A 144,179-nucleotide genomic window follows, 5' to 3' on the forward strand; every position below is an offset into this window, starting at 1 on the left:
ATTTGTAAATAAAAAGACAAGTTATATCCTATCAATCACATAGAAAATAATTTTTTACATATATCCATAGTTTTTAGCTTACACATATTCTAGTTATTTTAACATACAATCTTTTAGACAATCAATGACCTAATAGATTTTTCAGTTTCAATTTCCACTAACATTTAGATTTAACATTTGATATTTATCATTCCCAAGATTTTTAATGTACTCCCAATTCATCTATCACCATTCCTCACAAAATCTAATATTCAAAATACACATCCCGTCTACTTAACTTCTCACCCTCTATGTCAACAAATTAAGGATACCATATGATATCCTTCATTTTTGCTAGTTTTCAGGTTTTTTTAAGTAGTAATCAAAATTTCTTTTTATTTCAGTATTTAATACTTCCTCTCTCTTCCTCTTTGTATCTGCTATCTCTTGCTTAAACTAATAATTTTTGTTTTTAACATTCCTTATAAACTTATTTATTACTTTCAACAATAAGTTTTTAGCTTATTTACATTATTCACCTTTGCATGACCTTTATGCACAAATCAATATTCAAATTAGCTATTAGTATTTATACTGCTAAATTTTAATGACCAAATTTTTTTCTTTATCTCAGTTCATAACAATGTCTTGTGTTCAACATACACATATTATCTATTTAAGTACATCCTGTTTTAGATTTCAATAAGATGGTTGAAACTCCATTCTTCTTGAGTCTTATTCTGGCTTTTTTCCTTTGCCAAATCATCTTCCATGTCCTTGTTTTGGGGTCATCAAACCAATCTCCTTGTGATATCATGTATATTAATTGATATTGGCAAAACCATCCGGTCGCCATTTTTTTGAGAGGGCTTGTATGTCTAGTGGGTCATCTTGTTATTCTTCCATATCAACGTGGTTGTTCTGAACTGTTTATCTTCTCATCCAAATGTTCTTTTTCTAGATCCTCTAGTTCCTTCTGAGTTGTATAAGAAACCTTTTCCTTTTTCCAAGTTGTCAATGTCTTTTCTGGATTTTCAAATATCAATATTTGTTGAATAGTAGATTCTTCTGTCATAGTATTTGAATGTTTCATTTTTTTCTATTGTATTTTGTATAGATGATTCTTTAGTTGTGATCAAAGTTTGGGCTTTCATATATGGGTTGTCTTCTTGTTCCTTTCCATAGCCTCTTAGTATTTCATAGGTTGTGGTAAGATTTGAATTAGTGTTTTCAACATATAGAGAGTTTGTTGATCTTCATCTATAAGGAAATTTTGTTCCTAGTCTTCTTCCATATTAAAGGCTTTACGCTTAGAAAATCCAAAAGAGAGAATTGTTTTTCTAGGTAGGGAACACAAAACCTTTCACAGCTGTTTCAAAGTTCTCAAGGTTATGTATCTTATCAATTTCCCTGAGCAGTCAGCCAGGCCCCTTTTAAAGTTTCCCTTTGAGTCCCAAAGTTATTTCAATCTTTTCAGTTTTTCTTTTTCTTTTTTTAATAAGAAAAAACCCAAATTTCCAACAGAAGTAAATAATGGAAAATAAAAAATAAAAAATCTTTCAGTCCACATGCTTTGAGAAGTAAGGTTCCAATTGGGATTCAGTTACTTTTTCAATGTTTAAAATGCCCCTGGGTATTTAGTCGCTGCTCTTTCTGGAGGGAGGGCTAAAAAACCCCTTCCCTCATCACAGGGGGGAGAATGCTTAGCAGCTTAAGGAGGTACAGAAAGTAATTAGGGTGTAAAAGAGGTAGATCTCACCCAGTCTCTTCTGCATTGCTTTAAGAGTTGTCTGGTGGAAAATGTGACTTCGGCTGTTCACAGCCTAGGGATGAGCCATAATGGCCGGTCCTTTTGTCCGCTGGTTTGGAGGGATTGCCAGGTCTAACAGGAGAGTTGCAGTTCTCCTGCAATCCAGCGAGCACCCCTCCTTGCTGGTTGCCTCTTCGGGGTGACTTTCGGCCCTTTTCAGGGATGCCAGCGATGCGAAACTGGACAGGGGAGAGAGAGCAAATCTCCCAGCCATCCATAGCGGCTGTGTGGCAAAGCGGAAGCCCATATTCAGGTATATTTTCTTACCTAGCCAAATTCAAAAGTTAATATTTGGGGGGAATTTGAATGGATGGGAGGAAGGAAGGAAATATAGGCAATAGGTCAGTCAAAATACAGTGTCTTGAGCCGTCATGCAGCAGATCAAGATCCAGAGAACAACCCTAGAAAAAGCAGAACATTACTCCAAGCATAAGTGCTAAGAGGGAAGGGGGTAAATGATATATAATCTGTCATTGTATATCAGGAAAATATTTGCACTGTTCTTCCAATTGCCTATTGCTTTGAAGTAGCAGAAGCAAGAGGAAAAATAACTTTAGTCTCATTCATCTACCAAAAGAATCTGGACCACCAATTGCTATTTGAGTAAGAACACTTGATAAGGAAATATCAACCTAGTCCAAAAGCCAATTTTAAAACATCTGGTTTTGGGGTTCAGGAGTTCAGTCCCCCACTTTTCTTCTTTCCTATATCTGCTAAATACCAAGACCCAGGTGTCTCCTAAAGCAACAGCATTGTATATCGTGATCTCAGATGTAATTTTCTGGTAGAGGGCTTGACCTCCATATAATAACATCTGGCTTCTCACATCTTAGGAATCCCCCAAGGAATAAAATTGGTCATGTGAAACCTAACTCCTAATGATCAATTTTCTAATATGCCTACCCTTTTTAATTTACACGTCTGATTGGAAGCTTAGTTTCTTTCTCTCTCAACTCTGTTTGAATTGAAATGAGCCACTAAGCAGAAAAAACAAGTTGAGAGAAAGATTAGTACAATCAAAATAGGGGAAAAGAGTACTGTAAGATTGTTAGCTTGATCAACTGGAAGGGCACTTGTCTCCAGAGCAGTTCTGTTTATTGTTAGCCAATTCTACTAATCTACTATATTCCATAGGAACACGGAATTTTGCTTACAGAAAATATAACTCACCATTTCAAGAATACGGTAAGCTACCCAAAGTTATCTGGGAGTCTTGAAATTGCTTGAGAGAAGGAGAGACCATTACATAATATGTGAGATAAATAAGGCACATTAAAACAATGTTGTAATTTAGCCAACCCAGCATTACCAACATTATTTAAGATATTATGATATACACTGGTTGAAAGGCAACACAGAGAACAATGGAACTTGTAGATGATTAAAAGTGAAACACGAACTGAGGAAATGTCAAGTTCCTCCTTAACTGAAGTTGCTGTAAGCTTCTGACAGACTATAACCTTAAAATATTACTGTTTTAAACCAAATCAAATAAATATATTCACAAGGCCTTGAAAATTTTGCTTTGGGGTCAAAAAAGTAATTTTTTTTTTCCCCCGGCTCCAAAGATGGCGGACGTGCTGGGGAGAGCTCCGTAACCCCCGGTTGTAAGGCGTCCCCCCAGGAGCCCCCCAGGGATGTCAATAGACCCCTGGGGTGGGGTGAGTATTTGGGCAGCTGAGATGGGCAATGTGCCGTCCGCGGCTGCCCCGAATCAGCTGTAGGGCTGCCGGACGTCTCCGCCCCACCGCCTGGGCCATTGGTGGCCGTTGGCGGCCGTTTTTAAATGGGGCCATCATCCTCGCCCAGCCTCAGCCTCAGCCGCCTGATCTTCTCTGGGCGGCAGCGGCATCTCCGATGGATCAAAGGGGACGCCGCAGACCATCTGTGAGGCGGAGGCTGCAGAAGATCAGCTGTAAGGCGGAGGCGGCGAAAGTGAAAGTAAGCACAGCAACAGTCGGTGAGAGCGCTCAAAGTCCAAGCCGGTCATCTTCCCCAGGGGGCTGGAAACAGCATCTGGGCGGCGTCGGCGTCGGCGTCTCTGAAGGATCAAGGGAGGCGCCGCAGATCAGCTGTGAGGTGGAGGCGGCTTAGCGAAAGCGAAAGCGGCAAGAGCACCCAAGCCCAAAGCCGGCCATCTACCCAGGGGGCTGGAACAGTGGAGGCGGTTGGCGGTGACATCCTCGGCACACCCTCTGAGCCGCTGCGGCTGCACAGCCAGCAGACTTGCAGCCGACGCCTCCGCTCTATCTCGGCTCACTTAGCCCGCTCCCGAGCAACGGCGGCGTCTCCGTGGATCAGAGGAGGCGCCGCGGATCATCTGTGAGGCGGAGGCGGTGTAGCGAAATCGAAAGCGGTGAGAGCGCCCAAGCCAAAGCCGGCCATCGTCCCAGGGGGCTGGAAACAGCAGAGGCGGTTGGCGGTGACATCTTCGGCACACCCCCTGAGCCACTGCGGCTGCACAGCCAGCTGACTTGCGGCCGACGCCTCAGCTCTACCTCGGCTCCCCTGGCCCGCTCTCCGGGCAACGGCGGCGTCTCCGAGGATCAATGGAGGCGCCGCGGATCAGCTGGGCGGTGGAAGAGGCGGCAGTGGAGACGACGGTGACCGGGACTGCCTCTCCAGGCCCAATCATTCGCCACCCAGGGGCCTTGACAGCGGCGGTAGCGCTGACGGCGTGGCATCTCCAGCCCACCCCCTGTACCGCTGCTGCCGCTACAACCATCCTGTGCGGGGCCGGAGTTGCTGTTCGGCCTCGGCTACCTAATCTACTCCCGGATAGCGGTGGCGTCTCCGAGTGATCAAGGAGACGCCGCAGGCCAGCTTTACGACGGTAGCGGCAGCGAATGGGTCCCAATGACTCCTCTATGCTCTATACGGCGGAAGCGGCGGCAACGGAGGCGAGGACGGCGGTGACATCCTCTCCGGGCCCCGGTCGACTGTTTTTGCCCAGGGCCCTCTGACAGCGGCGTTAGCGGCGGAGGCGAGGCATCTACGACTCACACCCTGAGCCACCTCTTTGAAGCGCCTTGATCGGAGACGGCATGACACCAGGGACTCCCATACCTCTGGGAGGCCACGCTCTGGACGGTCCCCAACCAATAGGGGCCCATGGAGCTGTGGCCAGGAACAACGCCCAGAGGATCAGGGAGAGAACTGTTTGGGCGGCTGAACCACCAGAGCTGACGCCAATTAATGAATCCCTCCATCTTGCCTTCTACCCACTCTCAACCACCCTTGCCCACTCTCTCCCCACAGGACATAACGGGCCTGGGTGCAAGCCACGGTGGCAGAGTGGCTTGGCCTTACACCTGCAACCCCATAAAGGTGAGAGCTCTATGGGGTTTGCTTCACCCAGAGTACGTTCTGGACCACCCCCGGAAGCAGAGTCACAACCCATTGTGAGAGGATGAGGAATGGCCTGCTTCTGGGGGTTCGCCCGGCCAAGTGGCAGTGGCAGGGCGACGATCCAGAAACGCACCTACCCGACTCGACCCTCCTACAATTCACCATCCAGGGGACTGCCTTCCTGGAACCCCTTATGACTATGCTCGTTCAATACTCCAGCACAGTACTACACGCCCTCAGGGGTTCCCCACTCTCCTGGGTGCGACCCGCCTGCATCACATCCAACCTCGATGACGGGCCCAACCACTGGGCCTCTGAGAGATGGCCGGGCAGGGTCAGGGGCCTCCAGCATAAGCCCAACAAGAGGCCCCTGATTAAGTTCTTAGCTAAGTTTTTTGTGGGGTTAGGGAGGGGGGAGGGAGAAGACTATGGTTGCACGGGAAAGGCACGCCTTCCAGCCACCATAACGCATGCCAGGCCCACGACCATTCGCGACGGCGTACAACGAGGACCAGTCGCCGATAACACCCAGTGGCGTATTGACAAACATCCCATCCCTAGGATGGTGGGGAATGGCAGAAGGTGCACAGACAGAGGGCCATATCATCACCGGGAGTGTCATCTCCGCTCTGTAAAAGCGGTGAGACGCTCCGACCCTCTGTTCTCCCCCGGAGGACCCGGGAGCAAAGGTGCGCCCCCTCCCATGCTAAGGCTGGTCTACCTGAATGCAAGGTCCGTAGCTAACAAAGCCCACCTCATTCGTGACCTAGTGGAGAGCGAGCATGCGGACCTGGCTTGCATCACGGAAACCTGGCTGGGCCCAGAGGGTGGTGTTCCTCTGGTTGACCTCTGCCCGCCAGGTTTCCAGGTGCTGCACCAGCCTCGGGCTCATGGGAGGGGTGGGGGAGTGGCAGTTATCATCAGGGAATCCCTTAGCCCGCGAGAGACCACCGTCCCTCAGATGGTCGGGTGTGAGTCTCTCCTACTGAGATACGGCCCAGGGGCGCAGTTGGGCCTGCTGCTGGTGTACCTACCACCTAATCGTGCAGCGGCGGCCCTGCCCGAGCTACTCGATGCCCTCTCAGGGTTGGTGGTTGAATTCCCAAGACTCATGGTCTTGGGCGACTTTAATCTACCGTCCCTGGGAGGATCGTCAGAACTGGCTCGGGAGTTCATGGCTTCCATGGCGGCCATGGACCTGTCGCAAATAATTTCTGGACCGACTCATGAGAGAGGCCACACCCCAGACTTGGTGTTCTTGTCTGGACGGTGGCGTGATGATATCGGTGGGGGCACCACAACTGTTACACCCCTGTCATGGACCGATCACCACCTCCTGCGGCTAGACTTCCCCCTTGCCACCCCCCACCGTGGGTGCACGGTGCCAGTCAGATGGTACCGCCCTAGGCGCCTAATGGACCCTGATAAGTTCCAGGCAGCGCTTAGGGACACGCATGCACTCCCTGCTCACAGCTCGGCGGATGCCTTAGTGGAAGCCTGGGAAAAGGCAGCCACGGAGGCTCTGGACCGAGTTGTACCCTTGCGGCCTCTGACCCGGCGCAGATCCCAGCGAGCCCCATGGTTCACCGAGGAGCTCCGGGAGATGAAGCGTCGGAGACGGGGCCTAGAGAGCCGTTGGAGATCCAGCCGATCCGAATCCGACCGATTGCGACTAAGAATCCTCACCAGGTCTTATCTCGCTGCGATAAGGGTGGCAAAATCCAACTATTTTTCCACCCTCATCGCGTCCGCAGATAATCGCCCGGCTGCCTTGTTCAGGGTGACTCGCTCCCTATTAAACCAAGAGGTGAGGGAGGAACCCTTGCAGGGTCGAGCCGAGGAATTCGGTCAATATCTGCTGGATAAAATTGCTCGGATTCGAACTGGCCTGGACTCCAACTGGGCTGAGATGGAAGAACAAGACATGGACAGTCTTGTCGACGTCATCTGGGATGAATTTGATCCTGTAACTCCTAAGGAAGTGGACAGGATTATGAGAAGGTTGAGCTCCTCCACATGCTTACTGGACCCGTGCCCTTCCTGGCTGGCCTATGCAGCTCGAGAGGGGACACGTGGATGGTTCCTAGCGGTCATCTCTGCTTCTCTGAGTGAGGGTCACTTCCCCACCGCCTTGAAGGAGGCGGTGGTGAGACCTCTCCTCAAGAAGCCCACCTTGGACCCATCCTCTTTAAATAACTTTCGTCCAGTCTCCAATCTTCGCTTCCTTGCGAAGGTTGTTGAGAGCGTGGTGGCGCACCAACTTCCTCAGATCCTGGATGAAGCGGTTTATCTAGACCCGTACCAATCGGGTTTCAGGCCGGGCTACAGCACGGAGACGGCATTGGTCGCTCTGATGAATGATCTCTGGAGAGCCCGGGACAGGGGCTATTCCTCTGTCCTAGTCTTATTAGACCTCTCGGCGGCTTTCGATACCATCGACCATGGTATCTTGCTGCGACGCCTCAGGGGACTGGGAGTGGGAGGCACGGTTCTGCGTTGGTTCTCCTCCTTTCTCCAGGGTCGCTCGCAGTCGGTGCTGACAGGGGGACAGAGGTCGACCCCGAGGCCTCTCGCTTGCGGAGTCCCTCAGGGGTCGGTCCTCTCGCCTCTCCTGTTCAACATCTACATGAAACCGCTGGGTGAGATCATTCGCAGTTTTGGAGTAGGGTTCCATCAGTATGCTGATGACACCCAGCTTTTTATCTCAACTCCAAACAATATCAGTGATGCCCTAGACGTGATGTCCCGCTGCCTGAAAGCGGTCCGGGAATGGATGGGGAGGAACAGGCTTCAACTGAACCCGGACAAGACTGAATGGCTGTACGTTCCGGCAAACCAGGATATTCAGAATGTCCCATTGCTTAACATCGGGGACATGTTACTACCCCCTGTTGATAGGGCCCGCAACCTGGGTGTCCTCCTAGACTCGCAGCTCTCCCTAGAAGACCACATAGGAGCTGTGACCAAGGGGGCCTTCTCCCGGGTTCGACTAGTTCGCCAACTACGGCCTTATCTAGACCTGGATTCCTTACGTACAGTCACCCATGCCCTTGTGACCTCTCGCCTAGACTATTGTAACGCTCTCTACATGGGGCTGCCCTTGAGATCCACTCGGAAGCTTCAGCTGGTGCAAAGTGCGGCGGCACGGACACTCTTGGGAGCCTCCCGATACTCCCATATCACACCTCTCCTCCGTGCGCTGCACTGGCTTCCGGTTGCCTTCCGAGTGAAGTTCAAGGTGCTAACAATGACATACAAAGCCCTACATGGCATGGGTCCGGACTACCTACGGGAGCACCTTCTGCCGATGTCAGCACCCCACCGTCCTGTGCGCTCCCACAGAGAGGGCCTCCTCAGGGTGCCACCGCTCAAGGAATGTCGGCTGGTGGCCCCCAGGGGGAGGGCATTCTCAGTGGGTGCGCCGGCCCTCTGGAACAGTTTACCAACCGAAATCCGGATGGCCCCCGACCTCCGTACCTTCCGTCGCGACTTAAAAACTTTCCTGTTCCAGCAGTCCGGCCTGGCATGATAGCGTTAATTGGGGTCCCAGTTTGTTTTCACTATTGTTTTTATTACTTTTTATTGTTCATCTGTATACCTTCCTTCCTCTGTACACCGCCCCGAGTCCCTCGGGAGAAGGGCGGTTTATAAAAACTAATAAATAAATAAATAAATAAATAAGTGGATAGGTGTAATAATATGTGGGAAAGGCCTTGGGAGAGGGGGGGAGGGGGGGAAGCAGCAGACAGGCCACATTAGAGGCAACTTAGCCCACAGAAGAATTACAAATTACAAGGGATCCTCTCTATTTCTTGGGCTGTAAAGGGAATAGGAGAAGAAATGTACTTTCAGATTTCCAAAATTCTCTTAATGTAATCCTACAATAAAGCAGAATTAGTTTATCTGGGAATGCTTCTCATCTGGATTGCCTTGCAAGATTAATAATAGGTGACAAGGTACCATAGCTACTTCACCTCAAGAAGAAAAAAAGACAATTTAGTTCAGTAAAGCAAAGGTGACGTTTATAGGGTGGACTGGTAAACCGAATATGCCTGACGGTAATGGAATGAGGGGCCAGCAAGCAAAACAGCGCCTTAAAACCCCTCAATTGTAGATGCTGATAAATGTATGCAGTATATGCCTGCTTCTTTATGCAATGTTTTTTTTAAAAAAACATGCTGCAAGATTAAAGAAATAAATCTATCAAAAGCATTGGCTTGGTTAGAAAGCATAATAATAGAAATTACTGGCATAAAAGCTTGAAGTTTTGGTGGTAGACATTAAAACCGTAAAAGAAGAAAAACCAATAAAATCCTGAAAAAATCTCTTGAGAATCAGAAAGCAAAAAAGGGAAACGAGGCAGATGTCTACCTGTATTACTTCCAAGTGTTTTCAGGTTCAGGCAGAGACATATATAGAGATAAATTGTTTTCCCCAATCAAAAAAAGCAGATCTTTATTTCTCATGATGTAGAAGGAATTGGAAACAAGGAAGTAGACTGGCTTTTCTTTGAATTTGTGTAATGAAGGGCAGCTTCTGCTCCATGGATTCACTGAGGCCCAACTTTGCAAAACCACAGACCCTCCATTTGTAAGTAAAGGTAGCATCCACAATACAGTCAGTGTGGGAAAAAGATGAACGATTACAGGCTGGAGTGGCAAGGCTGAAATCAGACCTTATACAAGTTGGGCCCCAATTTTGAATTCTGGAAAATTTTTAAAGATCATAGAAAGGAAACTGATTTTGCCATCCACTATATTTGCAACCATAAATTTAATTTTATCCATGGTTAACCCATTTATGGTAACATGCAAATGCAGATGCCTTCAAATACTGGGGAAAAATATACTCTTTCTGACTCAGAATTTGTTTCCAAACTTCAGAATTCTCCCCTGTAAGTACAGCAGTCAATGCTGAATAAGATGAATGTCACATTTTAAAGTCTTGATACATGAAAATGTATTTGCATTTACTTGACCCAAAGCTCTCATACACTCACACATACTGTACATACACCAAGGAAATATGAATGCAATGATGTGAAATCATTGGGGTTTTTTTAAGCAGCCTTATGACCAACATTGGGAGCTCTACTTTTATAAATGCAGTTGGTGAGGCTTTATATGCCATCTAAGAAAAGAGCTTTTAAGGCAGAGGAGGAGAAAGGGAGAAAAATGTATTGCATTGAGAAATTAAGGGTGATTGTTTAACAGTATTGACGGCACTGAAATTCCCTTTTTCTTATATTGCCCAAAGTAGCTATTGTAAGACTTGTAAAATGCAACAAAAAAAAGAAGCATGGAATAACAGGAATAACACTGGAGTAGGGTATGGCTACAATCCTGATTACTTTATCAGTGCTTAAAAAGTTAGGAATTTAACTAGCTATTTGCCTTTAATACCCATAATAAACATCTTTTCAATTCTTGAAGTGTTCCACTTTCTTTCCGATAATCATTCTTTAAATGCTGTGCACTACTTCCAGATGCCACTATGTCCGCTGACTGTCATGAAGAGTTTGGACTGCTTGATAACCCTCAACTTGGTCAATATTGCTTTTGCCAGATTGCAATTTGACAAACAATGCATAAGAAAAAGGACTATTTCAGACCACAGAATTTTATCCTATCTCCACCCATACACCAGCATACAAGGAAGCTTTGTGTTTCTACAGGTGAAGCCTGCACACACAAAGTGCTCTGAAATTATTATTTTCTTTTGCTTCAGTAATTATGGCAGCAAGAAAAAACATCTCTGTAACCTCCCTGCCCTCAAAGTTCAAAGAATATGCAACCACATGTGATTCTTTTTCCTGTACATGTTGATGCCATGCTTCATGTTGAGACCTTAAGCACGCCAGAAGATCTGCTTTCTCTTAAAAATAGTCAATACCAACCATTAGCTTCATAGCTTCATCTAAAGCTATCTTCAAGCAAGCATGAAATTACCTCCTCATGGACATTTCTTAAAGTTGTAAGATACTAAAAATGTTTTACAATACGGATCAGGCTAAAATATTTGTATATTCCATCTTTTTATTCTTTTTATACTTAAGGGCTAGGAATTTAAGCAAACAGATGCAAATTCCTTTTAAAGAACTAAAATGCAATGTCTGAGGTTTTGCTGTGTTGAAATCAAATGGTGTTTGTTTGTTTGTTTGTTTGTTTAAAAAAAACCTTAAATCCTAATGCATATAAACTCTAAACTAATCAAAACAAGTATTGCCTACTGAAGAAGCTGGCACTCAAGCATGAGCGTGATGCAGTTTTATTGTTCTTTGATCATGGATATGTAGCAGAAAACACTATGGAAGTATTCTGGGGGGAAAATAGTCATTTGGAAGCAGTTCTTGCAACTGAAATTACAAAAGATAGAAGCTGGGAGAAAGACGTGGAACACACAAGAGATGAGGGTTTTTTAACTTTATTGTTTGTTGTAGCATGCCTATAGATAATTGTGTGAATATTGTTGGTTTTAGACTAGGGACCTCTGAATTCAGATGCTGCTTAGACACAACATTTCTAGGACACAAGATACAAATACCTATACACACACAAACACACACACACGCGCACACACACACACACACACACACAATTTTACTTTTTTAGATGAGTAAAAGGTGTGCAAACAATACTTATCCCATGGGATGGCAGAATAATGACAATAGCAGAAGACTTAACAAGACTCCGGGCTATGTTACAATGCATCATATTGACAACTGTTCTCCTTGAACTGCACAGGTCACTGAAAGGACTGCATATAATGTACTATTCCATTTTTCCATATGTGGAAGGCATTCAGAGTGAAAACACTACAGTGGAGAGTCATGCATTAAGAGAGACTCAAAGGCCAAGCAACTATCTTGTTGGCTTCAGCAAATCATGTTTTTTTTTTTAAGAAAACGGGCTCCCTAAACAATGGATACAAGGGACACAACTGTGTGCTCTTAAAAGTGTAGATGGGCCAATCCTTGGTTTTACTATCTAAGTTACCGTAAAGACTCATGTGCAAGAACTAGTAGTTACAAATAGATTCAGCTTGTGTTTAGAAAACAGATCAAGGTATAGAGTTCCGGAATACTTTTTCTTCAGTATAATTGTGGTGATAAAATATCAGTCTGAAAAAAAATGGAACTCCTAAAATAATATTCAAACTTGACATTTTTCAATTTCTTGAGAATAAGGAGTTCTTTCTTGATTAGTGTGATAAATAAAGAACTAAACTATACCGGAGCAATCATCTCTTCAACTGAAGTTGTACAGGAACAAGATTCTCTTTGTGCGATTCAAGGCCACACAACTTTTGGCATCTATAGAATGTTAAAAGTGTGCTTTATGTGTCCTCATAAACTTCAGCGGTTGGCTGATTTTCAAAAATGGCTGCTTGGTGCATAGGGCAAGTCACAGACCACACTTTAACAAAATACAATGAGGTTGATGATTGCCACTTTTCTGTTCCTTCTAGATGTTCTAACAGTCTACAATTTTCATTTACCTTGTTTACCAACTGGTAACAAGCCATTATTTTTGTTGTGCTATGATGGTTTATGGGAGAGCCCAGGGGCATCCTTGTAAAAAAAAAAGAAAAAGAAGCAAACTTTAATATCAGATAGGATAGGAGCCCAAGAATGCCAGAGTTTATGCCGAGAAGCATTTTTAGTCCTTCTAGCCACCATTATTCTGATTGAATTCCATCATAATAGCTCTTTGTGACTGGAGATTCTGAAGCCTCTCATTCATACCAAAATAAATATTTCATTATATCTGATAGAATTGTTTGACTAGAAGTCAGAACTGGGATTATTGGGGGGAAAAATCCACCTAGAGCTTTTCTGCATCTTGATTTAGCCAGTTACCAAAATCACCAGTAATATTTCAATACAGACAAGTATTCATTTACTTATATCCTGTCTGTCTTGTTAGCCAGAGACTCTGGGTGGCAAGTATCCTTCTGTATTTTCCAATCTTCCGGTTTCAACTGGAAATAACAGAGCTTGTTTCCCCCTCCCCCTGCTCTTTTAGGATACGCCAAAGTCAACCCTATTTTTGGTTTGTGGAGGAACTCAATTAAGATTGGCATGCCAAATGTAAAAGTTCTTGGTCATGCTTATCTACGTTATTGCTCAAGTTATCGAGCTACATTTGTTGCCATGTTTTCTGAAATGCATTCATAAAATGAATTGCACACGGTTTATCCTGGCAGGGCTTTAATGTTCTTTCCGCTCATGCTTGATTCAGCAGAAAAGGCAGTTTAGTTTGGAAAGTGGAGGGAGGAGGGAGGTTGTTAAGATTTTTTTTTTAAATCCCACCTTTATAAGTAACTCAAGGCAGTGATCACACATAATATTCCTTCCTCCTCCTATTTTCTCCACAATAACCCTTTGAGGAGGGTTGGGTTGAGAGAAAATGTCTGGTTCAAAGTCACCCAGCTGACCTTCATGCTTCTATGTATTAAAGAGGCTTAAGCAAGGCTGCTTTTAGGTCTAGGCAACCTAGACAGGGATGTGGTGGCTCAGTGGGTTAGGACGCTGAGCTTGTTGATCAGAAGGTCGGCAGTTTGGCGGGTCGAATCCCGAGTGCCGCGTAACAGAGTGAGTGCCTGTTACTCGTCCCAGCTTCTGCCAACCTAGCAGTTCGAAAGCACGTAAAAAATGCAAGTAGAAAAATAGGGACCACTACGGTGGGAAGGTAACAGTGTTCCATGCGCCTTTGGGGTCTAGTCATGCCGGCCACATGACCACGGAGACGTCCTCGGACAAGTGCTGGCTCTTCAGCTTTGAAATGGAGATGAGCACCGGCCCCTAGAGTCGGAAACGACTAGCATGCATGTGCGGAGGAACCTTTACCTTTAACCTAGACAATTGGCAGGGGTCCCAAAATTAAAGATTTCTGAAATACACAATACCAAAGTGAAAAGTGGTAACAGCACAACCTCTGTGCAGTATGCACCAAAATCAAATATAATTTTGCAAAATTATTGCCATATGAAAACAGGATGTGCTCATGTAATTAAAATTGGGTGAAAAACCAAAGTCAACATGGGTTTGTCAAAAACATCATGCCAGACAAATCTTATTGCATTCTTTGACCAAGTGACAAAATTACTGGACCAAAGGAATGCTGTGGATATAATTTACTTGGACTTCGGTAAGGCATTTGATAAAGTAGATCACAACCTACTTCTTGATAAGATAGAAAAAACGTGGGTTAGACAGAATCATCACCAGATGGATTCGTAGCTGGCTGACCGGCCATATTCAGCATGTCGTCCTCAATGGGAATGTGTAGTGGGGTACCCCAGTGCTCTGTTCTGGGCCCATTGCTCTTCCATATCTTCAATGATTTGGATGGGGGGATAGATGGAGAACTCATCGAATCTGGATGGGGAAGAACAGGCTCCAACTCAACCCGACCAAGACTGAGTGGCTTTACGTATCGGCATCTCGTGTAGTCCAGGATATTCCATCTTTGGTTATGGGGGAAGAGGTGTTACCTCCCATTGATAGGGCGCACAACCTAGGAGTCCTCCTGGATGCATGACTCAGTTTAGAAGATCATATAGGAGTCGTGGCCAGGGGGGCATTTGCCCAGGTTCGCCTGGTGCACCAGTTGCACCCCTATCTTGACCGAGATGCTTTACGTACGGTCACTCATGTGCTCGTTACCTCCCATATTGATTACTGCAATGCTCTCTACATGGGACTGCCCTTGAAGACCACCCGAAGACTTCAGCTGGTGCAGAATGCAGCCGCACGGGTTGTGATGGGAGCATCCCGATACTCCCATATTACACCCCTCCTGCGTGAGCTGGATTGGTTACCGGTTGCCCTCCGGGTGAGATTTAAGGTGCTATAAAGTCCTACATGGCTTAGGCCAGGGATACCTGCAGGACCTTCTGCTGCCAGGAATGACTTCCCATCACCCTGTACGCTCACACCTCCGGTCCTTTCGTCGTGACCTTAAGACATTTCTTTTCCAACAGGCCGACCTGGACTGATGATAAGGGGTTTTTAATATGGTTTTAAGGTTTTATTGGTTGTAGTTGGGGCTATAGATGTAGTTTAATTTTTAATATTTGTATTTTTACTTGTATTTTACTGTTGTTAGCCTCCCTGAGTTCTTTGGGAGATAGGGCGGCATATAAGTCCCATTAAATAAATAAATAAATTTGCAGACGACACCAAGCTGGCAGGAATAGCCAACACTCGAGAAGATAGGCTTAAGATACAGAAGGATCTTGACAAACTTGAACATTGGGCGCTAACAAAATGAAATTCAATGGGGAAAAAAGTAAGTTCTACATTTAGGCAAGAAAAAAAAGGACACGTATAGTATAGGTCAGGGGTAGGAAACCTTGGCTCTTTAATGACTTGTGGACTTCCAACTCCCAGAATTCCTTAGTCAGCATGGCTAGTTCAGGAATTCTGGGTACTGAGGTCCAGTCATAAAAGAGCCAAGGTTGCCTACCCCTGGTATAGGTGATACCTTGCTCAATAGTAGTAACTGTGAGAGGAATTTCGGAGTCCTAGTGGACAATCACTTAAATATGAGCCAGCAGTGTGCTGCAGCTGCCAAAAAAGCCAACACAGTGCTAGGCTGCATTAACAGAGGGATAGAATCAAGATCACGTGAAGTATTAATACCACTTTACAATGCCTCGGTAAGGCCACACTTGGAATACTGCATCCAGTTTTGGTCACCACGATGTAAAAAAGATGTTGAGACTCTAGAAAGAGTACAGAGAAGAGCAACAAAGATGATCAGGGGACTGGAGGCTAAAACATATAAAGAATGGTTGCTGGTATTGGGTATGTCTAGTTTAATGAGAGAGGACGAGGGGTGATATGATAGCAGTATTCCAATATCTCAGGGGCTGCCACATAGAAGAAGGAGTCAAGATATTCTCCAAAGCGCCCGAAGGCAGGACAAGAAGCAACGGATGGAAACTAACCAAAGAGAGAAGCAACCTAGAACTAAGGAGAAATTTCCTGACAGTTAGAACAATTAACCAGTGGAACAACCTGCCTCCAGAAGTGGTGAATGCTCCAACACTGGACGTTTTTAAGAAGAGACTGGACAGACATTTGCCTGAAATGGTATAGGGTTTCCTGCCTGAGCAGGGGGTTGTACTAGATGACCTCCAAGGTCCATTCCAACTATTGTTGTTGTTGACAATTCTATTTATGTTCAGGGAACTCAATCAAAATGTGTTCTGGTTCTCCCAAGGCTCAAATGTGCTTTTAGGAATTTAGACTGGAGAGTTCTTAGTAATGTGGTTTTTACATTTTTTTCTTGTAAAATGATAAACAGATTTGTTGTTGACTCTCTGCACGAGGGGAAATATTGCATGTACAATCTTTAGCTATATTGCTAGGGCCCCTTGAGACAAGGGGACGGCCTTATGGCAAAGACCCATGTATAAATGAGAATCAGTGTAACAGCACTACCACCAGCAGGACATTTGTAGTAAGTTCAAATAATGCAGCATTGTTTTTACTAGCCTAGTTCAGGGGTAGGCAATCTTGGCTCTTTTATGACTCATCCACGAGTCATAAAAGAGCCAAGGTTGCCTACCCCTGGCCTAGTTGGTGTTCTTTTTCTGGAGGATGTTTCACCCTATGATCCCCTCCTTCCAAAACGTTACACATAAGATGTAACAATAAAACATAAATAGCAACATATTCACTTTTTAAGGTATCTTTATTTAGATGGTATAATCCAGGTTTGGCTTTAGTTCCCCCCCCACCCGCCCCAAATCTTAAGTCTCAAGAGTTTATCCTGTAAACTGCTGTACAAAAATGTAACATTTATACAGTAATTTAATAAGTTTAATTTATACAGTATAATTCAATACATTTTTTAAAAAGCAAAGAACTGATTAGCTGGCAAATAACATATTTTTAAATTTAAGTTCTCTCAAAATGGCACCCAAAAAAGCAGTTTTAAAAACCTTTAATCTCGAGACCATTAAACTTTATATAATTCTTCAGAAACCAAACATTTTAGTACCCAAGTAGTTACATGATGAGGAAAAGAGGATTAACTGCTTTATTAAAAATGGGATATAACATCAGCTGTTCATAGTGGCAGTTGACTGAAATAGTTCAAGTATAATTCAAATTGCTATTGATTGCTCTACGTAAGGTCTCCCCCTTAAATCTGAAGTCATGCAAATAGGGAGCTAGATGATTTGACTATGTTTCACTGCCAGTTTAAAAGTTTCTTGGGGGCCCTGTGGGTCACAAATATACTCAGGAATGTAGGATTTCAGAGTCATGACTCAATCCACTCACAGAGCTCCCACTGCCTCATTCAGTTGTGTCCCACAACATAATTAACAATAGTTCTCCAAAGAGAGAAGTGCAAACTATGGGCATCTAAACCATATAAAGTTTAGGTAAATTTGAAGCAGCTATACACGTTAACTTTGCCCATAGCTTTTAAACTTCAACCGCCTAAGGTGTGCACAAATTAAAGTGGAAACAACTAATTTGAAGTGTGTCCCAAATGCTCAACTTTAAAGTTACATACAAAAATCTACATTGCCCAAGCTTTCTTGTTCAATGAGAATTGGTCAGGCTTGCTGATACCCAGTATCATGTTTATACATCGAAATGTGGCAATAGAAAGACAATGATTTTAAGCAAAAGAGAAACAGCAGAAATGCATTTCAGAAAATGACAATCCAAGAACCTACTTGAACTAAGCTTGGCACAGAGTAAGCTAAATGGACATAGATCGTTCTATGATTTATAGACTGAATCAATGAACAATACATGATATCTCAAAGATGGGACACATGACATGCCTATCAGAAAGACAGCCTTTGTTTTTAAAAAAGTATTTGTTCCTATAAAGTTGCAGTTAAATTGAGATTAAATTGGTGCTTGACAACTGACAGTACCCGCCCCCTGCAGACACACCCTCTATCTAGCCTTTGATCCATGTGTGAAAGGTTTACCCACTTGATCCAATGAGGTAAAAATGTCCTTGTATGCAGAATTCCAAGTAGTTAGGCCCAGAGGAGAAGAAATGAAAAGAAGGTACTAAATAAAAACTTGCCTCTCCCAGGGTTAAATATTGGTGAATTAGATAGACATGATAACTTCAAATTAATCCTAATATAGAAGCCAAGAAAAAGCACTCTTGGATTAAAAATGCAGCTTGTGATAAAGCAGAAATTATCAAGCTTGACATATAATTTACTGAACAGCTTTCACAATGGGACATGACCAGAAGCCTCTTGCAAAATTTACTTTACTGATGCCCATATAATTAGCCCAAGGACCGTTAATCCTATTGCAACTATAAGAATGAGGATGCATATTTTCTTCCGGGACTTGCGCTGAATGAGAGTAAAAAAAAAGGATACTGTTAGGTACAGGAATATACATTTTAGCATATTCAATCTCTCTCAAATGAGTGCTTCAATAAGGTACTTTTGCCTGTGTCAATAATGGGCTTTTATGTCATAGATTCCCTCTACACCAGGGGTGTCAAACTCAATTTCATTGAGGGCCGCATCAACATTGCGGTTGCCCTCAGGGGGCCGGGTGGGTATGGCCAGGGTGGGCGTGGCCTACTGGGTGGGCGTTGCTAGAGTGCGTATGGCCTACTGGGTGGGCGTGGCCAGCTCTACATCATTCGCATCAAGGGTGCCTATGAGGGCCCGGGCAGGAGTGGGACAGATCTGAGGGTCTCTGGCAGAAGGAGGGTCTCTGGGCCAGGGCAAAGGCAGTGGGGGCCGTTCCCTCACTGTTTCCAGGATGGCTTTGCGGGCCACATGAAACCACTTTGCAGGCCAGATCCGGCCCCCGGGCCTTGTGTTTGACATGTCTGCTCTACACCAATTTTTTTATTTAGCACAGGGGTCCCCAACCCCCCAGTCCATAGACAAGTACTGGACCACAGCATGCCTGCAACTGGTCCGTACAAAAAAGCGAAGTCCCATCTGTGGGATGCTGGCAGCACACAAAACCACACCCTCTGTGGTCCGCGGAAAAACCTCTCTCCACAGAACTGGTCCCTGGTGCCCAAAAGGTTGGGGATCTCTGATTTAGAGTATGGCACAGAGCACAGGTAGTCCTCAACCTATGACCACAATTGAGCCCAAAATTTATGTTGCTAAGCAAGACAGTTGTTTAGTGGATTTTGCCCCATGTTATGACTTTTCTTGCCACAGTTGTTAAGTGAATCACTGCAGTTGTTAAATTAGGCTCGTTAAGTGAATCTGGCTTTTCCATTGTCTTAACTTGCCAAAATATAACAAAAGGTGTATCACATGGCCCCGGGACACTGCATCCGTCATAAATATGAACCAGTTGCCCAGCATCCAAATGTTGATCATGTGACCATGGGGATGCTGCAATGGTCGTAAATGTGAAACAGAATCATAAGTCACTATTTTCAATTGCGCTATAACTTTAAAAGGTCACTAACTGATCTGTTGTAGTCAAGGACTACCAGTATGTGGATAACAGTAGTAAAAATATAAAAAAGGAGGACATAATACTATGGTGCACATATGATGGAAATATGTGGCCCATTTTGTATGGCATGAGAAATTGAACAAGTTATACAGTAGGGTAAAAAATTATTTGATCCCCTGCTGATTTTGTACTTTTGCCCACTGACAAAGAAATGATCAGTCTATAATTTTAATGGTAGGCTTATTTTAACAGTGAGAGATAGAATAACAACCAAAAAAATCCAGAAAAACTGATTTCAAAAAAGTTATAAATTGATTTGCATTTTAATGAGTGAAATAAATATTTGACCCCTTCGTAAAACATGACTTAGTATTTGGTGGCAGAACCTCTGTTGACAATCACAGAGGTCAGATGTTTCTCGTAGTTGGCCACCAGGTTGACACACATTTCAGGAGGGGTTTTTGTCCCACTCCTCTGCAGATCCTCTTCAAGTCATTAAGGTTTTGAGGCTGACGTTTGACAGCTCAAACCTTCAGCTCCCTCCACAGATTTTCTATGGGATTAAAGTCTGGAGACTGGCTAGGCCACTCCAGGACCTTAATGTGCTTCTTTTTCAGCCACTCCTTTATTGCCTTGGCTGTGTGTTTTGGGTCATTGCCATGCTAGAATACCCATCCATGACACATTTTCAATGCCCTGGCTGAGGGAAGGAGGTTCTCATCCAAGATTTGATGGTACATGGCCCTGTCCATTGTCCCCTTTGATGCAGTGAAGTTGTCCTGTCCCCTTAGCAGAAAAACACCCCCAAAGTATAATGTTTCCACCTCCATGTTTGACGGTAGGGATGGTGTTCTTGGGGTCATAGGCAGCATTCCTCCTCCAAAAATGGCGAGTTGAGTTGATGCAGGAGAGTTCGATTTTGGTCTCATCTGACCACAACACTTTCACCCAGTTGTCCTATTCAGATGTTCATTGGCAAACTTCAGACAGGCCTGTGCGTGTGCTTTCTTGAACGGGGGGACTTTGTGGGCGCTGCAGGATTTCAGTCCTTCACGGCATAGTGTGTTACCAATTGTTTTCTTGGTGACTATGGTCCCAGCTGCCTTGAGATCATTGACAAGATCCTCCCATGTAGTTCTGGGCTGACTCCTCACCATTCTCATGATCACTGAAACTCCATGAGGTGAGATCTTGCATGGAGCCCCAGAACGAGGGAAATTGACAGCTTTTTTGTGTTTCTTCCATTTCAAATAATCGCACCAACTGTTGTCACCTTCTCACCAAGCTGCTTGGCGATAGTCTTATAGCCTATTCCAGCCTTGTGTAGGTCTACAATGTTGTCCCTGACATCCTTGGAAAGCTCTTTGGTCTTGGCCATGGTGGGGAGTTTGGAATCTGATTGTTTCTGTGGACAGGTGTCTTTTATACAGGTAACAAGCTGTGATTAGGAGTACTCCCTTTAAGAGAGTGCTCCTAATCTCAGTTCGGTACCTGTATAAAAGACACCTGGGAGCCAGAAATCGTGCTGATTGATAGGGGATCAAATACTTATTTCACTCATTAAAATGAAAATCAATTTATAACTTTTTTGAAATGCGTTTTTCTGGATTTGTTTGTTGTTATTTTGTCTCTCACTGTTAAAATAAACCTGCCATTAAAATTATAGACTGATCATTTCTTTGTCAGTGGGCAAATGTACAAAATCAGCATGGTTAGGGTTAGGGAAAATACTTCCTCCCTCCCCACTGTATATAGGTTATAGGTTACACTTGGTTACACGTTGGTTCATGAGAATGGAATAAGTCTTCTATATATTAATATCTAGGCAATTTATCCAATTGAGTGTAGTGTTTGTTAGCTCCTGCATAAGCTCTCAAATGGCAGCTAGTCACTAAATTATCCAGCATCTGACAAGGAGCAATTCATGTTCAGGGGAGGATACTCTACCCCATTTAAACAGAGAGACTTGACAGATGCCATGCAAAGTGAGAATCCTACTCAGAGATTTCCAGCACTGGCAGGTGGCATCAAAATCCACTAATTTTTGTGCCAGGTTAGATATATTATTTCCAGAATCTGGATGATTGAAAATCAAATTTATTTTCCACTGGAATTTTACATCAAAGTTAGTGTTGTGCAGTTGTGGTGCAAGTATGCACAACATACTTATTTCATTACCAACTAGCTTGGTCATGAAACATCTGCAAAAAAAATAACAAGGTCAGACAGCACCAAAGGCCCCACAGAATTTTATCTAAATGAAACAGTAGCAACCATTGATGTGGCAGCATCTTTGTCTCCCTCCCCCATGTCACATGTTCACTTAGCAATCCTTTCACTTAATGACTAAGTCGTCAGAACCAATTGCAGTTACTAAATAAGGACAATCTGTACTATCTTTGCTTATTTGTTTACCTGGTACTCTGCTGCTCTTGTCAACTGCTGGTTCGCTTGCTGAACATGGACTTCAGCTGTTTCTACATTAGCTTCTATGCTATCTTTGAGAAAGGAGAAAAAAGCATTACAATCTGTCCTCTACAGTTGACATGCAGGCAGAAACATCTTGCTCTGAGACTTTATAGTTTTGGATCCATTTTGTAACTTTTGAGATAAATTCCAACAACAATGGTTTGAAAAATATACTAAATTAAAACCAAGGACAACGGTATATGTTCCAGTACAGGTATTACTACTACTACTACTACTACTACTACTACTACTACTATCATCATCATGGCATTGTTACATTAGCTAGGAAACTACAGTGCAATTGCAGAGTAGTAGTTTGGCTGCCAAGGTACCACCTCCGTTGTAGGAAATGCTTGCATACTTCCCACAGTCTGCCACTAGAGGGCGAGCTGGCTTTGCACCACAAAGAAATACAAGCAGCTCTTCCTGTAGTGTCATCCAAGGACCCTTCCCTCCCTGGAGCTGCCTTGCAAATGGGGTGCCGCAACCGGGAAGGTTCAGAGGGTAGGAATCTGACTGCCTGCATGGAGCACCAGCTCGTCCTACCCGCACCCCACCAAAGTGGTATCTAGTTTACTTATTTACATAGAACATGTTTTCAAACTTTTAGGTGGACAGAAGCTGAGACAAGTGACAGGAGCTCACTCGACATGCAATGCTAGAACTCAAACCATTGGAACAGAAACCTTCTCCAGCGTCATTAAATCACTGATCCTCAATGCCTCTTCCAACATGGTAATCGTCGACTTACATCCATTTGTTTAGTAAGATTTGAAATTGCAACAACACTGAACAAAGTGACTTGTGACCAGTCCTTGTGCTTATAATTGTTCTAATGTTCCTGCATGATCAAAATTTGGGAACTGAGTAACCAGCATGAATGTACCATGGTGGCAATGGCCTGCGGTCATTGTGATCACCTTCCCAGTTGGCTATTGATATGTCAATGGGGGAAGCTGGATTTGTTTAATGACATGATTCACTTAACAACTGCAGTGACTCCCTTAACAATCATAGCAAAGATTGTAAAATAAGGCACAACTCACTTAACAACTGCCTTACTTAGCAACAGAAATTTTGGTCTCAATTGTAGTCATAAGCCCAAGGACTATCTGTGCAGATGCTGCTAGATATGCCAGTAGCAGTATCCTGATACCAGGAAAATGTGTGTTTTCTGTTCCCTGTCATGGTTCCGACAGATGAAACTCTTCAAATAACTTTGAGGCATTGTTTACCTTAAAGAATCTTTATTTGAGTAGCATAGCATCGGTACTAACATAAATTGAATTCCCCTCCCCTGAGCACATAGTATCAGAGCACAATTCCTTCCTCCCATTAACAGTCATAAATCATATTCCCCAATTAGTTTAAAGTGCGGGATTCCCCTTCAGTTCTCCAGCCAATTCTTATCATCTATTTCAATAACCTTGGTTCTCACACTAGGTCCAGTGTTATTATGTCCAGCTAGACTCTTGTGCACATTTGCCCCCCCCCAGCAACATCTAACTCTAAAAGCAAAAAGAAGAGAATGGCTGCATCTCCATCTGTTGTCAATGCAAAAACATCCGATGTTAGCAGCGTTGACATCCCCAATAGGAATCAAGACAAGAGAAAGAGACTAAACCCTTAAAAAGCTCATTGAATACATGTAAATTATGGGGTGGAGGGGAGAAAAAGAATCTGCAAATGATTGGCATTTTAGTCAAGCCCACTGTTGTCCTTGTTTTCAAGCATAGTTTCCTATATACCATACTTCTTTTTATTATGGATCTCACTTCTTGTATTATAATCACAACTATTTTACGAAATGAGCTATGCATAAACAATGTAATAAAAGAGACTTTAAAAACCTCATTGCTTATATATATTCTGTGCATGATTTTTATACATGTACATATACATACATACATAATTAAACTAGAATACTTCTAACAACTTTGCTATGCATCCTGATCATTTTAACTCTCTGATCTGAACTCTCTGTAGAGTAAAACTACAAGAAGTAAAGCTTCAGGAAAACCTGAAAAATTCTAGGGAACAATTTAATAAATTCTAACTCTTGAATATTCTTGTTCCCAAAGAGAGTACCTGCTGTTACATTAAGTACCTCCATTAAGTACAGCTGGTATTATACTGAAAATGAACAAGGCATTCCTTAACCCTCCCATGTAATTTGGGCTAAAACTCTCATCCTAGCTACATAACATGTTCAAGGACCATGATGCATTTTGAATCAATCTCAGTTCAGATTCCTGGTATACCAAAGTTCCTGGTATACCAAAGTTCCTCTTAACGCAAGTCTTTTTCCTAAAATAATTCTAGATTTTCCTCAACTGCTACAACATTTATACTTATAAAAGCTAACACAGTATAACAAGCATGCCCAAATGCGACAAAAAAGCAAGATCTCAAAAGGTTGACCTCTGCTTACCTATCACATCTCCTTGTTCGTGAATCATCATCCCCAAATCTTTAAATATTTCATTTATGTCAAGGATGTCTGACTATGAAGAAAGAAACTATATTAAAACAATGATCAAATAAGAACAATGCAATCACAGGAATAAACTGCAAGTAATTTAGAGTAGAAAGAACAGAGGAAACAGACATAGGACAGATGTTTTGATGAGACATCTAGTTGGTAAGCAATTTTCAATTTGTAATATGTTAATGTTTGAGGAGAGTAGAAAACCACCATTGGAGAGTGTAAATTTGAAGGGTAGGATAAAAATTATGAATGAGTTGCTTATTAACAGAGATTATATACAGATAACAGTGCAATACGGTGTGTGTGTTTGTGTGTGACCCGTATCAATGTCACAGAGAAACCTTTGTATATTTGTGTGCATATTATTTAATTAAAAGCAAAAATAAAAAGAATGAAAAATGACAAGTAGAAAGCAGAATAAATGTGTTTCAAATGCTGAACCTAAGCATGAACATGACTTTGTTCATTTCCTATCTTTTTCAAAATATAATTTTAGGCTTAATTCTTCCAATAAAATCATTTAAAAATCACAGACATCATGAACAAGAATACAAAAACTTACAAGAATTCTGAGGCAATTATTTAATTCATGTTTATATCATACAACAATAATGGGAACAGCAGACGTATCTAGTATCTCTGGTTCCATAGCCTTAGTTAAATCAAAGTCTTTGGATTTTACAAAATCGGTGTACTTTTGTCTTAGGAAGTTCTCTGTTGAGTGTGTAGATTACGCTTAGGTTATTTGATAGCAGTATTTACCCCAAAACTGGGGAAATCCATTTGTCTTGGGAATCAGAATCTAACCTCCATAGCAGATCTTCAAGGTTCAAGATTATGAAAAGACCATTTTAATGACACTTTGGTATTCGTGAAGAAAGCAAACTTTAAACTCTTGTAAACTATGGTAATGCTATGTGATGTCCTGAGTAAGGTGGTTCTTATTCATTAATTATGGGGAGCTAATAACTTAAAGGGCAAAAAGCTCCATCTCAAGCTCTTTTAGTTCATGGACATAATATGATCAATCACATCTTGTTCTTGATATCAACAGCCAGTGCTCACCTCCAGCTGCCTGATGGCTGATTCTCTTTCTTCAATAAGACGAAGATCATCTTCCGTGATTTCTTCATCTAGTATTTGGGTCTGAGGTTGGCTTTGGGTTAAACATACACAAAACACTCCATTAAAAGAGATGCACCCTAAATTCAGGAGATCTGTAACCTCAAAGTGAGTAATGGGTACAAAGCAATCATCCCAATATTCCTACTTACTAAGAATCTAGTAATTCAATCTCTCATAAAAGAAGCACAGCATCCTTTTTTATTCCAATTACAAGATACTTCTTAAAGGCTGCTTCTCAAGAAATTTTGGGATGCATTTTATCATAGTTTATACATTCAAATTACAATCCTATTTAGACCCTTCAATGGAAACATTACATTAGCTTCTGAGTCATTGGGGAGACTAAGGTTACAGGTAGTCCTTGGTTATGACTATAATACAGCACACCACAGCCATAACCTGTGATGGTTGTAAAGCGATGACTGACCTGATTTTATGACTTTTTTGGGTGGTGGCCATTAAGCAAATCCAAGGTTTGCCATGGGCCAATTTTGCAAATGCTAGTTTTTGGTGATCGATAGTAAAATGCTGTCATGTGACCACGGGACTCAAATGGTCACAAATGTGGGGAAGTTACTGACTGCCTGAAGTGTAGTCATGTGGCCATGGAGGAGGGGCAACCATCAGAAGTTGGTTGTAAGTATTCCCCCCAGATATGTCCACCTTAACTTCAAACAGTTGCTAAGCAACTGATCATAAATTGAGGATTACCTATACCAGGGGTAGGCAACCTTGGCTCTTTTATGACTCGTGGACTTCAACTCCCAGAATTCCTGAGCCAGCCATGCTCAGTCCATGAGTCATAAAAGAGCCAAGGTTGCCTATCCCTGACCTATACTATCCTGACAGAAAATGTTTTCTACGTTGTGTTTTTTCAGCCCATTGAACCTTAATGCAAAAATCAAGATAACTAGATTGCCTCCAAATAAATTCTCCTTTCCTGTCTACTGCTGCTCTGGAACACTTCTCTGAAATTCATTGGTGGAACAAGATGCAGACTTTTTCTGTTAAGATTTGTCCTATGTTCCAATAAAGTGTGTGTGTGTGTGTGCCTGTGTATGCAGTATATAAGTCTATGTGTTATTGCTAAATGCTATTGCTATTGTAATAAAATTAAACACGGGGTTTTTTCATACTTTAATATTTTTTTAGTGGAATGATTTTATATTCTATCATATTTCTTACCTATCCCAAGATACAAGGGTTCCTTCTTTGTAACTGTCTTCTGGGGCACCACCCTGTCCAATGATATAAAAATAACAGGTTACAACTTTGGGAGGGGAGTTAAATGTACTTCAATGCTCACCAGCAAGATTTCAGCACTTAATCCAATGGGAGTGCACGGAAGTTGTGGTGCATCCAACTGTTCAAAGAGGCAAGGAAAACACAAACAGGGAGCCATGGCCCAAAGTATGAAGAAATCAGAACTAAACCACTTTACACCAAGCAAAGGGGGCTGAGGTTTTTTAATCAGATAAAAGAACAGATCTAGACAACTGAACTGTCGTCCCAAATTAAACTCTGATATAACAAGAAGAGATCAAGGGGACTATGAAATGTAGTCCTAGAGTCTGATGTTAGAAGATTAGTGTAGCAAAAGCATTCAAGACCGTGTGATGGCCAAATCCAAACACAAGTGTGATTTAAACTAGGGCTTAATACTGAAAATTTGAAAGACCAAAAAGAATGTACCCAGCATCTTTCTGATTAAAAATAACTATGAGGTACTGAAAGACAGAGAATGAAGGCAAAACAGAAAAGAGCCATCATGGAGGTTGGAGACTAGCCATCTGACTGGCTTGGGGACATTTTATTTTCCTATTTTCAGAAAACAAGGTCTAGGACAGGGCTATCAAACTGCCGGCCCCTGGGCTGGATGCATCACAAGGAAACTGCGCCCACCCCATTGCCAGCAATGGGAAAAAAATTCCGATGTGTCGCACGACGTCATGTGATGTCGCGAGTTTGACATGTCTGGTCTAGGACGTCAGACAGTTCTTATAATGTGCAAGGAAAAACAACTGGGATAAGGTTAGATGTAACTGCTTACAATAGTAATGTAAAATAGGAACTCTTGCAGACTGAAGATTAAACTGCCTTTTCTGATTATTGTGACCCCGAACACCCTTGAGGGTGGATTGGGAAATTCCTCTAAATATTGTAAGATGAGTGCAAGAGTGATCCAATTTTAGATTAGCCTTTCCTTCCATAGCATCAGTTTTATCCCGTATACCAATCCTCGATAAAGCCTTTTTGGGGAAGGATGCAGGAGGTTGTATAGGATGAAGAGATTAAAATATTCTATCAGTTTTAAATTCACCTAAATAAGGATCAAGTTAATACACTTCCCAGTTCCACAATAACTGCTTAGGATTCACTGCTCAATGCAGACTTCAACTTCATAAATTTTTTTTAGCAGAAAACAATGATTAGAGAGACAATTTGGTCTATTGGTTAAGGAATCGAACTAGAAATCAAGAGACTATGAGTTCTAGTCCTGCCTTAAGCACGAAGCCATTTAGGTGACTTGGGATCAATTACTTTCCTTCCATAGCATCAGTTTTATCCCGTATACCAATCCTCGATAAAGCCTTTTTGGGGAAGGATGCAGGAGGTTGTATAGGATGAAGAGATTAAAATATTCTATCAGTTTTAAATTCACCTAAATAAGGATCAAGTTAATACACTTCCCAGTTCCACAATAACTGCTTAGGATTCACTGCTCAATGCAGACTTCAACTTCATAATTTTTTTTTAGCAGAAAACAATGATTAGAGAGACAATTTGGTCTATTGGTTAAGGAATCGAACTAGAAATCAAGAGACTATGAGTTCTAGTCCTGCCTTAAGCACGAAGCCATTTAGGTGACTTGGGATCAATTACTTTCTCACAATCCCAGGAGGATGGCCCTGGCAAACCATTTCTGGAAAACCTTGCCAAGAAAACTTGTAGAGACTTGTCCAGGTAGTGTCTAAGAATCAGATATGATCCAACAGAAGGAAAAAAAAACATGCAGAGAGTCTTAAGTTAAGTATTTGCTTAGGCAAGTATAATATCAAATACCTGCACATCATACAGTGTTATCTATTCTATTCGGGTATCTGTAAATCTCACACACTGACAAAAATAAGGCTGAGAGTCTTCCTTTTTGGTCCACCATGTATTCAGATCTGGCTTGGGCTGGCATGATTCCTTGGACACAATAAAATCTCCCAATTATTTCCTCTTCTCTCAAACTATTTACTTAACTGTATAATTTATTGTGATTCCAGAAGATCTGGCATTGGACCAACTATTACATTTCCTAAAGGGACTTTAGTAATGGATTGCACAGAAATGATATTACTACTGTACATCATGCCCTCTAAAACATACACTGTAATGAGAAAAAAATGGTGTCATCTATCTCACTTCTTTCAATATTTTCCAGAATTAGTGAAATGGTGGATTAATTCATTATACTTACTGATACCCTAGAACTGGCTCGAACTCTTGCTACAAATTCTCTCTCCTTCTCAGCAGCTTGTCTTTGGACCCGCTGGAAATTTGTAAGTGTGGTGGTGAACTCATTCACTAGTCGATCCTTTTGAATTCTTCTCTGTCGCTGAACAAAGAAGGCAAACAAATAAATCAAAGTAATTTCACCCCAAACCAGTTCTTTAAGTAATCTGCTGAACTTTGGAGAAATTTAATTTTATACAATGTTCTACTATTGGAATTTGACAGGCCTCTACCTATAGACTGCGTTCACAAATCATATGATACCATTATATTACACTATAACGTAAGGTGTGCACCCAGCAAAGAATTGTCTTATACAATTCCATCTCACATTCCAATGGAAATCAAATCATTTCTTTAAAATGAATGTCAAACTGGTAAAAATTCAATCACTATGACAAAGTATTCTGCAATCATCTACCCCAATTCTTTTTATGTAGTTTTATAAAGTATATAATTTAAATATGTATGTATTTAATACATATGTTGATTTCAATTCAGTTTCTTCTGACTCCTATCTATCTCTCTGTCCATCCGCCTCAATGAGTGACTTTTGGTGGTGAACAAAATTATATCAAAATAAAAATAATTATAAACATTATAAAAGTTAAAACTCAAAGCAGCCAAGAAGCACAGAACTCAAATCATTAATATTTTATACCCATTTGCAATTCTTTTTGACGTTCATAGAAAAAAATGTGTTCACCTTCATGTGCATTCCCAACATACACATTTTCTTCCATTCTTTTTCAAGACTGCATTGCAAAATGTGGGAAAATGGGGATATATGTACATAACTATATTTCAGTTAGGGAATATAGAGAAGTGAAGATGAGGTTCATATTAAAATGCAAGCAAAATAATTTCTTCATTATTATTTATGACAGGGTTAACTATTGTTATAATATCCCTGGATATTAAAATTATCTTCTTTATAAAGACGCTAAGGTTTTTCACATCAGTGAAATTCCCATAATACTTTTTGAATGGATTATATGGAAGTATAAATGTTTAGACATCTAAATGGACATGGGGAGTACTTTTAAGGGCTGCCAAACCAGTACAAACAGAAATCTATTTTGGGTAATTGTGACCTACCCAAAGGTATCCATATTCTAGTAGCTCCTATGCCAAACTACTCAGAATATTTATTAACCACATGTATATTCTGCGTTTCCTTTAGAAGTTCAAGGTGATGTACATGGATATCCCTTCTAATTATTTCCCTGCAACTGTATGGGGTAACTTGGGCAGAGAATTAACTAAAGTCATCAAGAAGAGGACTATCAAATACTGTAGATAATTCAGCATGGGTTTCTTTGGTCCTAGTCCTTCTACTTTAGGTACTACATACTACATCTGATAGATAGGTAAATAGGAATGCAAGGAATATATAAGAAGTCAGGGTCCCATTGGTTTTAGAAATACATTTGATGAGACCATATAAAAGGACCTTTTCAGTGGTAGCCTCTTCTCTATGGAACATCAAGAGCCCACTCTGTTGTTTTCCTGAAAATACCTAAAAACATGGTCTTGTCACCGGACCTGGGGACCATGAATGGAGAAGGAGCAATCAAGTGATTGATCTGATTGTATTGCTGCTGCCATGGAGGTGAGGATGGGGTTATAGGAGGTTAGAGGGAGTCATGGTGGCATAATGGTTAGAATGCAGTAATTGACTCTGCTCACTGCCAGGAGTTTGATCCTGATTGGCTCAAGGTTCACTCAGCCTTCCATCCTTCCAAGGTCAGTAAAATGAGGATCCAGATTGTTGCGGGCAATATGCTGACTCTGTAAACCACCTAGAGAGGGCTGTAAAGCACTGTGAAGCAGTAGATAAATCTAAGTGCTATTGCTATTATAGGTTTTTATGTTATGGATTTTTATATGTTGTAAGCTGCCTGGAGTCAACTATGTGTGATTTGGGTGGCCATATGAATTTGTTTTAACTAACTAACCCAGGGGTCAGCAACCTGAAACAGTGAAAGAGCCACTCGGAACCGGTTCCCTCACAAAAGGAAAAACTGGGAGCCACAAAAAATGTGTATGCATGCACGTACATGCGCGCATGTGCAGAACAGGGTTTGACTGAAGAGTGGAGCCAAGGCAAGATATGCACCTACCCTGCATATTTGAATTGATTGGTTGAACTTTTTTAGTCCCACTTTTTTTTTTTGGACTGCACATGGCAGAGGACTGGGAGCCGCAGGAGACGGCTGAAAGAGCCGCATGTGGCTCCGGAGCCGCGGGTTGCAGACCGGTGAACTAACCAATCAATCAATTAAATATAATCCACTGATAAACTAAACATGTTTCCAACACATGTGTGCTGGATCAACTTAAATGAAAAAGTATGAATAACTTAACTTCTCTTTTCTCAAAAGCCCAGGAGGCTATTTACAGCACAAACAAAATGAAACCAAACGAAACGTTATGCTATATATCTTTTACATAAACATCCCCCAAGAGAATAATCGAGAGGGATGCGCAAAACATTTCAACCTTCAGCCACCTGTTTTGATCTAAAAATAATACATCCATATTTCAAGTATTTTAGTCCAACCTCATATCTCATGTGAAGATTTGTTAACATTCTTTCCCCTAGCCTAGCCAAAGCAGTAGCTGGCAATTGCCCTACTGCTATTAATTAAGAGAGGGCAGGATGAGATGGGAGAGAATATGGAGAAGAAAGCAATGGGTTAAAATGGGTTTATCTAAGGGAACACCTGCTGCCGGCATCAACTTCCCATCAACCTGTGCGCTCCCACAGGGAGGGCCTTCTCAGGGTACCACCGGTTAATGAATGCCGGCGGGTTATTCCCAGGGGAAGGGCGTTCTTTGTGGGTGCGCCGGCCCTATGGAACCAACTTCCCACGGAACTCAGGACTGCCCCCGACCTTCGCTCATTTCGCCGGGACTTGAAAACCTGGTTCTTCGAGCTGTCTGGCCCAGACTGAGGGGTTTTAACTAATTTAATTTAATTGGGTTTTAGTTTAACTTCAGGGACTGTAATTTAATCATAGTTTTAACTGATTTTAATTTTGTATGTTATGTATTTTAATTTTCCCTGTAAACCACCCTGAGTCCTACGGGAATATTTTTATTTTTTTAGTTTTTTATTTTAATTCCATTTATATCCATCCCTCCCTTCTCCGAAGACTCAGGGCGGCTTACAAGCTTAGCAGTAGCCTTCATTCTATGTATATGCCTGCTTATTAGGGCTTTCACACCCCCCCCCAAGCGGCATTATTACAAAGTCAGTTTAATTGCCCCCAACAATCTGGGTCCTCATTTTACCTACCTCGGAAGGATGGAAGGCTGAGTCAACCTTGAGCCTGGTGGGATGCGAACCTGCACTAATTGCAGGCAGCTGGTGTTACTTAAGGAGGCATTAGCCCACTGCTCCACCAAGGCTCTATATAAATTTAGGGCGGTATATAAATTTAAATAATAAATAAATAAAATAAATAAACACATACCAAGAGAAAATGAAATTGCTTACACAAGAGTGTCTGCCAGGTAAATTATTGCTCTTTTGAAAAGATTCTATGCTATAGGGAACTTAAGTGTGTATTCAGATAATGAGATTGTTTTCTTGGCTGTTATTCTTCAAGTTAAGAAACAGTATCACATTACACACACACACACACACACCAATTCATTTACATGCTCAAACAAGAACTTCACTTATAATATCACAATAAAGTTCGGGGGGGGGGACATGCCAAACTTTCTATCTGATCTTAGTGGGATAACATGGCTATTACAAACAAAAGGATGCTGCATTTTTATGAAAACTTTCAAGGAAACGTGTCACAGGATTTTTTTTTTAAAGTACATTTTCTGCATATCTGCCTGCTTTGTTTGTCTGCAGGCAAGGAGAAGTAGTAAGTGAAAGCTGAGACGTTAACTTTTCTGTCCTATTAATATGTCAGCCCAGTAGTTCAGAAATTATTTAAAGAACTTAAAAATATAGTACATCTTTGCTGAAATTAAAATCTCCAGCTCTACCAATAGCAATCTACCAATCTACCAGCTCTGCCAATCATTGTGCTGTTACAATGATTATAATCAGCAGGCCAACCTTATAATCCAAACAGTTCAGAAATATCCAGCTTTTTAATTGTGACAAATACACCAACTTCTTTTAGTATGTTTTCCTGTATTTGCCTCAGAAATCAATAAAATAAAATAAAAAAAACTAAACTGTTTATACAAACACTACATTCATATACCTGCTCACTTATTGAAGGCAGAGATCCAAATTCTTTTATGTATTTGTCTGTCTCTTTCGCAAGTTGATTTGTATATTGCTGCTTTTGTTGCCTAGGAGAGAAAGTTACAGGTGACTTGCTGGCTTACTTTACAAACATTACTGTATCCCTATCCACTGTCTTTAAGATAAACCTTTGGGAAATAGATGTTTATTACTGAATGTGTTCAAAATAACTCCTGGCTTTAGTTCAATGCAAACTAAAAGCAAAGAATTGAATAGCGCTGAAGCAGATTTCCTTTCATAAAAAGAATAGTGATTGATCAAAATTGGTGACATAAAATCTATGAAAGAAATTTAGTATTTATACATAAAGAGGCTCACAAAATCTTCACTTTTGAGTTTATTGCACTTTGACTGCAATATTCAATGATAAATGTCAAAGGTAGCAAACGTGTAGTTCAAACTTTCTGAATGAATTTGATGGCTCTTATTAGCTCAATGGTGGGGGGAAGGTTGTTTCCATCTGGATGTTTGGCAATGCCAACAATATACTTGATGTATTAACATGTCAATAAACAGATAAATGTTCCCTCCCTCCCTTTCTTTCATTTTGTTCTCAAATGTTTTCAAGATGCTAAGCACTTTGGTAAGATCCCAGCATTTATTGAGAAGTTATCTACAATGCAACCAAATGAAAGGTCATTTCATGAAGCACTTACAGCTGTTGCCGCAATTCATGTGTGTCTTGTGGGGTTCCAAGTTGATTCAGTATTCTTTGTATTTCTGCAGCTGTTTGGGATGGGGGGGAGAGAAGAAAAGGTTTTGTAAGTGATACAGTTCCACCAAAACGTCATGCATCCCTAATTGAAAATTGAGAAATACATACCGGTTAATAGGGTTGGAGAAGATCCAATTCAACACAACTATTGTAATATACATGCACACTGTATAAGATAGATCACAGCATATATGCTCTAAAATGTAAAGAGATTACTTATAATTTAGTAAAAAAAGAAAGGATTGTATGTGGGGCTGATCTGTTGTTGTAATTAGGAATCCTACTTTAAAAATTCCAAAACCTTCACCCATATGTACATAAGTCATGGGATATGCTCACTAGAATTAACACTTTACATATACATCAATTGGCACATGAAATCAAGAATGAAAAGATTTGTATTTTGTAATGACAGATATAAAGGGGTGGTTAAGTTGAAAGGATACATGTATCAATTGTTAGGTAATCTTTTTATTTTTGAATTTAGACTTCACTTTTCCAGACCTAAAATTGGTGTAGTCCTCCCCAAACTGATGCCCACCATTTGTGTTAAATGTGAACACTTTTAGCTAGACAGGTACATTGAAGGCAGAGAGAACCAGAATAAATTTACTCAAGAATTCAACATACTGAACATACATCCAGGAAAATTAATATGAACCAGAGCATCATCCCAAACCATAGAATATTCGATATGCAGGGGGTGGGGGGAATGCTGTTAAAAGTATCTTAGGTTTGTGAAACTATATTAACCATAGTTTTTGCTATGGTTAAAGTCAAATTTAACAGGATTTTAGTAATTCACATTGAAAAAGGTTGTTTTTTTTTTAAAAAAAGTCTGCTTTAAAGCATTTTTAAATTTTTTACATTTATTATTAATTATTAAATTTATTTGCCACCCATCTTGTAGTTCGAGATGACAAATAAAAAAGAAGGTAAAGAACAAAATTTAAGACTGCTACATACGGTATATATCCCTTCCCCCCAGAATGTTTTAAATTAATTCTTAAGAGTTCCCAGAGATCATGGTTAGAGAAAATATATAAAAATGATTTGTAGAACTACTGAAAATCCTTGAAATGCATAAGCTGACATATTGGCTTTTAAGATTATCATTCAGAATTAACCTATCTTTGAAAGATGTTACATTTACTTAATTAATTGCACATATTAAATGCAGTCTGAATTGGTTTACAGATCACTAGGACATTTTATGAGTGATTGCCACCTGCTGGCCATATTTCTTCAGCCTTAGCGATTAATTCCATGTCAAAATTCACCAAAGAAATCTAAACTTCTATTAAAATGAATTCAGAGCAATTTTTTAAAAAATAAAGATTTAGGCTAAGTTACAAGGAAACATTCTATTTGTTAGTTTGGCAGTCTCTTTGTTGATGTGAACCAATGGGTGCCAGTATCTAGCTAACCTTGTCTAAGCTCAAAAGCTAAGTAGGTTAGCATTTGAATGGAAGATCTCCAGGTGGTATCAGCAGTGCAGGCGAAGCTGGAACGTCCAAATGGCAATGGCAAACTACTTCCCAGATGTTGCCAAGAAAACAAGGATGCCAAGAGTAAAGCTTGACTTGAAGGAGATGTTATCATTTATTCATGCAGTAGATTGACTGAAAATGTGGCATTAATTAATTATACTGAATCTAGTTAAGGTTGACTGAAAGCTAGCTTCTTGAAAAAAAATAAATTATAAACTATATTCTTACACTTCTCCTTTCCTCTCCATGACTTCTATACTGTGTAATGTTAGCATTTCAGGTATTGGATGGGCCACTAAAATGGAGAAAACTCAATAAGCCAATTATGTTTTTTATTGATTAAAAAATTAAAAGAACTATGCTGCTTTAGAACAGGGCGGGCAGCCTGCTATGGTCCGAATGTCTTGAACCAACTCCCATCATATCAAGTTAGTAGGGCCAATGGCTAGAGAATGAGTCTGCAGCAAAAGCTACTGCTGCTTACAAGATATGATCAAGGCCTCACCTAGTGTAGGACTTGTCCTCAATATACTAAAGTACATCAAGAAGACTATAGAAACGTAGACTGGTGGAAGTGTTCAGCTTTACTGTAAATGATTGTGATTGTTTACAACCATGTCTTCCTAGGACTAGAACGGCTTGACACATGCACTGATAACATATTTGGCAAGAAGAAAAAGTGCTACTATTACTCCTTATGAGACTCAAGCAGCAAAAATATTATAGATCAGCATGTAACTATGAGGGTGGAAGTCCTTAAAAGTCAATCTAAAAACGGTTGCTCCATAGACACTACATCCTACAGATAAAACTGGAAAAAAATTCTAATGAATGATGGCTTGACACTGATCACATATAAAACAACTCTGAATTGTCACTATTCCTTAGGTCTGCATTGGGATAAATGGAGATGATTTTTTTTCATAATCTTACTTTTAAAATATGTCAATTATACTCAGAAGACTCTGCATTAAAGTTGATCATTATTTTATTCCTGTATTACACAGAAGAGTTATTAAATAAGAAATTTGTAGACCATGAACTGCTAATTAAATTGAAAGATGTTTGGGTTTTTTTAGATGGTAATATAGTTGTCATTTTTTATAAAACAAAGTTTCCTGTCTTCTGATCTATTTAATAGGTTATTATCAAGAGCAATCACCAAATTCAACAGAGCCTTGGTGGAGCAGTGGGCTAATGCCTCCTTAAATAACACCAGCTGACTGCAATTAGTACAGGTTCGCATCCCACCAGGCTCAAGGTTGACTCAGCCTTCCATCCTTCCGAGGTATGTAAAATGAGGACCCAAATTGTTGGGGGCAATTAAGCTGACTTTGTAATAATGCCGCTTGGGGGTGTGTGAAAGCCCTAATAAGCAGGCATATACATAGAATGAAGACTACTGCTAAGCTTGTAAGCCGCCCTGAGTCTTCGGAGAAGGGCGGGATATAAATGGAATTAAAAAAAAATAACAAAAAATTCACATATTCCATTAATTGCACTAATGTAGTTGTCAAAACACTAAGCTGTAAATCATAGTTCACAAACCACAGGGATTAAAGTTTACAACACCCTCAGTCAATGCTAAATAAACATTATGATTCATCAAGATATGTGAACCTAATCAATAAGTTGATCTTTATTTTGTAAAATCAGAATATTTTAGTACATCAGATTACCACCAGGAGATAAAAGGCCCAAGGAATAGGACTACATAAAGTAGCATTCTATAATGCTATGTGGGAAAGACCTTGAATTATGGAGTAAAGAGATGATGCCAAGGGAACGCTCAGATAAGAGGTAAGAGTAGCCCAGAGATGACAAGGGGCAGAGCAAGAGGCTCAGAAGGGGCCCTCCTTAGTTTCTCAGGCTATAAAGATAGCAGGAGAGTTATACTGTAAGATTCTGTTAATGTACCCTTAGAAAAGCAGCTCATCTGTTCATTATTTCCTGTATTGTTTGCCTCCTTAATTTTACTGCTTTCTTCTTTCCCAATGAAATTCGGTAGCTTTCTGGCCACCCCATTCCAGAAAACTCAGGAGGCAATGCTATGGGTCCCATCAGCCCAATTATTCCAGCTGATGGGGTCCAGGAGGAGGGCCTTCTCTGCTGTTGCTCCTCGATATGAGGTTGGTCCCAATCCTCCTATCTTTTTGTAAGGGCCTAAAGTCATGGCTGTGCCAGTCGGCTTGTGGCCCCAGTGAGGGAACAGCGTAATGGAGGTGGTTGATTGAGTAATAACAGATCCCACCTCTGCCCCCGCCCTCCCCACGTGTCCTTGTTTTAATGTCTTTTTATATTTTAACAGTATATGAAACTGTAAGCCACCCAGAGTTACCCCATGGTAAAATGGGAGGTCAATAAATTTTATAAATAAAAAAATAAATAAAAATAAGTCTATATATAGTTTAAGAGCAGATTATTTGTAGTACTTTTATTACCTGAAAATTGTAAAAATTAGAGTATTTTTATGACAAGAAGTAGAATATAGAAGCTTTGCATTATATAATATCTATCACAACTCCCTTGCCAGCTACACAGGATGAAAGGATCACATGTATAAAATAATTATTCACTTAAGGAGAATCAATTATATTGATCCATATTGCTTCATTTGCTTCATTTTAAACACAAATGAACTATAGTTTTGCAGTTCCATTAATTCATGTAGATTTTTTAAGATAAATTCCTACTGTCAATTCCATGGTGAGTGTTCCAGGACTCTTGAAGGATACTAAACTGAATTTTGCTCAATTTAGAATGATTCAGAAGTTAATAAATCACAGTACTAAGGTTAGATACAAAACTGTGTCAACAGCATAATCTAATTGCCTTTGTTTATCCTCCTGTCATTCCTACTCAAGGACTTTTCCAAATTTGGAGTTCTGAAGCTGAAAAAGGAAAGAATTCAAATGTTGAATAGTGGTGGGGGGGAGGAACTGTTAGTGGCTAGTAAAAGGTAAAGGTAAAGGTTCCCCCGCACATGTGTGCTAGTCGTTTCCGACTCTAGGGGCCGGTGCTCATCTCCATTTCAAAGCCAAAGAGGACGCTTGTCTGAGGACGTCTCCGTGGTCATGTGGCCGGCATGACTAGACGCCAAAGGCACACGGAGCGCTGTTACCTTCCCACCGTAGTGGTCCCTATTTTTCTACTTGCATTTTTACGTGCTTTCGAACTACTAGATTGGCAGAAGCTGGGACGAGTAACAGGTGCTCACTCTGTTACGCGGCACTCGAGATTCGACCCTCCAAACTGCTGACCTTCTGATCGACAAGCTCAGCATCCTAACCCACTGAGCCACCGCGTCCCTCGTTAGTGGCTAGGTTCATACATTGTTGTATTATATTTTTAATTAAGAAGATCCAAATGATCAGTATATGTCAGAAAAGCTGCTTATCACTGCAAACTCTCACAATGAAGAAATATATGGTGGAGCCTGTGAAACAGTTGTGTTGATGTTGGATTTTGATGCCTGATTATAGTTTTATCCTGACTTCCAATTATATATTTGTTCTAACGCTGTTTGGATAGCAAAAAACAATTTAAAAATGAAACCTAGAGTCATGACAATGAGATGGATTGCCTTACAAACCTAAATAAATATATGACAGTCTAGTAGTGCAAACTGGTGTGTTACAGATACTTTGAACTACAGCTTCTACATGACCGGTCACTGGGAGCCGTAATTCAAAATGTCAGAACTAACTTGCTTTTTCAGTGGAAAAGATCTTTGTGTAACATGTGTTCTGTCTACAATTTCACCACACATAAAGCAACAAATCTTCAAGCAGTTTGGATGTTATTTGCATGTGAAATAAGAATGAGTCACATTGTTAAATGTTTATATGTCCATGTATGAAAACAAATGGGGCAACTGTGATTTAAATAAAATGTGGTTAAAGGCAAAAGAGGAAGTAGAGCAAATCAAGCTTAACAAATACTTTTAAATATATACAGGTAGTTTTCTGCTTACAACAGTTCATTTAGTGACTTTTTGAAGTTTCAGCGACACCAAAACAAGTGACTTATGGCTGTTTTTCACACTTATGACCTTATGATCATGGTCACATGATCAAAATTCACACACTTGGCAACTGACATGTATTTATGATGATTACAGTGTCCCAGGGTCAGTTTGCAATTTTCCGACAAGCAAAGTCAATGGGGAAGCCAGATTCACTTAACAACTGTGTTACTAACTTAATAATGGCAGTGATTCACTTAACAAATCTGGCAAGGAAGTTCATGAAATGAGGCAAAACTCACTTAACAGCTATCTTGCTTAGCAACAGAAATTTTAGGCTCAGTTTTGGTCATAAGTTGAAGATTAGTTCTATAAAACTGTATTAAAACTGCTATTGTTTCTAGCATGTAATGTCAACCATTAAATAAAGGCATGGAACAATGTTTTTTTTTAGTAGCTTTACACTATTTGTTTGTATGAATGCACACATATAAAAGATGCCAGATTCAAAGCAAGCTATAGAGGCAGGAAGAATTGTTCAGGAGGATTTCAGCTGAAATTGAAAATGGAGAATTAAGAGTTCAAATAGAGACTTCTGGTTTTTGCACTGGAGCTCTGCACCCCATGGCTGATTTTGTCCTGCCAGGGGCCCTAAATGGGTCTGAAGTCGCCCCGGAGAGGTGACAAAGAGAGAGGAGTGTCCTGATGATCACAGAATGACGACAGCCCTCTAACCCAACAGAAAAAAGGCTAGCTGCACACCAGCGTCTAGCCTATCCTACTTGCAGCTGAAGTCCAAGAGCATGAAGCAGAACAATGGGTGAACAGCGTGCTTGGAACTGGTGAGAGTATCGATTTTCTCTCCTGTCCTCTGTAACTAAGTCCTTGGGAAAGATCCCCAAAGTAAGAAAACCTCAAAAGTGAAGGGAGGGGATTACACCCCCATTCCCTCATAGACGGAAATGGAAAATTAACCATTAAGGGGGAAAGAAATATATTGAAATCTAAGTTAAAATACTACAGTCTGGATAAATCTAGAAATAAAAAAAACTGCTAAGCCTTTACTTTAAAGGGTTTTGATGAAACTTAAAAATAATCATAAATAATATTTTTTGTCTGAAAAAGCTGGAAAAGAAACAACTACTGACACTAGAACATAGAACATTAACAACACTGACTCAGAAATTGGCAAGACATCCAGAAACAAAGAATAATCTGTTCCCTTGAACTTTAATAACCCTCAAAAGACAGCTGGTGGGAACAAAGAAAGAATACATATTGGGCCAGCTATGAGATTAAAAAGTGTCTGAAGGAAAAGAAATACTCTGATTGTTGTCTAAACTCAAGAATTGCTTACAGAAAAAGAAAAACTTTGACTCTGGGCTAATATTTTAGGGGGAATCTACAGGAAGGACTCAAGGTGGCTAAATAAACTGAATTGCAATTTTGACTGGTTGACAACTGAACCCTGAATAAAAGAACTGTTATGAAATACTGATTTTACTGATGCCTTGACAATTGGAAATATAGTGGATTATAAAAACTATATATAAAGATAAGAAAATTGGGCTATTTGGATTCTGAGTTTGGTTGGTTTGATAAGGATAATTATAGAGACTATGGCACTGATGGAGGACTATTTGAAAAGGGGAGACAACATGGATATTGCATACTTATCAAAAATGACAGAAAACCACATTTAATACTTACTCCTAAAGGACCTGGAATATCAAACATCTCCAAAGGCAACATTTCAAGACAAGACAAATAATTTGCAGGAGGAAATGTATGTAATGCTAGGCCAGATACAAATGACAATAGCTTCAAACCATGAGGAGATCAAAAATAACTTTGACGACATAAATGAGCACATCTCTAATCTAAATCTACAATCAAAAAACATTCATGGTAAAGAATTAACAAATCATATAACAGAACATAAACTAGAAGAAAATGACTTAATCAGAGAAACTACAAATGAAGAGAAATATAATTTAACACAAATAGGAAAAAAACTACAAGATTTTGACATAACAATAAAAATGGAAAAAATACTTTATTCATCAGAACGTCAAAGTAAACATGAGGATAAGAAAGAAGATTCAACAAAATGGACTATAGAACTGCCAGGAGAACCATTAGAGTTCAGGAGACAAAAAGCATATATTTTATACACCCTGTCTTCTCCTCTCCCAACAATACTTACAAAAATACAAGAACTTCCTGGCAAGCGGAATATATCAACCTGGAAAGTTATTTGGCAAAAGAAGACAGATTCAAGAAATTTGACTTGCCCTACCAGATGGAGTATTAAATGAACAAACATTTGTTTGAATACGATTAAAAGACCAGATAACTTTGGATATAAAGGGGCCCTACAATAAGAGGGATAAGATATAAGTAAAAAGGTAAAGGTTCCCCTGCACATGCATGCTAGTCGTTTCCAACTCTAGGGGCCGGTGCTCATCTCCGTTTCAAAGCCGAAGAGCCAGCACTTGTCTGAGGAAGTCTCCGTGGTCATGTGGCCGGCATGACTAGACACCAAAGGCGCACGGAACGCTGTTACCTTTCCACCGTAGTGGTCCCTATTTTTCTACTTGCATTTTTACGTGCTTTCGAACTGCTAGGTTGGCAGAAGCTGGGACGAGTAACAGGCGCTCACTCTGCTACGTGGCACTCGGGATTCGACCCGCCAAACTGCCGATCTTCTGATCGACAAGCTCAGCATCCTAACCCACTGAGCCACTGCGTCCCTTAAGATATAAGTAATATAGTATTATTCATAATATATACTGTAAAATGTAAAAATATTTGGATGATGTATGCAAATGAAAAGTTTAAAATTTAAAGATAAATTAGACTGAAGAGAATCAGGACCCAGGAATGACTGAAATACTAAGGGGAAATTAAGCTTAAATAAGAACTTTGGAAATAAGATATATAGTGATTTAACAAATTAACTTTTACAAATATAAGTGAAATATAAACTGATCAGAGAAGATGTTATAGGTAGATGTCATAAGAGATAAGCAGTATAGTATTTTTATAATGCATGAAATGTGAAAAAATTGGGATGGTGTATCTAAATGGAAAATCTGGATAGTCAGATGATTAATATTGAGCAAATTATGACTGATAAGAATTGTTTGAATATTAAGAGGAAATTAAGCTTAAATAAGAACTATGAAAATAGAATATATGGTGAACTAATAAGATGATTTTTAGAAAAATAACACATTGATAAGAAAAAATATCATACATGGATGTTATTATTATTCATACAAACATGAAAAAAGGTTTATATTTAACCATTTATGCATTGAAAATATTAAGAATAATATTTGTTTGAAGTTGAAGAAGGAGAATATTATTGGGAGAAGGGAAGATCAAAGAAATAAACAATTAATACACTAATTATGGAATAACAAAAATTAATTATTGACTATTAACTCCTTTTTTTCAAAATATATGAACCAAGTCAACACGCTACACACTAGGTGCTAAGCATTACTATAAAAATCAATAAAACATTTCTATAAAAAAGAGTCCAAAGAAGAGAAAGATAATGGCTTTCACAACAAAAGATGGTGCCAAAACAAGAGATAATACCCACATAAATTGAATCGGGCAACAGCAGTCTGATGTGAAAGTACCGGGAGGCATAAGAAAAGTGTCCAAGTGGGACTGGTCACACTCTGATGTAATGGTCAAGCCTTGATGGGATATATGAAGAGGAGACCATTTGGAGCCATAGCAAAGAATGAAGTACTGTGAGTAATGCTCTCTCTCTCTCTCTCTCTCTCTCTCTCTCTCTCTGCACATGGAACTCAAACGGGATCTTTACAATTAGAGTTGGATAAGATGAGTGTGTCGGTGTTTAATTAGGAAAATGAATAACAGAAGGGGGGATTGTTAAAGATAAAATGTATTTTAAAACTTTTCAATAAAAAAAAACAGAAGTTGTTCTGCTTTTGCTTCAGTGGTGATGAATCTCTGGAACAAGCAACACTGGAGGTGTGACATCTCTTCATGGCCCTCATAGTATATTGATGGGTTCCTAAACCCTGAGACTTTTTACTTTAGCACGATCATTTTAGAATGGAGAAATAGTTAGAATTAAATTATTCACACATCACAAATGCTTTTTCTTTTAGAAAGGTAGCATCTATGGGAGGAATTTTTTAGTCTATCCTTTTTCTTAGAATGCTACAGTTCTAAATTGTTTTTGCTTTATCTGAAATAATATTTATAGGTCACATAAATATTATGCGTTATAGTGTGTCTGGGGAGGCTGCAATGCTCCTCTGAATTCAACGTGGGACAATCAGAACAGACAAAATAATTAATGGACACAAATTTGACATCAGGATTCAAAACCAGGACAAAGTTAATATCAGAGCTTTTCAACTTTCCAGGACTAACTTTTCACTGACTATTTTGGAAAATAGGGCTTTAACTCTACTACTGAGCAAGAAGTTACTGACTCACACATCAAAAGGTATCTGGCAATTTCAGAAGGTCTCAAGAAACACAATGGGTTTTTAACACAATATGATTAATTGATAAAATCCTGGTCCCATTTTCCCTCTCTTCCCTCACTGAAATTTAACTCCTAGATCAGTCCAGTCAGTCCATTCACAAAAGTATATGCCATGTAATAAAAGGTGTAATTGGGAAATGTGTTACTAGACTTTTTGATTTGATAGAGTAAGTAGTTATATATAAATGTATGGATGCTGCATATCTCTCTATAAATGCTTTCATACAGATTAGATGAAGAAGATAGAACTTGCTAACATATATGAGGTATAAGTCTGAAGTGTGTCATAGAAAAAGTTTGCATTTTGAGAAACCCATTAAACTTGGGACATACTTCACAAAGACGTTCTAAAAATGCTTCATTGTGTATATATTGTGTAGGTTCAGCAAATCCTGTTCCTAGCCTGAATCCAAAGCTCCACTTCTACTAGGGGAGATATTCCTGTTTATAGAATTCCAAAATTAATTCTGAAAAGATTTACAATGCAATGAACTTCCTCATAATCTCCTGAAAGCTTGTCAGAAAGAAAGCAGAAGGTTCAGTTCTGTTTTGGACTATCTGCAATTTATCATGCCAACTGAATTTTAAGCTGGTTGATTATAGTAAGTGATCACAAATCAGATTCATAAATTGTGGTTGAAGTTTGGTTATACCCACCAACTAAGCAAACTATCATTTATCTGGCTTCAAATGACTTGGTGAGCTGTGATTAATTTTAGCCTGTAGTGAAGGGCTTCCAATATCTCTGTGGCCACATGGGAGAAGGAATGTATAATCATGGGAGCAAGCTAGTCTTAATCTCATAATAAAAAACAATTGTTTTTGTTCAATATGCCACCTAGATCAGTCCATTCTTGGTTTGCTCTGCTCTTCATGAAAGTGCCATTGTTCAGCTTGTTATTCATATGCATAAGCCTGCAATAATTTTAGAAAGGAATTAATGAGCATTCACTAAAATTATTCACAGGTTTGGAAATCTAGGATAGCAACATGGTTGAATGCCAATCTTTAACAGGAAAAGAAACAAGGGTATTCAAATAGTAAGGAAATTTTTTTGTTTGTGGCATAACAGGGATGATTTTTTTTAAAAAAAATACCAGGTTTGTATAGATTTTTAAATAGGGACATTGTTTCATTAGAAATTGTTTCTATTCAAAGGATGATGTGAAGCAAAGCAGTGCCTTTAGCAAAGCCAAGCAGTCATTTAGCATGGTATTTCAAAAACTGTAATATCAAACAACTCTTGACAGTTTGCCTAGTCCTGTTGCATATTAAACCAATCAGATTTCTTTATGTTTTTGCTAATTTTGGGATTTTCCAAGATGTATCCCTCCTCCAGTTGAATGGTGTTATGCTAGTAATGTAAGGACTCCCATTTTTAAAAAGGAGATATGTCTAAATAAAAAAAAGTTACAACTATTGTCACTATTAGTATATAGATTTATTTATGAGCTCACAAAAGGGGATCTTTGTTATCCAAATGTTGAATTGTAATTTTACAGACAGAAATATATCAGCATTAAGTTGTCAAGCCCAAAACAAAGAATGACACATGGTGATTCTCCCAAGCTGAGTTCTTTATGGTTTTCACTCCTATAGACAAAGTCTTGACAGACTGAGGATTGTACCATTGGGAACTGCAATATACTCTGTGAACTCTTTGGGATGGGGAGACTGTCTTTGCCCTTTATTTTATTTTATTTAGATTTTATTTAGATTTAAAATAAATTAAATTTGGTTGAGTATTTCCCTACTGGAAGACAATCCACATTTTGTAAATTATATATATTGCTATATGCTAGAATCCACTAGAGTTGGGTGATAATAATAGTAATAACACAGAGGTGGGTACAAAACAGAAAATGTACTTCGTGCTTCAGTTGTTTGGACAATTTTATGGTTTTTAGGTGGTGTTTGGTCTAGACCAGGGGTAGGCAACCTCGGCTCTTTTATGACTCATTGACTTCAACTCCCAGATTTCCTGAGTCAGCTGCTGACTCAGGAATTCTGGGAGTTGAAGTCCATGAGTCATAAAAGAGCCGAGGTTGCCTACCCCTGGTCTAGACAAACCAAAATGGAGAGCATTTTTTCCTGACCTCTTCTAATTGCCATATGCTGCTCTTGGTGGTCTTACCTCTTCTACATTATCACTCATCACAATACACCTCTGCCTGGATCTGGTTTTCTACAGACTGTGTAGAAAGAGCAATTGAAACTGACTGTTTTGGGCACATCCCTAATAAAATAACACTTGGGCTATTATGGTACTTAAAAGCAAACTGAATCAACAATTAGCAGAAACATCAATACATTTCTGTAGAAATCTAATTCACATACTTATGAAACTTTATAGCTGTAATATTGTCCAAAAATTATATGTTTTCTGTTCTTATAAAATTCTGGGCATGCATTCATACAATTGTTGAAAAGCCAAATGCACTGAACAAATAAAACTGCATTGGTAATTTTTTCTAGGTTTTGGGGGACAAAAATATAAATCTCATACTGATACCTTTTAGTTTAGTTTAGTTTAAACTAAACAATGGGGACAGTGAGTTAATTGATACAGAACATCACTGTCCCCAGCAATCTAAGAAGATAGGGGAACTTAGGCACCACACAAGTTATGTAGCAAGTAAACACAGGGTCAGTCATAAAGGACTCAAATGTCTGTACACCAATGCGCAGAGTATGAACAGTAAGCAGGGTGAACTAGAAATTCAGGTAAATGAGGGCGGATATGATATTGTTGCCATTACGGAAACATGGTGGGACGAAACCCACAAATGGAACACACAGCTAGAGGGATTTAAATTATTTAAAAGAAATAGACTAAACAAAAGAGGAGGTGGAGTGACTTCCGGTGGCTCCGCGGCGACGGAGACAGCCTTCCCGGGCTGCCCGCGGCTCAGCTGTTGTTTTTTCGCCCGAAACAGCGCCGATCAGCTGTTCGGGCGAATTTGAAGCCCCCTCCTCGGGAGAAGAGGAGGGGGCGAGCTCCCAGGTAGGGGTAGAGTTTTCCAGGGCCGCCTGAGCTTATGGCTTGGGCGGCTGAAGGATTGAACTCCCCCGTAGCCTGGGCTGCTCCCAGCTCGCCGGCGCCTCTGCTCCTGATTTTTTGGAGCAGAGCCAGGCGTCTGCGACCACCCCTGCCTGAAGGAATGACTATGGATTAAAGGAGCAGGCAGAGCGATACAAGAGGAAAAGGTGAAGAGGATTATTATATTTTACTCTCCAGCTTGATGGACTTTTTTGGATTATAAATCTGAAGTGAAAGTGCGTCACATTTGGTAAAAGATGGCGGCTAAACCACCCCCTAAAACTCTTCGGAGTGCTGGAACTTCTCCTGTGCAACAATCATTACTGCAGGCGCTGCATCCTCCTGATGTATTGACATCAAAGGACTTACAAGATGCTCTTGAAAAACACACCCAGGTAATTTTGGACTCAATTAATGATAGATTTGTACAGATGGAGGAGAAATTGGAGAAATTGGAGGAGAGGATGGAGGAGAGGATGGAACAGAAGTTCAGAGTGATGAAGGCAGACATCTTGTCTTCAGTGTGTAAAGTGGCTCGCTGTGTGGAAGAATTGGAGGAAAAGCTAGAAGATTTGACTCAAAAGAATGCTATATTAGAAGCAAAAGTATTGGAGAATGAAGATAAAGTGGAAAAAGAACTGAGTCTTGCTCAATATTACCAGATGCAGTTTGCCATTAGAGTTAGAGGTTTAAAGGAGAATACCAAGGAAGATCTAAAGCAGCTGGTTTCTGAGGCTTTTGAAGTAGTGTTGAAACAGCCAGCATCTGAAATAAAAGGAGGCATGGATAAAGTGTTTCGTGTGAATTCATGGATTGCTAGACAGAGAAAGTTGCCTAGAGATGTGGTGGTATATTTTGCAAAAAGGGAAACTAGAGATGAAGTTATACGAGCTGCTTATGATACTAAAGTTGTGATTGCTAATCAAGAAGTTTTGGTCTTAAAAGAAATTCCTCCAAAGATTTTAAGGAGAAGGAAGGATTTTACATTTCTTGTGCAAGAGCTCAAGCAACGAGATATAAGGTTCAGATGGGAGATCCCAGTTGGGTTGATGGTGACGCACGAAGGTAAAAGGTACCGTCTGGTTACTGTGATGCAAGCGCGTGATTTCTATAATAATGTTTTAAATGCAACGCCATTAACACTTCTGGAAGCTGAAAAGGGATCTGGAGAAGGAGTGCATCAAGAGGTCGAAGGTGGTCAGATAGAAGACAACGGTGTTGGAGGACATCAAGACACAACTTCGTCGGATGATTCTATAGAACAGAGGGTGACGCGTGCTGCTGCAAAACGATCTAAGAAGAGAAAATAGCAGGATTTGCAGAAGTCTATGGAATTTCTACGACGTATTCATAGTCAAGTATGGGAGGTGGGAAAAGATCTGGGTGTAGACGCAATATATTTTTTATATGTGGTGGTTTTGTGGAAAGGGTGAGGTTTTTTTGGATTAAAGTTTGGTGGAATATATAGAAGATTTCCAAATGGAGGTTAAAGTTTTGTTCGCAATCTTTTTTATTGTATGGAATAATTATAGATGTGGTACTGGAAGAGGAACGGCCGATTACAGAAGAGTGGACTTTAAAGTTTTCTGATTTGGTTGAGGTGGCGAAGATTTTGGTTAATTTGAAAGATTAGTTGTAAGAACGTTATATCATGGAATGGACAAAATGGATGGAGTCTATTTAGGACAAGTATAGGGTTGAGAAGTATTATATAGTATTTGAATAATTCTTTTTTCCTTTTTTTTTCTGTTTTTTTTTCTCTTTCTATTTTGGGTTTTTTTTCTTGTTTTTAATGTATATTTAATATTATTAAGGTTTGTTTTATCATATATAAGCTAGAAAGTGTTTTTTTATTTTAGTTTTTTATATATATTTAATATTGCTAAGGTTTGTTTTATCCTATATAAGCTAGAGAGTGATGGATTTTAGAATTTATAGTTGTTAGTACATGGTTGCTTATGTTTGCTTTTCTTTTTTTTTCTTTTTATATATATACCTTGTATTCAGCTCTGGGAAGTCGGGGGGGGGGAGGGGGGGGAGGGGGAGGTAGGGGGGGGAGGAGGGAGGGAGGGAGGGGGGGAGGTAGGGGGGGAGGAGGGAGGGGGAAGGGGGGTTTTTTAAAGGAAAATTGTATTTTAAAACTTTTCAATAAAAAAAAGAGGAGGTGGAGTTGCTCTCTATATAAAAAATAACTTTATCTCTACAGAAATAGAGCACAACAATGGCAAAAACTGTAAACTTGAATGTATTTGGGTCAATATAAAAGGGGGAAAAATGACATTGCCATAGGTGTACACTGTAGGCCGCCCAACCAAACAGAGGAAATAGATGAACTTTTTGCTAGTCAGTTAACTAAGGTATGTAGGAAGCGCATCACAATAGTAATGGGGGACTTTAATTACCCTGATATCAACTGGGAGACAAATTCTGCACCAAGTGGAAGATCTAACAGATTCATGACAAACCTAGCAGACAACTTAATCTCCCAAAAAGTAGAGAAGGGAACTAGGGGATTAGCCATATTGGATTTAATTCTCACTAACAGAGATGAAATGATAGAAAGTGTCAAAGCCACAGGAACCTTGGGGGGAAGTGATCATGCAATATTGGAATTCAACATTATGGAAGCACAAGCAATAGAATACAGCCAAACTAGAGTTTTGGACTTTAAAAGAGCTAATTTCAATAAACTTAGAGAGACCTTGGGAAGAATTCCATGGAAGAGAATCCTAAAGGGGAAAACAACTCAAGAAGCTTGGGAAATTTTGAAAAGTGAGATAATAAAGGCCCAGTCTAGCACAATACCAACAAAGAAGAAAAATAACAGCTTTCAAAGGAAACCAGCATGGCTGCATAAAGAACTCTGATAAACTGAAAGATAAAAGGGACAAGTATAGGAAGTGGAAAGAGGGGCACATAACTAAGGCAGAATATCAGCAAACAGCCCGTGCCTGCAAAGATGAAGTGAGGCAAGCTAAGGCTCAAAATGAACTAAGGCTTGCAACCAAAGTCAAAAATAACAAAAAAAGCTTCTTTCAACATATAAAAAACAAGAAAAAAGGTAAGGAAATGATTGGTCCATTAGTGGGGGAAAGTGGCAATAAGGTGACAAACAATAGGGAGAAAGCAGAACTATTTAATTCGTTTTTTGCATCTGTCTTTACACAAAGGGAAAAAACAGTCCAACCTACCAAAACCAGTGCCATAAAAAACAGAATAGAAACGCAAGTTAAGATAGGCAAGAAAATGGTAAGTGAGCACCTGTCCAGCCTAGACGAGTTCAAATCACCAGGACCAGATGGATTACACCCCAAGGTTCTCAAGGAACTGGCAGACGTGATCTCAGAACCACTGAACTATATTTTTCAAAGATCCTGGAGCACTGGGGAACTACCAGAGGACTGGAAGAGAGCTGATGTAGTTCCCATCTTCAAAAAAGGGAAAAAAACAGATCCAGGAAACTACAGACCTATCAGCCTGACCTCAATACCTGGGAAGATTCTGGAAAAGATAATCAAACAACAAATCAGCGAACACCTTGATGAGAACAACGTTATCACTAAAAGCCAACATGGGTTTGTCAAAAACAGATCGTGCCAGACAAACCTTATTGCATTCTTTGACCAAGTGACAAAACTAGTGGACCAGAGGAATGCTGTAGATTTAATTTACTTGGATTTCAGTAAGGCATTTGATAAAGTAGATCACAACCTACTACTTGATAAGATAGAAAAATGTGGGTTAGATAGCATCACCACCAGATGGATTTGTAGCTGGCTGACAGGCTGTACTCAGCGTGTGGTCCTCAATGGAACTGCATCTACATGGAAGGAAGTGTGTAGTGGGGAGCCCCAGGGCTCTGTTCTGGGCCCAGTGCTGTTCAACATCTTCATCAACGATTTGGATGAGGGGATAGATGGGGAACTCATCAAATTTGCAGATGACACCAAGCTGGCAGGAATAGCCAATACTCCAGAAGATAGGCTTAAGATACAGGAGGATCTGAACAAACTGGAACACTGGGCGCTATCTAACAAAATGAAATTCAATTGTGAAAAAAGTAAGGTTCTGCATTTAGGCAGGAAAAATCAAATGCACACGTATAGTATAGGTGGTACCTTGCTCGATAGTAGTAACTGTGAGAGGGATCTCGGAGTCCTAGTGGACAATCACTTAAATATGAGCCAGCAGTGTGCTACAGCTGCCAAAAAAACCAACACAGTGCTAGGCTGCATTAACAGAGGAATAGAATCAAGATCACGTGAAGTACTAATACCACTTTACAATGCCTTGGTAAGGCCACACCTGGAATACTGCATCCAGTTTTGGTCACCACGATGTAAAAAAGATGTTGAGACTCTGGAAAGAGTACAGAGAAGAGCAACAAAGATGATTGGGGGACTGGAGGCTAAAACATATAAGGAACGGTTGCTGGAATTGGGTATGTGTAGTTTAATGAAGAGAAGGGTGAAGGTAACATGATAGCAGTGTTCCAATATCTCAGGAGCCGCCACAAAGAAGAGGGAGCCAAGCTATTCTCCAAAGCACCTGAAAGCAGGACAAGAAGCAACGGATGGAAACTAGTCAAGGAGAGAAGCAACCTAGAACTAAGGAGAAACTTCCTGACAGTTAGAACAATTAACCAGTGGAACAACCTGCCTCCAGAAGTGGTGAATGCTCCAACACTGGAAGTTTTTAAGAAGAGACTGGACAGCCATTTGTCTGAAATGGTATAGGGTTTCCTGCCTTAGCAGGGGGTTGGACTAGATGACCTCCAAGGTCCCTTCCAACTACTACCTCTTCTTCTTCTTCTTCTTCTTCTTCTTCTTCTTCTTCTTCTTCTTCTTCTTCTTCTTCTTATTATTATTATTATTATTATTATTATTATTATTATTATTATTATTATTATTATTATTATTATTATTATCTTTTATCACATGCAATTAACCAAGTAATATGAAGTATAAACATTCTTGCAATAATTCTATTTTCTCAACAGCTTTGTTTTTTCTATTTTTATATGTGAATACCAGTCTTGAATTAGCATCTTACCATCATTTAAAACAGCAAAACTAATTTCTGCTTATATCCCCTCCCCAGGTTTAATAACAGGTAATAGAGAGATGAAATTGAATGGCATGTATTTAAGTTCTTAAGTGGAGAATGATCTTTCCAGGCCAATTTTGTTCTCTGCAGTTTTCTTAGCATACAAACATTACACAAGGTGAATTCACTCCTAATTCCTCACCACTCAGAATATGTACTTTAGATAAGACTATCAAGAGGTTTAATTAATAGCTAGTGCCAAACATTTACCACACAACAGGCACAAAATATTGCTGCCTAACTAATAAAGTCAAGAATTACAAAAATGAGAGCATGTTAGGTACTTGCAGGCATTTAAAATCTCTTTTAAATGAAGTTTCTAAATTTGCAACTCAACCAAAAAATTTGTTAATATGAGTAGTTAACTTACTGCATTGTGTGATTTTCTGTATATTAGATGTTATGCGTTGGGCCAACTGGTTAGCATCCCCAGCAGTGTTTGCATTATACGCCATGGTGTATTATAATCCCACTAAAGTCATAGAGTTCAGGGACCACTAAGCAACTCCACCTGAAAATAAAGAAACACAGTTTAAGGACTTATACACAATGAGGAATTGTGCTTAGAACCCACATTAACTAAGTCCTTTCTAAAAAAAGAATTTGAAATAAAAGCAAAAGAGAAAAGGTGACAGATGGGAACAACAGGGAAAGTTTAAAGTTTGACATTAAAAAAACAAAATAAATAAAAGTTACTTCCAACTCTCTTCAATATCAATACCATTATATAATAAAATGAACTCTCATTTTACTTTAACAAAAGATACAAAGTTAAAAATATAAAGATAATCAAATAACAGCAACAATATGCATCATAAACTTAATTTGAATAAAACATATAACCCATATACACATCATAAAAAGGTAAAGGTAAAGGTTCCCCCGCACATGCATGCTAGTCGTTTCCAACTCTAGGGGCCGGTGCTCATCTCCGTTTCAAAGACAAAGTGCCAGCGCTTGTCCAAGGACGGCCGGCATGACTAGACGCCAAAGGCGCACAGAACGCTGTTACCTTCCCACCAGAGTGGTCCCTATTTTTCTACTTGCATTTTTACATGCTTTCGAACTGCTAGGTTGGCAGAAGCTGGGACGAGTAACAGGCGCTCACTCTGTTACGCAGCACTTGGGATTCCACCCACCAAACTGCCGACCTTCTGATCGACACGCTCAGTGTCCTAACCCACTGAGCCACTGCGTCCCTATACACATCATATTTTCATTCAAAAAATACACATTACTAGATATTTCTACAATAAAAATCTATAACAGACACCCTCCACTTTCAGATTAGCCAAAATATAAACACCTAGGATATAAATGTTTATCTATCAATCCCCAACAATACACATTTCTATAATCAGGACAACCAAATCCTTTTTGAAATCAGTAACAGATACACAAATATACATCTGCATAACCAGAATGCCAAATATTACAGTTGGGTTTCCATATAAAAAATATGGTTCAATGCTAGCTTTAACATTTTTAAAAGAAATATTAAATTCCCATTTTAGTTTATTTTTCACATGATTCTATATGGTTTGTTTTTGGTAGGCTTCCCATTTCTTCTGAAAGATTTGCTTTCATTTTGGCATTTGCAACCCTAAGGAGGAATGAAAGCTTAGCAAGGAAGGAGAGAGTTCAGGAGAATGAGACATTGAGGACAATTAAGGCATTCAGCAAAACCCAAAAGAATCACACTAATAAAGAAGGACAGGTAGATGGGGAAGGAAGACACAACTCTGAAAAACTCTCTATGCAGAGAAGACCCACACATTTCTATACAAAGACGCACTTGAAGAAATACACATCTAACACAGATTGAATTTATCAAAGAGAGATTCAGTTTAGAACTAAGAAGAAATTTTCTCGCAGTGCCTCCAGAAGTTGTGGATGCTTATATACTGGAGACTTTTAAGAAGAGATTGGGCAGCCATTTGTCTGGAATGATATAAGGCAATGATGGCGAACCTTTTAGAGACCAAGTGCCCAAAAACTGCTGCTGCCCCCACCCCACCCTGCCTGCAGGGCCACCCACCGCCTCCACCATCCGCCAGAGACTGCCCAGGTGGCCCAGCAGCACCATGGTGGCCACACCCTCTGCCCGCGCCCTGCAACATCTGCATGTGGCGGGGCATGAGGGTGGAGTCTTGTCTCTGCTGCCCGGCTTCCATGTCCTTGGCTGTGCTGCTCTATGCGGGCCACAGGGGTGACTCTCCTCCAGGGGGCTGCTGGTGAGGTGGGGGCCACATGGGAGGCGGGGCTGGGGCAACGGTGTGTGTGCCCACAGAGAGGGCTCTGAGTGCCGCCTCTGGTATGTGTGCCATAGGTTCGCTACCACTGATATTAGGTCTCCTGCTACAACAGAGGGTTGTAGCAGAAAACTTCCAAGATCCCTACCAACACTGTTATTCTGTATTCTCCATCAATCTTCCCCAAACTGTTATCTTCCAGGTTCACTGAATTATATAACATTCAGATATCATGAAGCATAAAAGAGAGCAGAATTGTTTTTGCCAATTTCAAGAAGGTTTATCTCTGCAAACGTACCAGTTTGGTGACCGTAAAAAGCTTTGCTAAAACCTATTTGCCAGATGTAGGGTTTTTTTTAATGAAAACATGTCAAGAAGTAGCTGAGATACTTCTAAGAAAGCATAAGACCGATGATCAGAATTAGGTAGCCTTCCACCCAATTTTAAAGAAACATAGCAGAAGCCACTATAGTGATACAAGCTGCCGTTTTTCAAACCTATTTTTAAGTTCTTTTTCAATTCCTTTTACTACGATGCCATCTTTGGTAGTATTTCCTCTTTCTCTGCTTTCAGTCTTTAGCATTTTCTGCAGAATTGGCTTATGGAGATAAAATAAGTTTCCCACAGACTTATTGAACTCATTAGATCAACGTTTCCTTCATCCTAGTGCAGGGGTCCTCAAACCTGGCCACTTTAAGACTTGTGGACTTCAACTCCCAGAATTCCCCAGCCAGCATGTCTTAAAGTGGCCAAGTTTGAGGACCCCTGTCCTAGTGTATTAGATATTAATCTCAAAAAATCAACAGGTCTTCTTTAAAAACACAAATATTTTTTTCTGAAATAAAACCAACCACCACCATCCTATCATCCCATTTCCTTTTGGGGTAAGCAACATATAGTAAGGTGAAGAAATGAAAACCTGTGGTATAGAAAGCAGAAGAAATAAAAATATACATATAACAAACATGTGGTATATACAAACATCCTTCACTGTGCCTCTCTATACCTTTCTAACTTTGCAGATCACTCATTTCCACTATATCCATTCACCATTTTAATACAACAGGTTTTTTCCGTTCGATCTTTGGACTTCCCATCTCCATCATTTTCAAGAACTCAAAAAATTTCAGCTTTCCCAGTCTCCCTCTCCCTCTCCAACAACTAGGTACTTCTTCCATTTATTTGTTATGAGAGTTAATCATTCATTCAGTATCCTTGATCAAACCACTTCTTCTATATGGTCACTTTACACATTCATTCAGCTTCCATTCATTCTTGATCTACTTCTGGTTTTACTACTCCGTTCTTAAGTGCACTCAATTTACTTCTACATTTCTCCTGACATGCTCCACTGCTCCTTTCATTTAACAGAAGAAGCAGAAGTAGGCTTTCTTAGGCCTATTTGCAATTATTTTGACAAACATTCATTCCTCACCAGGGATTACACACTTGATTGTGTGCCGTTAAGTCAGTCTTGATTCTTAAATGACCACATAGGTTTCCTCCATGATGGATTACTTGTATGTCTTACAACAGGGGTCTTCAAACTTGGCCCTTGTATGACTTGTGGACTTTTCCCATAATTCATCATTCAGCAGGTCGTGTACCACCTGCCAGGTGCCAATGTACCACAGGTGGTATCCGTACCACTGGCTGAAAAGCCCTGCTCTAGTTCAACAAATGTGGAGTAAACTTTCTCACGTTGATACATATCTCAGTGCCTAACACCTTATTTCCCAACCGTTGCTCTCTGCCTTTCACTCAGTGAAAGATTGTGAGGAGGCCAGTCCCAGTATAAACAAGTCCATTGGCAATTCAAGTTATAAATCACAATTCAGCACAGAGGCCACGAAATCTAGGACAAAGCATATCAAATCATCCAAAGAGGTTCTGACTCAATATAATGAAGCTTATAAATTCCTTCTGCAGTTTCCAAGTTTTTGCATTTATCCCAAAATTAGCATAAGGATTCCTTACTAAAGTCTGTATAGTTCTCGCTTCTTAGATCTTTGATCATCACAGCTGTGTGGGCCTTGATAACATCATAATTCCACTTGATGTCTTCTCAGACATATTTAACAAACTAATCCTCCATTCCTTTTGCATTTACTCTTGCTACATTTCCATGCTGGCTCAGGAATTCTGGGAGTTGAAGTCCATGAGTCATAAAAGAGCCAAGATTGCCTACCCCTGGTATAGGGGGACAGTAGCAACATACTTCTGATTGTCAGACATGAATCCAGTCTTTGCACACCTAAAACAAGTTGCACAGCCCTTCTGTAAGCAGCCCATATCTACATTTTAAGGTTTTTTCAGGTGTACCATGTACACTTGCAGCCTTTCAGCATTTTGATAACACGATCTTTTTTCAAATCTGATTAATAATTCTTTCAGAATGAAGACAAATACAGTCTAAGAAAGGAAATCTGGAATAAAAGTAGGCACTTGTTAAATCCATAAAATCGTGTTTCCACCAGGTTTTAATACTGTATGTAACATTCCAGAATTCTCAGAAAAAAGTCTAATAAGATCACTGGAGCAATTCAGCAAATTACCTGAGTAAAATAAGTGCACTTTAAAAATATTCATTTTAGCTTAATTATTACAAAGAACTCTTCAACTAAATGATTATACAACAACCAGGAGCATCACAAATACATTGTTTCCAGTTAGCTATCCAAAAGCTGGGATTAGGTTCAGATTTTATTTTAGTTAAAAGAAAGCAACTAAGATATTTTAACTAAGAATAATAGAATTGGGAGGGATATTGGAGATTTTCTAGTCCCTGCTCAAGCAGGAGACTTTACACTATTCCAGACAAATGGCTGTCCAATCTCTTCTTAAAAACTCCAATGATGGAGCACCCACAAGCTCTGGAGGGAAGCCATGTCACTGATATTTTGTTGATGGATTATCTTACAAATATACTGGGAAATGTTAAAGTCACAGATTTATGTTTTAATATTCAGGCACTAGCCCAGACATGTCAAAGTCGCGACATCACGTGATGTCATATCAGAACTTTTTCCCATTGCCGGCAATGGGATGGGCGCGGTTTCTGCGTGACGCTCCGGCCCGCGGGACGGCAGTTTGACACCCTTGCACTAGCCTTTTCTGAACTTAAAGAGAGCTTATAAAGTTCAACTGGCAAATACACTGGATGGTTGCCTTGCTGTGAATGGAAAGGCAGCTTCCATTAATGGGGGGAGTTGAGATCTTACAGAAGTTTCCCTTTGAAGATTGACAGGAATGTGACATCTCTGCCAATATCCCTGTAAACACTTACATTTTCCATGATACTCTGGGTGATATCATCAACCCTCTTCAGAGGTCCTCCTCCAAGAGGAGGATATCTACTACATTCATGGGTCTCAACTTAAGTCAAATGTAGATACTACTCCGTGGCTGACATTATACATACCATAGTGCAGGAGGTGGCCCATTGGGTGGGCGTGGCCCATTGGGTGGGTGTGGTTGTGGTGGTAACAGCAGATTGGATGGGACTAAAAAGTTCAATCAATTTCAACTTTGCAAGATTCCCCCCCAAGTTTAAATTGATTGATTGATTGAACCTTTTTTTTGCACATGGCAGCAGAGGCCTAAAATGAAAAGGTTTTATAAAACCCAGCTGAAGACCTAGGACTGGATCAACGGTGTGCGTGCCCACAGAAGAGGGCTCTGCATGCCGCCTGTGGCATGCGTGCCATAGGTTTGCCACCACGGCCATAGTGTAATGCCATTGTTCATTTATTTGCACTTTGCTAAATAAATTCCAGTTGGCTGGTTTGCCCATAACACATGACTCTATAAATCGTGCATTATAAATCCATATGGGCGGATTCACACCAAGCTAAATTCAAATTATAACCACATTATAATTTAATATCATTTAATGAAAACAGCCATTGTTGCAAACTGCAAGACTGATTGCACAATCAGCAGAAATTCACACACCTTCCTTGGTGTCCTATTATTCAATGGTACTCAAATCAAGAATTGCTATCTATTTTTTTTAAAAAAAATATTAATATTAGTTATACTGCTGATGAGAAAATGTGTAAACAGCAATATACACATTTTCAACAGAGGGGTTTATTCAAATAACTAGTTGAGTTGCCAAACTAAGCCTTGATCTTGCCAATACTTAAGTATTTACCTAAATATTTTGAAACATTCCTTCAATTTCAAAAAGCATCTCAGCAAAAGTGAACTGAAATTTCTCTTCCACTCAGATTTTAAAAAAATTAAACAAAAAGCCCTCAAAAGACTACAAATTAAAAGAGGGTAAAATCATATGGAGGATGATTACCTGCATCTTTTCTAACCTGTTTTTCTACTAAGGAAGCTATGAGCAACTCTTCTGGTCAATCCAGCATTCAGTTCCCACACAGGGAGGATGCTGTTCAGCCCTTCCAGAAATTAGCACTGAGAAACTTACTGCTTCTGATCCTAGAAGATGCATTCATTACTACTATTTATATATATTATACTATATACAGTATAATACGTAGATATATATATATACTATGTAACACACACATATATATGTATACATAGACACACACCCAAACATATATAGGCATATTTACACATATGCTTACACACCCTGCCTTATTGTTAAAACATAACAAACAACACAATACATTAAAAACAAAGGCTTATTAAGTTTGTCGAGCTAGTTTAGGAGCTATTGACCACCTTCTACCATGATTTGGTTTAATCTCCTCTTAAAAACAATAAGGCTTCCACCACCACAGCATTTTTCCCCCAAACACAAGGGTTAAGTTAATCATGGGTCACATGCTTAATTAGAAATTTATAATAGGGGCTGGGCTTGCATATCATAAATACAGTTGGGTTCAAATGCATTGGTGTTCCAATATGTCAACTATGTCCAATTATTAATTTTAAATCTGTGAATTAATAAGTGAACTAGAGTTTCCCCCCCCCCTCCAAGAACTCTTTCACCCAGCAGCCTCTTTCAGCACTTTCTAACCTTCTACCCATTGACAGATGTGCACATTAACACTCAAGAGAGAGTCATGCAGACTTTCAAAATCACCCTGTTTTGGGTAGAGACAGAAGAGGCAGGAGGAGGAGATCAAACTTCATTCTTTGCAGTCCAGACTGGAAACAGTTAATTCCAAGGAAGAACCAAACAGTCTGATTAACAGTATTCTTGCAAAGATGAAAGTTACAACAGAAGAATACCAGTGAGTACTCTACATTCAGATGAGATACCTATATATATAAACAATGCAAAACAGAATTGTTCTGTTTCCTGCTAGTAGTCTTGTCTCTTTAAGGCAATCTGCATCTGTTACCTGACTTAGTAACTAATTCTTATCAGTGTGGAAAATAATGGCAGGGAGGGTCAAAGATACCTATCTCATTTCTTTCAACATCCTCCAATTGCATAGTTCTTTGTCCTTCCAAGTCACACCACTTTTCCAAACAAGGTTCATTTAACACGCCACATGATGGCATGGTTTGTGAACCCAGGCAACTGCAATTAACCAGGGTTAAACAAACCAAAAGCCCTACCTACATATGACAGGGTAGCTGTATTTAACTAAGAGGAGTCCGATTCACTTAAAACTGAGGAGTGCTGGCCTTTTCACGGCTGATTGATCATGTGCCATTGACCATGTGCCATCATGAGTGTTTCCCACTCCTGGGGGATCACATACATTTAGCAAGATTTTTCTCCATTTCTTTGACCTTTCTATACCAACAATGTATTCCACAGCAAACGTCTATAAGTTTGCTTCAGCAGCAGCAGCAGAGACTTTAACAGCAGTGGCAACTTACTACAAGAACTCAAGACTCCCGCGTAATACCCATACACGGATGTATGTTTTCGCACACGCTCAATACTGCTTTCCCTTCCTCCGAAGGCTTTTAACCCATAAAGAACCACATTTTTTCCTACATTATCACCATCACATGACTGCTCCACCCAGAGAAACGAGGCGCTGAGAAAAGCCAGAAAGGAAGGGGCTTATTTATTTTTTTTTAATCCCATTTATATCCCGCCCTTCTCCGAAGACTCAGGGAGGCTTACAATCTAAGCACAAATCAAGGTGCCCTGGCCTGGCGGTCAACCACACGGGCTTCCGCACTTCTCAGGCACCCGCACCTCGCAATCAATTCCCTTCGCTCCTCGCCCCCCCAGGGATGCTGCAAAACAACAACAACAACAAAAACCCACGTCTCGGCAGCGCAGAGCCGTCGGGGGACAGAGCTGGCTCTCCCGTTCAAGCAGGAAGAGGAGGCGGAATTCCACAGCATCGGGAGGAAATCAAGGGCAGGAAAAACGGAGGAGGGCCGGGCAGAGTCTTCGCCCGCCGGGAGGATAAACCCCGAGAGGAAAGCGCAGGAGCCAAACGTATCCAAGGAGCACCGCCAGGGGGGAGGGAGGGGGAGCAGGATCGGCAAAGCGCGGGGGCTACTTGAGGAAGGAGGACTGCGGGCTCAGACTAACCTCGACACACACACACCCTCCAATGTAAGGGCAAATGCGGAACTACCGGCCAGCGCAAGCAGCCTCGGTGTTCAGCTAGAACAGTGTTTCCCAACCTTAGGAACTTGAAGATGCGTGGACTTCAACTCCCAGAATTCCCCAGCCAGCTATGCTGGCTGGGGAATTCTGGGAGTTGAAGTCCACGCATCTTCAAGTTCCGAAGGTTGGGAAACGCTGAGCTAGAAAACTGGGCCCAGCGCAGTCTTCGCCTGTCTTGCCTCCCCCACCCACCACCACCACCCTTCCCCCGGGATTGCAGTAGTTCTGCACCGGGGCGGTGGCCACCTATGCTATGCTACGCCACGCACACAGCCCGCGAGGGAACGTGGGGAGGGGGCAGCAGAAGCAGGATACCCCACCCTCCTCCTCCTCCTCCTCTCAATCCGGCTGCACTAGTCGCCTCTTACCCCAAAGCCCGCAGCTTGTGTCCCTGGGAAGGGGGCGGCGGGGGGGAGAGAGAGAGATGAAGATGAAGATGAAAGCCAGCTGTCCGCCTTCCGGACTTGGATCGTCCGAGCGCTCAGCTGATCCGGCGGTGACGGCCACTCCCCTCAACCCAGCCCAGTTACTGCAGCAGCAGCAGCAGCAGCAGCATTCCCGGAAAAGGAGGAGATGGAAGCCATGCAAGGCCCCGCCTTTTTCTTTTCTTTTTCTCACTTCCCCTCCAAAAGACGCTTCACAGCTGACGTTTTCGGTCGGCTGCACCTGAGCCGGGAAAAAAAAACCAAACCCGTGTGGTTTACAAGTCCGCCCCCGTACAAATGGCTTGCGCGCACACCGGTTTCCCCCTTGGCTGTCTGGGACTCTGTCCTAATCGGTTGTTACAACAACGACGAACGACTAGGGTTACGTGTGGAAAAAGGCGGTGGAGGCAACTAAAAGTGTCTCCGCGGAATTCAAGTTGCCGCCAAGTGTCTTTGAGCTGCCGGATCCTTTAAAAAAAAAAAGTAAACGACGAAACATGACACTAGCGAAAGGTAATACAAATAGTACAGTGTGTGACTTCTGGGCCTTCCCTTCCTTCTTTTTTCTTTTGCTTGTGAGTAATTCTACGTTAAGGGACGTGGTGGCTCAGTGGGTTAGGATACTGAGCTTGTCGATCAGAAGGTCAGCAGTTTGGCGGATCGAATCCCGAGTGCCACGTAGCAGAGTGAGCGCCTGTTACTCGTCCCAGCTTCTGACAACCTAGCAGTTCGAAAGCATGTAAAAATGCAAGTAGAAAAATAGGGACCACTCCGGTGGGAAGGTAACAGCGTTCTGTGCGCCTTTGGCGTCTAGTCATGCCTGCCACATGACCACGGAGACGTCCTCGGACAAGCGCTGGCTCTTTGGCTTTGAAACGGAGATGAGCACCGGCCCCTAGAGTCGGAAACGACTAGCACGCATGTGCGGGGGAACCTTTACCTAATTCTACGTTGTCAAAGAACAGGATGTTTTTTTTCCTGCTGCTGTACAAAACGCCGTGCATCTCTAAATGCCAGAACAGTATGGCATTGTTAAACTTAAAACATATTCAATAAAACATTGTTTACTGTGCTGTGTGGTGTGTGTCGAGCCACCGAATCTTGTGCTGTATGCATTGGAACAGGTTTAGTGGGCCCCATTGGGCTGTCTTCCTTTTCTCGTGTCCTACAGTGAATGTAGGTCCCTGAAACAGGAATACAGGTGAGTCCTTAACTTACGACCGCAATTGAGCCCAAAATTTATGTTGCTAGGGGAGACAGTTCAGTGAGTTGTACCCCATTTTATGACCTTTTCCGCCACAGTTGTTAAGTGAATCACTGTGTTAAGTTAGTAATTTTGCTGGTCAGAAGGTCACAAAAGGTGATCTTATGACCCCTGTACACTGCAACCATCACAGATATGAGTCGGTTGCCAAGTATCTGAATTTTGTGGGGATGTTGCAATGGTCATAAGTGTGAAAAACAGTCATAGGTCACTTTCAATGTCGTGGTCACTGAACAGTAACTCTAAACTGTTGTAAGTCAACTACATGACAGCATCCTCCACTTGTTTGCAGCCCACTGGGAGGGCAACCACACAATCAGATGTGTCCCATTACAACTTTAATCATCCTTAAGTCTCTTCAAAAGTTATTTCCATATTTTCTCTTATACAAATCTTTTCAGAAGATTACTGCCTTGTTGCTGTAGGTCACGGGTGTCAAACTCGCCACCTCATGTGACATGGCACGACATAGCGTGACTTTTTTGGCATTGCCTGGGCTGGGCTGGGCGTGGCCAGCAGTTTGACACCCCTGCTGTAGGTGCTCTGTTAGCTACTGTTGATTTTAATTTAATTCATTTAAACAACTGTTTGAATACTTTGTATTTAAACAACTTACAAGTCCTTATATCTCATACAGTGATCTTAGGCAGCTCACAACAACCAGTAAAAATAGGATTAAAAGAAAACCTTTCCTATCAAAGGCCAGACCACCCAAACCACAGGTAGTCCGTGACTTACAGCATTTCATTTAGTGACCGTTCAAAGTTACAATGGAACTAAAAAAAGTGACTTATGATTATTTTTCACACTTACAACTGTAGTAGCATCCCCATAGTCACGTGATCAAAACTCAGATGCTTGGCAACTGATTCATATTTATGACGGTGGCAGGTTTTATGACTTTCTGACAAGCAAAGTCAATGAGCAAGCCAGGTTCACTTAACAACCATGCTACTAACTTAACAATTGCAGTGATCCGCTTAACGACTTGGCAAGAAAGGTCATAAACTAGGGCAAAATTCACTTAACAAATGTTTCACTTAGCAACAACAATTTTGGGCTCAACTTGTGTTCGTTAGTCAAGAGCTACCTGCATTAACTTTCAGACTCAACCGCAATCCTTGCCCAATGTTTGGGGGATGTGCCACATCTCCGCAACCTTTGGGAAGGTTAAACACCGGGTGTCTGACGTCAGGCCAGGTGGGGGGGGGCCTTCAGATCACAGGTGAGAGGCTGTTCCAAAGGGACCTTGATCATGCCCACCTTATCTGGCCTAATAGGATGGGCAGATACCCTTGGAGAAAGGCGGACCTGTAAATATCCTGCCTCTGCACTATGTAGGGCTTTAAAGACGATAAGGTAAAGGTAAAGGTTCCCCCGCAGATGCTTGCTAGTCATTTCCATCTCATCTCCGTTTCAAAGCCGAAGAGCCAGGGCTTGTCCGAGGACGTCTCCGTGGTCATTTGGCCGGCATGACTAGACGCCAAAGGCGCACGGAACGCTGTTACCTTCCCACCGTAGTGGTCCCTATTTTTCTACTTGCATTTTTATGTGCTTTCGAACTGCTAGGTTGGCAGAAGCTGGGACGAGTAACAGGCGCTCACTCTGTTACGCGGCACTCGGGATTCGACCCGCCAAACTGCTGACCTTCTGATCGACAAGCTCAGCATCCTAACCCACTGAGCCACCGTGTCCCTTTAAAGACAATAGCCAGCCTCATAAATCTACTCAGAAAGCAACTGGGAGCCAATTTAGCTCATGCAACAACAGTATAGCTCTGGCAAGCTGGGGGGCACCCTGAACTTCACATGCTACTGCTTTATGGATCAGTTGCAGTTTATGGGTGGTCTTCAAGAGTAGCCCTATGTAGAGCACATTGCAGTAGTCCAGTCGGAAAGTGACTAAGGCATGAACAACCATGAGCAAAGTGATCCAGGCATAAATGCGATTAACACTTTTAAGATGAATTTGTGCAAAGCTCCCCCACTTGGCTACAGCTGCTAACTGCTCTTTTGGCAGGAGCCATGAATGCAGGAAGACCCCAAAATTATACAGTTTTGTCCAGGGGAGTGTTAGTGTTACCCCAAACAGAGTCAGAGATATCACCAGTCCTGACTTGGGGAAGGAGGGCAAGACCCACAACGACTCCATCTTGCAATGGTTGACTTGCAGCTGATTTCTCCCCATCCAGTGCCTCCCACTCCCAACCCCCAGAGCTGATGCAGCAAGATAGCATGTTTGATGGTATTGAAAGCTGCAGAGAATCCAGAAGGGACGCATCACTCCCATCCAGAGCCCTCCAAAGGTCATCTCTCTCCTTCTGTCCTGGCCAGTTTTTACAGAGGCACGATAGAAAGCAATTTAACAAACTGCATCACTGTCTGGTTTGATGGCAGCAGTGCCTCAGATAGAAAGTCCATACAGAGAACGGTAAGACAGCCAAGAAGATCATAGGAAGCTCGCTCCCTGGTGTTCAGGATGCTGCTTATAAGTGCTCTGTGCTTAGACCTCAAAGCATTGTTAGAGACCCCACACACCCACTTCACCATCTGTTTCTGTTGCTCCCCTCTGGGAGGAGGTTTCGAAGTATTTATAGCAGGACTACCCAATTCTGTAATAGCTTTGTTCCCTATGCCATCCATCTGATAAACTTGCAAGATTCTTATCTCTTGCCATGCACATGTATACATAACCTGAACTACACTGTGTTGTTTCTCTGTGTCATATAATGTATGTGGGCATATGCATAATTCTGTATTTATTTATTTTTGTCCTATTTATATAGTGTATATCAGAGGTGGTGACCCTTTGAGAGCTGCATGCAATAAAATTTCATTTTAATGTGTGCCGATTAGTGTACATTAAAAGTGACAATAAAGTTATTATTCTATTTATTCTATTCCTGAATCCTGACTGCAAAATTTCTAAATAATATACTTCATATGGGGCCCTCTGAGCCTGGGAGACTCATGACCCTCTCAAAAATAAGTTAGCGTTTTTTGCATTCTTAGGTTAAAAAGCATTGAAGACTAAATATGATGGAATTTGTACTCTAAAATAGCTGAAGGTTACTCTGGGAAAGCTATTTTAATAGTTTTTGTTTTGTTTTTATATTGTTAAATTTTATATTATTTATAATTATTTATAAATTTTAAAATATTAAATTTTATTAAATCCAAATTCTTACAACTAAAATACTGGCGGGCAAATATTTTTAAGTAAAGTAGGGTAAATGCAGTGATTGTTGTTGTTAGCTGTGAAGTCGTGTCCAACCCATCGCGACCCTATGGACAATGTTCCTCCAGGCCTTCCTGTCCTCTACCATCTTCTGGAGTCCATTTAAGCTCACACCTACTGCTTCAGTGATTCCATCCAGCCACCTCTTTCTCTGTCGTCCCCTTCTTCTATTGCCCTCAATCTTTCCCAGCATTAGGCTCTTCTCCAGTGAGTCCTTCCTTCTCATTAGGTGGCCAAAGTATTTGAGTTTTAGCTTCAGGATCTGGGCTTCTAAAGAGCAGTCAGGGTTGATCTCCTCTAGGACTGACCGGTTTGATTGCCTTGCAGTCCAAGGGACTCGCAGGAGCCTTCTCCAGCACCATAGTTCAAAGGCCTCAATTCTTTGGCGCTCAGCCTTTTTTATGGTCCAACTTTCACTGCCATACATTGCAGCTGGGAAGACCATAGCCTTGACTATACACACTATTGTTCACATGGTGATGTCTCTGCTTTTTAGTGTGCTGTCTAGATTTGCCATGGCTTTCTTCCCGAGGAGCAAGCGTCTTTTAATTTCTTGGCTACAGTCCCCATCTGCAGTGATCTTGGAGCCCAGGAAAATAAAATCTGTCACTACCTCCATTTCTTCCCCATCTATTTGCCAGGAATTGAGAGGGCCGAATGCCGTGATCTTGGTTTACTTAATGTTAAGTTTCAACCCAACCTTTGCACTCTCCTTCTCCAACCGCAGCAAGAGGCTCTTTAGTTCTTCACTTTCTGCTGTTAGAGTGGTATGATCTGCATATCTTAGGTTGTTAATATTTCTTCCAGCAATCTTAATTCCAACTTTTGATTCATCTAGCCCTGCCTTTCTCATGATGTGCTCTGCATACAAGTTAAATAGGCAGGGCGGCCAGACTCCTTTCCCAATTTTGAACCAATCAGTGGTTCCGTGTCCAGTTCTCACTGTTGCTTCTTGGCCCACATATAGGTTTCTCAAGAGACAAATAAGATGGCCTGGTACGCCTATCTCTTTAAGAACTTGCCACAGTTTGTTATGATCCACACAATCAAAGGCTTTAGCATAGTCAATGAAGCAGAAGTAGATGTTTTTCTGGAACTCTCTAGCTTTCTCCATGACCCAGTGTATGTTGGCAATTTGATCTCTAGTTCCTCTGCCTCTTTGAAATCCTGCCTGTACTTCATTCTTACAGTGATACAAACTGGTATTTAAACCCTGTTAAGCACGTTGGTTCTTGAATTTTCATGATGGCTTCATAGACTGTGTTACAATTATCACGTTGGCCACCAGATGGCAGACTGACAATATCAATAAGCTGATTTCAGTCATCGTGTTTGGATTTGTTTCCTAAAGCATTTAGAAATGTTATACTGGTGATCTTTGATTTACGACTATAATTGAGCCCAAGATTTCTGTTGCTAAGGGAGACAATTGTTAAGTGACTTTTGTCCTATTTTACGACCTTTCTTGCACTGCACTTGTTAATTTAGTAATACGCTTGTTAAGTAAATCAGGTTTCACCATTGACTTTGCTTGTCAGAAGGTTGCAAAAGAGGATCGCATGACCCCGGGACACTGCAACTGTCATAAATATGAGTCAGTTGCTAATTTCTGAATTTTGATCGCATGACTGTGGGGATGCTGCAACGGTCGTAAATGTGAAAAATGGTCATAAGTCACTTTTTCCAGAGCCATTGTAACTTTGAACGGTCACTAAACGAACTGTTGTAAGTTGAGGATTACCAGGCTACTGGGGCTTTCTAATCTTATTCCTAATTTATTTAACACATTACTAACTTACCCTATTATGGATTGAAATCCATATACAAAATAAATGTGGAGAGATTACGGTAAGAATAATCTTACAATTATAAGAACAATGGGATAACAGAGTTGGAAGGGACCTTGGAGGTCTTCTAGTCCAGCCCTCTGCTCAACCAGGAGACTCTGTACCACTCTGGACAAATGGCTGTCTAACCTCTTCTTTTTAAAATAAAAAATAAAAAATAAAATCTCTTCTTAACTCTTTATTGAAAAGACATATATGAAAATGAAAGAAGAAATGCAAAATAAAGTAGAAGACTTTGTGGCTGGAAAAAATAACCAAGAGAAAAACACCAGCGTTGATCTCCTTGTTGCAACAAAGAAGACGAGAATGGCATTTTAGAAGGAGTGTTTCGTACTTTGCCAGTTTACCTTTTGGCATTGCATAGAATGCAGGGTGGATTTGATTTAAATCAAGTCGACTTAAATCACGATTTCAATCACTAGTAAAAAGGCTTGATTTAAATAAATCAACTCGATTTAAATCATAATTTTCAAAGAGCAACTGTCATCTCTGTCCCACAGAGATTCCTCTGCCTGCTGTTGACTCCCCGACAGTCCCATTCACTTTAATGGGACGGCCTACTCCGCCCATCCTCCGAAGCATGGCAGTCTGGCTTAGGAGGGGAGTGAAAGGGAAGGTCACCAAGCAAGGAATGGCCTGGCTGGTGGGGCCCTGAAGTAAGCGGGTGCGGGGCAGCTCCACCCCCTCCCCACCTTCCTCGCCTCATTGTGGTGGCAGCGGCACAATGTGTTGCGCAGCCTCCTGCCGTGAGTGCCCACAGCAGAAGTGGGCCAGCAGCCCCGTGGGCACCTGCTGGATGGGTCTGTTGATGCCACCACCGCGAGGCGAGGCAGATGTCACAAAAAATATAAGACATCGTCCCAAAATAAGACCTAATGCCTCTTTTGGAGGCAAAACTAATATAAGACTGAGTCTTACTTTCGGGGAAACACAATAGTTGGAGAACTACTCAAATTCTTTTATTTAATTAAAACACTTAGAGCCTGGTACAGATGCATTTCTCTTCAAACAATCATATACTTTTTAGTGTCCATAGATTTGCGAAACAATAGGATAAAAGAATATTCCTGAACTTTGTTTTATTTTATCTCATGGTTACTGTGAAATTGTGTGAATGCATCAAGGCAGTGCATGTTATCCTTCATCCTTCAGTGGATAGACAATGGCTAAAATGATGATGATGATGATAATAAAGTTGGAAGGGACCTTGGAGGTCATCTAGTCCAACACCCTGCTAAGGCAGGAAACCCTATTCCATTTCAGACAAATGGCTATCCAGTCTCTTCTGAAAAACTTCCAGTGTTGGAGCATTCACAGCTTCTAAGGCAGGTTGTTCCACTGATTAATTGTTCTAACTGTCAGGAAGTTTCTCCTTAGTTCTGGGTTGCTTCTCTCTTTGGTTAGTTTCCATCTGTTGCTTCTTGTCCAATATTTTTTATTAATTTTCTATTATTAATGTTTCTTAATAAACATTGTGTTGTCTGGGTTAATTTGTTTGCTTAATGATACAAGTTACGTTTTTAGTCTCTACCCGTTTTTTCCCAACCATTGGTAAAATAAATTGAAAATATTTTGTATTTTCTTTCTCTTTGATCTTCAGTGTAGGTCAGTGGTGGGATTAACCAGTTTGGCAGAACCAGTAACTATTTTTTTTGTTGCCCAGGGTTAGCCCAGAATGGACTTCCAGAAGCGGCATCCACACAGAGAACTGGTTGTTCACATATTTGAATCCTGCCACTGGTGTAAGTGTCCATTTCAGCACAGTCCAACATCTTCTTGATTATCTCTTCGTCTAGTGGTGTTTCTTCATTCTTCCAGTGCTGAGAAAATACAATATGCTGCTATTAATACATGCAATGTTAAATATACACTTTGCTTATCAAATTTTTCTGATATTATATCTAATAAAAAGAGTTCAGGTTTAAAATTTACATGTTTCCCTATCATCTTCTCTAACCAAGTATGCATTTTTGTCCATATTTTTTTCTTTAACACAAGTCCACAACATATGGTAATATGTGCCAAATTTTTGATTGTACTTCCAACATTTTGCCCACTGTATCATTGATTGTTTCACTTGTTCATCCTCCATTTCTAAATTTAATAAAAAGTTATATAGTTTCTTAATCAGTTTTTCATCAGAGGTCAACAGTATCTGATCAAACATTGTCTGCTCTTTATAAAAACCATACATTTTCGCATCTTTATCATATCTCAATTGCATTTACAATTGAGGCCACCATGATAATTCAATACCCTGGTCTACAAGCTCTTGTTTAGATTTTAGTTTCCCTTCAGTATCCAAGATATCTTTAGATGTCAATTTTTTTCATATTTCACTAGATTCAGGTGAACAAACACTTCCATAGTTGAAAGCCATCCCTGGATAATCGAGTAGATTTTAGCTTTTATCATTTCCCACACAAGAAGTAGTGAATTTCTTACATAGTGGTTTTGAATGTATCTATGAATCTTATTCTTCTCATACCATAGAAATGCATGCCATCCAAGTTGCAGATCATGTCCTTCTAGATATAACAGTCTTTTATGTCTCAGAGTTATCCATTCTTTTAGCTATGTTAAAACCCAATCTGGTAATCCAAATCCTCCATTTTCTTTGGATACTTGTACTATTTTCAGTTTAATTCTAGCTTTCTTTCCTTGCCAAATAAATTTCAAAATCAGTGTATTCAAATCATCAAAAAAATTCTTCTCTATTTTTATAGGCACTGTTTGAAACAAGAAAAGCAGTTTTGGTAAAATATTCATTTTCACAGTAGCTATTATTCCTAACACTGATAGTTGTAAGTTTTTCCATTTTTCCAGATCTAATTTTATTTGATTAAGTAATTTTGTGTAGTTATCTTCTTTTATCATTGCACATTTTGCTGCTAGGTATATTCCCAAATATTTAACTTTCCTAACTATTTGAAAATCCATTTTTTCTGACAGTTGTTCTTTTTGCTTAGATGTAAGGTTTTTAACTATAACTTTTGTTTTTTTCTCTACTTAACGGGGTGAGCTCTTGTTACTTACCCCAGCTCCTGCCCACCTAGCAGTTTGAAAGTATACAAATGCAAGTAGAAAAATAGGTACCACTTTGGTGAGAAGGTAACAACATGCCGTGCTGGGATATAGCTTTGGGGTATAGCCACGCTGGCCACATGACCATGGAAATTATCTTTGGATAATGCTGGCTCCCTCAGCCAAGAAACAGAGATGAGCACGGTGCCCTAGAATCAGACCAGCACGGAAACCTTTACCTTTATATACAGGTAGTCCTCAACTTACGGCCACAATTGAGCCCAGAATTTCTGTTTTTAAGTGAAACATTTGTTAACTGACTTTTGCCCCATTTTATGACCTTTCTTGCTACAGTTAAGTGAAATCACTGCAAGTTAGTAAGCTGGTTGTTAAGTGAATCTGGCTTCCCCATTGACTTTGCTAGTGAGAAAGTCACGAAAGGTGATCATGTGACCTTGGTACCCAGCAACGGTCATAAATGTGAGCCAGCTTCCAAGCATCTGAATTTTGATCACACAATCATGGGATGCTGCAAAGGTCGTAACTGTGAAAAATGGTCATAAGTCACATTTTTCAGTGCCGTTGTAACTTTGAACGGTCACTAAACGAACTGCTGTAAGTGGAGGACTGTCTGTATTTGAATAAGATTTGAAGAGGCCAGAAAATAGGCTTCAGTTTATTTCAGAGTGAAATTCTGTGTGGCTAATACTATAGAAACATCAGTCCAAAAATAAAATGAGAGAGCCAATTTGGTGTAGTGGTTTCAATGGAACTATTTTAATTCAGATAAAGCTTGAATCGAACCAATGCATTCACCCAGGCTGAAAAAGAGGCCTTTATGTGTGCAGTGGGAACCCGATCCTGAAAACCCTGTAGTGGTTCTGCCTAATGGTATGCAAGAATGGAATCTTGAATAAAATGTTGGTGTAGACAATTGGCAAGTAATATATTGGGAGAAGACAACAAGCTTAGAGCAAGTATGAAATGTCAGCAAGCTGTATAAATAGTACATGCAAAATGTCATCTAGCCACAAGGGGGAGCCATATATCACAGTTTCATGAAGTCTTTTTCATAGTTAGCTAATACTGTCCAATGATCAAGTGTGGGGGGGGATGCGCGATGCACACAAACTTTTACTGTTTATTCAGTCTGTTTTAGATTTTGGTTTGTTAGATTTACAGTATATCCACCCTGCCTTTCCTCCAAGAGCTTAAGTTACCTTACAACAAGTCTGTGAGATATGTTGGAAAAGAAAATGGCCCAATGATATCAACTGAGGTTTCTGGATAGAGGAAGCAGAATGACAAGAGATGTCCCTTGTTTCCCACTGTTGTCCTAGGCTAACATTTTAGCACTATTTTATACTGGTTATGAATCTCTTGTTAGTCTCTGTTGTTATCAGTAGGATTAACATTCAGAAACTGCTTCTCACATTTTCCAGCTGCATCGAAGACAGCACTCCTTTTCCATGCCTAGCCTGATTTTAGCAAAGTGTTAAGACTTATCTGAGACTATTCTGAGTTTATTTTCAGAATAACGGATTAGCAGAGCTGGAAGGGACCTTGGAGGTCTTCCAGTCCAACCCTCTGCTCATCCCTATCCATTCCAGAGAAGTGGTTGTCCAGTCTCTCCTTAAATACCTCCAGTGATGGAGCACCCACGGCCTTCATCTTCATCTGCAGTTAAAAGAACGTGTGATTTATTCTGGGTTTTTTAAACCTTGTAGATTTCAGATTTTTAGTTCCTTTAACTGCTTTTAATATATACAGACATAAAGGAGGAGAACAATAGGCATATACACAAAAGTTTAAAAAAAAATTAAAACATAAAGGGAGACGCAGGGGGTGAAGGAGAGGGAGGGAGAAAGAGAGATGAAATAAATCTAAATAAATACAGCAAAAATGCAAAGTTAACTAGAACACAGAAAAATATTGATTAAACGCTCCACAACATCAGTTGAAGGATGATTCATTTATAATAAGTGAGTGTTCTCCATTCAGGGTTTTAACTCATGTGTAACACATTTTTTTTCCACAGTCAATACTGTAGAGGACAACTAAAGCTAACAATGCCTTTCCTGGCAACACACAGACAACCTATCCTCTCAAAAGGTTCCTGCTCTCCCAGACTGTCTCATATATCTGGTCACGCACAAAAATCATCTATTGTAGCAATGTAGTTGTATAGATCAGAGTGATTTCACACATTGCCTTAAATCAGACTGTGATGTTCACTTTCGGCTTAGCCTGTTGTCTGAAGCCCAGCCAATAGTATTTCTAAAGAACAGTTTGTGACAGTTAGTTGTATGCACCAAACCAACTGTGGTTTAATGCACAAATCGTTATTAAATAAACTATAATGTAGCACAGTGTGTGTGGATCCGGTTGTTATCTTTGCCTTGTATATTTCAGGATCAAGTCTGCAAATGCATAGGGCAGCACCTTCCTTTGTCAAGGCATCTATCCCATTCTTAGATGATGTCCACACTCGCATTTAATATATAATAAAACTTGTGCTGAACCTCAGAAGATATTTACCGTCTTGGAATAATGAGAACTTATATTTTGGCTACAACACAGTAGCTTGTGAGATTTTAGGTTTTGGAAATCCCACCATCAGAAAAGCCAGATTATTCTCACAACAGTACAATATCTAGTACAGACAATACCTAGTACCCAGTTTCTGAACTCTTATTTCTAATAAAAGTTGGTTGCCATTCAAAAGTGTGTATTAATTAATTCAGTACTTAACAAAGTTGCTGCCTTAATGCAGATTTTGGGTGTCATTTTTTTGTTTCGTAGCTTGAAAAAGTTGGTTATTCTCTTAGAACAGGTACTTGACAATCTTACATTGCAACTGATAACAAAATTGAAAGGAACTAGGTAAGAGCTACCTTATTTATAATGCTCAGCATGGTTGATTGTTCAAGAACAATTGGTCAACAATGCATCCAGATAAACACGTCTAAGCTAAATGAAGAATAGGCTATTAGTTGTTCTTTCAAAATGCACCCAATTTCTTGTGACTTTATTCAGAATCCAAGGTGTTGGACTCTATTGAACTATAAAACATTTACAGACAGTCCACAAATGAGACCGGCAACTCGGTCATTATGTGAAGTGGTTTCTAAGTGACACTGCAATTGCTTCTGATGTTTATTTCACTTTACAAAGCTGTGAAGAGCATAATTATTATCAAATTTATTTCTCACCCATCTCGCTAATGTCTCTGATAAATATGAGGATTGTTTGTAAAGTTATTGTTTTCACCACTGTCCCTAATTGAGGTAGTCACTAAATGAGGACTTAACTATATTTCACCTTTTTAAAGCCTTTTTCATGGGAGAAGAATATCATAACCGAGTGAAAAATATAAGAAGGTCCCTAATTGGTCAGACTAAAGCTGACCAGCATGGTTTCCCCAACAAGCAGCCAACAAGTTCTCAAGAAACAGATAAGAAAGTCCAAAGTCAGGAGATCTTCCCTGGGTATTCCCCCTTTATTTATATTGATTATTCAGAGACAGACTGCCTCTGTTCATGAAGGTTCAGTGACATATAACCAGTACCTAACATTCAAAAGCAAATTTGAAGTGAGACAGGGAAGGAATCCTCTTTATCATTCTTGTCATGATGAAATTAATAGTCTAATGTGTAATTATAAAAATCCCCAGCTTGTGGTGGGGGAAAGTGTCATTGCAGAAAGTCGGCCTTCCTTCACATTGGCACACATATTGTGAGTCAAATACAGAAACAGCGGCGCTCAAATTGTGATGTCGTAAATTACATTTCATCATTTTGGTGTTATTGGGGTTAGGAGCAAATGTCTGTCTGTCTGTCTATCTGTCTGTCTGTCTATCTATCTATCTATCTATCTATCTATCTATCTATCTATCTATCTATCTATCTATCTATCTATCCAGTGCTTTTTTTGTAAGAGAAAAAGGTGCCAGAACTCACACATGTTATACAACCCGCCTTGCCTACCCTACAAGGTTCCATCCAAAAAAGGTGCCGGAACTCCGTTCTGAGCGTTCTATGAGAAAAAAAGCCCTGTATCTATCTATCTATCTATCTATCTATCTATCTATCTATCTATCTATCTATCTATCTATCATCTATCTATCTCTTTAATGCTGCAACAGATAAAACAAATGTAGTTTAAGTACCTTGCAAGATTGGGAGAAAAGCAAAAAAAAAAAAAGAAAATCCTGTCAGTCGTGTCCAAATTTAGGGCACAATGCTCGTCTCCGTTTCTTGGCTGGGGGAGCCAGCATTATCCAAAAACAAATTCCGTGATCATGTGGCCAGCATGGCGATATGCTAAAGGTGCACAGAACCCTGTAATCTTCCCACTCAAGTGGAACCTATTAATCTACTTGCATTTTCATGCTTTCAAACTGCTGGTGCTAAGATAGCTTGGGTCTCGAACCTGGGCTGTCAGCTCTCCAGTTGGCAAACTCATCATCTTTTACCACTAAGCCAGGTGCCCAGTGGTGGGATTCAGCCAGTTCACACCACTTCGGCAGAACTGGTAGCTAATTATTTTGTTGCCCAGGCCCAGAATGGACTTCTGGAAGCGGCATCCACACAGAGAACTGGTTGTTCACATATTTGAATCCCATCACTGCATGTGCCCCTGGGAGAAAAGCAAGCTACAACAATTTTGCTTTACCGAAATGGTGGATTGAAATGATGTCAATAATGTTGACTAAATAATAATTGCTGACTAAATTTACCCAATCTAATTTTGTAATGGGAAGGAGGAAAAAAAAGATGGTTTCATCTTTTTCTTTTTTTAGCCCAACAACTAACTGCCTTGAACTGCCTAATCTAGAGCTTAAGAGTGACGAGTGAAATTCACTTCCAGTTCATTTCTTCCATTATCATGAAATCCCATTTACTTTCTGTGCCACCACAATTAAAGTAGTGGTGTTTTTGTGAAGAGCACATCATAGTTATAAGCAGGGCTTTTTTTCTCATAGAACGCTCAGAACGGAGTTCCGGCACCTTTTTTGGATGGAACATTGTAGGGTAGGCAAGGTGGGTTGTATGACATATGTGAGTTCCGGCACCTTTTTCTTTTACAAAAAAAAAGCACTGGTTATAAGTAATTATTTGCAGCTAGAGATTTGCATATGAGAGGAGGAGAGGTACAGCAAGAGGACAAGGAGTGCACAGCAACTATTTCTGACTTTTCCATAGAAATTGGATGGCCTGGCAACATCCTCTTTTCCCATGTCTGAACTAAGCTTAACGTCATAATTGGTAAGGGCTGGATCTGCATATCATGAAAATGCACAATATACTTGGTTTGGTTTCGGGTCAACCTGTTCTTTAACCCAACAACATATGATAAACAAATAATGGCATAGTACAATGTGTCAAGCAGTTACATGTCTGCTTGATTAATATACTTTATTTCTCCAGAAATAAGACCTAACCGGAAAATTAGCCCTAGCATGATTTTTCAGGATGCCCGTAATGTAAGCCCTATCCAAAAATAAGCCCCTTTTAAGCACATCAGACAGACAGACGCATTTAGTACAGTATTTCCCCGAATATAAGCCCTAACTGGAAAATAAGCCCTAATGCATCTTTTGGAGCAAAAGTTAATATAAGACCCAGTCTTATTTTGGGGAAAACATGGGTACAACCACAGAAGCCAATGTCCATGGCTTTGATATGAAGCAAAAAAGAGAGAGACACATCTTGTAGTTGATCAAGAGAGCTCAGCTTTTATTGCTTGCACATAATTGAAGCTCAAAGATGCTGAACAGATTATTGATATTTACATATTTCTTCACATGAAATAATTATTTCCAAAGAGATTCATTTCTGTTTCTTATTTGCAAGCAGTAAATGATCAAACATGGGGAAAATGTTTTGTAATAAATAAGGAGTGATGGTTAGGTTTTGAACACGCAACCACAGACAACATCTTTCACCAAGAACATTTCTATTTCTTTCTATTTCTGTTTTTTTTGTTATCATTCTTTTTATTATTATTCCTTATTATAGTTGAAATATTTTAAAAGCAAATGAGCTTTGATTTACTGATGTCACCAAGTAAAATTGCCCTCTACAATTAATCTCCAGTTCCTATTTTTCCTGATTAACCTAGATGGGCTTTTAATCCTATTTTGACTCTGCTTGCTTGAAATGAATGGCTGGGTCTGGACAATGGTGATCTCATTTCATTACTGAAACAAAATCATTCTTGTAATAAATGTAGAAAGAAAAATAAATGAATAACGGCACGTTAGGTTGCCTTGAAAATAATGGAATGAAGTTCATCAAAGGACAGTGGACTTTAGCACTACTCTCAAGAAAAGTAAAGCATGGTGAGAAGAAATAAACTGCCAAGAGAAGTACATATACGGTTTATAAAGAAGACAGCAAGAGATGAAGTAGTACGGAAAGTTAGAGATGAGCCAATACAATATAAAAATAAAGAAATTGTGGTTTTAAAGTAGATGCCTAAGAGAGTAAGATATACTTGAAAACATTATCATTTCCTGACTACAAAGCTGATTGCCAATGGTATAAACTTAGATGGCTGATGCCATAAGGCATTTTAATAAACTGGAACAATACAAGATATCAATTGGATTCAGTCTGGAAAGCAGACGATTTTGAAGTACGGAATAGAGCAATTTTAGATGAAGGAGTGAAACAAAGACAAGGGGAGAGTAAGGAGCAGAAGCAAACAGAAGAGATGACCCAAGGAGCGACTGCACAAACAGGAGAACAGAAAGAGGAAGATGTTCAAGAGGGCGAAGGTGAAGGACTTGCCAGAGAACATGCTGAGATGGTCAGGAAACAAATTTAACAAACAAAGGAACAAATAAAGCACCTACCCAAGAAAGTGATTGGGGGGGGGGAGGAGTGTAATGAAAGAGCAGAAAATGACGAGCTATTATTGTTATTTGATTGTCAGGAAGGGGAAGGCTTTCTCATCTCTGATAACAAAATAGCTTCATTGACCTTCAGTTTTATGTACTTTGATTGCAAAGTGGATGGGAATGCTATTTTTCTACTTTTCCACAACCATATTTGCCTTCCAAACCATAAATTATTCCTCTTGATATAAATCAATTGAAGATGTTCTTGTAGAGAAGGCCTGGCATGTTAAAACGAGCTTCACGGCTTTCCTGAACCAACGGTAGGAAAACACATAAATCAAGGGGTTACAGGCAGAATTAAAGTAAGCAAACCAAATAAGAACATCAAACACAACAGGAGGGGTAATGAAATCCAGCAGGCTGTCTACAATAGTGTCTATAGTAAATGGCAACCAGCAAAAGAGGTAGATTCCTACTGCAATACCTAAAGTTTTTGCTGCCTTCCTTTCTCTTTTTGCAGCTCCTGTCTGATGTTTGCTCCCTCTGGGGTTTTTGTTGATGTTGCTGATCTGTTTAGCTTGTCTAGTTGCCACTATAAATATTTTTGTGTATAACCCTATCATGATGAGACAGGGAGAGAAGAAGACCGGGAAGTTGATCCAGCCCCAGAGTTTGTTGTACAGCAGCTGACAACTCCCAATGCAGGGCAAGTCTTGCAAAAACTGGCCTAGCCCTTCCTCAATTTCTTTGCTGTAAAGGAAGATGGACGTGTAAAACACAGGAACCCCCCACCCCAGGGCTATGTAGATGCAAGCAACCCGTGTGGTGAACTTGGTCGGATAGAGCAAAGGATCACAGATGGCAGAGTGACGGTCGACAGAGATAAAACAGAGGTGAAATATGGAAGTCAAACAAAAGACTGTGTCCAGGAAAGTGTGGAGCCGGCAAAAGTCATCCCCAAAATACCAGCAGCCCTCCACAGAGCGGACTGTGCTGAAGGGAAGGACCGTTAAGCCCAGGAGGAGATCTGCCAGGGCCAGAGAGAGCAGCAAGAGGTTAGTGGGAGTGTGAAGTATTTTGAAGTGGAAGATGGAAATCACCACCAAGAGATTCCCCATAATGGTAACTAACACACCAATAGCACAGACCACATAAATGGCTAACTGGACTCCAAAGGGATGGAGGGTTCTTGGGCAGGAAGCATTCATCTTAAAGCACAGTGGGACTGGCATAGTTTCGTCTGTAATGGAGATCATTTCTCTTCAGACTGCCTTAAATTTCTTTCTGATATAGCAAACGTTCTGTAAAAAACAAAAAAAAGATTATGTGAATCAAGGGGCAGAAAATGTGGAAAACCGCCCCCCCCCACACACACACACTGAGAAACAATATTAGTCAGAGATTGGAAGACCGCTATTGTAGCTTAAGGAGTTCAGTGCAAAATGTGCGATCATTTCCATCTGGCATAATCCCATTGATTCAGCTCTTCTCTTTCTTGATTTGTCACTGTGGAATCATTCTTAGTTCTGATACTTTACCATCAGTCAATATGCGTATCTGTTGTATCTTTTACCTTTTTAAATATTTATATATGTATGTATGTATATTTGTCCCTTTCTTCCTATTTTTTTCATTTCTGTGATTACTGAGACAGTGAAATTTAAAGATGAATTCAGTTTTGCTAGCTAGATGATATGGTCCTGGTGGCACAGTGGTTAAAATGCACTATTGAAGGTTAATTCTGCCGACTGCCAGGAGTTCAATCCTGACAGGCTCAAGGTTGACTTAGCCTTCCATCCTTTTGAGGTTGGTAAAATGAAGACCCAGATTGTTGCGGGTAATATGCTGACTCTGTAAACAGCATAAAGAGTGCTGTAAAACACCATGAAGTGGTATATAAGTCTAAGTGCTATTGCTACTGCAGCTAGAGATTGTACACAACTTTACCTATTCAGCTTTTGAAACAAGATCTTAATAAAAGCAAGGAAGGATTTCCCCATTTACTTGTAACAGGGCTTTGGAACAACTGGATATTGGAGGGTTCTGCCCAGTAAGAAAAAGAGGAGAATTAAGATGCATTGTGGGGACTCCTATGGAAGGGAATACTGGAGGAGGCTAAGGGGAAATTGAGAGGATTATCAGAGCTCCTTGTTAAAAAAATGAATTTGATTTTTTTTAAAATTTACAACCATAGAGGGTTGTGTGACAACGTGCATAGGAGTGTCAAAGAAGGATTTTTTTCAGAGTAGTTTGGTGAAATCCTTGGAGGTGAAGGCATAAAGACGGATGCTACAAGAGTTACAACTTGATTCTATATGAGGATACTGTGGTCTCTCTCAGCTAATCTGGCCCCAGATTAACAGCAGAAAGAGAAAGGAAACAGGATGTCTTTGTTTGCTCAGACCATCAAGTAAAGTATGTTCTTGTTACCCTTCCCTGTAACATCTGTGGCTGAAGAGCCCCTCGCTAGTGTTGAAAGAAAAATCTTCATCAGGATCCAGTCCAAGCTGGGAATAAACAACATGGAGACTGCTTTAGAAAGAAGGTTTTTATTGAAGAGGAGAGCCAGACAGGAAGATGGCTCTGGTGACTTCTGCCTAGGGGCTGGGCTGATTTCTGGAGGCTGGTTTCTGTCCTTTTTTAAAGATCTTCTCCATTATTCCTTTGGGGAAATATATTCTGCCTTTTTAATATTTCCCAAATATTTCTTTCTCTGGATTCTTCCCGCACTAGCAAATTACCCACCTTGTATGGTTTATATTTCTAGGTACTCTAATGTATATCCCTAATGATTTCTACCATCCCCAGGTTTCCTACCTACAACTTTTTCTTTTCATCTTCTCTTCCACCAACTATATATATTTACATGATTCTCTCTTCATTGTTCTCCCCCCAACCTTACCAAATTGCTTGTCAGGGTGGGTGAATGGGTGGGGTACATCTCCTTTTTCTTTTTCCTGTAGCTTAAACAAGACTTCTGGGATGCTGCATACATGCACTCATGCCCAATATCTTCATTTCTCTAGTGGACTAATAAGGAAGGGGGGAAAAACACACACACAAGAAAATGGAGAAAGACAGAAGAGAGGAGCTCTGTTTTTTCAAAAGAAATAAGTCATATTGAAATTAGAGGCTCTCCAAGCCAGAGGGAATGCTGGGTCCATACGCATAGTAGCATGTGATTGAGCATTTGCTAAATTATACACACACACAAAAACACACAGACATATTGCTTAATCTTGCAGGTCTTTTGCATTGCTGGAAGTGAACTTTTTCCCCCCAAATGACAGATAATGATTGATTATAATATGAGTGAGAAAGCAAAGAGGATTTTTTGTTATTTTTAAACTAACAGTGCAAATAGATACATGTGTATGAGAGAGATCCTGGTCCTCTCCCTTATGAAAACATTGTATTTCTTCCTCTCTCTCTCTCTCTCTCTCTCTCTCTCTCTCTCTCTCTCTCTCTCTCTCTCTCTCTCTCTCTCTCTCTCTCTCTTCCTCTCTCTCTCTTCCTCTCTCTCTCTTTCTTTCTCTCTCTCTCATCCTTCTCTCTCTCTCTCTCTCTTCCTCTCTCTCTCTCTCTCTCTCTTCCTCTCTCTCTCTCTCTCTCTCTTTCTTTCTTTCTCTCTCTCTCTCTCTTTCCTTTCAAGCAGACTTTTCTTCATTTTCAGTTACGTGAAAAATATAAATAGAAACCCAACTTGCAGGTAACAATTACAATGCCATTATTCTTTAGCCGATGTACTGATGTACTGTTTAATAATTAAACTTCTAGTTTACAAAACAAATAAGCAGGGATAAAGAATTCTGCAATATAAATAGTGTCTATACCGATTTGGAAATCCAGAAAGGAGGAAGTAAAGCTGAATAATGTGAATATGCAATTGATAAGTATATTAGGAGACATCTGTTTTCAAATCAAACAGCTTTTCAGCTGAAGGCAGTATATATTAAACAATATACATTTGCATTAAAATGAAGTGAGTGTGTTATTAAAATAAACCTAAAGGCTTTTTACAGCTGCAAAAAAGAAGGAAGAATGCATGTTTTCTTGGCTTGGGACTGAAATATATAAATAACATAGAAAAAAGGTTACCTGCTAGAATCCACTGTGTTAATTTTCAAAGTCTGTCTTCATTGTGTATCTGAGGAATAGGAAATCAAGTAAGGGCAAGGCCTTATATAATCCTGTTGGAATAATAGGCCTCTCTAGTGAATATTATATTTGAAGGTGTGGTCTTCAACATATTCATTTACCAACAATGTGTGTGCAAGTGCCTGAAGGTTTATGGACCAGCATATTCCTTGCTGCTTAACAAATGATAGCATAATCCTCCAATATACTGTAGTTCTGTAATGACTTGTTCCATTAAAGATTACAGAGCTTCTACATAAGGGACGAACTGCCTATAAAATCTACCACAAAAGTGGCACCTACCTCTGAGTTGCGCTGAACTGCAGCTCCTATCATTGCTAGGCAGTACCTCCTAATTATGATTGCTATTTGTTAAGCACAGTAGTAGCTGCCCAAAGTAGCTGCATCAGTGAGATGGACGACATAAAAATCCAATAAATAAATAAATTAGAGGCAGTAGGCTAATATTACCAGTTGTTGGAATAAGTCTGAAGAGACCTAAATGGACAAATATTTATTTATTGTGTTAAGTTTATATCCTCTCTTTCAAATAGGAACTCAAGGAGGTACAGTATACACTATGGTCCTTCCTGTTTTTTGCCTAAAACAACAAACTGAGGTACATTGTACTGGGAGAAAATGGCTAGCCCCAAGTCACCAACTGAACTTCCATGGCTGAGGTGGACTAAAATCTGGGTTTTTCTTCCCCTAATCTAACACGTGAACCTTTATTCATTGTCCAAATACATCTGTCTTCTGCTGGTGGACTTCCCATTGGTTGGCAGTCATCATAATTTTACATTCTTAATGGAAGCAGAATAGCAATAGCACTTAGATACTGCTTCACAATGCTTTGCAGTCCTCTCTTAACGTTTTGAAGAGTCAGCATATTTCCCCAACAATCTGGATCCTCATTTTACCAACCTTGGAAGGATGGAATGCTGAGTCAACCTTGAGCTGGTGAGAATCCTTACTTTTCCATCAATATTGTCACCTTACTTATGTTAAGAAGTGACATTTGCATCTTTGGGCACACTTTTTAAAATCCCCTAAGCAAATAAACGAAAAAGAATCAGTTTTAGAAGGTTAGCATAACTGAAGTATCCAGTGCTTTTTTTGTAAAAAAAAAAAAAAAAAGGTGCCGGAACTCACACATGTCATACAATCTGCCTTGCCTACCCTACAAGGTTTATCTTTGTAGTTGAAAAAAAAAACGTTCATTTTTTTTAGTGTATCTAAAAGACTAGGATTTTGTTCAAGGTAAGTTAATACTATTAATGTTACCATGCACTGTGTGGCTTTAAATTACAAGAAGGCATTTCATTAATCTTTTGGTACATTTACCACTGGCATACCCATTTAGTTTAAGGAGTGGAAATGTCAGTCTTCTATGTGGAATGAAATTGGCCCAATAAAACAAAATTTGGTTGCTGGTAAAAGATTGAATTATTTTTAAGAAGTTGTCAAACAAGGTGAAAAAAATTACATTTGGAGTTTAATATGGATACTGACTTGAAACAAATTAAAGTTGAAACTTTGTCAGTGAACAGATTACTTTTAATTTACCTTTAAGTTAAACCCAATTTAATAAATAGTTCTGATTAAACCTCATACTGTAGGTTTTACCTTTACACCTGACCAATACATAATTAATATATATTGTTATTAATAATAATACCTCCAAATCACAAGACATTGGCTTCATTCTTATTCTTCCCCTCTGCAGTTTGAATATAAAGTATAAAAGACTAAAAAGAGATTTTCACAGACATCCCAGCCTTTGAAGTACCCAAGGAACTGAAACAGCAAAGGTTTGCTGTCGGGCAAATTTCCACACCAGCCGCCTTCCTTTCCTCTCGCTCTGTCTCTTTTTAACCTCACACACACACCACCTTCTGTAAGGGAAGGCAAAAGGCTCACTCAGCCTCTTCTGAAAGAAAGCATCCATGTTTTTTGTGTCTCCCATCACCACCATCGGCTTCTACACCACATGGTCCGACCCAGCCAATCAAACCATGCTTTGGCTGTGGTGCTCTGGTGCCTCATTGCTCCTCCTAGAGGAGGCAGACAGCGCCAGAGGGGACCCCGCTTGCACCGTACACCAGCGGGGCATTTTCAAAAGCAAATGAGGATAGAAAGGGCAACAATAGGAAAAGAATGCAACTCTGGAAAATCTGTTGAAAAAAGGTACAGGAACTCCATTTCGGTGCGTTCTATGCCAAAAAACCCTGGAAGTATCTATGGTTGCATGTTATCATACATGTATTGGAAATATCTAAGTTTCTAAGGTACTTAAAGTTGTTTCTCAACAGATTCATGATTGAATTTCCTTGTTTTTTACATCGTTATTGTAATGTATTGGGCCTTGTTTTACTGTGTATACCACAGTGGGGGGGTTGAATGCTGGAAGGTTGCTTAAGCAAGGAGCTGGCTAACGGCTCCCAGCTCTTCAGACAACCCATCTCCAGCGCTGCCATTGGCTGCCTCTAGGCCAGGGTATAAATAGCTGCATTCACAGCCCTGTTCCCAGTTCGGTTCCTGCAAGCAAATAAAGAATGTTCCTGACTGAACTCACTCGCCTCATCTCTTCTCTCAAGCAATGAACCCAGTACACAACACTTATTGTCATTAAGCATATTACACACATCTTAGCTCTTCATTTTATGCATCTAATAAGTTTCTGTGTGTAGAAGAGATTTTGTTCTTCAGATCCCATAATTTGGTTGGGAATCGGACCAGTCGCAGAAAAACATGCAGTTCTCCATCGTGTTCCTCCCATTCTAAAACTGTAAACAGTGTAAACTATGAATATTGACATAATATTTCTGTTTTACATTGTATGCAATAAACAGTGAAAAGTTCCAAGACACATAACTCTCAGATCTACTCTATAAAGTTCAAAATTTTACAAAATAGAAGGAAAAGTGTCTTAGTTCTGGATTTATTAAAACAGATTCCCTAACAATAGGAAATCAAGGAAAACATATACCGGTAATTACACATAATGGAAGAAAGTGATTATCAGAGGAGCAGATACAAATAGACTGTATATGCTGTACATAACAAAGAAAATGTAGAAATAAAAAATATTTCTTGTACACAACAAGATCTAACTATCCCAGGGGTGTCAAACTCAATTTCATTGAGGGCCGCATCAGCATTGCGGTTGCCCTCAGGGGGCCGGGTGGGCGTGGCCTACTGGGTGGGCGTGGCTAGAGCGCGTATGGCCTACTGGGTGGGCGTGGCCAGCTCTACATCGTTCGCATCAAGGGTGCCTATGGGGGCCTGGGCAGGAGTGGGACAGATCTGAGGGTCTCTGGGCAGGAGGAGGGTCTCTGGGCCAGGGCCAAGGCAGTGGGGGCCGTTCCCTCACTGTTTCCAGGATGGCTTCGCGGGCCGCATGAAACCACTTCGGGGGCCGGATCTGGCCCCCGGGCCTTGTGTTTGACATGTCTGAACTATCCATTAACTGCCATAAAGGAAGAACACATATCAGAGGTCAGTTGCTACCATTAGCCATAGTATAATGTTAATACGTTTTTTCAGCATGTATATATTACATGTATAAACTAAAAGTTCGTTCACATGGTAAGTAGAATTTAGCTTAGGGAAGCTTATGTCACAATAAATCCATTAATCTTATAAATATCACAAGACTGCTATTTTTGAGGGTGGGAAAAAGTTCCTCCTCTAATAGTGGTGATGTAGTGTCACTTAAAGACTAAGAAATACCAGCCTTTCAAGGCTGGATTAAGTGGATGAATCATCAACAATGTCGGTCCATATCAAGCATTTGCAGCAAGGAGATTCTTGCAGAAGAATCTTGTCTGAAAATGGACCCTGTCACAATCATTTTAAATGCTTTTAGAAAACATAGATAAAATAAATCATAAGTTGTGGGATTACAAGTGGAATTGAACTATCCGAAACGTAGAAAGGCATTGTACAACAATTCAGGGTTCATCATATCAATATTTGATGCACTAGGGTCTGTTATGATGAGAAAAAGGAAGGAAGCCAACTTACAGTAAATGCTCCCATGATAATACTTAACATCCTAGTTGCTTTGTTTTCCTTTTTGGTGGAAATTTTCCCTTTTGCATCAGATTCACAACGTGAAACACTAGAAATCTGAGCAATCTGCAGGGCATAGGTGGTTTTTCGCAACAGGAAATATATGGAGATACATTCCCACCATCACCATGCTGGGAAGAAAAAAGGCTAAGAAGGAAGACATCAATTCCCACAGCTAGATACAAACAAAGTCATCACTAAAAGTCAACATGGGTTTGTCAAAAACAGATCATGCCAGACAAATCTTATTACATTCTTTGACCAAGTGACAAAACTAGTGGACCAGAGGAATGCTGTAGATATAATTTACTTGGACTTCAGTAAGGCATTTGATAAAGTAGATCACAACCTACTACTTGATAAGATAGAAAAATGTGGGTTAGACAGCATCACCACCAGATGGATTCGTAGCTGGCTGACAGGGCGTACTCAGCGTGTGGTCCTCAATGGAACCGCATCTACATGGAAGGAAGTGTGTAGTGGGGTGCCCCAGGGCTCTGTTCTGGGCCCAGTGCTCTTCAGTATCTTCATTAACGATTTGGATGAGGGGATAGATGGAGAACTCATCAAATTTGCAGACGACACCAAGGTGGTAGGAATAGCCAATACTCCAGAAGATAGGCTTAAAATACAGGAGGATCTGGACAGACTCGAACACTGGGCGCTATCTAACAAAATGAAATTCAGTGGTGAAAAAAGTAAGGTTCTACATTTAGGCAGGAAAAATCAAATGCACAGGTATAGTATAGGTGGTACCTTGCTCAATAGTAGTAACTGTGAGAGGGATCTCGGAGTCCTAGTAGACAATCACTTCAATATGAGCCAGCAGTGTGCTGCAGCTGCCAAAAAAGCCAACACAGTGCTAGGCTGCATTAACAGAGGGATAGAATCAAGATCAAGTGAAGTACTAATACCACTTTACAATGTTTGGTAAGGCCACACGTGGAATACTGCATCCAGTTTTGGTCACCACGAAGTAAAAAAGATGTTGAGACTCTAGAAAGGGTACAGAGAAGAACAACAAAGATGATTGGGGGACTGGAGGCTGAAACATATAGGGAACGGTTGCTGGAATTGGGTATGTGTAGTTTAACGAAGAGAAGAGTGAGGGGTGACATGATAGCAGTGTTCCAATATCTCAGGGACTGCCACAAAGAAGAGGGAGTCAAGCTATTCTCCAAAGCACCTGAAAGCAGGACAAGAAGCAACGGATGGAAACTAGTCAAGGAGAGAAGCAACCTAGAACTAAGGAGAAACTTCCTGACAGTTAGAACAATTAACCAGTGGAACAACCTGCCTCCAGAGGTAGTGAATGCTCCAACACTGGAGGTTTTTCAGAAGAGACTGGACAGCCATTTGTCTGAAATGGTATAGGGTTTCCTGCCTGAGCAGGGAGTTGGACTAGATGACCTCCAAGGTCCCTTCCAACTTATTATTATTATTATTATTATTATTATTATTATTATTATTATTATTATTATTATTATTAATTAATTAATTAATTAATTAAAAGTGAAAGCACAGAATCCATTGCAGGAGGAGGAGACTATGTATTCCTTGATGAATTCCACATTGTGCTCTGAGTAAACAAGACCCAGAGCAGACAAGATTGAGGTAAATCAACTAATCCCCCCCCAAAAAACACCCCCATGAATTACAGTAATTTTGGCGAGCTAAGGATGTGGGGTGCATACAGTATTGTAGCGATCCACAGAAACGAAGCATAGATGGGGAGCGGAAGTAGCACAGATCATGATATTACAGCAGACAGTGGAGTTTGCAGAAGTCTCCAAAGTACCAATAGGAAACCACAGCCTTGACCACACCGTATGGCATTACTGTGAAGCTGAGCAAAGGCTGTGGTGGTCATGGAGCAGGTCAGTATGTTGATTGAAGAATGCAGCTGTTTGAAATGGAGGACAGAGGATGATCGCTACCATACCTTGCCATCTTTGTTCATTTTTAAGTCAATTTATATAATAATGTTTATTATTTTATTATTTTTATTTTGTTACTTTTGTTGATTGTAAATGGCCTAGCATCTCTCTACGCAAATGGGTGGCATATAAGTTTAATAAGTAAAACCAAACAAATACTGCCACACGTGGTGAGAAGTATGGCTAAAGCCACACATAATAAATAGGCTGAGTGGAGATCTTACATTTTTGTAAGCAAAATATTAAGAGACTCAAAGCGTTTATCTCCTGCAGGCTCCAGAGACTGTTGGAATTCATAATGTGTTGTTGAGAAACAAGTATGTCATTCAGAAGAGAAGGTTCTGTGGAAAGAGAGAACAATCAACAATAATCAGAGCTTGTTATAAATATAGGGACCAAAGGTTCCTGGTATATGCAATACATACAGAGACCATACATACTTTTTATCAAGGACAGTCCTTTATTTCAGATAGCTGTCATTTATTTATTTTTAATTGAATTGTTTCTTTTCTTAGTTTTGCTCTTGAATTTTCCTTTGTAAAGCAGTCTGAAGCATAAACCATTATTTTGTGTATTGTAATGAACCTCTTTCAGATCTGCTCTCTTTACAGATTTGTTTTTTATTTTTTCCGAAGAAAATTTGATCACTGTAGCATTACATAATGGGAGATCTCCTTGTTTAAAATCACACTACTGATGCCTCTTGCTAAGGCTTGTATGGGTGAGCAAAGGATAATAAAAAAATCTACCTCTAGCTTACTAAATGATTTGCACTAAATGAACTGTAGATCCCATTGCAGCTCCCATTTAAGAGGAAAAAAACCCCTCTTAAGTTAAATTGTGGAATTAAGAATATTAGATATGTGGACAAAGGCAACTGCACAAGTTCCAGTTCAAATCCTAAAACGGTTCTCCACTGAACCACTGCTATAAGGCTCCTGTTTCTGAGAGATTTCAACCAAAGTAATTTCCAGCAGATGCAGCACCATTATTTTAATAAGATGGAGCTATTGTGAGGTAAATGATAAAATGCAGATAAATGACACAGTACTGAAATCCCATGTTACTCACTGGTGGTTTTCTTTTCTTATTTCTTTCATCCGTTTTTTTTCCCCCAACTGCATCTTGGCCATTAACAGTTACTTTTCAAGTCTATTGACACTTTTTTTTCTAATTTCAGATACATAGAATGAAGACTATTGCTAAGCACATTGATTTGTGCTTTAGATTGTAAGCCGCCCTGAGTCTTTGGAGAAGGGCGGGATATAAATGGGATTAAAATAAATAAATAAATAAATAAATAAATAAATAAATATCATGTTTTGATTCCGTAGGTCATTCAAATATGACTTATCTTATTTCACCACTACAGAACATTTTTATGCTTGAGAGGCATACAGATGTCAATTTGAGTATGTTTATTATAATATAAATACAATGTATTTCATAAGTTTCATTCAAGGCCTCTGGTCTCCTTTCCTCTAATTCTTTAATTTTAAGTGAGATTTAGGTCAAAGAGATGTGTAGGATCGTGCAATTTTTAAATAGGACATCATGAGATGGAAACTAAATGTTCATTCATGTATCTCCTAAGCGTATTCGCATATTGGAATATAGTTTTGGGGTGGATTTTTTTTTTTTTTGTCACTAAATCTTTCGCTTGTTCAGGTTCTTAGCAAAATATCATTTTGCCCCTGACAGTCCATCAAGAATGATGTCTCAGGACATTGTCTGAAAAATGTGCAAGACACTCACCTTTCTTAAACAATGGTTCTAGTGAGTCACTGGATGGAGGGACACCCCAAGTTCTATGATAGAGAACATGTAGGATTATGTATTGTGTGCAATTGTACTTCATTGCATTGCATTCCATTGCAAATCCTGAATCAATTATTACTGTTATTATTAATACTGATGTGGGTGCATGTGTGTATCAACCAGATTCGTGTTGTGGCTTACTCTTTACAGCACTTTCTAGTTTCTTTCTTATTAAGTAAGAACAGCAATCAACAGAAGTATTCTGGCAAGCAATATTCTGCTAAGCAGTTAGCTCTGTGAAATGCATAAAAATAAAAGAAAAAGCACAACTTGTGGCAGAACAAAGTACTTAAAGTTCAGAGAAAGAAATGTAAAAAGAAGGTACTCTTCAAATAAGTGAGTTTCTTTCAAGAGGATGGGTTTTATAGTTAAATACCTGTTTGTAGCGTTGCATTATTCCATGTAAAAGATTGTTGCAGACTGAACCAGCTTACTTCACAATGCAAATGAATCTGTTTACAATTAATTCTTGCTTGTTATGAAGAAACAAGTATAAACTCCATTTATACTTATAAAATAAAAATTAAAAATAGATATATTGCTTTTAAAAGTTTGCAAGCATTTTGATTAACAGGTTTTAAAGAATCTTTTAAAGAAAAGAATATTGTACTTTATTAATCATTTACACAAATATGCTCTTGGATACATTTTGCATACAAAGTTAAGCTGGAAGGATTAAAATTTCAACTGTTTATGATTTTATTTCAGAATCTCCCTGGAAAACAACATCATGGTAGAAATTCCTGCCTCCAGTTTAAATAAGATGGATTCTGCATATACTTGCTGAGATGCATGTCAGGCTGAAGTGGTCTTGATATATATGGAAGATATAAGACATAGAAGGTGATTTGGAGGAGATTCTCATATCTGTTATCATAAATTATCTTGCATCCTTTTACTCTGTTGTTGAGATGGAGGAAATTGTAATCTCAAGTCTGGTCCTCTAGTGCAGGGCTTTTCACCTTTTTCACCCATTGTACCACTTTTAGGATATGGCAATATCTGAGTACCACCAGTCGCCTAGCAAGGTGTCAAAAACTTGATGACCAAAAAAAAAGACTGTTCGAAGTTACAATGGCACCGAAAAAGTGCCCCCCCAAGCCACAGCTGAGCAAGACACCTTGCCTGTCCACCTGGTGGCGCTCTTCCTCTTTTCCGAGGTTTCTATTGTTGTGACCATTTCTGTTGAGGATTGGCAGTGGGGTGAGGTGGGGTGTTTGGTTTTTATTTTTTCCCCCTTTGCTGGTGGTTGCAGCAGGTTTTGGTGACTTCACGTGACCCTGGGACACTGTGACCCTCATAGATATGAATCAGTCGCCAAGCATCTGAATGTAAATCACAAGACCCTGGAGATGCTGCAACATTCCAGCTGATTGGCACTTCTTCTGGGCTCAGCAGAAGCACCAGGATCAGCACTGAGCTCCAGCTAGAGACTGGCACTTATCCTGGCACTTCCACTGAGCCCTGACAGCCCCAAAGAAGTGCTGATCCTGGCGCTTTCGCTGAGCCCTGACAGCCCTGCAGCTCCAGCCATCTCTCACTCAGGCTTTGCGGTGCTGCCACTGGTTCAGCTCATTCCCCTCTCCCGCTACCACTTTTCTAGTATAGTCGCGTACCACCTGCCAGGTGCTAATGTACCACAGGTGGTACCCGTACCACTGGTTGAAAAGCCCTGCTCTAGTGAAAGGTATACCATCTTTCTAGGGAAAATTTCCTCTTCTTTTATGCCAGGCTTGGCCCCTGAGTGTTTTCATCTCATCATTTCTCAAAAAAGGCCTTTTAAAATTTTCTTTTGATACTATGGACCCGGCCCATTAATAAAACCTGCAGGAGGAGATACAATATTTTTTTGAAACAGCCTTATATTTTAAATTAGTTATCAAACATAGGATTTCAGTTTAGTGTGGATGAAATTGTATGTGTAGTGTTTTCCTAATTTACATAGTTTTACTTTCAGGAGTATATAAAGACTGTAGAATATTCAGTGCCTCCTGAAGTATCAACTGGACCATTGCCAAAGCTTTCTGCAGATACACTCCTGACCATCATCACTAGAAGCCTTCCCTATTGTTGATGACACAATTCTGGCTTCTGCCATATTTCTTCCATCCACATGACATTTAAGAATCTGGGTGTCAGGTTTATAGACCATTTTTGATCCTTGCACAAAGGATACCATTTTAGGTTTAAAAAAACCCACACTGACTGCCTTAGTTTGATAAATAAGACATTTATTTATTTATTTTCACGAAAGAGATTAGCAGTACAAAAATGTTGTTGGAATAACTTTCCTGAGAGGATGTATCTAAGTGCTTTTTGAAACCATGGGTAAAAAAAGCCATATATTAATGGGTTACTGCTGGAGTTGAAGTAACCAAGCCAATTGAGGCCATCAAACAGCACAGCAGGAGTTGTAAAACCTAAAAAAGGGTCAATTAAAATTGTGATAAGACATGGAAACCAACAAATGAGATAAACACCTATCACAATACTTAAGGTCTTAGCAGCTTTCCTGTCTCTGCTTTTAGAAAGCTGGTTAGAATTTTTGTCACCTGAACTTTTCATGACCCTCAGATGTTTTTTAGACACCACAAAGATTTTTACATAAATTCCTGTTATCACTGAGGCAGGAATGAAGAAACCAAATGAAAACAGAACAGTTCCCCACAGTTTATTGAATATTATTGGACAAGAACTGGAGCATGCAACCAAAATCTCATAAACATCAATGTCAGAAGCATATGCTTCAGAGAAAACCAATCCAAAAGCAAAAGAACATGGCACTGACCAGCACACAATAATTAATTGCCTGATTCTAGGGACTGTAATTTTGCGTGAATAATGAAGGGGATAGCAGATGGCGTAGAATCGATCTACTGCAATTGAGCAAAGGTGAAAAATAGACACCAAGCAGAGCATTAGGTCAAAACTGTAGTGGATCTTGCAGAAAGTCATTCCAAAATACCAACAATTTTCCACTGATCTAACCATGCTGTAGGGCATAATGAAGAAGCCAAGGAGGAAATCGGTGATGGCCATGGAAAGGATGAGGAAGTTGGTTGGGGAATGCAGCTGTTTGAAATAGGTGATTGAGATGATGATAGCCATATTTCCAAAGACTGTGGTCATGACAATTCCACTTAAAGATAGATATATGACTCCTCGCATACTCGCAGGCCATGGATTTTCAGGACAGGATCCATTTCCAAATTCAGAACAATCAATGACATGCTTGGAGGAATTAAGAGAAACCATAATGTTTTATCTGAAATTGAAAAAGATATATTAGATGAAGAAATGTATACTACTTTCTGTAGTTCCTAATTAACTGAAAGATTTTACATTAGAATTCCCAGAATGTATCTTGTAATCATAGGAAGATAGTCATTCCTTCAAGATTCAAAATCTTTTGCAGTTTATTTATTTAAAACATTTATATAACCACCTATCTTATACCAAACGCTGAGCAACTGAAAATCAAGAATCACAACATTTTAAAAAAATATGAAATTATTAGAATTATTTAATCAGAAGTTCAGTATAATTTATTCAATCCGTGATAGATTATTATTTGATCATCTCTTTATCTTGATAGAAATAAAATAGTTAGTTCATGTATTACATCATTGCCTTTGATAATTTAGCAGTGACTTAGGTTTATAATTTTATCAATTGTCTCCCTGCCAGAACCTATGTCAATATGCAATTAAACTGCTGTGAAACAAGGAAAAAGAGGTTAAAACAAGGAAAAATAGGAACAATCATTCAGTGAGTGACAAAAACAATAAAGCATGATATAAGACAATGATGTTTTTGCCCATCTGAAAGAAAAAAAGAAAGAAAGAAAGAGAGAGAGAAAGAAAGAAAGAAAGAAAGAAAGAAAGAGAAAGAAAAAAGAAAGAAAGAAAGAAAGAAAGAAAGAAAGAAAGGAAGAAAGAAAGAAAGAAAGAAAGAAAGGAAGGAAGGAAGGAAGGAAGGAAGGAAGGAAGAAAGAAAGAAAGAAAGAAAGAAAGAAAGAAAGAAAGAAAGAAAGAAAGAAAGAAAGAAAGAAAGGAACACTTTTATCTTCCTTCGGAGTATTGTAAATTAGGATATTGCTCCTGAAAATACATGTCACAAGTCTATCTTTTCGGAGTGATATAACAAATACCATCATTTTTCAAGGTAATGATAAGCTAGATGATGATCCTTATGGAAGGAGACAGTCCTTCAAATCTTCTGGCTCCATGTTATTGAAGGTTGATGCTCAGAAACAAATTGGAAGGTTATGAAGTTGATCTGGTAAAAAGTAGTCCAGATTGTATATGAATAGAATCGAGAAATTATTAAGGGCAACTGTAGGCAGACCATTTTTCCACAAGAAAATAAATATATATGTATTTAAATAATGAAACACAAAATACTACAGGTCTACCCATCAGGGAAAACGTAGAATAATGTTCACTCCAATTGATCTCATTGAACTCCTCAAAAGGAGGGTTAATTTATTATTATTTTATTTTAACTCCCCCAGAGCCCCGTTCTGTCTCAATTAACTCTTTTTTTGTTCATTTGTATCCAACTTCTAGTTTCCAGATAATAATGCCAAACTGTTGCCTTGCTGACAACTATTTCTAAAGAAAAAGTACACTGACAAAACGTTTGAATCTAAAATCTACTGTTTCTGTTTGCTTAATTATATGCAAGCCAACTAAGTTTATAGCAGTTTAGTTATAATATTCCAGGTAAGGCAGTCAAAATAAAAGACAGTTCCTCTGTGCCAAACCTCTAGGAATCTCCCTGTTATAGCTTAAATAGCCACAAAAATCAACCGATGTCATTTTACTTACCAGTATCCTGTTAAAATTCTTTTTTTCCTCCTGCATTGTTATTTATTTTCAAAAGGTCTGGGTGAGCAATGCAAATATGCTTCCTTGTGTAGTAAATATGGGTGAGGCAATTGTTGAAATAATCCTAAATATCTCATATGCCTGCCTCAAAGAATTATAATACTATTGGAGGAGACAAAACTAGTATTCTGTGAATGTGAAACAGTTCATTTCTGAAGTCAGGGCCTGGAGTACTGGTCAAGAATGGAGCAGTGGAATAAGCTACAATGCAGACATCACTATAGTCTAATCCAGGGGTAGGCAACCTTGGCTCTTTTATGACTCGTGGACTTCAGCTCCCAGAATTCCTGAGCCAGCATAGGAGTTGAAGTCCACGAGTCATAAAAGAGCCAAAGGTGCCTACCCCTGATCTATTAAATACTACGATAGATCTAAGTGATAGTTGTTAGGGATATTGAATTGTATGCTTTCGAACATTTAGAAAACTCTGTTCCAAGATGGTGTTTTCCAGCTGTTTTCATTTAATTCCCAATAGCTCCTACATATTATGACTGACCACAACTGAGTATGTGGAAAAATGTGTTATCTCTCCAGGCATTATCCCAAGGAATGACCCCCCCTCCTCATCAGAAGGCCAGAAATTTCTGCCTCGAATGCATTCCCATCCACCCTTTGTGCTATTGACTGCTTCCTTCCCTGTCACAGAAATATAAAAGGAAGTCCAGGAGGGTAGCAGATTCCTCCCCCCAGCCAGCATGGCTGGCTCAGGAATTCTGGGAGTTGAAGTCCAGAAGTCATAAAAGAGCCAAGGTTGCCTACCCCTAGTCTAGGGTCTCCTACTTTAGCAGCGGGTTGGACTAGAAAACATCCAAGGTCTCTTCCAACCCTGTTATTCTATGTTCTAAGTGAAAAGCAGCAGTCAAACCCCTTCGGTCAGCAGAGAGACGGTATGATGTGGAGGCCATCTTGGAAAAAAATCCTCGTCAAGATAATCTTCCATACTCACTACGAGTATCTGAAATCAAGTTCCCTCATGTAATAAAAAGTAACTTCCCTGTGCCTTAAGAAAAAAAATGTGCCACAACCGTCCTATATGATGACACTGAAATTGATAATAAAAATAATTTTCTACTTCCTACATTTTAAAGTTACGCTGATGTTATGTAATTTCTGAAACAGGACTATGTGCAAGCAATATGGCTCATTTTCCTTTCCTTATTGTAAAATAATTTGGATATTTTCCACGGGTAGTTTGAGCTTAGCATAAAGCTATGGAAACTAAGATAGCTGCTAATTTTCAGCCCGCCTCCCCTCTTACTTCTTGTAGCTTTCTGCTATCCCCCTTCCATTCCAGAAGATCTCCAGGAATTGTTGAAGTACGAAAGGATTAGTGAAAAAGATGGACCATATTTCACCCTCCCTTTTCTCTTTCCATAGCCCTCCATACTAGCTGTAATTAACCAAGCGACTAGCTCTTTCTCCTAGACTTTTCAGTAGGATACTCACTATCTCAGTTTAACATCCTAAATGAAAGAAAGGCCTTTACCTTAGCATTTCTGGCTGGAAAATACAAAAAGACACCATATTCATTACAAATATATCCTTGTTACTCATGCTAGGTAGAAATTATTAAACTGGTGTTACCAGTTTTATACAAAACCTCAAAATGCCCTAGTTACCTTTCTCCTGGCCAGCAAAACAGGATGCAACAATCAACACTATAAGCAATTTCTACTTTCCTACAACAACTCTGAAACAACACAAAAAGCTTGTCAGGGTTTACATGGTGGAATGCAGAATCAGGCAAAGAATAATTAAGAGCAAACTGAAACTTCCTGAATAGCTCAGAAGTAGCTCAGGGTCAGCATTAACCGCTGGCTATTCTTTAACTTATGTCAAGCTTTGGTGGTTATTGTAAATGCCATGTCAATTATTATTTATGTATTCTTCTCAGATTTCACAGGAGTCTGTAAGAGAAACTTATAATTCTTAAATCCATTCTGGATAATTTTATTGTTTTATCTCTCTGTTCATATGTATGTGTGTGTGAGAGAGTGCTAAGCTCGTAAGCCGCCCTGAGTCTTCAGAGAAGGGCGGGATATAAATGGAATTAAAATAAAATTTTTAAAAAAATTCTATTTTCTACTGAGTGCTAATTTTAATCTCTTTTTCTCCTTGTTGCATTGGTGTAGCCTGAGCCAGTCCCTTAGCACATTTTAATGTAACATTGTCTTTTGGCCAAAACTGATTCCTGTTATTATCAATTTAGTTTTGGGTATTTGAATACCAGCTCCCTTCCGCTGATTAATGACTGCAGTCAAGTTATTTCCTTCTATCGTCCTTTCAGTCCTTCCTCCTTTTTGTAGATATCACCCTCTGCCAAATAATGCTCCTAGATTCAGATGGATAGGAGTTGTAATGCTCTTATTTTGTAATGCTCCACATCAAATGAACATTTGGAATCAAATTTAAAAAAAAATCAGTCATAAGCCTCAGCAAGAATTTGATGACTGCAATGAATGAAACCTGCAGCCACAATGGTGCTGATTCGTTCCACAGTATCTACTCCTGCTACATATATTCTCAAATATTAGTAAGCTTCACATAAATGTATTACTAGAATCTACCCCACTACTAGCAACATGCAGTGCACTGCGACTCCTTCCTTCTTTCATCTCCTACCTGAAGGCTGTTTGCATGAACTTACTGAAATTCTCAATGATCTGTTAGATATCCAGATGATCCCGTTCTTTTTCCAAAACAAATAGGGGTATAATCATGCTGTGCTATTATAACCCAGTATTCAGCTCCCCAGAGAATAGAAGGCACAAGAAAAATTTGCTTCAAATGTTTGGGAGAAGCATTGAGGTTGATAGCTACCAATGAGACTGAGCTTAACTCTCCTGGAGAAATTATTCCCCTCAGAGCCATAATAGTCAAGCAGCTGTTAAAAATTTCTCTGCAGGCAAAATTAGATTGTGCAAAGTTAAGTTTTAAAATTACATGAGTAGGAGAAGAAGAAGAATCAGTTCAGTATGGTAGGAGAGGTTGAATTTAGAATCAGAACTGGAAAAACGCAATTTAGACCACTTGATCAATTTGGCAATCAATACAGATTAAAGCAAGGAATTTGCTAATCATTGCAGATGAAAGTATCACTTTGTAACTATTTTTAAAAAGTCAATCATTTAAAGGTCCTCTGATTAAAGAAAAGAACACAATTACTTGGGCTGCTTCTGGATTTTGTGCCAGAGGTGGAAAAAAAACGAAACTTGGATTTGGGGCTTTGCTGATTAGATAGAAATGACTAGTTTATATTATTATATAAAAGTAAAACACTGAGATTTGAGGAAGAAAAAGTCTTCATCATGGTTCAGTCCAAGCTGGGAATAAACAACATGGCGACTGATTTAGAAAGAAGGTTGCAGTTTATTGAAGAGGAGAGTCAGACAGAATGATGGCTCTGGAAGAAAAGAGAGAGAGCACATGTAGGGAGTGGTTTTTTAATACTCTCTGGGCTCTTGAGGTTCTTTCCTGTTCCTGTTTGAAGCTTTGTATTTCCTGTGTCATGTATTTTGACCTGAGTCTGGGTGTGCCCCTTTGGCATATGTGGGTTAATCTATTATGTCCTGTCTTAGAGTTTGGGTGGGGTATGTAGATTTTACGTGTCTTTGTCTTCCTAAACTTCTAGCTGGAGGCCTCCAACCTTCCTGGATTATTTACATTTGCATTTCTACAGAGCTGATTTGTGCTTGGGGGAGGGAGACTTGGGGCTATTAAGAAAAACTGGGCATGCTTTTCTGCCTCTTTTAAGTTTTTTTGAAGAAATATAATATTCTGCCCTTTTAATATTTCCTTCTCTGGGGAGGCTGACTCCCCACAATGCTATATCTTATTCTACTGCACCAAACGGAGTTGGAAGTCAACACTTTTTTTCTTTCTTTCTTTTTCCCTCTTACCCTACACTTTTCCCCTTTTCCTCTCTTATTTTCCCATTATTTTATTTTGTCTTTTGTATTTATATTATATCTTGATGAACTAATAAAAATTTTGAACAAGACAACCACTGAAAGGGATTCAATCTTCTATCTGGTTGATTGATCAGGATATTAATACAATTGGTAATATATAGCCAGTCCTGATAAGGACTCAAGATGGTTCACAAACAAGGAAAATATAGAATCAAATAAATTGTAACTAACAACAGACCCTCTGCCAAGGCAGCCCAAGTCTCCGTGCATATAAAAGGGTTGTCAGAATGGTAGTTTGTAAAGGTATAAAATAAAGCAAAATGGAGCTCAGGAACCAAGGTGTTCCTTAATGTGGGACCACCACTGAAAAAGTAGACTTCTGGCTCCAATTCTTCACTTTATACAGAATGTGGACTCTAAGTCTGCATGAAGATGCTGAGTGAAATCCGAAAGGGAGAGAATTACACAGATTGCACACTGTGTAATTCTTTATAGATGATAACCAGCACTTTGAATTGAACCTGAAAAACCTAACTGGCAACAGCTGTAATTCTTTGTCTTCCTGGTTGCTGCCTTTTGGATTAGATCCAGCTTTTGAGTCATTTTCTTTATTTTTTTATAAATGCTTTATTGATTTTTTTTACAATAACAAACCTTAGTGCCTGGTGTACAGTGTGTTGTCTTGGTTCATAAATATTTTGGAAAAAACATACAATCAATAATATTTAATTAACAGTCAATAATAATTAATTTTTATATTTCCATAATTAGTATATCAATCAATAATATATTTCCTTGATCTTCTCTTCTCCCAGTAGTATTCTCCTTCTTTGACATTAAAGGTAAAGGTTCCCCTGCACATGCGTTCTCATCTCCATTTCAAAGCCGAAGAGCCAGCGCTTGTCCGAGGACGTCTCTGTGGTCATGTAGCATTTTTTACATGCTTTCAAACTGCTAGGTTGGCAGAAGCTGGGACAAGTAACAGGCGCTCACTCTGCTATGCGGCACTCGGGATTCGACCCACCAAACTGCTGACCTTCTGATTGACAAGCTCAGCGTCCTAGCCCACTGAGCCACCGCGCCCCTTTCAACATTAAACAAATATAATTTTTGATATTTGATATTTTCAATATATAAATGATTAAGTATAAAAATTTCCTTCCATATTCATTCCAACAATAATAGTGTCCATATGTGGCATTTTTTTGTTATCAACTTATGTTATTTTCAGAAAAATCATCTTATTGATTCACCATATATCTTAATTTCATAAATCTTGTTTAAGCTCAATTTCTCCATAATATTCAAACAATTCTTGTCAGTCATAATTTTCTCAGTAATTAACATCTAAATATCTGAATTTTCCATTTAAATACATCATCTCAATATTTTCATATTTCATGTTATAAAAATACTATACTACTTATCTATCATAACATCTACCTATAACATTTTTTCTAATCAATTTATATTTCACTTCTATCTGTAAAAGTTGATTTGTTAAATCACTATATATACTTTTTTTCAAAGTTCTTATTCAGCCTAATTTCCCCTCAATATTTTAATCATTCCTTAATCGTAAATCTTTTCAAACTTAGTTTATTTTTAAAATTCAAACTTTTTATTCACTTACATCATCCCAGTATTTTTATATTTTATATCTTATCAAAAATACTATATTACTTATATCTCTTATCCCTCTTATTGTAGAATCCCTTTATGGCCAAAGTTATCTGTTTATTTAGCTGTATTTAAACAAGTGTTTGCTTGTATTATATTCTATCTGGTAAAGGTAAAGGTAAAGGTAAAGGTAAAGGTTCCCCCGTACATGTGTGCTAGTCGTTTCCGACTCTAGGGGCTGGTGCTCATCTCCATTTCAAAGCCGAAGAGCCAGCGCTTGTCCAAGGACGTCTCCGTGGTCATGTAGCCAGCATGACTAGACACCAATGGCACATGGAACGCTGTTACCTTCCCACTGAAAAATCCCTATTTTTCTACTTGCATTTTTACGTGCTTTCGAACTGCTAGGTTGGCAGAAGCTGGGATGAATAACAGGCACTCACTCTGTTACGCGGCACTCGGGATTTGACCCGCCAAACTGCCGACCTTCTGATTGACAAGCTCAGTGTCCTAACCCACTGAGCCACTGCGTCCCTTATTCCATCTGGTAGGGCAAGTCAAATCTCTTGAACCCATCTCTGGCCGCCTTCTTTTGCCAAATAGTTTTCCAAATTAATATTTTCATCTTATCAGGCAGTTTTTGTATTTTTGTATTTGTTGTTGGGCATGGAGGATACAGAGTACGTAAGATGTATGCTTTTTGTCTCCCAAATAATGATTGTCCTGGCAGTGTCCATTTTGTTAAGTCGTCTTTCTTCTCCTCAGGTTTATTTTGCTGTTCTAATGCATAAGATATCTTTTCCATATTTATTGTTGTATCCAAGTCTTGTAAGTTTTTTCCTGTTTGTATTAAGTTATAATTCCCTTCATTTGTAGCTTTGCCAATTAAGTCATTTTTCTCTAGTTTCCATTCTGTTATCTGGTTTGTTTGTTCATTCTTTACTTTCATTCTCTGGATGTCTTTCGATGGTGAATTTAAGTTAGAAATGTATTCATTTATGTTATCAAAGTTGTGTTTAATCTCCTCGTGGTTTAAAGCTATTGTGATTTGTATCTGTCATAGCATTGCATAAATGTCCTCTTGGGAAGTATTTGTCTTATCTTGGAATGTTGCTTCTAGAGGTCTTTGATCTTTCAGGTTGAGTCCTTCAGGAGTTGGTATTAAATGTGGTTTTCTATCATTTTTTGATGAGTATCCATGTTATCTCCCCCTTTCGAGTAATCCATCGTAAGTGCCATAGTCTGTAATTAGCCGTCAAGCCGGCCAATATTCAAAATCTGAACAGTCCAGTTTTGTATAGTTCTTGTTTTTATATATAATTTGTATAATCCACTGTATTTTCAATTGTCAAGGTTTCAGTAAAATCAATGTTTTATAACAATTCTTTCATTCAAGGGTCAATTGTCAACCAGTCAGAATTACAGTTGAATATATTTAGCCATCTTGAATGCTTCCTGTATTTCTCTCCCTCAAAGATTAGTCATAAATCAAAGTTTTTCTTTTTCTGTAAACAATTCATAAATTTAGACCACAAGCAGAGTATTTCTTTTCCTTCAGACACTTTCCAATCTTATACCTTGCCCAGTTCTTAAAGGTTATTAGAGTTTACGGGGAAAGATTTTTTCTTTGTTTCTGGGAGTTGTCTTTAATGTGCTATGTTCTAATTCTCCACTAGATGTCAAGACAAGAAATTATTCTTATTTTTCTTTTTTATATAATTTCATCAAAATCCTTTAGAATATAACCCACTGAGCCACTGCGTCCCTAATTTCCTTATAGATACAAATTATTATATAGATCTATAGTCAGAAGGTGATGTATACTCACTCTTGAAATAATACTAAACGTCTTCCAAATTCACATTCTACACATTCTTTCCACCCAGTTACTCCTGTTGATACAACCTAAAATTGCATCTGTTTTTTATTTTTATTTTTGCATTCAGTTCACATTACTTGTGTTCAAACTAAAAACAATTACTATCTATCTATCTATCTATCTATCTATCTATCTATCTATCTATCTATCTATCTATCTATCTATCATCTATCTATCATCTATCTATCCATCCATCCACCCACCCCTCCCTCCCTCACTACCCCCTCTCTCTCATCATCATCACCACCATCTTCATTCACCATCATCTTAGCCATTGTCTACCCACTGCAGGATGAAGGCCTCTTCAGCCGGTTTCCAACCAATACCGTCCTGAGTTTTCTTTCGCCAACTGGCCCCGCTGACTGAGCAAGTCAATGCTCAGACACATCTCAAACATTACACATTCTTTTCTGGTGCCACCCTAAGTAGAGAAGGAGACTTTGACTTCCTCTTATCTCTAGTCCTCATAGTGACAGGTGCTTGTTTACATTCTTTGCATTCCTACTTTCCTGTTCTGGTAAAGCCATTCTGTTAGGCTGGACTCTCTGAGTGATTTTATGACCCTACAAATATTGCTACCAGATCAATTATCTCCACCCTGGGCTTTTCCATTTCAAATCTTTTTCTTAAATGAAGGGCTTTGCATTTGTTCAATGTGCTTGTGTAATTTTCAGCTCATTGCTCTTTCATGTCAGCTCATTCAATCTCTTTCCCTGAACTGAATCTACTTCATAAGACTATTATTGTGTGGATAAAATAAATAGAGATCCTGAGTAGGCCACCTTGAATTCTGAAGGCTATAAGACAGAATATAAAAATAATAAATAACCCCCTTTGTGGCTCCAGGGATAGCCACAAAAAGTAGTAAACATTTCTCTAGCAGCATTAGAGAACTAACTAAAACATTTGCATCCTAATCCTTATAACGAAAGTGCTGTAGAGGTATATTTATTGAACTAGCAGTAGGGGATCTACGTTCATCCATCTGTAGCCATTAAACTGATGGGATAGTGCTGGGCACAGAGTTGTTGCTGTGAGGAAAGTTAGAGGAAGGACTGCTCTGTGCAGCTTATTCCTCTTTCATCTCCTGGAGGAAAGATAGAAGTGAAATCTAATGATGGGCCATGATTTAAATCCAAGCATAAATTATCTATGGGAATTGGGGAATGGGGTGTGGGGAGGGGTTGAGACATTTAGCTTGCTTGGAAATGAGAATGAGAAAAGGGGTGAAATTCTGCTTTTGGGGGATGAGAGCTTCTTCATGAGAATAACAGACACAACAAAGCAGGGGTCTCCAACCTTGACAACTTTAAGACTTGTGAACCTCAACTCCCAGAATTCCTCAGCCAACTATACATTTTGGGAGCTGAAGTCCACAAGTCTTAAAATTGCCAAGGTTGGAGACCCCCTGCAACAAAGGACACTATTAAAAAAGGGGGGAATGGAAGAGTTAGCTCTTTTCTTCCCATGCTGATTCTTCTGAATCAACTCAGAAAATATAGCCCACTGGTGGAGCTGGGGGGAAATTAATATGTTTACTTGGACCCTGAAAAAAAGCCGGAGGAGAAGAAAGACAGAAAAGCTAGAGAAGGAGAGAAAGCCAGATGGCAGAATCAAGAAGAAAAGCTGAAGGAAAGGCAAGAGTGACAGAAAAGAAGGAAAAAAAATAGCAAAATGCCGATAAACAGTGGAAGAATGACTATGCCAAATCTGCAAGAAATCTGCACAGAATCAGTATCTTAAAAATGAGCAAACTGTAAAACCTCATGTCTCCAGGTTTCTTCAGGCCAGACATGTCAAACACAAGGCCCAGGGGCCGGATCTGGCCCACGAAGTGGTTTCATGTGGCCCGCGAAGCCATCCTGGAAACAGTGAGGGAAAGGCCCCCACTGCTTTGGCCCTGGCCCAGAGACCTTCCTTCCGCCAGAGACCCTCAGATCTGTCCCACTCCTGCCCAGGCCCCCATAGGCACCCTTGATGCGAACGATGTAGAGCTGGCCACGCCCACCCAGTAGGCCATATGCACTCTAGCCACGCCCACCCTGGCCATACCCTCCCGGCCCCCTGAGGGCAACCGCAATGCTGATGTGACCCTCAATGAAATTGAGTTTGACACCCCTGCTTCAGGAAGTCCCCAGATTAAGAATATCCAACTTAAAGGGAACGTCGAATTACTAACAGGACTGCCTGTTACAAAATGGCAGTACTTAAAATGCCAGCTCTGCCCATGTGCCCAGAATCTCTGAATTGCTAGTAAGAATCCATCCTCACTGCTAACATTGCTGACAGCCTATTTTCACTGCTCTCAATGATCTGTTCAAAAGTTTTCAGGAAAGTTAAGAATATGATGCCATCGAATGAAAAGCCATTGGAAGCGGGTGGAGGATTGCTCTTTGGGGACTGACCAATGAGGGTAGCAATTAGAGATGTTGATAGCAAAAGCCAAAGGCTTAGTATGGCAAATTATGCTCTGAAGGCCAAAATTTGCATCCTGGCAAACATGGGCATAGTGGAGTTGGACAATGCCTATTTCTCCTGTGCTTCAGATTGGCTGTTCTACTGGGTTACAGTAGAAACCAGAGACCTCGTTAACACATCTCTGGGGTACTTCTTGGCTATAATAAGCGAGAGCTACGCAACAGAGGCAGTTAAGGCACTAATGAAGTTAACTGTTGCTGGACTTTTGCAAAATGTTGCTGTCCCAACTGATCCTTTCTGTTTTGAAAACAGATGGCAAGAAGGCTCTCTGGGAATCTACAGTGTTTGTCTAATCGGAAACAAGAAGCAGGAGTTTTTTAATATTTTTTTTTAAGTTCAAGTATACACTTAAGCGGTGGTTAGCTTTACATAAACTATTTTTGGAAGGAATGTAATATCTATAATAAAGCCTATCCACTGGCTCGTAGAACTAAAAGGATGACAACTCAAGTATTCGAGCCAAAGTTCAGAGGACTGCTTTCGAAATTAATCAAGCAAAATTAGACTGAAGAGCTGCATGCGTATCAGTGGGTGATTTTCTAATCCAAGAGAAGTGGTTTCTTATCCTGAAGATGTTCTCAGTATCAACAACTGGCAACAGGTCCTCATTCCCAGGATCCACTAATCTAAACAGACATCCTGATAACCAGATTAAAATGATGTCTCATTGCTTTCCTTCCAATATAGCTCCCATTAGTTTCATAACTGCAAAATTAAGTGTAAGTTTGGCTTCACTTACTTTAGTCTTCAGAATGCTTAGCACCTATTTCCAGTTAAATCCATTTCTTTGCAAAATAGAATACTCCTCAAAAAAAACTCTCATTAAACCTTGCTAGAAAGATTACCACAATTATTTTAGTTTGTATCATATGGAGATTCTTCAAATGTATTGCATATGAATGTAAAGGCTGGAGATAAACGTTACAATGATAATGGATATGTTTTTGTATAGAAACTGAGTCACATTGCAATTAAATCTCTTTTAACTCAGAATTCTGAGTGGGGTATCATCAGTACACTGATGATACCCAGCTTTTTCTTTCCACCCCAAACCAACCCAGTGATGCCCTCGATGTGATGTCCCGTTGCCTGGAGGCGGTCAGTGTTTGGATGGGGAGAAACAGGCTTCGACTCAATCCCACCAAGACTGAGTGGCTGTACATACCGGCATCTCGGATTAACCAATCTATTCCATCGCTAACTATGTGGGGTGAGGTGTTACCCCCCGTAGATAGGGCCCGCAACTTGGGCGTCCTCCTAGGTTTGCCTGGTGCGCCAGTTGCGGCCCTATCTGGACCGAGATGCCCTACGCACAGTCACTCATGCGCTTGTGACCTCCCGGATAAACTACTGCAATGCTCTCTACATGGGGCTGCCCTTGAGGACCACTTGGAGGCTTCAGCTGGTGCAGAATGCAAACGTGTGAGTTGTGATGGGGGTCTCCCGATACTCCCATGTAATGCCTCTTCTCTGCAAGCTGCATTGGCTTCCAGTTGCCCTCTGGGTAAGATTCAAGGTGCTGGTGATGACCTATAAAGCCCTAAATGGCACGGGTCCAGATTATCTTAGGGAGCACCTGCTGCCAGCATCAACTTCCCACAGGGAGGGCCTCCTCAGGGTCCCGCTGGTCAGGGAGTGCTAGCGGGCGATCCCCAGGGGGAGAGCGTTCTCGGTGGGTGCGCCTGCCCTATGGAATCAACTGCCTGTGGAATTCTGGATCGACCCCGACCTTCACTCATTTCACTGGGACCTAAATACCTGGCTCTTTGAGCTATCAGGTCTGGACTGAGGGGTTTTAAGGTTTTAAATTTTAAATTTTAAACTCTTTTGGGGCTATTAATTTAATTTTATTTTAATTTGTACATTGCACTGTTTTAATTTGCCCTGTAAACCACCCTGAGTCCCTCGGGAAAAGGGCAGTATATAAATCCAAACAAACAAATAAATAAATAAACTGATCTCTCAGAGCTTCGAGTACAATCACTGAATAATCAAATTATTACCAATAGCTGATGTTTTGCCTCCAGATTACAAACCCATGGATATTTATTCTCTGCATGTTTTCAGTAAGATCCTGATGACTAATAGCTTCAGAAGAGGTTGTCAAATTAATATTTGTCCTGTTCTGAGTGACAGTCTTCTATACAAGATTTCGAAGCTTTGTTAGACCTTAATTGTGGAAAGTTTAATGAAAAGTTTTTCCAGGGACCTATAAAATGAAACACAGAGATCTCAGGGCCCAATCCCTTCAGAGGTAGGAGCTTGATTGCATTTTGTGAGGAAAGGAGCAACCCAGGTTGTGCTGTGTTCATTCAGGCAGGTTGTTATCAGAGATAAGGGAGGGGGAGGGGTGGGGAAAAGAGGAAAGGGAGAGAGACGAGAAGGGAGGGGATAAGGAAGGGGAAGGGTGGGGGTTGAAGAAGTGGACTGGGCTGGGACAGAATAGCAAGGGGAGGGGACGGGGAGGAGAAGGGTGGGTTGAAACAGGGAAGGGGGAATTCTAATGTCTTTAAGACTTCATCCATGCAGGTTGTTGTCAGAAGGGAGAGGGGAGAGGAGGGGAATGGGAAGGAGAGGGGGACAAAGAGGTACGGTGAGCCAAGGAAAAGATGCAAAGGGAGGAGAGGGGGAGAGTCACACACAAAGGGACACACTTGTGGTCCTAGGTTCTGTGGGATTCCCCAAAACCATCAATGCTGTCACCAGAACCCTTCCAAAAGTTCAGGTTGAATTGTAACTCCTAACATGACAGAAGGCAGAAGGCATATTTTATAGAAGAAAAGACTGAGAGAATATTCAGGCTATCGTATGCAAGAGGGGCCAGTCATCATCTTGAGGGCAGAATATAAACTAGAAAGTTATAATGTAAAGGAAGATGGCTCAGGCTGAACATTAGGAGGAATTCCGCAGATTAAGAACTTTTCAAGCAGAGGAACTATCTGTTTAAAAGGGTGCTGGATGTCCCCTCACTGGGGGCTTCAAATGGAGACTAGATGGCGAACTGGTCATAGTTTAAAGGATTTTTGCAGTGAGCATAAAAGGATGTATTGCACTGAGTTTATGGTCCCCTCCAAGTCATACTTTCTATTATTCTCTGATTCATCACATTAAGTATTTAAGTTTAAATTTACAATTCATTGTTGCTGTTCCAGATCGTCCCATGTTTTGGATGCAGCCTTTAGTATGCCATTCAAAAGCCAAATGCAGCCTTAATTCTCCCCAAAAGGAGCATAGCCTCACTTCGGGTAGAAAGTGGCTAGCCTGTATGAACATTTCTATAATTGCCTATGGCTTGCTCAGTCTTTACAAAAGCCAATAAATATTGTGAAGGCACAGTGTTTCTTCAGTCATAGGAAACTGACATTATAAAAATCGATCTTGTATTATGCTTCATGTTAGATTTATTTTGAAAAACTTTTCTTTCTGTCCAACAAACTCGAGTCAGGTAGAACAGGGCTTTTCAACCAGTGGTGCGGGTACCACCTGTGGTATATTGGCACCTGGCAGGTGGTACGGGACAGCCTAGAAAAGTAGCGGGGGAGGGGAATGAGCTGAACCGGTGGCAGCACCGCACAAACCTGAGTGAGAGACGGCTGGAGCTGCAGGGCTGTCAGGGCTCAGCGAAAGCGCCAGGATCAGCACCAGGCTCCAGCTTCAGCTGATCAGCGCTGATCCTGGTGCTTCTGCTGAGCCCAGAAGAAGCGCTGATCAGCTGAAATGTTACAGCATCTCCAGGATCTTGTGATTTACATTCAGATGCTTGGCAACTGATTCATATTTATGAAGGTCACAGTGTCCCAGGGTCATGTGAAGTGACCAAAACCTGCTGCAACCACCCAGCAGATGGGGGAGGGAATAAAAAACAACCCCCCTCCCCACCCCTGCTGCCAATCAACAGAAATGCTCACAACTATGAAAACCTCGGACAGGAGGAAGAGCACCGCTGGGTGGGCAGGCAGGTGTCTTGCTCGGCTGTGGCTTGGGGGACACTTTTTTCAGTGTCATTGTAACTTCAAACAGTCACTAAGCGAACTGTTGTAAGTCAAGGACTACCTGTACTTCATCACTTTTTTTTTTGGTCATCTAGTTTTTGACACCTTGCTAGGCGACTGCTGGTACTCGGATGTTGCCATATCCTAAAAGTGGTACAATGGGTGAAAAGGTTGAAAAGCCCTGAGGTAGAAAATATCGGGACATTGTTTTTATTAAGAAAAGTATTCAATTTCAGTCTATTAAATAAAGCACACAGGCCAATTCTATTAGGAGTTAAGGTTTGTTAGAAATCATATAGACTGAGAGACTATTTATCTATTGAATGGCAACCTATAAATTTGACTGAATATATGGACATGCAGAATAGTTAATCCAGCTCAGAGTTGTTCAGCATTTATGGTTTATGTCTTTTATAATAAAAATTATCAATATAAATTATTGATTATATTATTTTCAAGCCACAAAGAATTTTTTTGTAAGTCGGGATCTCAGCCCCAAGTACAATTAGTTTTCGTATAGCATGTATCTATAAAACATGAATTCATTCATACATTATTGATAAATAGAGGAACTGTATTTATGTAGCATGAAGTATATTTGTCTGTGCATGACTTTCCTGAGTCTCAATCTTGTTCTTATAAGAAATGGGAGGTGACCATTATCAGCACTATTCAGCTGAAAGCTGGCCATTTTGTTTGCCCATCCAAGTCACTTACTTTATGTACATTACTATATGGTATCTATTGTGCCTCCTCATTTTTGATATTATTTCTTCCTAAGTGTGCTGCCCTCCCACCAACTACGTAAACTAGAACATGCCAAAGAATGTATTTACTTATTTAGTGTATGGCCATGCCAAAGAAGCATGTTTGTGAGGAAATTCCAGTAGAGAGAGGGGGAAAAAGCTTACTCAGGTGAGGAAAATCTTGAATTTCTTGATTGTTTTGAAAGAAATGACAGAAAATGTGATATCAAGTGTGCTGTTTGCCTAAAGGAGGTGGCATTACTGACCATCAGAAGATATTTTGGGAAAATATTAGGATCATTTTAAAAAGTTAGTAACTTAAAAGTTACTCAGCTTAAAAGTACTGAAAAGGCAAAGACAGATTCAGCCACCAGAGTCCAATATGGCATAAAGTTGTGCTATTTTTTTGTATCCCATACTGGTCTCCTTGCAGAATAGAGAGGCCTTCCTTTCATATGTCAATCCCAAAGTCCATGTTGTTGCTGGAAAGAAGTAATATACGCATATTATTTGGTTGTTATCATTTTTTTAATGACCCATTTCTGCTAAACTTACAAGTAACAGCTGAGAGTACAAAGTTACACTAAACTGTTCTTTCACCCTCACCTCTGAGGAGAATAAAATACCAAGGAACTGAGTCTTCCTTTCAATACAGTTTATTCCAAAAATAATTGAGTTCTGGAGGAGTCCTGCTGAAAAACCTTCCCCAATAAAATCAGCTTCAGGGCCCTTCGAAACCATAAATAAAAGTATGCATAAACAATTGGGTTAAACGTTGAATTCAAATAACCAAACCAAACCATTGCATCAATAAGGATGGGTGGGATTGTATAATTCATAAATGGACTCAAGATGGTGCAGAAGAAGAATGGGGACCAGCAAATGAGGAAAACCCCAACCACTATACCTAATGTTTTTGCAGCTTTTCGTTCCCTGTTGTGGGAGATATGATGCTGTAGTTCAAATCTTATCTGTATTTGGCTCATAGCAGCTGTAATGGATCTGGCTTGCCTTTGGGCTATTATGTATATCTTTCCATAGATAAACAGCATGACAAACCCAGGGATGTAGAAGGAAAACATGGAGGCCACCACACCTGAAGTTTCATTGAAAAAGACGAAACAGCCTCCCACACAATAAACGAGCTCGTGGAACGTTTCCTCTGCTCCCACTAAGTTGAGTTGCAAAAAGACCAGCCCAAAGGCAAACAAGGCAGGAAATATCCAACTGATAAAAATCATGATTAGTATAACTGAAGTGTTTATCTTGGTTTTGTACCGCAGTGGGTCGCAGACTGCATAGTAACGGTCAATCGAGATAAAGGAGAGATGGAAAATGGAAGCGGTGCTCAGCATGATATCAATGCTGGTGTGGATTTTGCAGAAGAACTCTCCGAAATACCAACAGTTCTCAACCGATCTTATCATGCTGTAAGGCATGACACAGAAGCCGAGAAGGAAATCCACCGTGGCCATGGAGAGTATCAGGAAATTTGTAGGTGTGTGAAGCTGCTTGAAATGTGATACTGAGATGATAACTGCCAGATTGCCAGCCACAGTAGCCAGGATCACACACAGCATGAAGATGTACATGGACATTTGGATGCTCATTGACCAGCTGTTCTTTATGCAGGAGCCATTGATGGATTCACAGCACAGCTGCACCCTTTCAGAAGGTTCAGATTCATACAAGCCCATCTCAGGCGCAGTGGATATCACATGTACAATCCTATGGCTATCTTCTTTCAATGTAAGGACCGGGAATTCCTTAGCCTTAGGTCATCCTGCAGAGGAGCATCATCTGTCAAGAAGGATAGGTAGGAAGCAAAATATGAATATTTAAAGTTGAGATAAAATCCTCCTCTCTCAACTGCAAAGCACATTAGTCCCTGCCATGTGTGTCTGTGTCTGTGTGTGTTCAGGAAACTGTGTACATGTAAAAAAAGTGTTAGTCCCCTACCAGTGATAACATGGCATCTACTTACATCCATAACTTCTGCTGGATTGTTACCCTAATCTTTTGACTCACAAGACTACAAAATAAGGGCAGAAAGAAATTTCCCTGGTTTTAATTGGGCTTCAGGGATCATCAGAATGCCAAATCAGAGAGAGAGAGAGAACAGGAAGCACTCCTATGGATAGACAAGGCATGATGGCAAAAAAAGAGGGGAAGGCTAATGAACATTTGCTTGTGACCCTGACCGTATTGTAAAGAGAGGAACCATTGCTGCATGACACCATTGGCCAGTATTTGTACTGTTCAATGTTTCAACTTTTTCATCAAAATACTTAGGACTAATCAGGTTTACTCAGCTATGCTATCCCAAAACCTGAATACTGACCTTCAGTTCTGCATAACAACCCACTAGGGGATCCAGCATCTTCTGTTGTGTATTTGCCAGCCCAATGGATTAAGCAGTTTTATATGCTGGGAATCTTTGCTCAGACACATCCAGTGATTTATGGCCCGTTCCTGTATAGCTAACAGACAAAATGGTAAAATAAGGAATCTTGAGACAATTGCAGTTTTATGAATGCCATCTTTCTTTTATCTGGAAGCAATGCATTTTTATACTGATGCTGCCATATTTTAATACCATAGTAATCTTATTTCAGCAAACTGATATGCTGACATGAACCTGACATGAAAGCAAGCCTCTGAAATAATTATGTGGCTTCTCAAAGGGAAAAGAGCAACCTAGTTCTCTCCCTCAACCCTCACACTTTTAGAATCTAAATAGGTTTGTCCTATTTATTCTAATGCATTGAATAGCTGTACTGAAAGGCATTGCTCAAGTTTATGTCACTGAGTTCATTGCATTAAGCTGTAATACTTTGCTTGACTCAGTGTGTTCTATAGAGCTAACGTTTTTTGGCTATTCAGGATGTTGCGCTGAAATAAACCACAACTTAGTGAAATCTGTGAAATCAACCATAAGAATGGTATCAGCAGCTTCCTCTACGTAAGATTATAATGCAATAATATTCTGATACACTGTAAGGAGCCCTGTTTATTTAACACCCAAGGATTTTATCAGATCTGTGTCTCTGGGTATGATGTAGCTAGCCTTTGTTAGTTTATTAATTGATTAGTCTAGTTAATTGATTATTATTATTAATTATTATTATTAATTGATTAGTTCTAGGCTTTACCTATCCTTATAATGTCTTTCCTTTAAACAATTCTCCTTTTTATAGTTATAAAAAATGATTAATCACTGTTCAATCAAATTCTTAGTCAGGAATGCCCACAAGGATATACAGAATCCTTCAAACTTCAAGAATATGAAGCTGATCTGATTCCCATGTAATAATTATTCTAGCAAATAGCACAAACTCCTGGGAGACAAATTATGCAGAAAGGGAATATTATTTTGCTGACAGATTCATCTTTTCATTCTGCAATCCTGGCCCTGGAACTAAAACAGGGCTCAGGAATTCTGGGAGTTGAAGGCCACTGCCATAAAAGGGCCCTAGCTCCCCATCCCTGGTCTAAATAGTAGGATGCCTTTGTAAAGTAAATGAGAAGCAGCAGAAAGCTCAGTGTTTTTCAACAAATGGGACTTTGAAATAAAGGAAGTAAAATAACAGACAAAAATTGCCGAATATATTTTGCAAAGCAAAGGGAAGAGATATTGAGGCAACAGTGAAGAAAAGATAGATTGGAATCGGGGGGGGGGGAGGGGAAGAGGATAATTGGTATATTTATTATAATTTTCTTTTTATTTATGGCTGGCCAGAAGAACATCAGGCAGGATCCACATTCAAAACTTAATCCAAAGCAAGAATGAACACTGGCACTCCGTCATCATGACTAGGTAGTACTGTGATGAATTCAAAATTAAGAATGCAAATCATATTAAATACTAGTTGAGGCTAGATTGTTGTAAACTATTTTTACTCAATCTCAGCCCATATCCCTTCTTGCCCCACAGCATTTGCCCAGTAATGGATGACTGTCCTTTTCATTGCCATGTATTCTAGACAGCAGAAAAAAAATCTAAAAGTTCAAAGTTTGGATAGCAGAAATTACCCAGTGTCATCAACCTCCAACTTTTGTTAGAATAGGCTGCTTGCTTGGAACTCTCCAAGGTGCTGCTATAAGAATAATAGAATGACAGAGTTGGACCTTGGAGGTCTTCTAGTCCAACTCCCTGCTCAAGCAGGAAACCTTATGCCATTTCAGACAGACGGTTGTCCACTCTCTTCTTAAAATCCTGTAGTGTTGGAGCACCCACAACTTCTGGAGGCAAGTCGTTCAACTGATTTGATTATTCTAATTGTCAGGAAATTTCTCCTTAATTCCTGACCTTTCTTGCTCCCAGGGATATGGTATTTGAGACCTTTGACATAGCCCAAGATAAGGGTAAAGGGAGATCTTTTGGCCAAAGCTATGCAAATGGTGACTTGCTCTATAAATTCACCCAGTTCTGGCATGCCAGACTTTAACCAGTCAATTATTAGAAAAGATTGAGTTGACTTTGCACGGACAAAACTGAGATCAGCAAATGAGGCTGACAGAAGTGATAACTGAAAGTTTCATCTTATGCAAGTAGAAGCAACCTTCACTAACATCATTAACAAAAATAAAATCTTATATTTTTTAGCAAAAGCAGAGGCCAGGAAGAGAGTTTGGTCTGATGGTTAAGGCATCAGACTAGAAACTGGGAAAATAGGTGTTCTAGTCCTATCATAGGCATAAAGCCATCTGGGTGACATTGAGCCAGCCCCAAGAAGGAGACAGTAGCAAACATTCTAATGAAACCTTGCCAAGGAAACTGCAGGAACCTCTCCAGGAGTCAAAACTGACTTGGAGGCACATAAAGAAGGAAGTTAGGGAACATGGAATGCCATGCCATGCCATGCCATGCTATTCCAACAATGGAGCTATCTTCTCAGCTTACACAAGTGACTTACTTTTATTACAGTGGGTGTGCTGAGATTGACAGTGGGTGTCTGGAGTTTGATAGCTTGATTGTCTTGACCATGATAAGGTATTTTGTGAACAGACAGCCCCCCTTTAGACATGAGCATCCTCTCAGGACCCAACAGTACATGTTGCTATCTGCTCTGAGAGATTTTATGTTTCTTATTTAAAAAGACCACATAAATATTTAAAATTAAACATATAGTGAAAATGCAAAAGATCAAAAAGCATAGTAAGTATCAAGATTTTAGGTGTCCCTTTTTGGTGAGATTATTTCCTAACTGATTGAGATGCTATTTAAAAAGTGTTTAAAAGTTCTGGAAATTTAAAACTAAAACCTATCCAATTTTGCTCAAGACACTTCATTTTGTAAGATTGATTTCCAATGAAATGGGCATAGTGATTCATTGGGAAAAGTAGGAATAAAATAAGTAAGATAAAAGATTTATATAAAGAGGTTACTTCCAACTTTCATCATAGCAAATATAAACAAATTTGGTGACTCTTCACCTTTTGTAAGGTTACAGATATTTATCCCTTCATCCCAAATCCCATCTCTTATCCATAAATAAATTGATTAAAAATCATCTTTTCAGTTCTGATGTCCAAATCTCATGTCTTATCCATAAACAAATCCATTAAAATTCATCTTTTTGGGCCTTCCGGTTTTGCATGGTACCAACTGGTTGCAGGCTTGTGGATTCTCTACACCCCCACAGCTAATTTTGCTCTGCCTGGAAGCCCTAAAAGGGTCTAAGTCACCCCAGAGAGGCGATGAAGAAAAAAGGGTGCTCCAGAGATTCTGGAATGGCAGCAGCCAATCTGTTCAACTTGGGGAAAGCCTTCTAACCAACAGGAGAAAGGCTGGCCATATTGCATCAACAAGCCCAAGCTACTAGCAACCAAAGTCCAAAAGCACTAACTAGCACAACTGTGAGCAGCGTGCTTAAAACGTGGAGAGGAATTTGATCATCTCTTTTCTATTCTACATTTAATTTCCTGGAAGAAATCCCCAAGAAGCGAAATACCTCTAAAAGGGAAGGAGGGGGATTTCCACCCCACCCTTATACTAACAGAAGCAGCAAATTAATCTTTTTATGGAGGATCAAAATATATGGAAGTGAAATAAATATAAAACTTGAAATTTAAAACTTAAATCTGAATAAATCTAAAATTGTTTGAATGGTTAAGACTCCCATTTTAAAGATAATTGTTTATTCTGGTAATTGAAAAACAAATAGTAGCTGACACCTAGAGGCGGATGAAGCCTATGACAGCTATGACTTTAATATAAAACTTGGCAAAACCTGGGAAAAGCTAATCTGTGTTTGTGACCTTCAAAGTTTTAACAACAAAGAACAGTTATGACAAAAAAGAGACACTAATCTGGGCTGTAGACAAAGAGAATTATAAATTTCAGGGGGAAAAACTTTTTTGAACTATTTGGATTACAAATATCTATTTAATTGGGACTCTAAAGCTATTTGCAGAGAAAAGAAAGGAAGAGAAAAACTCAAATTCTTGGCCATCATGGATCAGAGACATGTAGAAAGAACATATCAAGAAAACATAAGTACTTCAGAGGAGGATATATATATAGTATACTGCAACTAATTCAAACAACAATGACTTTAAACCATAAATAAATCCAAAATAACTTTGAAAATATAAATCAATCTATTTCTAAGTTAATTCTGCAACAAAAAAATTCCCAGAAAACAACAGAGAAGGAGCAGATAAAACAGATAAATGGATATAGAATTGAAAATAGAGACTTAACGATGTAACTTAACAAAACAAGGAAACACAATTTAATCCTAGTGGAAAAAAATTCACATGAATTGGAAAAAACAACTTATCCCTTAAGACTACAAAATAAATCTGAGGACAAGAAAACAGATTGGATAAAATGGACTGTAGAGATGTCAGGAACATCGGAGAGAAAGGAAATAAGAGAAGTGGAGAAAAAGAAAAAGAAAAAGATTTTCAACAAACATGGAAAGGCAGAAACCCCGTACAAAGACACTTCACCTGATTTACTTTTTATATCTACAGCAACATTTATGAACAAACGGAAAAACTTTTTGATTCAGCAAAATACATTGGTTAAGAAAAATACTGGGCAAAGGAAAAAGAGTAAAGTGGAAACCAAGAAAATAGATGATGGGACTTACCAGAGAGAATACTTTAAAAAGAAACATTTGTTTGAATATGGTTAAAGAAATAGAAGAGTTTTGGAATATATACCGTATGTCATTCTAAGAGGGATGAATTCCCTAAATAATATAGTATGCTTTTTCCTTTTTTTGTTCTCTTTCTTGATATGAGTAATATAAAAAAGTTGAAATGACTTAGATAAAGGAAATGTTTTAGATACTTAAATGTGATTGAATTTAAGAAAATAGTTAAATTTTTAAATGTAATTAATTTTTGAGAAAATCTTAACCAGTAAGAATATCTAGAATTTGGTGGGAGAAACAAATTAAAATAAGGTCTGTAACAGGATCTATGATAAGGCAACCAGAATGATTGTATAGAAAAGAAATATTATATTGATGTGATAATTATTTTTAGGAATATTGGGAAAAATATATATATTTAATTGTTATCTATCAAAACAATAAGAATTGTATTAACTCCATGTTTGCAAAAGAGGATATTTTGGGAAAAGAGGAAATCAACTAAAACCATCGTGTGGTTTATGGATTATAGAAATCAATTGTTAATGATTGTTTTACAAATGTAACCCAGACAACACACTGTTCCCCAATTATTAAGTGATTTATGGCTTTAAAAAAAATCAATAAAATATATTACAAAAATAAAAATAAAAATCATCTTTTCGTTTCTGATGTCAGCAGAAGGTCCTTAAAGAGTTGCCAGAAGTAATAACATTTATTGTTTTAACCTTGATCAAATAAATCAACTTTAACTTTCTTTTACTTCTAACAGTCTTAATCTTTAATTCATTCAAATATTACCATAAGGTTTGATTTCTCTCCCCTTCTTTTTTTCTTATTCCATTGTATAGAATTCTTCAAGCCTCTTTTATAAATCCAATAGGGGGGAAAAATGTTCATATTACTGTCTGCTCCCAGCTATTACTTACGCCTACTTCAGAAAATCAGTCTAGACTTGATCGGTCTTGCCCTGCTTCTGGTCTTTCTCATTCATGCAAGGGAGATTAGCCTTGCTAGATGGTTCCTACCTGGACTGCTGGTTTTTTTATAGGAATTGTTTTTCCTCTCTTAGTAGTCCCTATTTCATTTTATTCCCTAGATATTTGCACTTATGGATACTCCCACAACCCCTTCCCATGTTACACAACAAGGAAACTTTCTTTTCATCTTTTCCTCCATTAAGATACCTTCACTACTCTGATGAATCAAAACAACAGGGAACAGGTTGTTATTTCATTCCTACCTTCCTCTGTAGGTCCATGGAAATTTGTGGTAAGGAAACAAACTGATAGGTCAGCTTTATAGCGATATTTCTACTTTGCAATTTAAATATTTTCTTTTAAAGGACAGTGAAGGAAAGCTTTACTGTGCTGTGAGCAGGGGTTGTGAAAGTTAGGAGAGCACGCCTGGTCAGCCTGGACAGAAACCCTGGGAGATGTAAGGGTTCATGAAGCATGGATATCTAGGGCTGAAGATGATTCATTGACTTAATGGGCCATCAGCTCCAAGATTATTAAAACAACAACCGCTGATGAGCAAAAACATAGCAACCTGGCAGCCCAACTAGCCACAAAGGGGAAGGGACAATGACAGGCACTGCAGCAAATTAGATTTGGGTGCTTTTTTTCTCATAGAACACTCAGAACGGAGTTCCGGCACCTTTTTTGGATGGAACCTTGTAGGGTAGGCAAGGTGGGTTGTATGACATGTGTGAGTTCCGGCACCTTTTTCTTTTACAAAAAAAGTATTATAGCACTGGGTGCTATAATATCTAGAATACTTGAAAAGTAAATCTAATATAAAATTCAACTCAAACTGGAAAACATTCCAAAACTGCAACTTCATTCATGGGCTTGTACTGTACTCAACATTTAGGTTTCTTTACATATGCAGTCTATATTTCAGTTTTACAGGATATTTAAATCCAAACAGACGTATGTAGATTGAATTTATTATAATTTATAATTACTCAATGATTTAAACTTTGTTGACCATAGTTCTTGATAATCCTTCTCAGTTTAGAATTTATGAGTGATTTTTAATATTTAAAAGTAAATGCTCAGTTATTTATTGCTAATTAATGGCATAGTGGAAAGCTATAACTTTTGCAACATTTTGGGATCCCTTATTTATTCATCTGCATTTTATTTTTTTAATCCCTTCTTTCAATCTCTGATTTGAATGGTTGTTTATATCTGGCATAAGATCCTCATCTCTGGCTTTGCCAGTCTGAACAAGCTAGTCATACAAATATAGAATGCAGAAGTATTTGAGAAATAAAAGCAGCGTGAATTATTAAGACATAAAGATGTGTGTTCTGGAGAATACTAATGAAGTGAAGTATGGTGACATATATTAATCATCACTGCAATTACAAAAACGCAGCCATTTTAAGTAAATGAAGGAGTCATCTGGATGAAACTGACACTACGGTGATTAGTTAATTAAAGATCAGCTATCAAAAAGAGATCTGCAATAATTATTCCACATTTTCTTAGCTTCTGTTCACCTTCTCCTCGAGAAATGGTTTTATTAGTGAGAATGAGAAATATGTAAATGTGTAGATCTACTATTTGTAGACTAAGCAGAAGCAAGGGATCAAAAAAGGCAAGATGGCCGTTATGGCCCTGTGATCAGGCATTGCATGCACATAGAAAGGGGTGGGGCTTTGGCCACACTGCAGCAACCACCAAGACACAACTGAGAAAAAGAGTATCTGTGTTTTCAGTGTTTGAAGACCATCTGTCATGGCCATTGGGGTCTGACTCAATTGCAAAGCAGGCTGCTCCAGGCAGTCACCTGCCCCCCTCCCAATAGTTCCTCTTGGGATCTATACACCTTGCTGAAGTATGCAACTCATGAGCAAACAGAAAAATGCTGAATTTACCAGCAAGGTTTGGCCATAGCTGTGCAGACTCAGCAAAGAGTATTAAGCGGTTGTAGAAAAAAGGGTCTTTTGCCTATCGTGACATTTTCAATCAGGTTATCTATGACATTGGTTTGTTGACTCATTATGAGTCTCTTCCTTGAACTGGCTTTGTAAATCTTGATTTTGGACTGCTCTACTTTAGGGGTGTCAAACTGCCAGCCCGCAGGCCGGATGCATCATCCCAAAACTGCGCCCACCCCAGCTCTGACAATGGGAAAAAAGTCATGATACGTTGTGACAGGTCACGTGACATGGCGAGTTTGACACCCCTGTTCTATTTGGAAATCCACCTTGCTTAGCTAAGTCTTATCTAGAATTAATTGCTGTTTACCTGCTACCTTGCTATTGGGATTTGCAGAAGAAGCCTTTCCCTTAACACTCCATGTGTTTTGGAATTGTGTCTGCCTTATGTAGGAGTGCTAAAAAAAAAAAAGCCAGCATGCAAAACAATCATTTCAGAAATAGGAATATGACCACCATACTCATTCCTTTCTTAGTACAGGTAGTCCTCAAATTATGACCACAGTTGGGACTGGATTTCTGGTTATAAGTTGTTATGGTTGTAAGTTGAGAGACACTGATATGACCAGACTCAATTTTATGACTCTTTTTTTTCAGCGGTCATTAAGAAAATGCCCTGGTTGTAAATGCAAACCAATTTTTCCAAATGTGCATTTCTGGCCAGAAACTGGCCAAAAAAATTGCTAGAAACAAGCAAAACAATGTCATAAATTGCTGTCAAGTGATATCTGGCTCATACTCAAAGATGACACAGTAAAATCCGATTGAGTTATTTGTTTTATTTGCTTACACCTAATGGACAGAATCTTGCCAAACTAAAGTTATAATCCTGTACCCTATCCTGAGAGATTCTAGGGTGTGGCTACCCAGAACCTCTTCCTCCCTCACCCATTTGGCTCAGGACTACACACAAACTTAATCTGGGCCTTTCTCTGTGAAAATTCTGTGTTGCTAAAACTTTTTCCACTGCTCCTGCAGGGGCACATTCCATTCTATATGACTGCAGGATTCTGCAACCAGGTGTAAAGGTGAGCTGGTTGCCAAGCACCCAAAATGTGGTCATGCAACTATGGGGAGCTGGCACCATGTTTTACAATGTTGTATGAACTGCAACACACCCATTAAGGGTTCATTGTAATTTCAAAAACTTATTAAGCAACCAGTGGTAAATTGAGGACCACTTGTAAAACTATTGCTGAGCTAAACAACTATTTGTTATCTCCTCTAAGTTATGCTTTGGAATTATAGACATTTGCGTGAGAGAGGGCTAATTCGAGAGAGGGTTAATTCATTATTGTCACAACCTAGCTTGTACACATAGAATCTGAGAACTTTCTTCTTTGTATTTAACTACTTATTTAAATAAATATTTCTATAGGGGCACCACCCGACTCTGGAGCTTGTTATTCTTCAAGAAATGTCTCAGAGAAGATAGGCTGATACTGTACATTTCAAATCTCATCTGGAGTTGCATGGCCATAATGGAAGGAATAACAACAAATAACCTTCTATTTCCATATTTTAGAGATGAGAGTTGATCTGTAGGAAGACCAGAGGTACTAGTGGTAAGGAAGAGTAGGGGGGAGTAATTTGTGTGTGGGGGGGAGCCCAAAGAAGACTTTCTCAGTGAACCTTGCTTTTTGCAGATGAAGCAGTCTGGGCAAAGTTAGTTTGGGAGCAGGACCAGCCTACACTTCATTGCTTGGTGCTATCCTCAGCTAAAAGGTATATCTTGTTGATATATTGCTACCTTGCCTTCTTAAGACTAGCAAGGCTTTTCAGCCTCCATCTAAATATTTACATTCATCCTGAATTTTCCATGGCTCATTTGGTGGTTTGCTGTGCTGCCAAAATTCAGAAATGTTTAATTCTAGATATTTTTAAAAGAATTATTTTCTCAGGATTTGATAAACTAAAGGAGGAAATAATCGCAATCATTCTCTAGCTGTCTTTCATCTGTAAATGTTTAACCTTTTTCCCTCCTTTTTAACTGGGTGCTACAAAAGCTTAAATAGAAGCTGTGCAAATGGTAGCAAGAAAACCAGCTAGTTTAAACATTTTTTTTTAAAAAAAATATCTCATTCCTCAGCAATAAATCATAAGAAAAAAATGTTTCATCTAACTATCTACTTAAGAAGTTGGCAGGCCACAAGGTTAAATGGGCTTTATAATATCTTTGTCTACAAGTGGCCCTGCAGGTGGCAAGGAAATCAGTCACATTGAGGCAAATCTGGGTGGCCATAACAAACAACAATAACATGCTTTTAGCTAGAGCAAATCAGAAAGTTCTTGCCTTCACAGGTGAGTTTGCACACCATAGTAAGGTGTGAATTGGTAAGTGACAAATATTTGGCTTTGCACAGTACATTAGGCCATCAGATAAGTCCCCTAGTGCCACAAATGGGAATGCAGCCTCTGCTTTTAACAGAATAATACAGTTGGAAGGGACCTTAGAGGTCTTCTAGTCCAACTCTCTGCTCTGATTGGAGACAGTATACTACGGATGTCAAACTTGCAATGTCATGTGATGTGTCGTAATGTATTATGGCTTTTTTGCCATTGCCAGCAATGGGGTGGGCATGGTTTTGCTTTGATGCATCCAGCTCGCAGGCCAACAGTTTGGCACCCATGCCCTATACCATGTTAGACAAGTGTTGTCCAATCTCTTCTTAAAAACCTCCAGTGTTGTATAGCACACACAAGTGAAAGTTATTCCACTGAATAATTGTTCTAACTGCCAGGAAATAGTCTCTATCCATTGTTTCTTGTCCTGCCTCCAGATGCTTTGGAGAATAGATTGACTCCCTCTTCTTTGGGCCAGCCACTTAGATCCTGGAACACTGCTATCATGTCACCCCTAGTCTTTCTTTTCATTAAACTACTAGACATACCCAATTCCTGCAACTGTTCTTCATATGCTTTAGCCTCCAGTCCCCTAATCATATTTGTTTCTCTTCTCTTAAGTTTTGATCCATTGGGGTGAGCCCTTCCTACATTTGTTTTTCTGGGCTCCTGTCACTCCTGTCCGATTGTTTCCTAGACAGCATCTTGTCTCCCCCTTTCTCCCAAGGTAGTTCATACTTTCCATTACATCTGCAGACTCTCGTACCCCAATTGTGTCCAATAAGTGTAGGGAACATAACTCTTAGATAATTTTAGAAAGAATATGCTACCTGGTGTGATTTGTCTGTTTTACATTTATTTATTTATTTATTTTGTAGAGTCTTGCTGCTCTCAGAGCTTGGTAGTTTGCTTTGGGTCTCTATATAGCAATGGGAAAATAGTGTAGAACTTCCATACAAAGTATCTTTTTCCCACTTTCAATGGATGCTCCTTCCTTTTCCCATTGCAACCACTCTATCCCCTTTTTTCTGACCTAGCCTTCCTTTCTTTCACAAGGTTTTTTCCCCCCAAAGCTAAAATTCCTGCTGTACTGACAGGAAAAGGAAAACGCACTTCCAAAGCATATACACTTCCGCACATCATATTTGTTTTTAAGGCCTCCAGTAATCAGAACTGAGGGACGCGGTGGCTCAGTGGGTTAGGACGCTGAGCTTGTCCATCAGAAGGTCGGCAGTTTGGCGGGTCGAATCCCGAGTGCCGCGTAACAGAGTGAGCGCCTGTTACTCGTCCCAGCTTCTGCCAACCTAGCAGTTCGAAAGCACGTAAAAAATGCAAGTAGAAAAATAGGGACCACTATGGTGGGAAGGTAACAGCGTTCTGTGCGCCTTTGGCGTCTAGTCAAAGTGACCACGGAGACGTCCTCGGACAAGCGCTGGCTCTTCGGCTATGAAATGGAGATGAGCACCGGCCCCTAGAGTTGGAAACGACTAGCACGCATGTGTGGGGGAACCTTTACCTTTACCTTTAATCAGAACTGAGCACACTGATTATCAACATGATTAGAAAACAACTGATAACAGTAACTGAGAGTCAGGCAAGCAGCTACGTAAAAATCTTTTCTATCTACCATAAAGGCAAATCTTAACTACCGTTTAATTAAATGTTATAGGGACATTATGAACAAAAGGAGCCACGTGTCATCCACCTTGTGCAAGCATTGCAAAGGGAAGGAGCTATATCCCTTTTGTGTTTCCTTTCAAAATGGTTGATGTGTACAGAAAGTGTGACACACACCCCTCCCCTGAATGGCCCAGTGTGACTTGTGCTGTTGAGCAAACAGGCCAGATCAACAAGCTTGATCAGTTAATATGGAACTACTAGATGCTTGTTTAACATGCACAGTGTTTGCACATTACATAAATTGTGAAAAGGTATTGATGAGCACTACTAATTACTCTCTCTACAGAAATGACAATCCTTCAGTTTTTTCCCAAAGAGTCCTTCAGCATGTAGGGTATGACTGAGGTTTTGAAACAGATCCTGCAAGCTGTTTTTGTTTTTTATCTTTTCATTTCTAATATTCACATGAATTTGGGTTGATGGTTAGACTTTTTCCCCCCACAGAATGATCTAATCATTTCCTAGCTTTTATTCTCAACTAGCTGTTAAATAAAACCCTCATAATAACAGACACCATTTCTTGGTTTGGGGCTAGCAGAATATGTAAATCCACCAAGAGTCTTGGTGGAGCAGTGGGCTAATGCCTCCTTAAGTAACACCAGCTGACTGCAATTAGTGCAGGTTCGCATCCCACCAGGCTCAAGGTTGACTCAGCCTTCCATCCTTCCGAGGTAGGTAAAATGAGGACCCAGATTGTTGGGGGCAATAAGCTGACTTTGTAATAATGCCGCTTGTGGGGGGACGAAAGCCCTAATAAGCAGGCATATACATAGAATGAAGGCTATTGCTAAGCACATTGATTTGTGCTTAGATTGTAAGCCGCCCTGAGTCTTCGAAGAAGGGCGGGATATAAATGGGATTTTAAAAAAATATATTGTGATTTGTAAACATTATAATTGACTTCAATTTGAGAACTGGTAAGAGTCCAGCTAGGTCAAGGAGTGGAATTGGAGAAATAGAAATCTTGCCTTATTAAGTTCAATCTTCCAGAGCTTCAGCTAGTTTCAAATAAAGAGCTTTCATCTTAATAGAATGTACTTTTAAAACAATTGAATGTTTGGACATACTATATACAAAGTAGATCTCTCTCTTAAGGAATGGAAAATTTTGAAATATTACACCATTTTCACGGCAACTAATAAAATAGTTGAAATTAATGGATATTGATTTTTTAAGCCATGGATTGAAAATTTATGTACAATAGTGCATTCCAACAATATATTTAGTGTATTGCCCACCTCCCATAAATATTTTCTGTGCTATCCAACATGGCAAATTATATATCTTTACATAAATTATATATCGATATCGATATTCATATCAATCTTATATCATTTTAACTTAGCAGTAAAAATGAGGGTAACATATTTCTGCTTTAGCATTTTAAATATTAAAATAATTTATATTCCATCCTTACTCCCACAAATAAATTAAAATATTAAAGGCATCAGATTAGAAACCAGGAGAGTGTAAGTTTCTGCATGAATCCAGTTGAGAGATTTTGACCTTCTCTCTCTCTCTCTCTCTCTCTCTCTCTCTCTCTCTCTCTCTCTCTCTCCCACCCACTCTCTCTCTCTCCCAAGACAAATTGAAAGACACAAAGCAAAATAATATTGCAAATGTTATTCCTAAATAAATTTAAAATAGAATACTTATAAATCTCCTCTTAAATTTAAACTCATCTTATTGTCGGCAAGCTATAAACCACTTTCTCATGCCAAGAATTTAATTATATTTTCAGAGTTTTACAATTGTGGCCTCACTCTAACTTCTTTGGCTGCTACCTTAGACTTTTTTTTAGTAGGCTTAAAATAAAAAATAGTCTGTCCAGCTCTGTCATTGTGCTGCTAATAAGCAAACTTTTTTGCTTACCATTTTTGTCCCAACCAAATCCCCAGATCAGAAATAAATCTTACCTCCAGAAAACAATTTTCATTAGCTAAGTCAAGAGCTTTCTTGTGTGCCAATCCATCCAAAATAGCCCAAAATATCACTCATCAGCCATTCAACCTCAATTAACTGAAGCCAGTCCAACCAAGTCTGAATTTCATTTGCAGCCTGATGCAAAGTCTTAACTAACATGATGACGTCAGTATTAAGTATTCAGACTAGATAAGCAGATGATAAATCTTTCCAGGCACAAGTTTGCTTGCAGTATAGAGGATGTTAATAGGTGGTTTTTTTAAAAAAAAATCAAATGTGTATCAAGACCACGAAAATAAATATGCCAAAGATAGGCAGTTATTACCACTTAATTTGCATATCTTACAAGCACATTTCTCATGCTGTTTATGAAAAGTTTAAATATTGAAATCTACCGGTAACTTAATATTGAAATTTACTTACTTAAAACTGTCAGATAGTTGATTGTTCCTGATTAAAATTGAATCATAATGAAAATTTGCAGAATGATTATTATTTATTCAAGTTTGCCCCTGGACTGCGGAATTACAGAAGCATTTCACGCATATTGATGATAATATTATGCACTACCTTAACTCTTAAATCACTACTGTAGGTTCACAGGATTTAATCTTCATCCTTCAGTTTATCATCAGGGTTTATAATACTTAATATTTAATTAGTATTTCATGGCTAAATTGGGCAATGGTTTGGTCAAGATCTGCATCGTTGTTTCCAAAAATAGTCATTTTAAAAGCCGTTTGCTGACAGGGTTTTAAATATAACCAGCTCGTCTCCTTTCTTACAATGCTGTAGAACTGAGCAGTTTTGTGATTAAATTCTACAAACAGAGAAATGCAGCCAGCAATTTCAGTCTACCAATAGTATACTATCAAACAGTAGAATGGATTCCTTCAAATCTGGATGTAGGTGTGGATGAAAACCACAGTTGTAGGAAGGCAAGTCCCATGATGATGAGATGTCCACTTGTGTAGCAAACTGTTTAATACAAACATTAATGTGCTACTCAGAAATAAGCCCTATTAAATTTAACAATAGTTACACACATGCAAGAATACATTGAATCAGGATATCAAAAACAATTCATTGCCATTATATTTTATTCTGAACAGGGATATCTTTCCAGGTTAATACACAGTTAATTAGCTTTTGTAATCCTAATAATTTTTGAATTTGCTTTGATTTGTCAGCTTATCAGTTAAAGGCTATTATGCATCGTTTTGAAAGCATTGCTTTCTAAGGAACAGAGCACTGTGGACAGGTGCTTCTTGTTTATCCTGGCAACACCCAAAGGTTGCTATGCAGGCATACTGACAAAAAGAGATCTCTTTTGGCCAGGAGAGGACTATAGCAAATTATTTTCATGTTTCAAAGCCAGGAACACTTTCCACTGAGTTTCTTCCTTCTTTAAGAAAGCATGCTAAACTGGGATAATGTTCATAAATTGATTTATCTGCCTTTTAAGGTGTTAATAATCTGTTAAATCAGATTTCTTGCCTCATCTTCTTGCATGATAAATTTGCTTGTTTGTTTGTTTGTGTGTGTGTGTATTCAATCCATTTTAAAGCAATGTTGACTGTCACAAAATAGTGTTCTTCTGTTAAATCTCAAAGGAAGGATTTATATTGGTCTTCCCTACCCTGGCATCCTCCAAATGTGTTGGACTACGAATACCATCATCCCTACTGGAGTATGTTAAGGAAGGATGTTTTATAGCAGTTTATACACCAAATAAGTTATTTAGAGCAATGTTCAGCATGTGATAGCTGGTTAAGGTTCAGTCAAGGCCAATATTTTTTTAAAAAGGCAGACAAGGACTGCAACTTTAGTCAGATCAATATCAGACTGGATTTCAAAGTTCAGCTCCCTCAATCACATCAATGATCTGTCTCAGCATATAAAATGGAAATACCATTGATTTCCAAATGTAAGACTGTTACTTATACACTGACATTGCACACTGTGATACAAAAGTAAAGCAGCACATCTAAATTTTCCCATGTAGTGGAATTTTTATTTCTTAGTCAAGAATGACCCCACTTTTCCAAACAGGAAGCATCAGTTTACATTTTCTGTATTCTCAAGGGATGCATATATGCACACACATACACACACACCACCCACACAATACCCCTATAACTTGAGCCTGATGTCAAACAAAGCAGAACTCTGAAGCATACAGTTTTCTCAAAGAACATCTTTATTGGATATATAATATCAGCACGATCAAAAGTGAAACAAACTCTAAATTCTCCCATCAGTTACAAAGTAATTAAAAGTAACATTTCCCTCCCCTTGACTATGCTACAGATCACGTGAACCAATTACAGCAATTGGCAGGCTTTTCTTCTCTTCTCCTCTTGCCTCCAATGGGAATGACCTTGGTTCCCATGGGATTCACTTCATGTTTAGTTTAACTAGAATACTTATCGCCCCCACCCCCCATCCCTTCAGGCAGTGTGTCAACTGATAACTGGAAAAATGGCTTCAGCCAGGTTCAGTCCAGAAGTTGACACCTGAGTCTAAAGAACCAGGTCAATAAGGCTACAAGAGCATTTTTGCTTCTTTGCCATATCCTGCCTTTCATTACATCTTGCTTAAGGAAAAAAATCTTGGTAACTCAAATGCTAGAATATTTTTTTCTTCCATTTCATTTGATTCTATGAATTATTTTGCCCACGATTGCTGCTTATGAGTAAAAGTATTGGTTTGCAGAATGCATGCATTCTAACTGATCACTCTCCATCTTTTGCTGATCCTTCATTGATCCTTCAATCTGAAGTTTGCATAATTTCTTAGCTAATACACTTATAGTCTATAGCAGACATGTCAAACTCACGATGTCACGTGACATCGCACAATGTAGAGACTGTTTTGCCATTGCTGGAAATGGGGTGGGTGTGGCTTCTGCATGACGTGTCCAGCCCGCAGACTGGCAGTTTGACACCCCTGGTCTATAGGCATTTTTTTCTTCAGCCTAGTTTCACCATACCTTTTCATTCATATTTAGATTCCTCTTCTGCATAGCCATATTAATTATAATAATAATAAAGTTGGAAGGGGCCTTGGAGGTCATCTAGTCCAAACTCCTGCTCAGGCAGGAAACTATACCATTTCAGACAAATGGCTGTCCAATCTCTTCTTAAAGATGTCCAGTGTTGGAGCATTCACCACTTCTGGAGGCAGGTTGTTCCACTGATTAATTGTTCTAGCTGTCAGGAAGTTTCTCCTTACTTCTAAGTTGCTACTCTCTTTGGTTAGTTTCCATCCATTGCTTCTTGTCTTGCCCTCAAGTGCTTTGGAGAATAGTATTACTGATGTCAACTTTAAAATTCTTCTCAATATTTGAGAAGCCAATTGATTGCCTTAATTAAAATTGCACATGTTTTCAATTCTTACAAATATAACATTAATGGAGAATAATTGTAGCTCAGGGTTGAAATGGGTCCTTGGTGCTCTCTGAGCTTACTTGTTTTCTTGCAGACATTTCATTACCCTAGCTAGGTGACATCATCAGTGATGTTACCTAGTTAGAGTAATGAAACATCTGCAAGAAAGTAAGCATGCTCAGAGAGCAGCAAGAATCGCTCAAACATAAAATTCCTCTCACCTCTAGGACATGATTATTATTTTTAAAATAGCCCCAAATAAAAGAGCACTGACAATGCATGGGGTGAAGGCTACAGTCAACTATGTGAGTTTTGACTTGCATGGATTATCATTTTCAAATCAAAAAGTTGGCATAATTCATATTACAATCTAAGCCAGGCTCAATAAGTCAACCCAGCCCACTTCCTGGTTGAAAATAATGAAAAACAAAGAGGTTATAGCAGTTTCAGTTTTTTTCATTCTTGATTTTAAAAAAACCTGAAGTCTGGTTTTCTGGTTCCTTGTGATTAGACAACTGATTCTTGCTAAATGTTCCCCAGAACCAATGGGGATATAGTGGGTCATTTCTGGGTCTGTATCTGAGATGAAGAGTTAAGACATGAGGTACAACCTGGATCCTAACTATCTGTTGCATTTTAAAGTGGCTTCAAATATCTGACCTAATCAGCTCTACCTGAGATGATCCATATATATCAAGCTGTTTTTCTTCCAGGAACCTTGTACGTAGAATAACTATTACATTGTTGCACCTTTATTAGGACAAAGCTCAAGAGATTGTATTCCTTGGGATTTGTCAACATTAAACATAGCATCACTATATTCATCACCAATACATCACGCTACTATAAATGACAACTGAAACAGTAAAAGTATCAAGCAACTGATTTATTGAGTTGTGGATTCAACCTTATTCGGTACTGTGGTTTTATTGTCAGTGTACTAGGGTTTATGTGCAGAATCCTGTTCATACCATCTTCCAAAAAGTGTTACAGTTAAAATGGCCTGAGAGATATTGTTCTGACTGATGAGTCGTCCATCTCTCAAAACCTAGGAATGAATGAAAGATTTTCAGTAATACAATTAGTTAAATAAGGTATAGATTTCTCCTATTAGCTGAATCAAGGCATTTGTAAAGTAGGGGATTAAGAGGAGACATAGTTCTTATATGTTTAATCGACAAAACAACTTTAAAAAATGTGGAACCTTGTTTCTTAACAGCAGCAAAAATGCTTTATGATGTAACTACCAGAGATGGCTAAATTAACTGCTCTAATCAAAGAAAAGAATACATTCAAATTTGGAAAATGCTTCTGGATGTCCCATATGTGCTTTTTCAGGAGGCTTGTTTTTCTTTGCTTGTTTTTCTTTGAACACATCTCGCTTCTCATCCAAGAAGCTGCTTCAGCTGTGACCGGATGGTGGGGAATGGAAGGATTTATATTCCTTGCAAAGAAAAACAAGAAAGTCCAGTTGCCTCCTGGATGACGTGGATGACTGAGAATCCTGGATGACTGAGAATCTCCATAGACATTTTGCTTCTAGATGTTGTTTTTGAGATGGGGGAAAAAATGAAACTTTGGCTTTGGGTTTTGCTGATTAGTTAAGTTTGTTGTTATAATATTAAGTATGTAAAAGTAAGAGGTTGAGGTTATCTTATGTTATTCTACTAAACTAAAAAGAGTCAGAAGCCAATGCTTTCCTTCTTCTTTTTCCCCTTTATCCTACACTTTTTCCTTTCCCCTCCCCCCATTTTCCCCACTACTTTCATTTTCATTTGTATGTTATACTTTGATAAATTTAATAAAATTATAATTTACAAAAACCACCTTACCCGAAAACCTCCAGGAGCCAAACGAATCCCACTGAGCAAAACCTCTGGGAAGACGTAGTTTGTGCTAAATGTGCCGCTGAGAGAATAAAATTCAAATATGGAGTCTGCAGTAGTGGTTGGCTTGCCGCAGGTCTGAATGTGTGTACCTTCACACTTCAGCAAAGTGCAGATCTGGAAGGAGAAGATAACAAAACTTGGCAAAGTACTCATTATGGAGGAACTAGGTTGCTACTATCAGAAAAGGAACTGCAAACCAGTTGTCTTAATTTCCTCCATAGGAAGGAACTTCTGTGGAACACACTCATGTGAATGTTGGTGGCTGGGGGAGAGGCACGACTGATTGTTGACACAGACTTAGCAGATGAAGGCACAAGTTCAGCTTGGCATGAGAGGAATTCCTGGTGTCATGGCGACCAAGGACTTGCAGCTATATACATCTCAGTATATCAAGGTTGTCAAAGTGGCCAGGGAAATAAATATGTCTCTGCCAGGTGCCAAAAAGAAAATGTCTCTCAGAGCTGCCTGGAGGTCAATAGCCTAGAAATAAGGGGAGGTAAAGTGAGATGAAGGAATAGGCAAAGCTTATTGAGAGAGGCTGTTCCAAAGAGGAATACTACAACTGGAGCCACCACTGAAAAGGCCCGTTCCTAGATGGTTGCATGTTTATTTCATTACAAAATCCCAAATTTATGGTGGACCTCAGCCTGACAGAAATAGCCTATCATTTCAAACACAACTTCTGATTCCATACATTTGACAGGCTCCAGGGAGTCATCAGGTATAGTGTACAGGCGGGTCAGCATTCTGTTCAAAACAAATGTCCATAGCATCGGGAGGGTCCTTTATCCAAATATTCACAGCTTATTGACTCCATATCAATATGCCCAGTGACTGTTATCCAAACATATCCTTGCAATGTATTCTTGCATGATTACCATTTTGGCAGCCACCAAAAGTGTCCATGAAAATAAGGCTTGTTAATTAGAATCCAGATAATTAAAGGATGAAACTAAATATACTATTCTTATGGCAGCCAGTGTCAGCTTCCTACAGGACATGGTAATAAAGTTTCCAGAACTATGTGTGCTGGAACATTACCATCCATCCTCCCAAGAATAAACATTTAGGACTTACTTTTGTTCTTGCTCATAGAGACTTTCATTCATCATGTGTATGATGCAGCCACAAAGTGATTCGATTGGATTGGTTATTTAAACTAGAAAAGTGTACTTAAGCTTCCAAGCGAGATAATGAGAATAAAGTGCTGAAATTTATCTAGACATCAGCCTGCAAATTTAGTGGGCATCTAGTCTTTTCATCTTTCCCTCTTGCATTTTCCCCCATAAAAAAAGAGTACCTGTAAGTAATATTGTCCTTCAGCCTCATGCAAATCATCGAACGCCCCTAGCACATAAAGTTCATCTTCTAGTACCGGTTCTTCCCTCATCCTGTAGCTTAAATGGCAGCAGAGACTGTTCTGGCACACCGTAATATTGTCAGCTTGTTTTGTAAGCTTAGAAAAGGTGAATGGATCATGGAAAAGAAATTCAGTGAAAGTAGGGTACTCATGAAACTTGTCAATAGTTGTGGCATACGAGCTCCAGTTAACAGTAGGAAGAGGGGTGGGAAAACGAGAAGGATGGGAATAGATTTCCGCAACCAAAAGGTGCCCGTTCATCAATTTATCATCATAATGATATGCTTGGGATCCAGATGGTGTGTAGATACCACTGCCTAAAAATGACAAGAATAAAAGCCATTTTTCTCATCCTGTCTTTGCAAGACATACAGTATACATTATTTCTTCTAACCTACCCCAAACATATTTAAGAAAACAACCCCCCAAAATACACACATATAATTCTGAAAAAAGACCAAGAAATGTATTCATATAGCCAAGAATTTGCCCCAAGCCATTCAAAAGCTTTCTCTTTTCCTTTTTTTTATACTTTGATGAGCAAGAATAGAATAGGAAGAGACTACATTCTGCTTAAGGAAACAGTAGAGTTCCAGGCTCTCACAAAAATTTAAAGAAAAGTTGTATTTATGATCAGCAATGCAAAGAAATCAAGCAAAACTTGGCTATTACTGCAGGATCCAATCTGGTTCGATCACCGGGACCAGCCATTTTGTCTTCCAAGCTTTCGGATTCGTACTGGAGCTCATCTTCAGGAAACTTCGCTCTAGCAGTGTGTGTGCTTTGGGACGTTCTGTGTGTGACATTTATATGGTGCCTGCTGCATGTGACTTTTTAGATGTTGATTGGGGTGTTGATGACTAGCTATTAAGTCATTGTCTGTTGTTTGCTTCTACTGCAAAGCCTTCGCCTCCTAAGTACTTGCACCATATAAATACCACACAAAGTGCACACTGCTAGAGAGAAGTTCCCTAAAGATGGGCTCCAGTGTTGTTGTTAGCTGCGAAGTCGTGTCCGACCCATCGCAACCCTATGGACAACGTTCCTCCAGGCCTTCCTGTCCTCTACCATCTTCTGGAGTCCATTTAAGCTCACGCCTACTGCTTAAGTGACTCCATCCAGCCACATCATTCTTTGTCGTCCCCTTCTTCTATTGCCCTCAATCTTTCCCACCATTAGGCTCTTTCTCCAGTGAGTCCTTCCTTCTCATTAGGTGGCCAAAGTATTTGAGTTTTAGCTTCAAGATCTGACCTTCTAAAGAGCAGTCAGGGTTGATCTCCTCTAGAACTGACCAGTTTGATCGCCTTGCAGTCCAAGGGACTCGCAGGAGTCTTCTCCAGCACCATAGTTCAAAGGCCTCAATTCTTTGGCGCTCAGCCTTTTTTATGGTCCAACTTTCACTGCCATACATTGCAACTGGGAAGACCATAGCCTTGACTATATGCACTTTTGCTGACAGGGTGATGTCTCTGCTTTTTAGTGTGCTGTCTAGATTTGCCATGGCTTTCCTCCTGAGGAGCAAGCGTCTTTTAATTTCTTGGCTACAGTCCCCATCTGCAGTGATCTTGGAGCCCAGGAAAATAAAATCTGTCACTACCTCCATTTCTTCTCCATCTATTTGCCAGGAATTGAGGGGGCCGGATGCCATGATCTTGGTTTACTTAATGTTAAGTTTCAACCCAGGTTTTGCACTCTTCTTCTTCACCCTCAACAAGAGGCTCTTTAGTTCTTCTTCACTTTCTGCCTAGAGTGGTATCATCTGCATATCTTAGGTTGTTGATATTTCTTCCGGCAATCTTAATTCCAACTTTTGATTCATCTAGCCCTGCCTTTCTCGTGATGTGCTCTGCATATAAGTTAAATAGGCAGGGTGACAGTATACAGCCTTGCAGGACTCCTTTCCCAATTTTGAACCAATCAGTGGTTCCGTGTCCAGTTCTCACTGTTGCTTCTTGGCACACATATAGGTTTCTCAAGAGACAAATAAGATGGTCCAGTATGCCCATCTCTTTAAGAACTTGCCACAGTTTGTTATGATCCACACAATCAAAGGCTTTAGCATAGTCAATGAAGCAGAAGTAGATGTTTTTCTGGAACTCTCTAGCTTTCTCCATGATCCAGCGTACGTTGGCAATTTGATCTCTAGTTCCTCTACCTCTTCGAAATCCTGCCTGTATTTCTGGTAGTTGTCGATCCACATACTGCTGGAGTCTAGCTTGTAGGATTTTAAGCATAACTTTACTAGCATGAGAAATGAGTGCAATGGTGCGATAGTTTGAACATTCTTTGGCACTGCCTTTCTTTGGAATTTGAATGGAAACTGATCTTTTCCAATCCTGTGGCCACTGTTGAGTTTTCCAGATTTGCTGGCAAATTGAGTGTAGCACTTTTACTGCATCTTCTTTTAAGATTTTGAATAGCTCAGCTGGAATACTGTCACCTCCACTAGCTTTGTTGTTGCTCAGCTTTTCTAAGGCCCACTTCACTTCACATTCTAGGATGTCTGGCTCGAGGTCAGTGACCACCTCATTGTGATTATCAGGGATGTTAATCTCATTCTTGTATAGTTCTTCTGTGTAATTTTGCCATCTCTTCTTAATCTCTTCTGCCTCTGTTAGGTCCCTGCCATTTTGGTCCTTTATCATGCCCATTTTTGCATGAAACGTTCCCTTCATCTCTCCAATTTTCTTGAAAAGATCTCTGGTCCTCCCTATTCTATTGTTTTCTTCTATTTCTTTGCACTGTTCATTTAAGAAGGCATTCTTATCTCTTCTAGCTATTCTCTGGAATTCTGCATTCAATTGGGTGTATCTTTCTTTTTCTCCCTTGCCTTTCGCTTCCCTCCTTTCCTCAGCTATTTGCAAAGCTTCCTCAGACAGCCATTTTGCTTTCATGCATTTCTTTTTCTTTGGGATGGTTTTGGTTGCTACCTGTTGTACAATGCTCCAAACCTCTGTTCATAGTTTTTCAGGCACTCTGTCTATCAGATCTAATTCCTTAAATCTATTTGTCACCTCTACTGTATATTCAACAGCGATATGATTTAATTCATACCTGAGTGGCCTAGTGCTTTTCCCTACTTTCTTCAGTTTAAGCCTAAACTTTGCAATGAGAAGCTCATGGTCTGAGCCACAGTCAGATCCTGGTCTTGTTTTTACTGACTGTATAGAGCTTCTCCATCTTTGCCTGCAGAGCATATAGTCAATCTGATTTCTGTGTTGACCGTCTGATGATGTCCATGTGTAGAGCCATCTCTTGGGTTGTTGGAAAAGAGTGTTTGCTATGACCATCATATTCTCTTGACAAAATTCTATCAGCCTGTGCCCTGCTTCATTCTGTACTCCAAGGCCAAACTTGCCTGTTATTCCAGTTATCTTTTGGCTTCCTACTTTAGCATTCCAATCCCCCATGATGATAAGGACATCATTTTTTGGTGTTAGTTCTATAAGGTGCTGTAGGGCTTCATAGAACTGGTCAATTTCATCCTCTTCAGCACTGGTGGTTGGGGCATAGACTTGGATTACTGTAATATTGAATGGTTTGCCTTGGATTCGAACTCCAGTGCAAGAGTCCAAAAGCTTGGAAGACAAAACCACTGGTTCCGGTGACTGATCCAAATTGGATCCTGCAACGTTTTCCTGGGACACTACTGTATACTCGCCTTCATTCATAGGCTACTACTGTTTATACACCGAATCAGAGATTATTTGTAGAAGCACAATAAAGGAATGATAATATTGTACTCTGTATACTACAGTGATGGCTGAATTTCTGCTTGCAGGGACCACTCCAGCATATCTTAATTTTGGCAAGTGTGCATTAAGGGATTTCTCAAGGAAGAGAATTCACAACCAGCTGGAGGTTCTCAACTGTCTGGTGAACAGAAACAAATACTCAATCGATCCTTTTATCTCAACCAATACGTTACCTGTCATTCTCAATTTAGGACTGTGAGTATTAGCTGCCAGAACATTGACCTGCATGCCCATGGCCCAAGCTGAATGGAATTCGATAGCAGTTAAATGGGGGAGGACGTTCATCCAGGCTGTAGGGAAAAGGATGGTGTCCACCGAGAGCTGGCTTACGAGGGCCACAGCGGGATCATGGAAGAGAATGTCAAAGCAAGTGAAGAGGCCAAATTTTCCAAAGGTGGTATTGAAGGTTACAAGTTCAGGCTCTTTAGGGAAATCAAATTGATGCTCTAGCTGAAACAGGTTAAGCTGTTAAAAAGATAAACACATTTAGGAAACAAGTGAGGTGCTTTTCAGTAAACATATGAACAGCATAACACTGACCTCTGCAAGTCATTTTAATTGAAAGTGAAAGTGTAACACATTTTAAAATAAGAGGAGGGGAAAATCCAAAACTTTTTAAAACTTCTGATTGACCTGTTCTCAGGGAACCTCTGGGCCTATTAATAATGTAGCATCAGGACCCACTGAGTGGGAAGATCTTCTTCATGTAACTGGGACATGAAGAGATTTGTTTTCCATCATATCCAAAAGCAAGCTGTATGAAAATACAGGAGACCACTATAAGTGTGTCTCAGTTACATGAAGAAGATCTTCCCACTCAGTAGGTGCTGATGTAGACTATAAACTGGAATTATTTCTTTTGGCTATAACTTCAGAAAATTATGATAAAAATGTATACTTAATATTACGTGCATTAACAGCAGCAAGAATTACATTTGCTCAATATTGGAAAAATGAAAAAATACCATCTGAAGAAGATATAATTAAGAAAATCTTGGACTGTGCAGAAATAGATAGGCTTACATTGAAAATGAAAGGGATACAAGATACAGAATATTTCCAAATATGAGAAAATTTTTATAAATGGTTAGAAAAATGGAATAATAATTATTAATGTTAATATGTAAACCCAGACAATTTTAAATATTTCCTTTAGGGCTCATTTTTGGTTTCAACATTGAAATAATCTTGATTATATATGTGATATCATTGGGTACAACAGAATCTAGAGTAACTCTAAACAAATGGGGATATATGGTGGCTTCTGTTCTGTGAGATTATGGTGACATGCAGACAACAACAAATATGACTACCTGCCATTTGTGTCCCGGTTAATGTATACTTGAGTACCTCATGGCAACTCAATTAATGTGGCTAGTTTCTGGGCAATATCTGTTTAATTTGTACATATTTTAATCTTGTATTTTAGTCCTCAACATATATTGGTCATTTAGTGACCTCGACACTAAACAGTCATTTAGTTCAAAGATACAACAGCTCGGAAAAAGTGACTTATGACTATTTTTCTCACTTACAACTGTTGCAGCCTCCCTATGGTTACATGATCAAAATTCAGGTGCTTGGCAACTGGTTCAGGTGCTTGGCAACTGGTTCAGGTGCTTGGCAACTGGTCTCAGGGTCATTGATCACCTTCTGTGGCCTTCTGATAAGCAAAGTCAATGGGGAATCCAGGTTCATTTAATGACTGTGTTACCAACTTAACAAATGCAAACATTCACTTAACAACTGTGGCAAGAAAAGTCATAAATTGGGGCAAAGTCACTTAACAAATGTTTCACTTAGCAACATAAATTTTGGGCTCAACTGTGTCATAACTCAAGGACTACCTGTATTTTAAATTTCATGTTATATAATATGCCTTATTTTAATTGTGATGCTTCTGACGTGAACAAACATCACTGGGAGAAAACATAATTATTTAATATGTAAATCTGATATTGGATTGCATTCCAAAACTATAGAAGTTGATATTATGTAGAAGTTGAACTCTGACTCTATCAAGACTAGGTTTCAGCTAAATGATTATTCTAGTTAAGTGGAAAGACAATGCTTCAGGGGGCCAAAGAATGGATTCAAGACATGGTTCTTAATCAGTGGTGGGATTCAGCCAGTTCGCACCAGTTTGGCAAAACCAGTAGCTAATTTTTTGTTGCCCAGGCCCAGAATGGACTTCTGAAAGTAGCATCCACACAGAGAACCGGTTGCTCACATAGTTGAATCCCACCACTGTTCTTTTAATTGAGTTTGGAATACCTTCCTTTATATTGTAAAAATGAGACAACAAATATGTTTCCACATTTAATAATAGATTAAAAGCTGAGGTAATTAATACTACTTATTTTGCTTTTTTACCCCTTAAGCTTATTTTTATGATTTTTATTTTGTATTTATACTTTTGTATTATTTTTTATCATCATTAGATTTCTGTAATAAAAAAAGAAAACGAAAAGGGTGGAATGAAAGAAGGAAGGCAAATAGGCAGGCAGGAAGGAAGGAAGGAAGGAAGGAAAGAAGGGAGGGAGAGAGGGAGGGAGGGAGGAAGGAAGGAAGGAAGGAGGAAGTGAAGGAAGGAAGGAAATAAATCTGCCAAATTAGAACTTCACCCTATATATCTGTTATGCTAAATCACTTTTGCTACATGTAATTCAGTTTTCCCTCTGAAATCTCAAAGTTGAAATATGTTCTAGTGGACATATCCAGCCTCTGATGTTTAAAATAAAATTAACTCATAAAAGAGGATGTGCTTGTGTTTTGTGGGGTTTATGGAGAAATAACAATTTCTTAAAAAATAAAACTGTGAAATTTGTAGCCTTACCTTGTGGTACCGTGCCACCAGCTTTCCTTCTGAATCAAAGACAACATTTGTGTTGTACTGGTAGTGGCCATCGCCAGGGCATTTTGAGTCGTTATTACTGCATTCCTTCTTATCACCCATATTGGCAACCACATAGATCGAATTGTTCTTGGCCAGACAGCTTAGCCTTTTTTGGACTGGAGCAGGTCCAAATCTAAATATGAAGAATCACAGAACTGAAGGATTAGTGCAACTGACCTTTGGGAGTTTACCTCCATGTGGAAGGACAAAATGCAGAAAAAGACACCAAAACAGGCAATAAATCAGAAGCGGGGCTATTTCTTTTTAAAATAGGAAAAAGAAGACGAGCCATGGAGGTTGGAATAGGTGAGTTTTAGATGCTGTAAACTCTTTTCTCTTCAAGCTATATTTCTATGTTTGTTTTTTTTCACTGAAGAGGAAAAGATGTTGAAAGCAATTAGGCGCTTTCAATCAGTGGAACACCAGTTCCCTGGGGAAAAGATGAAATGAATCCTTCTGCCACTGGTTCCCTACTGAGATTACTTTGAATTAGTAATAATATAATTTAGTAGGTTGTTTATCTCTCTCTCTCCCTCCCTCCCTCCCTCCCTCTCTCTCTCTCTCTCTCTCTCTCACACACACACACACACACACACACACAGACTGGAAAGGGAATCCTTTTGTTTATTATGAGAGCATGAATAGCACTAGGCCAACAAATTGCTTAAATATAGACTCCCTGACTTTTCTTAATAATAAAGATAAACCCTTTCAAATGTGTTCTATGCATTCCATAAGTAATTGGGGGCAATTAAGCTGACTTTGTAATAATGCCGCTTGGGGTGTGTGTGAAAGCCCTAATAAGCAGGCATATACATAGAATGAAGGCTACTGCTAAGCTTGTAAGCCGCCCTGAGTCTTCGGAGAAGGGCGGGATATAAATGGAATTAAAATAAAATAAAAAAATAAAAATAAATACTTGGTAATTAAAAATAATTTCATTCCATTAAAAAGAATTTCTGGCTTTAAAGAGATCTTTTTCCCCTAGTTTTCTTTCACTTTGCTTTTCTCTGTTAAATGTGATTCTGTGCTCCAGACTTCCTTTTTTGCCAAATTATGTCTCTTGGGTTGCAAAATGCTGCCTTTTCTTGTGCCAAAATGTGATTTTGACCAAGGCATTGAAATTTAGCAGGGATGAAAAAAATGATAATACCTAGTTGCTAAGTGAGGGCAAAATATGGATAAAAATGCTTAGTTTCTTAAGGTCTCTGCAAGAGATGAGAATGGGTAGCAAACTAGATATAAATGATTCTGCCAACATGCATATATATATAGGTAAAGGTAAAGGTTCCCCCGCACATGCGTGCTAGTCGTTTCCGACTCTAGGGGCCGTTGCTCATCTCCGTTTCAAAGCCGAAGAGCCAGCGCTTGTCCGAGGACGTCTCCGTGGTCATGTGGCCGGCATGACTAGACACCAAAGGCGCACAGAACACTGTTACCTTCCCACCGTAGTGGTCCCTATTTTTCTACTTGTATTTATATCTATATCTATATCTATCTATATCTATCTATATCTATATCTATATCTATATCTATATCTATATCCTATCTATCCTATCTATCTATCTATCTATCTATCTATCTATCTATCTATCTATCTAATCACCTTACCTGGAGGATATATACAAATGATAACAGGTGAGGTCTAACGGATGCCTAAGTGGCATGTTACAATTCCTTCCTTCAATATACATTGAGTTTGTCAGGGTGTTGTCAGGGACACAGTGGCTCAGTGGGTTAGGACGCTGAGCTTGTCGATCAGAAGGTCGGCAGTTTGGCGGGTCGAATCCCGAGTGCTGCGTAACAGAGTGAGCGCCTGTTACTCGTCCCAGCTTCTGCCAACCTAGCAGTTCGAAAGCACGTAAAAATGCAAGTAGAAAAATAGGGACCGCTTCGGTGGGAAGGTAACAGCGTTCCGTGCGCCTTTGGCGTCTAGTCATGCCGGCCACCTGACCACGGAGATGTCCTCGGACAAGCGCTGGCTCTTCGGCTTTGAAATGGAGATGAGCACCGGCCCCTAGAGTCGGAAACAACTAGCACGCATGTGCGGGGGAACCTTTACCTTTACCTTACATTGTAATACTGAATCACAAACCTAAGAGAAGGCTGTGTTCAGTGTTCAAGTGCCTTTCAACGGAGGCTGCACAAAAGTAAAGCACAAGATACCTTTCAGGGTCAGTACATGGAATCCAGTTGACCTGTGGGTCTGGAATGTCCTCAAGGTAAGGATAAATGTTTTCTCTGGTGAAGAAAAATCCATATATGCCATCTTCTGGAGTCACAATGATATGTGCTCCCTGTCAAAAGAAATGAAGGTAAAGCTCCTTCCCTTGCAGGACAACCATTTTACCCACAAATGTATTTTAGCAAGTAGTACCCAGTACCTGTTTTGCTGCTTTTTGGATGGCATCTTCTAAGATGTCCATATTTTGATTCATCAATTTTAAGGCCTCTTCAGGGGAAACAGGCTTAGTTGTGGCTTCTGACAGTATGACTGCATGTTCGTATACTGCCGCAGTGTATTTGTCCAGTGCTAAAGCCTTCAGGCCTCCCAGGAGTATAAAAATAAAAGCATGCTGTAAAGATGAAGAGGAGGCCATTGCCATGTCCTTATAGACTGGGGAGAGAAAAAACAAGATTGAACAGGGAGATCTAGGGAGTGTTGGGAAAGGTCACATATCTAGTCAGGTGATCCCAGATAGTGTGATTGCTTCAGCTGTTGTGCTGTGATAGAGTGTACCTTGAAATCAGTAACTACCCAATGCACTTTGAACTTTTTATGCTTCTAACTGTATTTCTGTCTTTTTGATTCTAATTCAAATGACCCAAAAGAAGAAACAAACATTTGAATCTGTATGGCTGGATTCAGTCTGAGCAAACAGACATATTATTGTGCTCTTAGTCTTCTTCCTCTTTAAGAAAAAAAAAAGAATATTGCACTATTTTTCTATAAATATTCCAGTATTAAATATATAGCCTGAAATTTAGGTTCTCTAGATTACAGGCAGTCCTCAACTTACAAATGGTTGCTTAATGACCAAATTTACGACTGACCCTTCCCAAAAGCTACTTATGGCCCGATTTTGAAGTTACAGTGGCCACACTGACCCCTGTTACTGTCAAGTATAGTCTCCCAAGATTAATGCTATTGCCTCAGTTTGCCTTTCTCTTTTCTGGGCATGTGGGAACACTTCTAAACAAACATTTACAATGGAATACTTTTTAAAGCAATTATCTTAATTGGAAATAAAACATAAAAAAAACCAAAGCAAACAACCGATAACATTAAAACTTGTTTCACTCACCTTCCTTCTTTTGCAACTTCTTTTTGCTTTACTTTCTGTTACCAGAAGAATTAGAGGTTGTCCAAAATTATGTCTGACTGAATGCCTGGAAGGGCGGTTACTTGTTTTTATTGCAATGTCCTTTTGATTTTGAGTTAACACATTGCTTTCCTAATACTATTAGGCACCTAGTACAAGCTGATTAGACCTCTCAGACTTCTGTCTGTTTCTTTCCAGGGAAAAATAAAGTTGCCCATAATTTCAGTCTGGCATAGAAAGAGAGAAACTGGATAACTATATACATAAGTATGTATTTTTGTTCTCTTCCTGTGACGATGGTTGATGCTATGAATGGAGTCAGGAGGGGGGAGAATCACATGAGAGGACCCATCTCTGGGATGCTGAATTGTTTAAAGTAGCAGAACAGATTTTGACAATAGCGATCTTGGGATCAGTGGAACCTTATACACTGATATGATGTCAGATATTTTTTTAAGCACCCTTGAGCCTAACAATCCACGATCACAGGTGCTTCAGATGACTGGCTCCCAAACACTTGAGGGATCTTCCTGGGAATAAGCACTAGGATGGTAACACTCCAAATTTACATAGAAAATGCCCAAGAGTTCTCAAGATAAAACATGTGTTTAAAAATAGCTAGGTGGCATGAAATCTAATCACTTTCGATGAGCAGTCCTACCAGCATTCAACTACTTGTATCAGGTGCCTAGCATTGTTAAAATAGGCAATGTATTAAATGTTAATTCAACTCAGGCAAAATCCAGTGGACAACCAATTTGATGTAATGTTAAGGTACTAAACTAGAAACCACATGACCATGAGTTTTCATCCCACCTTGGGTACAAAGCCAGCTGGGTGACATTGGGCCAATCACCGTCACTCAGCCCCAGAAAGAAGGCAATACCAAGCCACTTCTAAAATCTTACTGTTATGTGCTCCTGGCTACTTTTCTTCATGACCAGAGGCAAGCTCGCCTGACCAATAATCAGCCAAGACACAGTGAAGGCCTTTTTTTTTTTTATTGCAATAAGCAGGGAGAGAAATTATTTTAAAAAAAAAATCCAACACAGGACATAGTCATCAGGGAAGCAGGATATGACTTTTGGGACATAATAGAATTAACCCACCACCATTAGAATACCAGAAAGACACACTAAACCTCAGGTCAAAGTTCATGCCACAGGAACAACTCCAAACACAAAAGCCCAAGAAGGCATAAAAACCCACCACTCCCAGCTACATGGGGTCAGCTCTCCCGGAGCCACATTTCTGTTTAGCTCTGCTCTTCAAAAAACTACAACCTTCTTTCTAAAGCAGTCTCCATTTTGTTTATTCCCGGCTTGGACTGGAACCTGATGAAGATTTTTCTTTCAACACTACCCTTGTCAGAGGTTCTTGCTACACACCTGGCTCCAACAAGACAAAAGCTTTTGAGTTCACAGGTGGCTGGTTTATTCCTGGAACGCTCTGGCATGCGGGATTCCAACAAACAGCAAACAAAGTCAGCGCTGGGAGCAACCACCTCCCAGCGCTCTAAATAGGTGCTTCCTGGCTGGCCCCACCCTCACCCACCTAACCAGAATCTGGTGTGCACGCCAGTAGGGCAGCAAGGGAAGGAAATGAGGCAGGCGTTCAGCATTCAGCTCCGTTGCTTCTCTGCGCCGCTCAGATGTTTGGCGGGATGGCCTCATAGCCGCACTCCACAGGGTCCCCCTTCCAGCGGACAGGTACAGGAGAGGAAAAAGGCTGTCACTGCTGGTCCCATCTGCCTCCTGATGCCTCCATCTAATGGTCTTGTCGCCTCCTCCCCTCTCCCGTTAAGTGGCAAGCCCACAGGGGCTTGACAACCCTTTCCTGGTTCCCATCCATTGTAGTTTCTTTGGTAAGCTTGTTTGTCTCAATAATTTTCCACTACACAGCAGATTCAATTTTAAATTTTTCTTTCAATATTGAATTTTGAAGACCATTCACTTATTCTATCAAATCCCCCCTTTTAATTTTTTTTTATTCTGAAAGGTCTTCATTATCACGCTTAGAAAATCTTATAATTATTAATTGTATAATTTCTTCTTTTCTTCAGGTTTTGCTAAAGCTTTTCCTACAGCTTTGGTTAGAGAAGAGACATATAGAGGAAAACATTGCAGACATGCACAACACGTAAGTCCTAACACCACTAAAAATATCAGGCCAAGAAACATTTGTCTTAACCATTCCATATTAGGAAGCCAATTAGTTAACAAACTTCAATCACCCCACATATTTTCATACTTTTATTCAGGAGCTTTTAGCCACTTTCCTGATTCCTTGTGCAATATCCATTGCTGCTTCGTGAATGTAATCTCTAAATCCCACAAACAAACTT

General features: G+C 39.6%; 5 protein-coding genes and 1 long non-coding RNA gene across 7 annotated transcripts; 1 reads left to right on the forward strand and 5 right to left on the reverse strand.

Annotated features, from left to right (window-relative positions):
- Positions 1-16,866: 16,866 nt before the first annotated feature.
- Positions 16,867-61,680, reverse strand: STX7 (syntaxin 7). The gene is made up of 10 exons (XM_083348047.1): positions 61,468-61,680; positions 52,656-52,796; positions 34,087-34,156; positions 33,387-33,477; positions 29,117-29,254; positions 26,836-26,888; positions 25,591-25,681; positions 24,469-24,541; positions 21,984-22,066; positions 16,867-18,484 (listed from the first exon to the last, which is right to left on the reverse strand). The coding sequence occupies exons 2-10, from the start codon at positions 52,738-52,740 to the stop codon at positions 18,392-18,394; spliced, it is 777 nt and encodes a 258-aa protein (XP_083204173.1). The 5' UTR covers positions 52,741-52,796; positions 61,468-61,680; the 3' UTR covers positions 16,867-18,391.
- Positions 61,681-77,970: 16,290 nt separating this feature from the next.
- Positions 77,971-78,972, reverse strand: LOC310647201 (trace amine-associated receptor 5-like; the record flags this gene model as incomplete). Its single annotated transcript, XM_083374261.1, has 1 exon — positions 77,971-78,972. One exon carries the CDS (start codon positions 78,970-78,972, stop codon positions 77,971-77,973), a length of 1,002 nt encoding a protein of 333 aa, XP_083230387.1.
- A 10,609-nt stretch (positions 78,973-89,581) lies between these two features.
- On the forward strand, positions 89,582-104,980 carry LOC310631543. 2 transcript variants are annotated; one of them, XR_014490650.1, is made up of 3 exons: positions 89,582-90,042; positions 90,415-90,549; positions 104,736-104,980. It is a non-coding gene; the product is annotated as an uncharacterized lncRNA (long non-coding RNA). The 2 variants fall into 2 exon arrangements; XR_014490651.1 differs by lacking the exon at positions 104,736-104,980 and adding an exon at positions 93,394-93,412.
- On the reverse strand, positions 91,942-94,210 carry TAAR2 (trace amine associated receptor 2; the record flags this gene model as incomplete). Its single annotated transcript, XM_083350188.1, has 1 exon — positions 91,942-94,210. The coding sequence occupies exon 1, from the start codon at positions 92,959-92,961 to the stop codon at positions 91,942-91,944; it is 1,020 nt and encodes a 339-aa protein (XP_083206314.1). The 5' UTR covers positions 92,962-94,210.
- Positions 104,981-109,705: 4,725 nt separating the features above from the next.
- TAAR1 (trace amine associated receptor 1) lies at positions 109,706-110,918 on the reverse strand (the record flags this gene model as incomplete). Its single annotated transcript, XM_083350850.1, has 1 exon — positions 109,706-110,918. The coding sequence occupies one exon, from the start codon at positions 110,916-110,918 to the stop codon at positions 109,878-109,880; it is 1,041 nt and encodes a 346-aa protein (XP_083206976.1). The 3' UTR covers positions 109,706-109,877.
- Positions 110,919-129,491: 18,573 nt separating this feature from the next.
- Positions 129,492-141,987, reverse strand: VNN1 (vanin 1). The gene is made up of 8 exons (XM_083379944.1): positions 141,818-141,987; positions 140,897-141,129; positions 140,679-140,809; positions 138,453-138,645; positions 135,790-136,081; positions 131,802-132,178; positions 130,445-130,615; positions 129,492-129,660 (listed from the first exon to the last, which is right to left on the reverse strand). Exons 2-8 carry the CDS (start codon positions 141,116-141,118, stop codon positions 129,553-129,555), a joined length of 1,494 nt encoding a protein of 497 aa, XP_083236070.1. The 5' UTR covers positions 141,119-141,129; positions 141,818-141,987; the 3' UTR covers positions 129,492-129,552.
- Positions 141,988-144,179: the final 2,192 nt, after the last annotated feature.

This window comes from Vipera ursinii (assembly GCF_947247035.1).
Source record: "Vipera ursinii genome assembly, chromosome: 1".
Classification (NCBI taxonomy): domain Eukaryota; kingdom Metazoa; phylum Chordata; class Lepidosauria; order Squamata; family Viperidae; genus Vipera; species Vipera ursinii.

Coding starts and splice junctions, on each gene's coding strand:
- VNN1 (XM_083379944.1), bottom strand. CDS start 141,118: ATGGCAATGGCCTCCTCTTCATCTTTACAGCATGCTTTTATTTTTATA. Junction 138,646..140,678: donor CCATGTACTGACCCTGAAAG/GTATCTTGTGCT, acceptor CTTCATATTTAG/ATTTGGACCTGCTCCAGTCC. Junction 136,082..138,452: donor TGGTGGCACGGTACCACAAG/GTAAGGCTACAA, acceptor TCTTTTTAACAG/CTTAACCTGTTTCAGCTAGA.
- STX7 (XM_083348047.1), bottom strand. CDS start 52,740: ATGGCGTATAATGCAAACACTGCTGGGGATGCTAACCAGTTGGCCCAA. Junction 25,682..26,835: donor ACCCTTGTATCTTGGGATAG/GTAAGAAATATG, acceptor TTTAACCCAAAG/CCAACCTCAGACCCAAATAC. Junction 24,542..25,590: donor CAGCCATCAGGCAGCTGGAG/GTGAGCACTGGC, acceptor CTTTCTTCATAG/TCAGACATCCTTGACATAAA.